Source organism: Malaclemys terrapin, chromosome 13, assembly GCF_027887155.1.
Source record: "Malaclemys terrapin pileata isolate rMalTer1 chromosome 13, rMalTer1.hap1, whole genome shotgun sequence".
Lineage (NCBI taxonomy): Eukaryota > Metazoa > Chordata > Testudines > Emydidae > Malaclemys > Malaclemys terrapin.
Genome location: NC_071517.1, coordinates 592277 through 705860, shown reverse-complemented (window position 1 = coordinate 705860; position 113584 = coordinate 592277). Strand labels below are relative to the sequence as shown.

The 113584-nt window shown below is 51.3% G+C and overlaps 8 protein-coding genes and 1 long non-coding RNA gene across 15 annotated transcripts; 2 read left to right on the top strand and 7 right to left on the bottom strand.

Moving 5' to 3' along the window:
* Positions 1-2090: 2090 nt before the first annotated feature.
* ALYREF (Aly/REF export factor) lies at positions 2091-11007 on the bottom strand. Its single transcript, XM_054047720.1, has 6 exons — positions 10738-11007; positions 10266-10397; positions 6172-6319; positions 6002-6065; positions 5676-5856; positions 2091-2905 (listed from the first exon to the last, which is right to left on the bottom strand). Exons 1-6 carry the CDS (start codon positions 10972-10974, stop codon positions 2891-2893), a joined length of 777 nt encoding a protein of 258 aa, XP_053903695.1. The 5' UTR covers positions 10975-11007; the 3' UTR covers positions 2091-2890.
* Positions 11008-11111: 104 nt separating this feature from the next.
* ANAPC11 (anaphase promoting complex subunit 11) lies at positions 11112-13982 on the top strand. 4 transcript variants are annotated; one of them, XM_054047162.1, is made up of 3 exons: positions 11112-11177; positions 12460-12604; positions 12688-13982. In XM_054047162.1, exons 2-3 carry the CDS (start codon positions 12496-12498, stop codon positions 12831-12833), a joined length of 255 nt encoding a protein of 84 aa, XP_053903137.1. In that variant the 5' UTR covers positions 11112-11177; positions 12460-12495; the 3' UTR covers positions 12834-13982. The 4 variants fall into 4 exon arrangements, with proteins under 4 accessions (XP_053903137.1, XP_053903136.1, XP_053903138.1 ...); XM_054047161.1 differs by having other exon boundaries at positions 11131-11208; XM_054047163.1 differs by lacking the exon at positions 11112-11177 and adding an exon at positions 11672-11739.
* Positions 13983-17322: 3340 nt separating this feature from the next.
* On the top strand, positions 17323-18303 carry NPB (neuropeptide B). The gene is made up of 2 exons (XM_054047135.1): positions 17323-17633; positions 18110-18303. Exons 1-2 carry the CDS (start codon positions 17343-17345, stop codon positions 18236-18238), a joined length of 420 nt encoding a protein of 139 aa, XP_053903110.1. The 5' UTR covers positions 17323-17342; the 3' UTR covers positions 18239-18303.
* A 510-nt stretch (positions 18304-18813) lies between these two features.
* LOC128847596 (guanine nucleotide-binding protein G(o) subunit alpha-like) lies at positions 18814-38072 on the bottom strand. Of its 3 annotated transcripts, none has more exons than XM_054047131.1 (9): positions 37762-38072; positions 35777-35868; positions 33852-33944; positions 32275-32435; positions 28247-28375; positions 25827-25956; positions 25172-25243; positions 22411-22498; positions 18814-19685 (listed from the first exon to the last, which is right to left on the bottom strand). In XM_054047131.1, exons 1-9 carry the CDS (start codon positions 37889-37891, stop codon positions 19495-19497), a joined length of 1086 nt encoding a protein of 361 aa, XP_053903106.1. In that variant the 5' UTR covers positions 37892-38072; the 3' UTR covers positions 18814-19494. The 3 variants fall into 3 exon arrangements, with proteins under 3 accessions (XP_053903106.1, XP_053903107.1, XP_053903108.1); XM_054047132.1 differs by lacking the exon at positions 37762-38072 and adding an exon at positions 35970-36547; XM_054047133.1 differs by lacking the exon at positions 37762-38072 and having other exon boundaries at positions 33852-33978; positions 35777-35852.
* On the bottom strand, positions 30601-31638 carry LOC128847598 (uncharacterized). Its single transcript, XR_008446922.1, has 2 exons — positions 31578-31638; positions 30601-31050 (listed from the first exon to the last, which is right to left on the bottom strand). It is a non-coding gene; the product is annotated as an uncharacterized LOC128847598 (long non-coding RNA).
* A 1218-nt stretch (positions 38073-39290) lies between the features above and the next one.
* On the bottom strand, positions 39291-56974 carry PCYT2 (phosphate cytidylyltransferase 2, ethanolamine). Its single transcript, XM_054047130.1, has 13 exons — positions 56769-56974; positions 52032-52120; positions 50026-50187; positions 48396-48462; positions 47775-47859; positions 47064-47108; positions 44430-44568; positions 43654-43736; positions 43303-43380; positions 41983-42048; positions 41561-41626; positions 40963-41051; positions 39291-39690 (listed from the first exon to the last, which is right to left on the bottom strand). Exons 1-13 carry the CDS (start codon positions 56858-56860, stop codon positions 39582-39584), a joined length of 1170 nt encoding a protein of 389 aa, XP_053903105.1. The 5' UTR covers positions 56861-56974; the 3' UTR covers positions 39291-39581.
* A 150-nt stretch (positions 56975-57124) lies between these two features.
* SIRT7 (sirtuin 7) lies at positions 57125-64889 on the bottom strand. Of its 2 annotated transcripts, XM_054047128.1 has the most exons (10): positions 64614-64889; positions 64365-64502; positions 62324-62428; positions 61154-61224; positions 60921-60993; positions 59757-59855; positions 59019-59255; positions 58685-58765; positions 58318-58424; positions 57125-57708 (listed from the first exon to the last, which is right to left on the bottom strand). In XM_054047128.1, exons 1-10 carry the CDS (start codon positions 64707-64709, stop codon positions 57495-57497), a joined length of 1221 nt encoding a protein of 406 aa, XP_053903103.1. In that variant the 5' UTR covers positions 64710-64889; the 3' UTR covers positions 57125-57494. The 2 variants fall into 2 exon arrangements, with proteins under 2 accessions (XP_053903103.1, XP_053903104.1); XM_054047129.1 differs by lacking the exon at positions 64614-64889 and having other exon boundaries at positions 64094-64458.
* A 5314-nt stretch (positions 64890-70203) lies between these two features.
* On the bottom strand, positions 70204-85710 carry MAFG (MAF bZIP transcription factor G). The gene is made up of 3 exons (XM_054047901.1): positions 85622-85710; positions 76657-76718; positions 70204-76565 (listed from the first exon to the last, which is right to left on the bottom strand). The coding sequence occupies exons 2-3, from the start codon at positions 76690-76692 to the stop codon at positions 76113-76115; spliced, it is 489 nt and encodes a 162-aa protein (XP_053903876.1). The 5' UTR covers positions 76693-76718; positions 85622-85710; the 3' UTR covers positions 70204-76112.
* Positions 85711-93684: 7974 nt separating this feature from the next.
* PYCR1 (pyrroline-5-carboxylate reductase 1) lies at positions 93685-101493 on the bottom strand. Its single transcript, XM_054047155.1, has 8 exons — positions 101401-101493; positions 101189-101269; positions 100463-100533; positions 99213-99392; positions 97645-97866; positions 96919-97011; positions 96396-96559; positions 93685-96253 (listed from the first exon to the last, which is right to left on the bottom strand). Exons 2-8 carry the CDS (start codon positions 101253-101255, stop codon positions 96091-96093), a joined length of 960 nt encoding a protein of 319 aa, XP_053903130.1. The 5' UTR covers positions 101256-101269; positions 101401-101493; the 3' UTR covers positions 93685-96090.
* Positions 101494-113584: the final 12091 nt, after the last annotated feature.

Here is a 113584-nt window from a genome sequence, read left to right as displayed (position 1 = left end):
GTCCTCGTTCGGGCTCGTTTGCAGCTGCCGCCTTTCGCCTTCTAAAATTCCCCTTTCATGTCTTTGTGTTGACTTTCCCGTGCTGGTTTAGAAAGGGTCAGCGAGGGGGCATGGCTGAGAGGCAGCTCACCCTGCTCCCAACCTCCCCATTGCCCCGGGAGAGTTGAAGGGAAGTGGGTAGCTAAGGGCCTGTGAGGAGCACATCTACCTTCCATCTTGGGGGAGGGAGTAGTCCCTGCTCACAGGGGGGATCAGTGCGGGGTGAATTGCCATAGTCTCCTTGAGAGGGTGAAAGGGGATCCCAAAGCCCCTCTTCTGAGGGGAAGCAGGGGTCAGTATTCCCCTGTGCTCTTCAGGCATAGGGAAGCTCCAGAATACCTTTGTCCCCTGCTGGAAACCTCAGGAGGTTCAGCTTGGTGGGATGTTTGCCCTTTGCCAGCATTATATGCCTGTGAGGATGCACTGAGCCTACCCCTTTTCAGCTCACTTTGTCTGACGGAGTGTCTGTCCCATGCAGTGAGCTGGCCAGTTCCTACTTCCCCATCCTTGTTTCATGGGTCTGACCAAGTGGGCATTCACCCACGAAAGCTTATGCTCCAATACACCTGTTAGTCTATGAAGTGCCAAAGGAGACTCTGTTGCTTTTTACAGATCCAGACTAACATGGCTACCCCTCTGATCCTTGTCTCAGGGTGTCTTAAACACAGGCTCAGCCAAGCTCTTACCCAGGTTTTAGCCCTACTGTCCTTACACAACCCTTATAGCTGGTCTTATATGTGTTTTGAACCTGGGCTTACCTGGCTGGGGATATAGGTACCCAGCTCCATGAAGATCTTCCTCATGTAGAAGTTAATCTACAGTCACTGTTGCTCATCCCAGGTCTCCATGATGATGATATCCTACCTCTCTGTGCTAGTTGGCCTGCAGCATGTTGGGGAATCTACAATGATTTAGCAAGCATCAGCTGTCTCCACTCTGTCATCCAATATGCATGACCCCTCCAAGATGCACCACTACTTTCCACAGCCCAGCAACCCCTGATAAAATGTCCTCCTTTGTGTCCCATAGCCTCTACCTGCATCCTGGTGCACTAACAGCACAGCCACAAGCAGGAATAGCTCATCTGTCTGTGCTGCATACATCCCTTAGCACCAGCTGAAACAGACAACAGAAGAGCATGCAGAGCTGGAAGTGCCTCCATTAAGTATGCTGGTAGGCTCTGCACAGAGGCCCAAGAGACAGGCCCAAGTTATTCCACAATATATTGCAAAACAATTCCTAGAGTGGGTCATCAGACACTAAGTACCCTGGAATACATTTGCAGAAATCCTAGTGCCAAATCCAAACTGAAGCACCAGTATGGATGCAGCTGCACAGGTCTGAGTCATGCAATTTTGCAGCGTGGATGCTTAGAGGCAGGCTTGGTAAACCTGGGTACCTATGCCTGAGTACAATCTAGTGATATCATACCTTCACTACTATCTATAACATAGATGAGCTGACTTTTTAAAATGATGTAATTTGGGGTGGGGATCTCGATCTCACACCTAGGGCACACTCAACTTTTCCATGCTGAAAACTTAACTCTCATTGCTTATTTTAAGCTGTGGAGTACATGAACAATAGTGATACCACTTCCCATACCTGACACACACACACCCCCGCCCCCCAATAATGCAGAAATTCTCATCTCTAACCTTGCAAGTCTAGAAAAGTCCTCATAGTTTGTCACTTAATGATCACATGTTGGGCCTATAGGCATGAACACTTAAGTCCAAACAAAGTGCTCATGATTTGCTTTCTCCTGATTTCTAGGTTTAGCATTCTTCTCCAATATGAACTCTACTGGGAAGGTAGAAGAGGTGTCCTGTACCTTATCAGCCAGGTTTGTTTTTAGACATATACAAGCTGAGGTTTCCTTTGCTGCTATCTCCCAAAAAGAACTTGAAGGTAGCTCTTTCCCAGGCCCAGCTGCCAGTAGATTAGTAATGAGTACAAACTGAAGATTATGACCTCTAGATTCTTTTTGCTAGAAGTTTTTTTAATCAGACACCAAAGCCATTTATAGAAATAATTCAATAGGGAATTGATAGTTGAAAGACTAAATCTTTACTTGGCATTTTAGAGTCACTGAATTTGCACAGCAACTGTTTACAGTAAAAATACTGAAGAGGTGGGACCAGCACTGAACTTTGGAACCAAGTGTTAAATACAAAACAACTTCAACAAGAATTTCACCTCCTCCCAGAGACCAGCAAGGAGGTTTGTGCACCTTTTATTAACTCGTTACACTGGAGTGAGTCTTCATTTCATTTCAGGCAGATGTTTAAATAGAGCAGTATTTGATTGTGCAGCTACCCACAGGCTCTACTCAGCACAGGGAAGTTGGGTGTGCACAGTTAACAGGCCACCACTGACACTGTGGGGACAGGGAAGATCTGAGGCAGAACAGCAACCCCCCCTTCCTCAGAGGAGAGTGACTTGACACCAACATTTAGAAATGGACCTGCATACCAATTTCCCTGATCCCTACCCACCATATTCACATTCCTGCAGCCCCAGGCCAGGCTCCATCCCTGGACTCCAGCTGCAACACGAAGCAGACGTTTACAGCTCTAGACACATTTCTATTTTATTACGGCAAAGGTGAAAAAACCACCTCAGCCCAACAGGCAACCAGTAAAATTTATCCCAAAAATAACTCGGTACAAAACAGATCTGTTTCAGAATTAAAAAAAAACCTTTACATGAGTTTAAAACCTATTCCAAACATAAAAGTAAAACAAATTCCATCCTTGATATTAGTGGCCACAGTCATACACCCCTCCCTCCGGAGAGCATGGAATGAGATGTCTGGAGTCCTTTCCATGCAGGGGATGTGCTCACTGCTTTAACTGGTGTCCATCTAGAAGAAGAGAGAAGCTCTGTTATTCACAGTGCTGCAAGACAGAACAGGAAGAAAAAGCTTTCCATGGGTCTCACAGAAACTTTACTGTTAAAATATAGGTCTATCAGATGGAATTAAGCCTTTCTATATTAGAAAAAGTGCACCATTTTAACTAGATCAATTTAATATTCTCTTGTGAAGCCAGTGGAACATAGCAAACTGGTTTAAATGCATGAGATTTGTACCAAATTAACTTGGTACATTTTAAAATTAATTACATTAAATCCATGTCCATTTCTATTACAGACAAGACCTTTGTTTCCCTCTCTCCTGTATATTTTCTAGTGGTTTGTCCAGCCTAATTCTAAAAGACCCCCTTTAAATGCCACTACTTCACCCAGGGAGCGGATTCTACAGTTTAATATGTCTCACTGTCAATGTTTTTTTTCTGTTATTCTGCCTAAGGCGCTCCTTCTCCCCAGTCACCTCTAATTTCATCCTATTTCTTCTAGTTTAATTGGTAAGCTGTGGGGTATACTCTCAAATGTAGGATCTTCCTAAATTATGAAAAATGAATAGTGAATATGGTAGGTCCTGTGCTGTATGTATGTTAATACTACCAGTTTTCAATGTGCTGCAGTTTTTTGTGGTGACCTTACATAACAGCCTACAGAAATTGAAGGAGAATCTTGTTTTGGCAGCTGGGTAAGGTGCAGGTGGAACTCTTAACACCCCAAGGATGCCTGGGAGGAACTGAGATCAGCATATGATAGGTACATGTTTTTGCTGCAGTGATCAGCAGTACAAAGTTGACATTTAAACGGTGGTTAGGGTTCAGAGATAGTTTGAGATGACTAGGACAGCTCATGCCTTTCAATGTTATTTTTTCAGACCATCTGCAGACTCAAGTAGACATCACTGCATCAATGAGCATCCAGTTCACAATTTAGTATCTTCTTTGCAACCAGGATAAGAAATAATTATTTCTGTAAAATAACTCAGATTCTAAAGCCAATGCTGAAACAAATTCATTCCATTCAGGATATTCTATGGAACACACTGGATCCCACCTATCACCTCCCCACTTTGGCCAGGTCTGTTCTGTACTGGCTAAACACTCCTACTGGGTTGCAGCCTATATTGGCAAAATGGCACTTTTGACAATTTAGCTGATTCCTGCCCCTGAGCAAAATAAGCTATGTTGGCAAAAGTGCTGCTGGTATAACTCAGTCAGCGATCACACTTCATCACACCTGCCTGACAACTTTGAAGCAGTAGTTCTCAACATGTGGGCTGCTTGTGGCCCAATCAGCACACAGTTGCGGCTCATGTGACATCCTCAGGGCTATACCGATAGTATATATATTGTGTGAATGCGGCCCACAATGGTATATAGGTTGAGAACCACTGCTTTGGAGCATAAACCTGGCCTTTAATTTGACAGTTTTGCATAGGCAAGCCCAAAATAGTATTGGTCATGTTGCCAGACTCCTGCCCATTCACCCTTCAGTCATGGTTCTAATCATTTTCCCTCATTGTCTTATTTCAGTATCATTGGGAAAGTTTCAGCAACACTGGGTCCCAACCTGGATCAATCACCAGAAATGCCCCCTCATAACTGCCTACTCTGTTTGTGATCCCTTGTTTTTGATTTGAGCCAGTTTCCAAGCCAAGTTTTCCAACTGAGATTTATGAGGCTTTTCAATTCTTTATTAAAATCCCATGAGACCATGCCTACTGCATTTCCCTCTATTTTTGTAGTTCTATCAGAGAAAGCAGTCAAGTTTGCCTATCAAGATTTTCCCTTTATAAGCCCACAATATTCCTTATTGCTGCTTCATCTTCTAGATATTGAGTGATTTTCTAATTACATTTCTTCCATTATTTTACCAGTGGTGAGTGAGTCTTACGGGACAGTAGCAGAGAGGAACACTTTCCGATTCTGCTAAACAGCCAAATCTGCTCCCTTCAATCTTCAGGCACACTCCAGTTATCCATGACTGGATTTTTAAATGGTCAATGGTACTGTAACTTTGTCACCCAACTACCTTAGGCCAGGAGGTATTTCATATGGCTCAGCCAATGGGTATTTCTCCCCCCAGACACTTCACCACCTGCTCTTTAGCAAATTTAAGCTATGCAGCCTTTGGATTTATTAATTATATCAGCTGGTTTATACATGGGTCCTGCTTCCTCCCTTGACAACAGCCCCATCCTGCTCCCACTTTCCCTAACAACCTCAACAGACTAGTCTGGTTGGTTTGCCTCTGTTTCTATTACAGATTCTTTATTACTGGTGCACAGGGCAATGGGCACTGGAGGTACCACCTATAAATACAACTATTCCCCATCACCCCTCATCACAAGAGCAACACCAACGCAGGCTTGTTAATTTCCCCACCCTTCACTCACCCATAAGATGCTGAATACATATTTTCAAATAAGTTAGATGTGCAGTTTTGTGTTCATTCCCATGTTCCCAGGATGTGCAACGTGCAGTGTGCAATTACATGTGAGAGGCTGGCCCAAGTGGACACCTAGCCTGTTTGAAAAACTGTGGTCCTGGATATTGCAGAATGTTCCCACCCCAGAGATGGCGGTTTCTCAGTCATGAGTAAGAGCAGTTGGTGGAACATTTGGGGGAATTAAGTTAACTACAGGAACTGCTTAGCCTCAAGGAGGATTTTTTGGTTCCGTGTTATGATAAATACTCCATCCTTTTCTGTGCAGCCATTGAGAGCTAACCCTTCCATTTCCAGATAAGGACTGATTGAGCATCCACACTTACCCTGGCATTATAAGCATCCAACTGTGCATCTAGTTCTTCTGCAGAGAGCTGCTGTTTGGAACTTCTTCCAGCCCCTCTGCCTCTCCCTCGGTTCCCACCACGGTTACCTCGCCTGTTGCCACCTCCACCACCAAATCCTCCTGAACCACCACGGTTTCTGGTCATGCCTCCTCTGATTACACTGTGAAGCATAGGAAGAGCTGTATTACAGGCACAGTACACTCTAGTCAACCCCAACAGCCACAAAGAAATGCAAATTCAGTGGCCAAGCTAATCAGGTGCAACAGGCCAGTTGCACAGGCCCATATCAAACAAAAGCGTCTCACCTCTGTGCTGGTCTCCGCTGTGTGTCTATCTGTGATGTAACCAGCTGAATGTTCATAGGGCGCCCTAAAAGATAGAAAGTAATAATTAATCTGTATACACATGACACTTGTATCTAGAGTCCTCCACCCAGCAAGCGAAATGTCCTGTGAAAACAGCCAAACAGACTCACCATCCAGGGGGACTCCATTGTACTGCTTCATAGCTTTCAGAGCATCTGCCTTTCTTTCAAAATGCACATCTGCTGTCCCTAAACTGCGTCCAGACCGATCATAATGCACCGCTGCCTTCTTCAAAGTCCCAAACTCTGCAAAGAGCTCCTGTGCAACAGAGAGAGGGGAGCTGTTACCACTAACCAAACTGCTGCCAAAACATCTATCTCACAGCAGCACCAGGCAGGAAAGAACAAGGGCTGGCAGCTTCTCCAACTCTGAGGTTTATAGCTGTTAAAATTGTAAACATTGGTAGCCCAGAAAAAAAAACATCTATGAAAGGAGGAAACTCAAAGTCATACAAGAAGTTGCTCCAGAAGAAAACTTAATGGCCCTGGACTAAAGGTAAATTCTTTGAGGGGGCCAACATACATGTGGACAAGGGTGATCCAGTGGAAAGAGTGTACTTAGACTTTCAGAAAGTCTTTGTCAAAGTCCTTCAGCAAAGGCTCTTAAGGAAAGTAAGCAGTTGTGGGATAAGAGGGAAAGTCCTCTCATGGATCAGTAACTGGTTAAAAAATAGAAACAAAAGGTAGAAATAAATGGTCAGTTTTCAGAATGGAGAGCGAGAAATAGCAGTGTCACTGTACTGGGACCAGTGCTGTTCAACGTATTCAGAAATTATCTGGAAAAAGGGGTAAACAGTGAGGTGGCAAAATTTGAAGACAATACAAAATTACTCAAGATAGTTAAGTCCAAAGCTGACTGCGAAGAGTTACAAAGGGATCTCACAAAACTGGGTGACTGCACAACAAAATGGCAGATGAAATTCAATGTTGATAAATGCAAAGTAATGCACATTGGAAAACAATCCCAACTACACATTCAAAATGATGGGGTCTAAATTAGCTGTTACCACTTAAGAAAGATCTTGGAGTCATTGTGGATAATTCTCTGAAAACATCCACTGAATGTGCAGTGGCAGTCAAAAAAAAAGCTATGAGAATGTTAGGAAGCTTTAGGAAAGGGATAGATAATAAGACAGAAAATATCATAATGCCTCTATATAAAGTCATGGTACGCCCACACCTTGAATACTGCAAGCAGCTCTGGTCACCCCATCTCAAAATAGAGCTATTGGAATTTGAAAGGGTACAGAGAAGGGCAACAAAAACGTTTAGGAGTATGGATCAGCTTCCATATGAGGAGAGATTAATAAGACTGGGACTTTTCAGCTTGGAAAAGAGAAGACGGAGGAGGGATACGATTGAGTTCTATACAATCATGACTGGTGTGGAGAAAGCGAATAAGGAAGTGTTATTTACTCCTTCACATAACATAAGAGCCAGGAGCCACCCACTGAAATTAATGGACAACAGGTTTAAAACAAACAAAGTTTTTATTCATGCAAAGCGCAGTCAACCTGTGGAACTCATTGTTGGGGATGCTGCGAAGGCCAAAACTATAACAAGCTTCAAAAAAAAAAAAAACTGGTGAGTTCATGGAGCAGAGGTCCATCAATGGCTATTAGCCAAGATGCTCAGGGATGCTAGCCCATACTCCGGGTGTCCCTAGCCTCTGACTGCCAGAAGCTTGGAGCAAGTGACAGGGGTTGGATCACTTGAAAATTGCTTGCTCCTTTGCTTGTTCCAGTGCTTAACTTCCCTTACAGTTATGAAATTTTTCCCAATGTCTAACCTAAATCTCCTTTGCTACATTTTAAGCCCATTATTTCTTGTCCTGTCCTCTGGGGATAAGCAGAACAATTCATCCTCCTCCTCTTTATAACAACCTTTTAACATACTTGAACACTGTTATCATGCCCTGCTCCTGTGTCTTCTCTTATCCAAATTAAACAAATCCAGTTTTTTCAATCTTTCCTCCTAGGTCATGTTTTCTAGACCTTTAATCATTTTGTTGTTCTCTGGGCTTTCTCCAAAGTGTGGTGCCCAGAAGTGGACACAGTACTCCAGTTGAGGCCTTATCAGTGCTGAGTGGAAGAATTAGCTCATGTCTTGCTTACAACACTCCTACCACATACTCAAGTGATGTTTGCTTTTTTTTGCAACAGTATTACACTGTTGATGCATATTTAGTTTGTGATCCATTATAACCCCCAGACCTTTTTCTGTAGTACTCCCTCCTAGGCAGCCATTTCCCATTTTGTATGTATGCAACTGATTATTCATTCCTAAGTGGAGTACTTTGCATTTGTCCTTGTTGAATTTCATCCTATTTATTTCAGAGCATTTCTCCAGTTGGTCAAGATCATTTTGTATTCTAATCCTGTTCTCCAAAGCAATTGCAACCTTTCCCAACCTGGTATCATCCACAAATTTCAAAGGGGTAGCCGTGTTAGTCTGGATCTGTAAAAGCAGCAAAGAGTCCTGTGGCACCTTATAGACTAACAGACATATTGGAGCATGAGCTTTCGATCATGCATCCGAAGAAGCGGGTATTCACCCACGAAAGCTCATGCTCCAATACGTCTTTTCAAACTTTGTAAGAGTATTCTCTATGCCATTATCCAAATAATTTATGAAGATATTGAATAGAACCAGACCCAGGATGGTCCTTGCAGGACTCCACTCAATGCTTTTCCAGCTTGACTGTGAACCACTGCTAACTACTCTCTGAGTATGGTTTACCAACCATTTGTGCACCCACCTTATAGTAGGTTCATCTAGGCCTTATTTCCCTTGTTTGCTTTTGACAAGGTCATGTGAGACGGTATCAAAAGTCTTATTAAAGTTGAGATATATCACACCTACTGCTTCAGCCCTATCCACAAGGCTTGTTACTCTGTCAAAGGAAATTAAGTTGGTTTGACATGATTTGTTGACAAACCCATGTTGCCGGTTACTCCGTTGTTGCTCCATTGTCTTTCTGGGTTCCCAAATTAAGCTGACTGATCCATAATTCTCTGGACTGTCCTTATACCCCTTTTTATAGCTAGGTACTATAATTTGCCTTTTTCCAGTCCTCTGGGATGTCTCTCATCCTCCCAGAGTTCTCAAAGATAATCGCTAATGGCTCCGAGATCGCTTCAGCCAGTTCCTCAAGTATTGGAGGATATATTTCATCAGGGCCTGCCAATCTGAAGGCAGGTAACTTGTTTATCATGTTTGAAAAAACCTCTAACGCTCCTAAGATGTGGGTTAGCATATCTGATGTCATTTTAACAAACAACTAGGGCCCAGATCCTCAAAGCTATTTCTGCTCCTAAATTCCACTGAAGTCAATGAAATTTAGTGGCCTAACTACGTTCGAGAATCTGGGCGTAGATAACTAGGGGGGAGCTAGCCTTCAAACCCGTGAGCCTGCATTTTAGTTGTATTAGGCTAACAAAATACTTAGGATGTATTTTTCAATGGTCAGTGAAGACTAGCCTTAAGAGTCTTTCCATATGCCTCGAGGAAGTTGGGTAGAGCAAATGACAAACACAAGGGCTCACATATTTCAGCTGTGAGATCTTGGCTCCTTTACAATATCATGGGAGTTACACAGAGTAGAGCAGTGCATAACTCATATGCTTTTTGCTATATTCCTTCTCCCCAAAAGCATGTTCCCACCGCAATTGATTAGGGACCCCCACAAGCCAGTACGTTTTGTCTAGCAGCATATGAGTTCAGAACTGGGAGAAAAGCAGGAGTGGGGAGACAGAAAGCTCTCTCTCTCTCGCAGTTAGGAGAGAATAAAAAAAAAAAAGCAACCTTGTAAAGCATTCTACTAATGCATTTACTGGGATCTGCATGTCTCAGATTTTGGGCAAGTTACATTAAATTTTCAGACCCAAACATCATAGCCTTCCCACACAGACACCTTTGCTCAGTCATTTATTATATATTAAACGAACTACAGAGGAACAAAATACTTTTTTTTGCATTCCAGTCACATCAGACAGTACTAAAACTGTCAGTCTGAAGTGGTGACTGCAACAATAAAAAGAGTCCAAAGTTAACTGCCTTAGAGATCCCTGTGTCATTCCATGAGGAAGGGTCCACAGACCTCAGAAAATGTAACATTAATCCAAAATGCCCAAGCCAATTACCTCAAAGTGTCTCCTTTGCGGCTTTTCCAACACTTGGAGGGGGTGGGGGGGGGGCTTTCTTACCTGGATATCTGCATCCGACACACCAAAGTCTAGATTAGAAACCAGGAGCTTCCCCCCGGTTTCCACGCCTGCCCCAGCCCCAAAGCCGCTGTCAAACAGGTCATGCTGCCACTTTTCGGGGAGTTGCTTTGGCTGAAACAGAACAAATATTCTCACTGAGCATCTGTGTCCAAGCCCCCTGCCCGGGATCCCGCCACCCCACAGGGGTCTGACTAGTCCTCCCGAGACCCTGAGCCCGCTCGCCCCACCTCACTGCTCAGCCACGAGACGCTGCCCGCTGCGGGGAGAGACAAAGGGCCTCCGGCCGGGCCCGCCTCCTTGCTGGCGCAGCCGGCTCGAGAGCCAGTTGCCCCGCTCGGTCCCCAGGATCAAGCCCCAGCCCCCTCGCGCCTGTTGCTCCCACACGTCAGTCTGCGGCGCCCCCCCGGCTACGGGGCCTCGGCCGGCCGCCCCCGCCCGCCTCGCTCCGTACCCGGCTGTAGGGCGCGGGCCGGTTCCTGCCGCCGCCTCGGGCCATGATCGGCCTGTTCCGCAGGGGGCCGCCGCCTCCTGCTCGCCCGACGCCAACACTGCCCCGGCCGGGCCCCCCTCCGCGGGCGGCGCCTCCTCGGCCCCGGCCTCCGCGGCCGCCCCCGGCGCGACCGGCCCCCCGCTGGCTGCGGTTCAGCTTGATGATATCGTCCAGGGACATGTCCATCTTGTCGGCCATGATGGCGGCTCCGCTCCGGGGCCTGCACTTCCGGCCGCGCTGCGCCGACGCCGGAAGCGGAAGGGGCGGGCCAGGCCTTCAAATGAGAGCGCAGGTGCTGTACGCCCTGCTCTATAGGGCCGAGGCGGGGGGGAGGGGTGCACGTCTTGCCGGGGGCGGGACTTCCGGTACGCGGCCATTGAGATTCCCGCCGGCCCGAGCGTGTGAGCTGGGGACCGTCGTGTCGTCTCTGGGGTGGGGCTGCCGGGATCCTGGGGCAAGGGGTCCCGCGGGGGCGGGGCCGGAGAGATCCCGAGGGGGAGGGGCTCCAGGGGGCGGGGCCGGAGAGATCCTGAGGGGGAGGGGCTCGCGGGGGCGGAGAGATTCCCGAGGGGGCGGGGCCAGAGAGCTCCCGAGGGGGCGGGGCCGGAGAGATCCCGAGGGGGAGGGGCTCCCAGGGGCGGGGCCGGAGAGATCCCGAGGGGGAGGGACTCCCGGGGGCGGGGCCAGAGAGATCCCGAGGGGGTGGGGCCAGAGAGATCCCAAGGGGGAGAGGCTCCCAGGGGGCGGGGCCGGAGAGATCCCGAGGGGGCGGGGCCAGAGAGATCCCAAGGGGGAGGGGCTCCCAGGGGCGGGGCCGGAGAGATCCCGAGGGGGAGGGGCTCCCGGGGGCGGGGCCGGAGAGATCCCGAGGGGGAGGGTGCTCCCTCTGCTTGCCGGGGTTCCGGGTCGTGCTGAGCTCTGGGTAGGGTGACTTCATGACTAGATCACACAGGTGAAATATCGGTACGCAGGGGGGCAACAAAAAAAAAAGCTGGCGGTAGGTCGGGACGCAGGACAAATAAGCAAATATCGGGACAGTCCCAATAAAATCAGGACGTCTGGTCACCCTAGCTCTGGGGGACCCCGTTAGGTGCGTGTTAGCCGCTTTCCCTGGGGGTGCGGGGAGGCCTCTCAGCCCTGATCCTGGCAGGAAGCAATCACGTGACATGCTAATAGGAGTTGCTGGGATCCATTTTCATTCTGTCCCATGGAAAGACTAAGGTGCCCAGGTCCTTCCAGCAGTGCTGCGAGGAAGCCTGGAGTATAAGGGCAGGGGGCTCAGGCCTAGGCTCCTACTTCTCCTGCCATGGAACTGGCAGTCAGACCAGTTGCGTGACCTTGACCAAATTCCTTCCTCTCACTGTTACTCAGTTTCCTGATCTGAAAAGTGGGGGGTGCTGATCCTGGTATGCCCCGTGATGGGGCAAGGTCACTAAATGGGTGTTTGTGAACTAGGAGAGAGGATCTGGGATGAGAGGCTCCTGAGGATAGAGGTTCACTAGTAACCACTGAGCTGTGGGGGAGGGAACAGCCCATCCACATCCCATTCTGAACTGCCATGGGGAGGAAGCAATGCTGGTAGCCAAAGGAGGCTGCATTGCCCCTGGGGACATGAGCTGTTTCAGCTGGGAAACCAAAGGATTAGAAATTAAACTCAATCTGAGCAACTGCTTCTCCTGCCAGGTGCTGACTTGACTCTGACACACACAGCTGGCCAGGATGAAGGTGAAGATAAAGAGCTGGAATGGGGTAGCCTCTTGGCTCTGGGTGGCCAATGATGAGAACTGTGGCATCTGCCGGATGGCCTTTAATGGCTGTTGCCCAGACTGTGAGTAACCCAGGCCCCTTGCCCTGTGCAGTATTTCAGCCCAGGTGCTCCCTTCTCTCCTCATAAATTTTGTCTCTTTGTAGGTAAGGTGCCTGGAGATGACTGCCCCCTGGTGTGGGGGCAGTGCTCCCACTGCTTCCACATGCACTGCATTCTCAAGTGGCTGAATTCACAGCAAGTCCAGCAGCACTGTCCTATGTGCCGGCAAGAGTGGAAATTCAAGGAGTGACAGAGCCCCCCGCAACCAGCAGATCTACTTGGATTTAATGGGCTGTTGTTATAGTGTTTTGTTGGGATTCAGCCCCTCTCTCCACACCCTGGAACAGCGAATTATTTATACAGCATCATATGTATCCCCAGCCCTTATAGAGAACTTTAGCAGATAATTCTTGCCCCCAAATAATTGACTCATTATAGGCAAAAAGGAAGCCTGGGGCAGATGGAGCAGTGGAGACATGACTGGAAGCATCTGCATGTTAACCTTTCCCACCATGATGCTGGTTCCACATGCTGTCAAAGTTTTCAGCATTATTAATTGCTTCATCCTGGGCACAGTCAGTATTTCAACTTTCTCTGTGCCCTTAAGGTCTACACAGCACATGTGGGCCTCAGTAAAAGGCCAGGGGTTGGCCTGGGTACATCTCATGTTGGCCCTTTTATGATAATGGCTCCTTTTGCCATGCAGACATGGGTCTTCTTTAAAACACCCTGGACCTGATTTTTTTTAAGAGGTGCTTATCCTTCGCAACTCCACCCAGAGTCAGCAGGAGCTCAGAACCTTTGAAAAGCTGGCTTCTTGTGACAGCTCTTTCTTAACTAAAAGGGACCTTCCTGTTTAAATAAAACCTCTCCCAGCTCTTGCATCATGGGAACCTTCCCATCCTTCTTCTCTGAAGAGACCTCTCAGGCCTGTCCTGACCCTGCCTCCCTCCATTCTCTGAGAAATCACCACTATCCAGTTATGTGGGTATTCTGTACCTTACTGGTGAGAGATGGTCACGTCATCTCAAATCTTTCTTTAGTTGAAATGGGATTCTTAGGGCCATATGCAGCTCTCCATCCAGGCTCACCGCTCCTAATGCCTTTGGTAATCATTTCCCCCATGCACCACAGGCAGGCTGGGCCCTGAACTGATACCTTCAAATACAGCAGTAGAGAAATGAAGGCTGTTGTGTGGCCAATAGGATAAGGGGCCTGCCTCCCTCCACAACCAGAGGTATACCCACAGGTCAGGTGTGCTGTTCAGCACCAGAATCATGTACATTCTTTGAACCCAAGTTGCTTTGGGACTAGACCCCTTGCCAACCATATGAGTCAGTTTCCAGCTGTAATGTGGCAATCCCTGGACTGGTTTCAATAAACTCATGCCTGTGATTAATTTCTCTTCGTGCTTTTTGCTTTTGAGCTAAGCGGGGAGTCTCCAGCGCTGGTCAGATACCCACAAGCACACCACAAACAGCAGAGAAAGGTTGTTGCCATGCCATCAACAAAGACTTTCCCTAGATGTGCAGCAAGGTGGCAGAATGTGACCTGTGGCTTTAACTTAGCCATTCTAGCTGTCCCTGCTCTATGGAGGGGGCCCTGCACTAGCCGGGCACGTTGCTCACGTCCTACAGACCAACTGTGCTTGATGCTTCATCCTTGGCAAAATCCCACTCTGGTTTGTCAGTCTTCTCTGCCATGTAGGCCACCCCCAGGTGGAATGTATAATGGGAGCCTCTTAGTGTGGAACCTGGCATGTGATGGATGCTTATCAGTCTAGAACAAGGACTTCTGGAAATGTGACATGAGGAGATCATTTATTAAATGGGCAGTGGGTGGGGGCAGAGAGTACAATGGGTCCCCTTAAGGATGGTTGAACCAAAGACACAAGGATCCCTTTGTGGGATTCTGGAGGGGAGAATGATACACAATGGGAATCAATTAGTGGGACCAAGAGTCTATAGGGTGGCTTCTCATTTTGGCCTGGTACCTGAGCCAGCCGGAGTACAGCTTGTAAAACCCCTCACCTATTCGGTCCCAAGCCTCTAGTTCAGAGGTGGGCAAACTGCAGCCCACAGGATTGCCACCCCCGTGGCGCCGCAGACCCCGTGCCGCTCCCAGAAGCGGCCAGCACCATGTCCCTGTGGCCCCGGGAACGGGGAATTGCAGCCAATGGGAGCTTCGGGGGAGGTACCCTCAGGGATGTGATGCCGATCGCTTCCACTGTGCGCCATTGCCACCCCGGAGCCGCTCCAGATAAGCGGTACCTGGCTGGAGCCTGCACCCCAACTCCCGCCTGCACCCCCAACCTCCTGCCCTGAGCCCCCTGCTGCACTCCACACCCTCTCCTGCACCCCTACCCTGAGCCCCCTATACACCCCGCACCCTCCTGTGCCCCAACCCCTTGCCCTGAGCCCCTTCCAGCACACTGCACCCCTCCCTACATTTATGGCCCTGCATGCAATTTCCCCACCCAGATGTGGCCTTCGGCCCAAAACGTTTGCCCACCCCTGTCCTAGTTCAATGCTGTGCCCTCTCTCAGGTGGCCATTTGTATGCGCGCACACAGGTTCTGTCTGATCCACTAGAGGGCACCAGACACCAGCCAAAGTGGCGTTGGTGACTAACTGTTCGCCTCGCCCTGCCATTCACTTAGTGCAAACGGGGGCACAAGGGGGGCACAGCAGCACACGGGTGCTCAGTACGCTCCAGAAACCATGTGCGCCATCACCACAAGCAGCACCAGTGCAGTGACCCGTCTGCAAGGGGGCTACTTCCTTGTGTAGGGGGCAGCTGGGGAAAGATCGGGGAGGTTGGAGGCATGGGTAGGGTTACCATTCGTCCGGATTCTCCCGGACATGTCCAGCTTTTTAGGTTAAAAATAGCGTCCGGGGGGTGGAATTTGTAAATATCTTAAAAAGTCCAGCATTCTCCCCCCCGCCTGCAGAGCACGGTGCGGGTGATAGGGCGGCTGGCTGGATTGAGCCACTGGCATGGTGCTCCAGCAGCCGGAGCCTCTCCTCCCCTTCCCCCTGCAGCTTCAAATCACTGGCCAGGCGGCCTCAGGCAGCTCCAGAGCTCTTCCCTCCTCCTCCCCATCCCCTGCTGCCCAGCGTGCCACTCCCTGGGGAGAGCCGGGGCACGGCTGTTCTAACCTGCTTTTGCAGGGGGGAGAGAACCGCCCCGCAGCAGGGAAAACAGAGAGTTTAGCTCCTGTCTGAGCCCAGGTGTCCGTTTCCTCGCGGGGCGCTGGTCATGCCCTCGCTGGAACGGAGCGGGGGCAAGGGGACGATGACTGCGGGGTACCTGACCGATGGAAAGGATGCCTGGCAGCAGTAGCCGTGCCCAGCCTGGTGCTGGGGGATAGATTTTGGGGAAGATTTAAAAAGAACAAAGCCCCAGACAGATGATGGTTAGAGGCCTTGGGGGGTCCCCCCATTAATGTCTTCTGAAGTCTCCCCCACCCCCCAGGCCCTCTGAGCCAGTTGTGGCTGTGTCCAGATGCCCCCTGGAGTGAGCCGCACGGTAAGGGAGCCAGGGGGTTGGAGAAGGGGCAGGAGGGTTCTGGAGGGGGCAGTCAAGGGACAGGAGTAGGGGGGTTGGAGGTTCTGGTGGGGCCTGTCAGGGGGCAGGGGTGTGGAGAGTGGTCAGAGCAGTCAGGGGACAGGGAGCCAGGGGGTTGATGGGTTGGCGGTTCGGGGGGGGGGCAGTCAGGGGACAGGGAGTGGTTGGATGGGGCGTGGGAGTCCCAGGGGTCTGTCTGGGGGTGGGGGTGTGGATAAGGGTCGGGGCAGTCAGGGGACAGGTAGGGGGTAGGGTCCTAGGGGGGCAGTTAGGGTGGGAGGGGTCTCAGGAGGGGGCAGTCAGGGGACAAGGAGCAGGGAGGCTTAGGTAGGGGGTGAGGTCCTGGGGGGCAGTTAGGGGCAGGGGTCCCAGGAGGGGGCAGTCTGGGGACAAGGAGCGGGGGGTGGGTTGGAATTCTGAGGGGGGCAGTCAGGGGGCAGGGAGTGGATGGGGCTAGGGTGGGGCTCCCCCCCTTTCCATTAGATGCAGGGTTCACAGTTTGGTTCAATGGCTCTCAGCGCCCCACTACACATTGCTCCAGCCCCCCGTTGGAGGCAGCGCAGATACATGAAAGAAAGGGGGGAGCTCCCAAGAGGGCAGGTCATCGCCCCAGGAGCCGCGGGGGGTAACCTGACTTTACCGACCCCCAACCCGCCGCCCTCCAGCCCGGGGGGCACGTTACTGGCGAGGGGCCCGGCCAGCCCCGTACCGGGCTCAGAGGCTGGGCCGGCGCCCTGCGGGGATGGGGGGAGCGAGCCCCGGGCACCCGGCCAGGGCCGGGCATTGCAGCAAAGGGGTCTGGGGCTCTGAGCTGCAGCTTGTGGGGCAGGGACTGTCCGTGTTTCCCGCCGCAGCAGGACCCAGCCCGGCGAGTTCGCAGCTTTTCTCACAACCGCGTTCACGCCCCGCAGCCCTGGGAGCAACGAGAGCGGAGCGGGGTCCCGGCGCGTCCGGCTCGACGGAGCTTCGGTTCCCTCCGCCCGGAGGTGCCATGTCCGGGGGTGCAGGCGAGCTCCGCCAACCCCTGCGCCCCACACACCCCCGGGCCCCGGTGACCCTGCCCCGCGCCCACCCACGGACTGGCTGGCGGCCCCGCGGAGCCCCCCACGTGCGCCCGGCCCCGCCTCCGCGGAGCCCCGCGCAGCGCCAGGCGCCTCCCCCGCCCGCCCGCCCGCCGCTATAAGGGGCGGCCGATGGCAGCGCCTCAGTCGGAGCCGCCGCCGGACCCCGCCGGCACGATGCAGCGACCCCGAGCCCGAGCCCTGCTCTGCCTCGCCCTGGCCGCGCTGCTCGGACCGCCCGCCCAGGCGTGGTACAAGCAGGCGGCCGGACCCAGCTCCTACTCGGTGGGCAGAGCCTCGGGACTCCTGTCCGGGATCCGCCGGGCGCCCCACGTCCGCCGCGCCGAGAGCGGGACAGACAGCGCCGAGCGCCGCGCCGAGCTGCTGCCCCCCGAGCCGCCGGGCCCCGCGCTCCGGAGCACGGTGAGTGGGGGCTGCCCCGGGGCCCCGTCTCTGCCGCCTCCGGCAGTTCTGCGCCCCCCGCTCCTCTGGGGCCGGGCCAGCCGCCCCTCCAGGACCCCCCCCCCGCGGGGCCAGGCGCCCCTCCAGCCTACACCCACAGGAATCCACCCCCCCCCCAGGGCCAGCCACGCCACCCCTCCAGCCTGCACCCCCAGGACCCACCCCTCTGGGGGGCCAGTCACACCACCCCTCCAGCCTGCACCCCCAGGACCCACCCCTCCGGGGGGCCAGTCACACCACCCCTCCAGCCTGCACCCGCAGGATCCCCCCTCCCCCCGCGGGGCCAGCAGCAGCCCCTGGCCCCAGCAGGCAGGAGTAGGGAGAACCGGGTCCCTTTCACCGCTGAAGATGCAGCAGGTGCTGGGGCGGTGGGGGGAAGAGATCCGTGTCCCCGACAGTTCTTTGCGGGCTGTAACCACCCACTTCTCCACCCCCAGGCTCTGTGCGTGAAGGACCTTGCCCTGGAGCTGCCGAACTGCCAGCTGCTGTCCGGAGCCCACAGCACGATCCTGTGCAAGGCTGATGTCACCATCTCCCTCGACCCCTCAGACTGTACCAGCACCTAATCCCCCCGCTATGGGGGAGCAGCACCTTATCGTCTGCAGCTGACAATAAAGGCACCTTTAAACCATCTCATCTCTCTCTCCTGCCTGTCATGGGGGGGGGGGATGCCAGCCCCAGTAGCGCTCTGCCCCCACAGTTCTGCTCACACCTGCTTCCCCCTGGAGGGAGCTGCCTTCCACCCTGCTCACCCCTTGGGGATCCCTGAGGGGCTGGGCTAGGAGGGAGGGGCCACAGCTGGAAATTTGCCCCCCACCCCACCAGCCAGGGCAGGCTGAGCAGCGCTCCAGCCCCCACGACCACCCCTCAGCATGAGACCACTCACTGGCCAGCCCGAGAGATGCAGGACCCAGACCCCAGCAGCCTCCTAGTCACAGCATCAGGCAGTGATCTTACCTCCCTGCCCTGTCCCAAATGCCATCCATTCAGCCAGCTCTGCCCTCCTTCCCGCCTTTAGTGTGCAGATGGGGGGTGGAAACAGCATTTATTTACATCTCACAGCAGTGGCAGGGAGCTCAAGAGTCACTCACAAGGGGTCTGGATCCAGGTCTCCTCCCCCCTGCAGGCTGGGAGAAGGCAGCAGGCTCCTGTGGGCAGGGGGGGGCTTCTACCCCAGCCCAATTAACTGAGAAGGGGTGAAGCGGGTGGGACAGAGCCTCTGCTGGGCCCCCTGACCATCCCTAGCTAGGGCTGCCCCAGGGGCTCAGGGAGAGGCTAGCCCTTGGTTTGAAGTTGGAGGCTCCAACTGCTCCTGCGGAGAGCCTGCCCCCAGCACTGCTTAGCCCCAACCGGTTCCGTGTGGGGCTAGTGAAACGCGCCAGGCCAGGCCAGGCCACTCAGAGGTAGCACCCACCTCCCCTCTGTCTTTAACCTGAGCACTGTCAGGACACAGCACAGGCTGGGGGCAGGAGCTGCTGTCATGGGGCAGTGCCCAGTGCAGAGGAAAATGGGAGATTCAAAGCACATGTACAACCCCACATACCCCACCTCAGCCCTGCCCCTTAGGGATTAGAGTCACCATGCATGGGCGTAGTGCCACCTCAACCTGTGGGGGAAGGGGGGAGAGGTCCTTATCCCACATGGAGCCAAGTGGAAGGAGTTAGTCCCAGAAGGCTTAGGGATGATGGTGCCAGGAGCCAGGCAGGTCCTTTGATCCCATCATATGTCCCTCTTCTGCCCACTCAGCAGCTCCATCTGTAGCATACGGCATCTCACTTGAACTCTAGCAGCAAGCCGCCCCCCAGCTGCACCTGCCTGCACTTCACAGCAGAGCTGCTGCCTCCAGGTTTTCCTGGATGATGGTGTCCATCACCATGTGGAATACGCCCCGCACACTGTGTGTGTCTGTGGCGGTGGTGAAGTGGTGGTAGATCAGTTTCTGGGGGGTCTCATTGCACGACAGGAAGAGGCTGGCGATAAATCGGGCTGCAGCACCCACATCACAGTCTGCACCTGCAGGAGAGCAGATGAGGGCAAGTGAGATGGAAAATCTCCACCGCTGGCTCATGTGCAGCACACCCACCATGCAACCTCCCATCCCCAGAGCAGGCAGGAGAGAGCGCTCTCCCAGGGCAGGGTACCAGGAGAGAGCCATCCCCAAGCAGGCGTGGGGTGGACAGCGCATGTGCTGCTGCTTTTAACCAAATGGCAGCCCTCCTGCCCTATCTGGTACAGAGGGAATCCACTGACGGTCCTGGCCTAACCCTAACGGACGAGCCCATGTGGCTCACCCAGCCCCAATGGGCCAGCACAGGACACAGGCCCAGGAGCTCACCATCCACACGGGCACGAGGAGGCTGCGGCGGGGGAGCTATCAGCACTGGGGAAAGTGCAGTTTAAGGGGAGGCTGGAAAGGGGAAAGTGAGGCTGTTCCAGGTCTTGGGGCACAGCAGGCATGAGACAGGGGAGAGGCTCAGGCAGGGTAGTCCCTGAGCGGGTGCAGGACGGCTGGGATGCAGGCAGGACTTTAGTCAGAGTTGGAGGAAGGGGCAGGTCTGCCTTTATAAACCAGCCACCCAGTACTCAGGTTTGACAATTTACTGCCATGGACACTCCTGGTATCATGTCAGTCTGTGACATCACTGATTAGAATGGAGATGTCTAATCACAGGCAATGCTGGGAAAGGAACTTCAGATAGCAGGAAACTGGCAAAAGGTCAGGTGTCAGCGCAAGGCTTAATCCTGGCTGACCTCGGGGCCAGGTCGCCCACTGCCTGCTCCGCAGCTCCAGGAGGGACACAAGGTTCTTTCTTCAGGGGAGAATTGGCTCCAATCAGTGGGAGCTGCACTTGCCACCCACCCAGCTCTCCCAAGGAGGAGAACGGAGTCTGGCAGTGTTTTGAGACCACCCCTCGACTCCCCAGCAAACCCTGCTCTCCGCTCCTAGCTATTTATTTCAGCTGGGCTCAGCCAGCACCTTACACACCCTCTCCTTGTCTCCTGCTCATTCAGCCTCTCCACCAAGGGCTGTAACGACCCCAGCTTCCCTAGTGTGGGCTGACTGCCATTTTGTATTCCGTGTTGAAGAACCAGCTGGCCTTGACAAGGTCCAGTCTATTACGCTGCAGTCCAGCCAGGAGCCTGGCTCAAGCAAGGTGCTGGACTCGTAGCTGAATGACTGACTGAGGAGCCATCCAAGCAATCTAGGACCATCAGCATGGATTGCCTCTCACTGCTGGTCCTAGCCGTCTCGCAAGTAACTCTCTACAGATGCCTGACTGGAGGGGCAGGACTGGAGTTTCTCAGTCTGGGCACAGGGTTAAAGGGAGTAAGACTGTATTTTAGAGAGGGTGCTCTCAGAGAAGTGGGGTCATCACACGCCAGAAGTCTGGGCTGGAGGGAGAGACAGAAGGCAAGAGGGATTCTGCCTGGCCTGACATGCAGACTTCGGCCTCCCAGAAGGGATGAGTAGGGGAGGGGGCATCTGAGGACTGTTTGTCAGTTTGCAAAGATTCATAACTCTCGAGCACTTATAAGAGTAAAGTGACTGTGGATAAGAAATCCCCTTGCTAAGCTGTGTCCCTTGCCTTCCCACCATGCTGCCCCTGAAGGGATTAAACTTCAGCATCCACAACTAGGTGGAACTCTGGGCAGAACGTGAGAGTGACTAGGGGCTCCAGAGGGATAAGGCTGTAGTTTTGGGAACTGGGGCACTGGGGTTGCAGAGCCCCATGACTTAAAGAAAAGCTCACCAGGAGTGTGCTCTAGAGACCCAGAGCTTCGGGCTTAAAGCCAGGTGGATTGGGTCCAAGTACAACAGATTAGTGACTGTCCAGAAGACAGGACTAAACTGGGTTGCAACACCTGGATTTCGGTCCCAGCAAGAAGCACCCCTAGTAATGGTTCTGTCCCTTGGGACCACATGGCACCAACTACAGACCTTGAGAAAAGCCAAAGGGGCCCTCAGTGCAGATGTTCTCAAGGCCCAGGTGTGGGCTGTGATGCTCCACAGGACACAAAACCCTCAGCTCCTCGCCATCTTGTGGTTTCCCCTCCCTGAGCTGAGCAAGGCCACGCCCTGCAAGGTGAGGTTCCCAGGGGCTACGGCTGCGCAGTGCACTGTAGGACTTGGCCCTAAGGAAACCATTCCCCACGGGTTTGCTCCAGCAGAGGGGATGAGGGTGTTATAGTAAAGCTAAGGATTCATAGGCCCCAGAGCTCAGCAGCGCCAGGTAAACTGTCCCCTGCCCTGTAACTGCTTTGCTACATGAACACATGGGACCCCAGCCCCCCAATTAGTGTGTCAAGAGTGTGCATGCTGCCCTGTCAGACCCCAGAACAGGGAGGCTGCAACAAACCAAACTACCGAACACTGACCGCTCCTGCCATGCCAAGATCTGCAAAATTCAGCCCTGGAGAGGATCTTCCCTACGCTGAGGCTCTGGCTTGCTAATCTCGGCTCAAGCAGAGGAGCAGGAACTTAGAGGCAAAATCCACTTGCAGACATTTCTTTGATAAAGACAAATCGAGAGAGGCAGGGAAGTCGTCTCAACCATTTCCCATCCTGCACCTGGCTCTCTACTGCTCACAACACCCACCGGGTCACAGAAGGGACCCCTGCTCATCTGGCAGTCTGTGCTGCAAGCCCAGGAGAAGGAGCAGCACCACGCCCTGCCACCTCAGCTGCAAAGCATCCTTGGTGAGCGCCCAGGGACAGAGCGGGGTGGAGGGAGCCTACCTGTGTACTGAGGAAAGAAGAGACGCAGGTGCCTGCCCAGGCGCAGGATTTTCTCTTGGAGAAGGTCGATTTTATTCAGAAACAAGATCTGTGAAAAAAGCAGGATGATCAGAACCTGCCCTGGCCCTACACTGCTGTTCCCAAGTCACCTCCTCCCCTCCCGACCACGTCACTGCAGCATAGACCCCACCCACCCCCAATGCCTAATCTGCAAGACGATGCTGGGACGGTTACAGGGGCAGCTTTGCCTAGTCTCCGCTGAGAATCCTCACGTTGTGGGGATCAGAGTAGCAGCCGTGTTAGTCTGTATCCGTAAAAAGAACAGGAGTACTTGTGGCACCTTAGAGACTAACAAATTTATTAGAGCATAAGCTTTCGTGGGCTACAGCCCACTTCTTCGGATGCATACCAAAGAAGTGGGCTGTAGTCCACGAAAGCTTATGCTCTAATAAATTTGTTAGTCTCTAAGGTGCCACAAGTACTCCTGTTCTTTTTACGTTGTGGGGAGGAGATTTAACATCTCTCCCTCCCACACCATCTTCCCGCCCAGCACTGCAGGCCAGTGGCAAACAGCACAGATTTAGGGCTTGGTTCATGGTAGTTGCATGGTTCCTTTACTCTGCCAGAGCCAGACTCTGGAAGTTTGCCCAGTGCAGGGGGATTCCTTGGCTGGCTAAGTGCTGCTCCCTCATATTTCAGAGTAGCAGCCGTGTTAGTCTGTATCCGCAAAAAGAAGAACAGGAGTACTTGTGGCACCTTAGAGACTAACAAATTTATTAGAGCATAAGCTTTCGTGGACTACAGCCCACATATGCATCCGAAGAAGTGGGCTGTAGTCCACGAAAGCTTATGCTCTAATAAATTTGTTAGTCTCTAAGGTGCCACAAGTACTCCTGTTCTTCTTTTTGCTCCCTCATATGTTGCTGTTGTGACGAAGTGGGACTGTTCTTAATGTTTCCTCTGAATACTGTGTGGGTGCCTCAGTTTCCCCTATGCATTTCTTAAGTCTCTAGGTGGTGAGGAAAGGCCAGTGTGCATAAATCACTGACATTCTGTCTCCCTGGCAACAAATGGCCAGGGCCCCTTCCCCCCCCTCCCCCACAAGGAAATAGCTAAAGGTGAACAAAGAGATCAGGTGACCTCCTGGTCCAGGAAAGAGACAAAGCCGAGAGAAGGAGGGACTGGTGGGGGTTTCAGAGTTGGAGCTACCTGGGGACTAGGTGTGAGGGCAGACGTGGGTGTCTGGCTCTCTGAACCCCATAATGGACCCGGCTGAGGGGTCCCGTTCGCCGCTGTACCTACAAGCTCTGTTTTAGACCATGTTCCTGTCATCTAATAAACCTCTGTTTTACTGGCTGGCTGAGAGTCACGTCTGACTGCGAAGTAGGGGGTGCAGAATCCTTTGCTTCCCCAGGACCCCGCCTGGGCGGACTCGCTGTGGGAAGCGCACGGAGGGGCATATGCTGAATGCTTCCAGGAGAGACCCAGGAGGTGAAGCCGTGTGAGCTTCTTGCCCTGAAGACAGTCTGCTCCGAGGGAGAGGAGGCTCCCCAAAGTCCTGACTGGCTTTGTGGGGAGCAGTTCCAGAGCATCGCCCGGGGACTCCATGACAGCTGTGCTCCAGCTATTGCCAGAAGGCAGCTGGGCGCAAGGTAGGGCAAATGCTGAGGCTGGTGCCAATACAGTACAGCCCCACGGGCACCATGAAACCACCTCTCCCATCGCCTGGGGTCCAGCACCAAACTTGGGCTGGGCGCAAGGTGTCTTAGTAAAGTTGGTCTGACAGTAGCACCTAGAAGACAAGATCAGATCCCCTCATGCTGAGAGTGCTGGACAGACCGTGAGAGAGGGTCCCTGCCCCAAAGGGCTCCCAGTCTGAAGAGACAAGACGGGCACTGGGTCCCCTCCCATCTCTGTGCACAGGGTCACCCAGCAAGCTAGTGGCAGAACCAGGAGCAGAACCCAGGACTCCTGAGGGCCCTGACAATGGGCCCTTAATCCTCACAGTCCACTGGGAGGTAGGGGAGAGTTCACCCCATTGTATAAATGGGGCACAGGGAGAGGGAAGCGACTCACCAAGGTCATATGGTCAGTGGCAGAGATTCCCAGTCTCCTGCTTTAATCACTAGTCTAGGCTCCTGCCTAGGCCAAATCCACCTGAGGCAGGCAGAGGGCTCTTATGGGGAATAGAGGTGTCCGGAGGTCCCAGTTCTGACCCAGTTATCCTGTCAGGAACTGGATTGATTGACCACCTCTGGCTTGAGCTGCAGGAACTCAGTGCTCATAAGGCAGATGCCACTGTTTAATCATTTCATTAGCAGAAATAAATGAATCAATTAGCGAGTGAGATAAGTTACAGGGCCCGACACTAACCAACACTGTCAAGCAGAACCAGCCCCCCCTCCACAGAGACAGCAGCAGCTGCTTCTTAATTACAAGTGGCAGCCCCACTCAGAGAAGGAGCTGGAGTCCAGGCTGCCAGAAATGGCCCCAGTGTCTCATCACAGTGCCAGGATCCCCAGAACAAGAGTCTGCTGTGCTCAGGTGAGGGGAGCAATGGGCTAGTGGGACCATCCCACCCCTCCTGCATACTGCAGCTTGCCCATTCGCCACCTGATGCCAGGACAGTGCAGGGTGGGGAGAGCTCTGAGCCCACTGCCCCGTTCCTTACAGCTCCTCCTGCTGGGAGAGGCTGGGACCGGAATCTATGCAGCCAGTGCTTCTGCGCTGCTCCCTTATGGTGCCTCTTGCTGGGACTCACCAGGGAAGTGCTTTGGAAGAACACGTTGTTGCAGACAGAGGAGAAAAGCTTCATGCTTTCCAGAAGCCGATTCTGAGGAAGAAGGAAAACAATCTTGAACACCATGGAACTGCAGTGGATCAGCAGAAGTGGCTGTGGCCAGCCAGCTCCCTGGGGCGGGGAGCACCCCTCCGCTTTCTTCCCCCAACCCAGATCCTGACCTCAGCGCCCCCTGTTTGTGCTCTGCTCAGCACTCAGAAGCAAGGGGGCATGCTGGCTGCATTCTCTCATTAGGAAGGGCCCAGAACTATGCCCTAGGAAGATGGAAGGGGGCAAACTGCGCAGGCCAGGGGAGTGAGAAGAGATCTACAGATGGGTAACAAAGGGCTGTGGGCCAGGGCACAAGAAGCCAGCAGCCCGGGGCTGCAGCTGGATCACTGGCTTTATGAGAGGGTGCAGGGGAGAAAGGGGGGTTCTGGGCATGGGCAGACCCAGGGGAGGCCGCGGGGAGAACACAGGTGGGATTGGCAGGCTGCTGTCATGCAGCAGGAATGAGTGTTCATGCCCTGGGAGAGGATCAGCTCAGGCACAGAGTGAGCCCCCAATTGCACAGCAGGCAGAACACTGGCGCCTTGAACACGAGAGAGCCCTCCCCCCCCTCCGAGCCTGGCCTTACCAGCGCTGGCTCCTCTGGGAGAGCCTCATCGTATGCACTGAGAGACGCCACAAACAGCACGGCTCGCATGTCCTCAAAGCAGCCGAGCCACTTCCGGCGCTCAGAGCGCTGCCCACCCACATCGTAGAGCCTGCAAGACAGGGCAGAGTACCGTAGAGGGTCTGCCCAGCAAGGGACAAACGGCTTCCCCAGGAAGGGGACTGAGCAGTAGGTCAGACAGTGAACGGTTAACCCTCCCAGCGCCACCAGGCTGCTCAGCATCACTATCCCTACAGAAAGGAGGCATGTGGGAAGGGGCTGCTGCCAGGTCACACTGCCAGGAGTGGAACCCAGGAGTCCTGGCTCCTGGGCCCCTCTGCTCACCACAAATGCTTCCTCAATGATCTTTAGTGCAATGGTCCTCAACCAGGAGTCCGGGGTCCCCTAGGGGGCCGCGAGCAGGTTTCAGGGGGTCCACCAAGCAGGGCCAGCATCAGACTCACTGGGGCCCAGGGCAGAAAGCCAAAGCCCCACCACATAGGGCTGAAGCCCGGGACCCTGAACCCCACTACCCAGGGCTGAACCCAAAGCCTGAGCAATGTAGCTTTGCAGGGCCCCCTGGCAAATGCCCTGCTTGCTATCCCCAAATGCCAGCCCTGGCTTTTATATGCAGAAAACCAGTGATTGTGGCACAAGTGGGCTGTGGAGATTTTATAGCATGTTGGGTGGGCCTCAAAGAAAGAGGTTGAGAACCCTGCTTTACTGGATCCACTGCAAGCACCTAGTGAGCGATGTGCCATTGGGGACGTTCTCAAACCCATCAGACCTACTGCCTACGCCCAGTAACAGCCCCAAACGAACCATCATTCCCCACTGGAGCCCCAGCCCGGGCCCTCAACAGCAGCCCTCAGCCCCCAGTCCCACCCCACCTGCTCGCTGCTCAGGAGACTTTATGTGGAAAGCAGAGGCTGCCAGATGGCAGGCTCCCTGCACCTCCCCGCCCCCCCCCCCATTTACATAGAACCGGCTCTGCAGCCCTGGTGCCCCAGTGGATGAGTGACAAACACGAGTGATCAGTTCCCTCCAGGTGGCAGTTGATGCTCAAATGAGCCAGTGGAAAATTACTGCCAGAATGCAACTGGCAAATTACAGCCCGGTCTGCAGCTCATAAACCTGGCGCCATTCCCCGGCGAGCAATTGTGCTCAGAGTCACTGGCGGCACAGGGACAGGCTCTGCCCAGCTCTCCTCTGTTCCAGAGACCAGCACCAACAGGGATGCCAGCACCTTGGCCTGGCACCTGCCAGCTGGGGACAGCCGGGATGAGAGAGCAGGGAGAGCTTAAAACTGGCATCTGCCGCATTTCCCAAGGGCCTGGCAGCAGCCATGCCCAGGGCTGTGGGAAAGGGGTGGGGAGCGGAGAGTCGGGCTCACACCAAAAGTTATAGCAGCTACTGAAAACAAGAAGAAACTCCCAGCCCGATAGGGGAGGCACCGTGGCTCAGACCCTCCCATGTGTGGCCCAGGCCATGTCAGATGCAGCAGCATCTTCCCCCTCCAGTTGTTGGGTTGGCGCCTGAGCCACCGCGGCTCACCCCAGGCAGCAGCGCAGAAATAGGGACTGTGCCCTCAGGCAGGGTCTCTCGATGGTCAGACTCAAACCAGCGAATCCAAACAGCTTATTACAACAACCACAACCACCCCTGTGCCTCCCAGAGCCTGTCCGTCTGCAGGAGCCCCAACAGTCAGAGGAGTCGAACGCATCTGGCACTCAGCTATGCCACCTGAGAATAGAGGGAATGGCCCCCAGCCTGAGGGGTCCCCCACAGCAACCCACCAGCCCCAGCGTTCTGCAGCCTGCCCCTGGAGAGCAGATGCCTCGGGCTGCATTTGAGAACATTGGCCTGCCCCCCCGCCCCCGCCCCTCTTGCTGCTTCTGCTGAGGCAGCCAGTGAGGGGGCAGTTAGTGCTGTGTGGGGTGGAGAGACAGGCAGAAACCTGACCATATGGAATTGGGCCTGGATACCATTGCCAGCCCCCAGATCCCAGTGCCAAACACCTCGACTTCGTCAGGTATTCCCCTCCCGCCGCCAACTCAGCTACTAGAGACATTTTAGGTCTTTATCAAATCAAGCAGAACTCAGAAGCCTTCTGTGTGGGAGGACAGCGCTGCTCAGGGAGGGCAAGGGAGAGCCACATGCCAGATAAGCCCACACGGGGGGATTAATGGGAAATCGATGGGGCTTTGCTGGTCAGGGCCAGGCTCCCAATCAGCGCAGTCAAGTCACTATGGGGAAAGTGTCTGCTTAGCAGGCTGATTTCCTCCGGCCCCACCTCCCCAAGGCTCTGGGTGCTGTCAGGCCAGGCCTGGCCCCTAGTCTCCTCACAACTCATCCGGCCACTCCCTACCCAGCGCGTCTCATCCGCTGGCCACACATCTCACCGGAACACCAGGTCCTTGATCCTGAAGTGGGTCTCAACGATGCCACTTGTGCGCAGTCGGACACGCAGCACGTCGTTTGGCGTGGGCTGGAACTCGGGGTGGACGAGCCGCTCCATGTTCTCAAAGAAACTGGGGAGAGCAGGGGAGAAATCCTTATAGCCTCTCTCATCTACACCACATCCTGCCAGAGTCTGTCCACTCCTCCCTAGTCAGCTCCCCCGCCACAGAGCCTGACCAGTGCCTCTCCTTCACCCAACCAGACTGCCCAGCCCTCCTTTCAGCCCCACATTCTCCCCCTCCCCAGGCATCTCTCAAGGCCTTGAAATGACATCACAAGCTCAGGAGAGCTCCAGTGCCCAAGCTGTGCCCTACCCCAGTACAGGTGTTTGAGGCAGTTTCACTGACCCAGGGCTGGGCCCCTGAACCCCCCAGGAAAGAAACCAAGTCAAATCCTTTTCTAACCCCCAGCCAATGGTCCAGGTCTCTCGGCGGTAACAGGTAGCTCCTTCCAAAGCAAAACAGCACGCACACACACCCCAAAGAGCACGCTTGCCCCGTGCCCTGGACCACCCTAGGCCCTGCACCAACTCCAGGCCTCCGCAGCTTTAACCAAAAGCAAACACCCAGCGGATGCTGGGGTCCCTCAGCAGAGCCCCTTCTGCTGCCCATCCCTGCATACACCCCCAAACTGGAAGATGCCGGTTGCCCTTAGAGATCCTGAAGCAGGGAGGCATTGCAGGACTGTCCAGCTGAGAACTTAGGGGCCCCCACAAGCCTGGAGCTGACTGGCCAGAAGAGGGGCCTGGGACCAGGGAAATGGAAAATCTCAGGGCCAAGCTGTGGCAGCTTCAGAAGCCAACACATCCACCCACCCCAGCCCAGCAGGGGTCACCCCCGGATGGGGCTCACGCAACGCCTGAGGCCGTGGATGAGCAAAGCTCCAGGATGAGGCTGGAAGAGCAGCTCAAAGCCTGGCAGTGTTAGTGGCAGCTCCTCCACGGGAGAGTCACTGAAGCTGCTGGTGCAGTCCAGGGCTCCACCACCCCCTCCTCCCCCAGCCCGTCTCGGAAGCAGCACTAAACACGGTGCTGCGGGCGCATTTCCATAATTTCACACGCGCCACAAACGACTCAGCAGCTCCCGTAGGGCAGTGGTGACACTTTATTGACTCTCCCAATCTCTGCTCTCCTGGGGCTGACAAGTGCACAAAGCGCTTCCCTCCAGCAGCAATAATGTGCTCGCAATTTCCATACTAATCTCCCCAGCCAGGAGGAGCCATCCCACACCACAGACAGGCTTTCCAAACACTGCTCTGAACAAGAGCCCCATCCCGATCCTCTGCCCTGGGGGGGCTGACAAGTGGCTGTCCATCCCCCACCCCGCCACGTTCCTCCGACATCTTGGGGGAGACACGGTAGTAGTGCTGCTGCCCTCCGTGTGTCCCAGGCTTCAGCACAGATGTGGCAGCTTCCCAACCCTGTGTCCTTGGCACTGGCTGTAGACAGCATCCCCAGAGCACTGACTGGTGAACAGTTCATGCTTCCTTCTCCCAGCTTTACTCAGCTCAGGACGCTCTCCCCCAATGGCCTGGCTAGCCAGTAAAAATTATCCTTTAGGTCAGGAGCTGTAATTGCTTCCGCGATGCCAAGGCAGAGACCCAGGAGCTGCCGTCTCAGGCTCAGACTCTCCTCTTCCCCAGCAGCACCAGCAGAAGGATGCAGCAAAATCTGCCCTTTAATTGTCTGGCAGCTTTGGCTGGAGGGCAAAACCAGTCCCAAGCCCCAGGGGAGAAGAGCCTGTCGACAAACACTCGGATCTCTCCATAGCTGCTACACAGCCCCAGCTTTCCCCACCCAAAGCTACCCCAGTCCCAGGCTCTCTCAAGCAGTGGCACTGTAGGAATGGCACAGAACCCTGACTGCAGAATTGGGGGCAGTTTATATCATGGCCTGTCCCTGCCCCACAGCAGGCGCTGGAGCATTAGTGGGAGTTGGGGAGAACACAGCTATTCTGGTCACAGCCAGGGGCCCCCTTCCAGGGGCGCCCGGTTATTCTGAGAGCAGGTGCACTGACCTGTGTGTGTTCTGGAAGCCAGGGCCCCACGGGAGCCATACAGTAACTACAACTTCCAAGAACATCTCTGAAACAGAAAACAATCAAAGCCCAAACTTGAAATTCATGAGCCTTTCCCCCAATCTAACTCCAAGTTTTCTTCCTCCCCCCAGGACTTGCAGGCCACAAGCAAACACAAGCACAGAAAAAGAGGGGCCCGGAGGCACTAGGAGACTGAAGAATATAAAATGCAAAAAGATTTCTGCTCAGGAATTACAATAAGAGGCCGCAAGGAACTGCAGCTCTGCCAGGCACTGTTTATTCCATCTCATCAAGAGAAGCTGAAGTTTCTGAGCGAACGAGTGATACAAGCAGTCAGGCACCAAAGCACTGGGGAGAGCAAAAATTAAATAACATTGACATTTAATAACCATTGCAACTGTTTGGGCCCAGAAGCAGCATCTTTCTATGGAAATGTTCAGCCGGGGGTAGAATTGCCACTTTTGTTGGGTTGTTTGTATTTAATGACAAACTCTTCTTGAGTCTGACTTTGCAGAGGGAGCCGAGAACTGACAGGTCTCACCGCGCCAGGGAACGAATATGGAAATGGGAACACTCCCACCCCAAGACGAACGCTGAGCTCTAGGACGGCCCAAAGTGGCACAGGAGACACAACTTGCCCTTTTGGCAGCTTGAGGCAAGAGCAGGCACAAGGCAGCAGCTGATGGATCTGCAGAGGCACCAAGACGTGGCTAGGAGACGAGCGGCAGGTGTGGTGGTGTCAGACACCAAAAACGAGAAAATAAAAGTCCCGAATAAAGCATCAGCCACGTCCAGCCAACCCCCCAGTAACTGCCCCCCGACCAGAGCCATCTGCAGCTGCCGTTCTGCTTGAGGCTCTCCAGTCTGCTTCTCTCTCCCAGTGCCACCCCCCCCCCACCACAGGTGGGCAAAGGAGCAGCCCCAGAACCACTGCTCTGTGCCCTTAACCCCTCTCCAGCAGGCACATACGCCCCCAGCACAAACAAGCCCAAAGTCCTCCTCGATGGATGGAACCAGCAGAATGCTTCTGCCTAGCCCCCAACACCCGATCACAGCCCCAAGGGCCTCATTAGCTCAATTACCAGCGGGGTGCGGCCCCTCCACGACCTCACCCCCCCAGGGGAGGCTGGGCAGTGGGCCAAGCACAGTGCAATGAGGGGCCCCTTTCTCCCAGGCCCAGGGCTCTGCTCTGCCCAGCGTTGACTAACTGGGTGAGGGAAGCACAAGCTGAACTCACGGAGAGATAGAGGCAGCAGAAATCAGGAGAGAAAGCCCCACTCCAGGCTGGGAGGCTGCCGAGAACATCATGGACCAGGAGGGATCCCACCCACCCCACTTCTGCCTGGCAGGCTTGGCAGAGACCACAGAGTCTGCAGCAGGCTCTCGTCTTTGTTCTCTCCGGCCGTTGATCCAGCTCTTGTCACTTTACAGCTGTTACAGCGGGTCCCAAACCACTCCCAACCCTCCATCGACAGGAACACTCTCCCTGCCAAAATGCAGCTGCCCGGGGTAATCTGCGTAGCACAGGAAGGGAAAGAGGATGTTTTGCTGCGAACACACACAGAGCTGAGGTGGCAGGGGAATGGAGCCAGGCCACCAGGGTAACACTCCTACTGCAGAGGATGATTAATGGGCAGGAGGGGCCAGCAGCTCTGAAAGCATTCAGAGCCAGCCACATGGGTCGTCCACCACAGCGGGGCCTGAGCGCCAGGTGCAGCACCCACACAGTGCCCATGCACACACAGCTGGCTGCACATGGGGCACACACAGGCTCCCGGGGCTGAGGCCACTGCACATGGGACTGTCACTGCCAACTCCCAGCAGCAAAGGAATTCAACAGGCCTGAGTGTTATGGGCTCAAACCCTCCCCCACAAGATCAGCCACACAGCAGGAGAGCCACAGTGCAGTGCACTGATGGGGCTGCAGTACTCACTAGAGCGCAGAGTCATTGAGGCCATATTCATAGCCTCTCCTGGTTGCTGCTTGCACTCCATCATCAGCCCAGAGGCAGCACAGAGCATCTGACACCCAGGGAAGCACCATCTGGGTCTCATCCAAACAGTGGCTGCAGGACAGCACGGAGCGGGCATGCACCTAGGACAGGGAGAGAAGGGCCCAGATCAGTTGGGAATTGCTGGAGCATCTTGGCTTGGGGCAAGCATGGGAGGGGAGGGCTTCAGAATGGGCCCAAAACCTCCAGGTCACCCTCTGCTCAGCTCTAGAGAGGGCTGGAGCCTCCTATAGTTCCATCCCCCAAGCCACTCCTGGGACAGACATGTACCTCAGAAGGCTCCGAGCCTGCGCTCACGTGTATGGTGGGGAGGGGGTTCCTTCCCCATCACAATCCCCTTCTAAAGCTAAAATCTTTTCCACAGTGACAGGTCTCCTGGCTCCAAGAGCAACTGTGTCATGGATGACAGAGTCATTACTGAAATGCCAATACAGTGCCTTGGAGATTAATAGTCCACAGACATGTACCGCCCCCCCCACTGCAACAGGGAACAGATATACACACCGCTCCCCCACAACGTGGGATGGGGCAGGGGATCTGCACACACAACGGCAATACTGGGTGGCCCTACCCCACTCAGGTAGAGCCTACAAGATCGCTTGCACTTTCCTGCTTTATAACAATGATGCGGAGTCTCAGCAGTGAGCTGTTCTAGCGAGCCCCACTTGCCCCCCATCTACTCAAATCTTCACCTTCCCCACTCCCAAACTGCTGCAGTGACACACTGCACTTTCAATGCAGAGCCCTGCTGCAATCTGACAATACAGGCAGCATAAAACAAATGCAATTTAATATCATGCTGAACACCACGAACTATTTTACTCGCTGCATCATTTCGTTTTCTGGTGAATTCAGTAAGGCTTTCCTCCCTCCACTCATCTGAACATGTGCATATCTTCCTGGTTGCCCTGCAGGCCTGGCTGCGGGAACTGGAGGTGGAGATCACAGACACCGGGGACAATGGGCATGGGAAGCACCCAGGAGCTGGGCTGGGGACCTGTTGTAAAATTTGCAGTAAGAGACCAACAGATCCCTGATCGGGACTAACACTGAAGAGCCACCTCCACCCCATAACCCCAAATCCACCCCCCCGCCCCCCGGGTGCTGATCAGTACTAGTTCCCTGACACAGACAACCTCTTATAGGTGCTGGAGCTAGGGGTGCTGCCACACCCCCAGCTTGAAGTGGTTCCATCCTATACAGGGTTTACAGTTCGGTTCAATGGCTCTCAGTCCCCCACTGTACACATTGTTCCCCTGCAACCTTCCTGGGAGATGTGGCTCAGAAAGGAGATGATTGCACAGGTTATAACTGGGTTAGCCCCACAAAGTAGGGCACACAGAAACCACATGGAAGGGGGTCAAATGTGAGTGCACAGAGGGGTTGGACACGAGGAACCCCTGGAATCAGTCCCCTGAGTGGAGTTGTGTCCCCTCCCCTGACTCCAGTTCAGCCCTCTAACACTGGGTCCGTGTCCCCTCCCGCAGCAGCCCAGCTACCTGGTTCTTGCTGTTTGCCAGGTCGATGTGCAGAGTCCCCATGCCGTGGAGAACAAACTTCATGGAGCTGAGCAGATTGTCCAACACGGCAGGCTGCAGAGAGAGGGAGACGCAGAAGGGACTCATTCTGAGGGCAGAAGAGGAAAGGGAAAACTCGCGAGTGCCAAACGGGAGCCAATGCAGTGGGAGCAGCAAGTGCCCTCCAGTTCCCAAAGTCCAGATCATCAGCACAATCATACGAGATCTGATTCCAGTTAACGCCATTCAGTAACACGGAGTCAGTCCGAGAGGCTCTCTGGTGAATTAGAGGAATCTGAGCATGAGTCCAGGGGACAGATAAAGTCAAACTTTTTCATTCCACTAGGAACCAAAAGCTGTTTCCAGAGGTGCTGGGAGAGGTGCTGCCTGGATTTGCAGCAGTGCCTCTGCCCGGCAGATACACATGAGGTTCCTTATCAGGATAAACGCACGGCCCATAGCACCACTCCCCTCACACAGCAGCTGTGTTCCAGGGCACTCAGCTCTATCCCTGCCCCAGAACCCCGCTCCCCATCCCAACAGCTGCAGTCTGTTCTCCCCTCTCAGTGGTCACTTGACCATATACAGACTCAGCTCTTATCTTCCTCAGACCCAGCGTCTTCATGTTGCTTTCTCTGAATTCCTTCAAGTTTGTCAATGTCTTTCTAGTTCAGTGGTTCTCAAACTTTTGTACTGGTGACCCCCTTCCTCCGAGTGTGACCCCCCCCTTATAAATTTAAAACACGTTTTTATATATTTAACACCATTATAAATGCTGGAGGCAAAGTGGGGTTTGGGGTGGAGGCTGACAGCTCACTACCCCCCATGGAATAACCTCGTGACCCCCAAGGGGTCCCATTTGAGAACCCCTGTTCTAGTACTTTAGTTCTTGGAATTGAACCCAGCATTCCTGGGGTGTGGCTGTCTCGCCAGAGTAAGGAACTGTTCCCTCCAGGCTTTGGGACGTGAGGCCTCTGGCATCCAGAGACCCAGAGCTGAGTGCAAGATCCAGGTCTCCCCCCAGAGCTGCACATATGCCTGCATTTTCCAGAGTGACTCATCCTTTGGATGCAAGAGGGAGGCCCTTGGAGGGGCCTGGCTTTCCGAGAGGGGTGCTCAGAGCTTCCTGAACATCTTTAAGGGGACTCAAGCTGGCCCACAAATCACTAGGAAATTTGAAGACACAGGCCATAGATGTTGAAGGCAGAAAGGACCATTGTGACCATCGTCTGACCTCCCACACAGCACAGGGCAGAGAACCAGTCAGTGACCCCTGCATGGAGGGAACTATTCTTCCCCACTATGGACATAACACTAGCGCGCCCACTGACTTGGGGTTGAACTGGAATGTGTCCCCTGCTCTAGGGCATGATGCTTATACTGCCCACAATTGGTTGCTGCCATCTGACATCCAGAGAGGCTCAGGTGGTCCCTGAATGCCAAGAGGCCGAGATGCTAACACCAGAAGAGGGCTGTTCTGGAGGGAGGAGAGCGCAAAGCCAGCGAGGAAAGTCCCACTTCCCTGCGCAAAGGGGGAAATTCCTGCCCCCATCCAGCACTGAGGTGAAAGCGCCCTCCAGGCCATCAGCCCCCAGTGAGATTTCCAGATGGCTGCACTAGCATCCACAAGAAGCCTGGGCCTTTGAGAGGGGTCCCCCAGGGCCTGCCCAATTCAAGCCCCAACCCTGACAGCAGCCAGGCTGATGTCTGAGCACATCCCAGGCAGAGACAAGCCCAGGCCAGCACCATTCCCACTCACCCACCAGAAGCGTCTCTGGCCGCCTGTTCCACTCTGCCGAGGGCAAGAAAAGACCCAGATGCTGGCCAGGATCCCACTCCCCAGGAGAGAGGCTGGGAAAGCCAGACCTGGACACAGGGGGCAGAGGGGACTCGCAGTCTAGAATCACCTTAAAGTCGGCTAGCTCCTCCGGGCTGAACCCCTGGCTGTGGATGATTTTCATCTGCTTCACCAGTGTACTCTTGCCACTTTCTGCACTGCCTGCAGGGCAGGAACCCAGTGTCACTGAATCAGCCTGGGGAGGGGACCGAGTCAGTGGGAAGTCAGAGATGTACAGGGGACAGGAGAGACCGGGAACATACCTGAGCAGGCGCTGGGTGGAGAGAAGAAAGGGGAAGAGAGCAGCCACAATGAGCCAGGAGGGTCGGGAGAGAGACTGGAATGTAGTCAGGCCCTGGGGAGACTGGCCCTGAGAGTTGGGGAGCGGCCCCCGGAGCTTGGGTGTGGGGCCTCAGGGAGGGGGAAAAGGAGCAAGGTCCCAGGTGGGGACTGGCCCCCGGAGCTGGGGAGCGGGGCCCCAGGAAGGGGGAACAGGAGCGGGGTCCCGGGGGGGGGGAAGCAGCAGCCCCTGGAGCTGGGGAGTGGGGCCGGGAAGAGGGGGGCAGCAGCGGGGCCCCAGGGGGGGAACGGCCCCCAGAGCTGGGGAACTGGGCCGGGAAGAGGAGAGCAGGAATGGCCCCGGAGCTGGGGAGCGGGCCCCGGGAAGGGAGCGGGGCAGGAGCGGCCCCCGGAGCTGGGGAGCGGGGCCGGGAACGGGGGGGGCAGGAGCGGCCCCCGGAGCTGGGGAGCGGGGCTGGGAACGGGGAGGCGCAGGAGCTAGGCCCCGAGGGGAGGCGGGAGCGGCCCCCGGAACTGGGGAGCGGGACCCGGAGCTGGGGAGTGGGGTCCCGGTAAGGGGGGGGGGGCAGGAGCGGCCCCCGGAGCTGGGGAGCGGGGCCGGGAACGGGGGGGGCAGGAGCGGGGCCCCGAGGAGGGGATGGGAGCGGCCCCCGGAGCTGGGCAGCGGGGGCAGGAGCGGCCCCGGGAAGTGGGGGCAGGAGCTGGGCCCCAAGAGGAGGCAGGAGCAGCCCCCGGAGCTGGGGAGCGGGGCCCCGAGGAGGGGACAGGAGCGGCCCCCGGAGCTGGGGAGCGGGGCCAGGAAGGGGGGGCGGGAGCGGGGCCCCGGGAAGCTGGGGAGCGGGAGCGGGACCCAGAGCTGGGGAGCGGGGCCCCGAGGAGGGGACGGGAGCGCGACCCGGAGCTGGGGAGCGGGAGTGGGATCCCGGGAAGGGGGGGCAGAAGCGGCCCCCGGAGCTGGGGAGCGGGACCCGGAGCTGGGGAGCGGGGTCCCGGGAAGGGGGGACAGGAGCGGCCCCCGGAGCTGGGGAGCGGGGTCCCGGGAAGGGGGGGCAGGAGCCGCCCCCGGAGCTGAGGAGCGGGGCCCCGGGAAGGGGGGGCGGGAGCCGGGTCCCGGGAAGGCGGGGCGGGAGCGGGACCCGGGAGCGGGATCCCGGGAAGGGGGGGGGCGGGAGCGGGGCCCCGGGAAGGGGGGGGCAGGAGCGGGAGCGGGGTCCCAGGAAGGGGGGGGCAGGAGCGGCCCCCGGAGCTGGGGAGCGGGGCCCCGGGAAGGGGGGGCGGGAGCGGGGTCTCGGGAAGGCGGGGCGGGAGCGGGGTCCCGGGAAGGCGGGGCGGGATCCCGGGAAGGGGGGGCGGGAGCGGCCCCCGGAGCTGGGGAGCGGGGCCGGGAAGGGGGGGGCGGGAGCGGGATCCCGGGAAGGGGGGGACGGGAGCGGCCCCCGGAGCTGGGGAGCGGGACCCGGGAGCGGGGTCCCGGGAAGGGGGGGCGGGAGCGGCCCCCGGAGCTGGGGAGCGGGACCCGGGAGCGGGGTCCCGGGAAGGGGGGGCGGGAGCGGGGTCCCGGGAAGGCGGGGCGGGAGCGGCCCCCAGAGCTGGGGAGCGGGGCCGGGAAGGGGGGGCGGGAGCAGGATCCCGGGAAGGGGGGAGCGGGGCCGGGAAGGCGGGGCGGGAGCGGCCCCCGGAGCTGGGGAGCGGGACCCGGGAGCGGGGTCCCGGGAAGGGGGGGCGGGAGCGGCCCGGGCCCCCCCACGCCCTCACCCAGCAGCAGGATCCGCACCGCGCCCAGCTCCCGCTTCGCCTGCTCGTACAGCTCCCGCTCGATGCGGCGGCTGCGGCCGCGGGCTGCGCTCCGCTGCGCGGCGCCCCGGGAGCCGAGGCAGAGCCCCATGGGCCCGGGGACTTTTCAAACGTCGCCGCCGCGGACCGGAGGCTGCAGGCCCCGCCCAGCCGGCTGCGGAGCGAGGAAGGCGGCAGCTGCCGCGTAGCCCGAGCCCGGCACCGGGCTCTCCGGACCCCCGCGGCCGGGGCAGCGCCGGTCGGACACTGGTCGCTGCTCCAGCCGCCCCCGCCCCGCCCGGGACACGTGCAGCGCCGCCCGCGGGCCCGGGGCCCCGCCACAGCCCGCCCCGCACGGGGCCACTCACCACACCCAAACGGCCCAACAAGTTTATTATTTTCCACCACAGGTACAAGAGCGACAGACAGAAAACGGCCAGGCTGGAAGGGGGTGCAGCCCGCCCAACATCCCCCCAGGTGGGACCCAGCGCCCGCTACTCCCCAGCCACGGTGCTGCCCTCCCACGGACGGGACGGGTAGGCGGACTGCCCACTCCCTGGTTAGAGGACAGCGAGACAGCAGCCCACGCGCGGTAACCAGCAGACGGACTGCCCACACCCTGGTTAGAGGACAGGCCGGATAGCAGCCCACGAGCGGGAACAGGCAGACTGCCCATGCCCTGGTTAGAGTACAGGTGGGATAGCAGCCCACGAGCAGGAACAGGCAGGCGGACTGCCCACGCCCTGGTTAGAATACAGGCGAGGCAGTAGCCCACGAGCGGGAACAGGCAGCAAAGGCAAGGAGAAAGCCCGCTGTGGTGTGTACTGAGGGCCAAAGTCCACACCCTTGCTGCTGTAGGAAGAGGGGCCAAGGGAAAGCCCATGCTTAGTGCAGCTAGTGGCCTCCCTGCTTCCCCTTGGGGAACTATTGGCACTGAGACCTCCCCCCCCAGCTCCTGCTAGCTGCACTGCCCACCCCACCGATCCCATTTCTCCATATGGAAGCTGGCAATACATTAGCACCAGGCACAGCCACCACAGAGCCTTTGCCCCAGCTGTTTGAACCAGTACCAACAGAGCAGAAGCAGCTCTGAGCACTCCAGAAGAGAGTGGCCTGTTCCCAGCACCTGCCCATGCACAGAGCAAGAAGCTCAGCACAGATGGTAGCTGGAGTTTGTCTCCCAAAGACAGCAGCTGGTGCTCTGTATCAACTGTGAGGGACACGGCTACAGGTTAAGAGCCTGAATGATTCTCACAGGTGCTAAGTACCCACAAGCTCTCACTACAAATTCTAGGTGCTCAGAAGTCAAAATCAAGGGCTTGGGCAGGAGCAGACTCTTCCGTTTGTAAAATTCTTGATGATAGCAAAAAAGCCAGGAAGGATGGTCTGAAGCAGACAGACTCCTAACAGCATAACCAACCAAAATCCCACACCAAGGGGAGCTGAGTCCTGCAGAGGGGACAGCACTTCCCACGTGTCAGAAGCCAAAACTAGCAGAAAGTAAAACCACAACATGTTAAAACATTCATTAGAATTAAAACTTCCTTTAAAGGGGTAAAACAAATCTCCCCCAGGAAAGGAGGTGGCTGGGGGCTGATTAAGAGAAAACAAGGAAGCAGCATCCCAGCTTATCATCTCTGCACAATCTGCAGTAAGATATGAAGAGGGAAGAATGTGTGAGAAGATGCCTTGTTGGGGCCAGCAGCACTGTCCTTGCCTAGGGTATGCCCTAGGCAGGTTTGCTTCTGCAGAAGAGAGAACACAGCTGTGCTCTCCCCTCCACACACTTGTTCTCAATCATCCTAGCTCTGCAGGCCTGTCTCATGCTCCTTTTCCTCCATTTTCTTCATGGCCTCCAGCACAGCCAGCTCTTTTGCTTCTTTCTTCTGGTTCCTGGCTTCAAACTCCAACCTGCAACAAGCAGGAGATTCCATGAAATCCCCCCTCTCCCCTTCATCAATATTCCCAGCAGCCTTTGCCTAGCCTGGAAAAAGGGGGCCCATAGCCCTTCTCTTGACCAGCTGGCACTTCAGAAGCTTTACTGCAAGCCCTCTGTAGAGCCACAGCCCTAACTCAGCCTCACAAGTAGTTAGCATTATGCAGTGCAGACAAAGGCCCCACAACTTAGATTGTTTGCCCTTCCCCCCAGCCTCTGTCACCTGCCAAGTCGTGCAAGCTGAGAGATTCTAGGATGTGCAGCATACACCAAATGCAAGAAACTGCTCATGTACAGTAGAAAGGAAAGGGGCAGATCCAGGACACACACCTAATGAAATGGTAAAATAACCTATGCTACTGCTCACAAAGATGATCCTGAAATCCATACACAGCTCTGCCAATGCCTGAGTCCTGCCCAGCCCTATTCCAGTTTTAGCCCCTCCTGAAACAGGTGGCTCACTCTGCCAAAACTACCAAACTAGGATTAATAACGGCCCTAGCCAAGGTCCTTGAAAATGAAAGGCTTAGGCTTGAAAGGGCAAAATGCCAACAGCTGGCCAGAGGTGACAGCATAATGGGTTCTCCGCAGCAGGGGAATTCCTAGCCCTCCACATTTAATAAGAATAGTAAATAAATAAAACACAAGCTTCTGTGAGAAACTCAAATAGAGGTCACTAACGTGCTTTAAGACTGAATGAGTGAAAGCCTCACTGGGAGGTAGGAACTACACCTCTATCCCGATATAATGCGACCCGATATAACACGAATTCGGATACAATGTGGTAAAGCAGCGCTCTGGGGGGGCGGAGCTGTGCACTCCAGCAGATCAAAACACGTTCGATATAACGTGGTTTCTCCTGTAACACAGTAAGATTTTTTGGCTCTCGAGGACAGCATTATATCGGGGTAGAGGTGTACATTAATTTTAGAGATGAGGTAAGGTATGTACATGTGTGTGCTCAGCTGCAGAGTTACATAAGTGGGCATGCATATAAATGGACAGTCTAGCTACTCATTTTCATGTACAGTTTTAGAAACTGGGCCCTAAGTGACTTTCCCCAAGTTCCAAAATAAATCTGTGGCAGAGTTGGGAATAGAAGCCAGGTCTCCTAACTCCAAATTCTGTGCTTTAACCACAAAACCTTCCTCCTCCTGTCTGTTCAGTATGGTTTGTCCTGATGCTGGTTATGGGATCAATCCGGGGCTAAATGTGAGTAGAAGAACCTGGAGGTCAGGAAAGCCAACCTGTTCTTAATGATTCTTTGCACAATCAGGTCTGTAGTAAGGTTGCTGCCACTGTCCACCAGCCGGAAAATGCCACGTCTCTTGGGCTCCTGAAAACAAACAAAGCAGGCTAAGACGGGAAGAACATCAAGGTCTTTGGATTTAAAGCCCAGAGAGTGAACAATGAACAGAATCCAAGGCAGGTCCTGAGGGCCCCCAGCCTGGCACAAGATGTAGAATCCTCTCTTAGGAAGCAAAGAAAATCTCTGCTGAAAGCCCACAAGCTGCATGGGTGCAAAGGCAGAAAGTGAGCTGGGTGCTCCACAGATTGGCTGCCCAAAGCTGGCGTAGCAGAGCTGAGATTAGAGGATTTTCCACTCTAGCATAAAGGCAACAAAATAAGTCAGAACAAAACAATGACTAATGGAAAGGAACCATTCTGGGTGTTCTGTCGGTTCTGATGCTGCAGCTACGTCACGGGAGGATGGAAGCCAGAGCCGCCTGCCAGGAACTTGTTTGAGTGATGCACAACTTGACATGCACACTCAGCTGTGGAGTATCACCGGAGCCAGGCCACATTCAGCATAAAGGGGGTCAGTGGCAGCTGCTGGAGACTCACCTGGTATGGATCGGAGCCATCCTTATCTGGCACCACCTCAGTCAGCCCATGACACACAAGTTCCACCTGGAGAGATGAGCACATGGTCACTATTATAAATTCCTTTCGGAAAGTGCCACTTCATGTCAGTACTACTGGAACCAGATGGGGACTTGCCCCAAACTCTATGCCCACTGCAGGGGCAGCCTGGTGAAACACCAAAGCCAACAGCACCACAGAGTCATGAGATGAGACATTTACAAATTGGCTGGTGTTGTGCCAACTCCCCCACACTTAAGTGCTTCCCAATGCCACAGTGTACCTTAGCCAACAGAGTCCTTAACTCTGCCCACTCTCAGCATGCACAGACATACAGTCCAGCAAGTAGCACCTCACATGCACACACACATGCAGCCAAGAATAAAAGAGGAGCTGGCACTCACCTTGAAATGATCCAGCAGATCGGCAGTAACTGCGTACGGGGCACCAATCACCACCTCGGACACATACTGAAGAAGGAGAAGCCAAGCATGATTCCAGACCCATGAAAGCAGAGTCTGGCCCATCCCCCAATAGCGGTCCAGCTGCTCAGTTGTGTGTGTTTGGGGATTTGAATAGGGGAACTGCAGTATTTGGAAAGGGGGCTCTACAGCCAGTGAACAGAATACAATATCTTTCTCTTCTCTAAAGAGCCTGGGCCTCATTATGGTTCTCCAGGTAGCAACAGGCTAGTGGTGGAGCCAATATGCAATGAGTTTGCACCACAGGGGCAGACACCAGAAACCTGAGAGGGGGATAGTACTTCAGCTTCTCGCTGCTGAAGAACTGCAGCCATGCTTGTGCTATGTGAACTAAGTGTAAAAGGATCTAAAGTAAGAGCAAACAAACATGTTTCTGACATTAATTCTGGTTGAATGCACACTGCAGACCCACAGGGAAAGTATTTCTGGAGCTCCTTTAACCAGAGATTCCTAAAGTGCTTCAGGAATCCTTTCAACCAGTGCAAAGTGCAGGCACTTCTTTGGAAGAATACAGCAATCCTCCTACAGTGCACAACGACGCTTGTCCAGGACACTGTGGTTAACATCGCAACTCTTCATAAGAACACCTTGGGATCTTTAATGACAAGTGATCATAGCCTTGGTTTTACCTTTACAGCATCAAACTGAGGCATGGATTTAATAGTGCCTTGACAGAAGTTGTGCCAACTACCTGAATGCCAACACCAGCTTCCACAACACTTGGATGTTCAAGTGGTCTGGCACTGACCAAGCCTGCCCTTACTTAGCTCAGGCATCTTATGAGAACATAGCCCATCGTAGCTTGGCAAGCCGGTCAGTTAAAGTCACCTGACTGGTCAATTACTGCCTATTATTTGACCATATTTCAATAGTCAAATATTCCAGCAGGAATACCCTGATGGGGGCAGAGCCCTACTGTTTTGATTGCATCACGGTGCCATGCTTTCATTTTTTACAGCTTCATATCATTGTGTTTCATGTTTCTCTGAGTTAAAATAACTTAGGTAACTTGATTTTTGTAATTAGGCATATGCATCTGTCTAAAGCTAAGCCTATTGGAGGCCATAAAGTCTTACTCTTTTGTTACTGTTCTAATAAATCAGTGCTTTAAAACATCTGACCATGTTTGACATTGACCAATATTTGACTAGTCAATTTACCAACCCTAGCCCAAGGCACTTTGGCTGCAGAACAGGACAGCTGCGTTTAATTCAAGAAGCAGCATTCTAGCCAGACACTCACCCTGCATGCCAGGACGCTAAGAGTTCTCTCATGGATGTTCATGATGGGATAGTTCTTCCCTTTGTAGCGATTCACTTCCTATGGGCAAAACACAACAGTTACCATTAGGGCAAGAGATAAGCCCTCCGCCCTCCACCCTCCCCTCTATCCCTCCCTACATGAAACTCATTCTGCCACTGTGCAGGACTGTGACTCTCTCCTGAGGGATTCCAGAGAACAATTTGTCCGGCTCAGAGAACATGGCCCCACAAAGAGGATGAAACAGGCATCCCTACTGCTCTGAGCCCACACAGAGAACCTGGCCGCCAGGACAGCTCTCTGCCAGGACTTTAAGAGGCACTCCATACTGACCTGATCAAAGTGCAGTCCAACAATGATGTAGGGTCTCTCGGCCAGCAGGTGCACCTTCTCCAGGAAATCTACGTGCCCAATGTCTACGGCTTCTGTTAAGGATGTGGGACCAGCATCACAGCTGGGGGCGGGAGGAGGAGAGCGATACTAAGAAGCTGCCGTATGAGATGGGAAACCTGAGGAATTTTTGTTACTTGCTGCCCTTGTGCCCTGGGCATCTGCCCTCTTCCCATGAACTCTGGGCACCTACCCACACACCTTCCCAGGAATTGTGTTAATCTGATTTTATTCAGCCTCTTCCAAAAATTTCTAACCGTTTTAGAAACTCTGTGGAAACTGGCCCAGCCCTGTAGACTGGGACAAACAGGGAAAGAAAAATATTCTCACAGGCTGATCCACAGCATTGGCTGACCCTGCCACATGCTGCGTTCAGCACTCCCTGAACAGCTGTCACTTGGTCACTGTGACAGGTGGCTTTTAAGAAGGGAATAAAGGAGATCTTGGAGGGGCCAACCATCTTCACTCCCCAAACCCTGTTAGCTGTAAATCCATCACTAAAATGGAGCTGCAGCTGTTTTCTCAAGTCCATTTCCCTGTGACAGGCCAAAAAGCCACCAGTTGAAGAGCCCTGTTCCTTCCCCTCCTCCTCTCCAGAGAGAAAAGGAAGAGGCAGTGCACAGTCCTAATCCTCTGCTCCAGTGGACAAGTGTAAGAGAGACAAAGACCACAGCCTTCCCTACCCATCCCTGTCTAGGCAGCACAGAGTCTAAGGATACGGAACAGGTCAAAGGCTCCAGCCACATAGATGATGGTGTCTCCTGGCTGCGGCTCCTTCCCAGATGCAAATTGGATGATCTTTTGGGATGTCTGCAGGAACTGAGAGACTCCAGTCCAGGGGCTGTGACCTTTAGGGCCCTAAGCAAAGGAGAACAATGTTTCAGTCCCAATAGCACAAAGCAGGTTCGAATGGGATATAGATATCACATAATTAGCCCAAGAGATAGCTGAAGGGGAGGGCTGTAGGAGGAGGATGCCAGCAAAAAGGCAAGCAGGAAACCTGGCTCGCAGCAGCTTGCATTCCTTAGTTCCTGGGATTCAGTATTCAGGCATGACCATCTCCCCTTACTCACACAATAGCTCCTTCTGACCCATCTCTGCTAGCTAGTCTCTGAGCTCCACCTCAGAGAAAGGAGATGCTGGAAAGAAAACAGGGGGAAGTGGGGGAGTAACAGGGCAGCCTAGGCCTGGTATATTAATTTAGCAGGCAAAGATAAACCAAGATGGGATTAGATTTACCAAACTGGGAGGGGTTGCAAGTGCTTTGGAGGACAGAATTAAAATTCAAAATGATCTGGACAAACTGGAGAAAGAATCTGAAGAAACAGGATTAAATTCAATAAGAAAAAATGCAAAGTACTCCACTTAGGAAGGAATAATCAGTTACACACATACAAAATGGGAAATGACTGCCTAGGAAGGAGTACCACAGAAAGGGATCTGGGGGTCATAGTGGATCACAAGTTAAATATGAGTCAGCAGTGTAACACTGTTGCAAAATAAATAAATAAATAAATAAAATCAATCATTCTGGGATGTATTAGCAGGAGTGTTGTAAGCAAGATACGAGAAGTAATTCTTCCGTTCTGCTCCTCACTGATTTTGCCTCAGCTGGAGTATTGTGTCCAGTTCTGGGCACCACATTTCAGGAAGGACATGGACAAATAGGAGAAAGTCCAGAGAAGAGCGACAAAAATGATTAAAGGTCTAGAAAACATGACCTTTCAGGGAAGATTGAAAAAACTGGATTTGTTAAGTCTGGAAAAGAGAAGACTGAGGGGGGACATGATAATAGTTTTCAAATACATAAAGGTTGTTAGAAGGAGGAGGAAGAAAAAATGTTTTTCTTAACCTATGAGGCTAGGACAAGAAGCAATGGGCTTAAACTGCAGCAAGGGAGGTTTAGGTTGGACATTAGGGAAAACTTCCTGTTGGAATGGTTAAGCACTGGAATAAACTGCCCAGGGAGGTTGTGGAATCTCCATCATTGGAGATGTTCAAGAGCAGGTTAGACAAACACCTGTCAGGGATGGTCTAGATAATACTTAGTCCTGCCATGAGGCAGGGGACTGGACTAGATGACCTCTCAAGGTCCCTTCCAAGGTCCTATAATTCTATGAAACGAAACGGGGCTTGTCCTAGCCCTATCACAAAGCCCCCCACTCACCCACCCTTTCATCAGGCAAGACAGGATTTTAAATCAATTATTAAAATGAGAGCATCCAAAACCAATAAACCAAACAGCAAAATGTCCAAGTCCAATGTGACCACAATTCAGGAGGACAGAGTTTTAGCTCCACTGTGTGGCAGGATTGTGAAACAGCAGTAGATTTAATCACCAGCTCATTTTCATTTACTTTGGAAACCCGATGCCAACAGTTCTAAAGGCTTAAAAAAGTATGACAAGAACTCAGCTAAGAACAGGGACGTTCCCCAGGGACAACCTTCCCCCCAGAAGGGACGCTATGTAATGAATCAATAGGATGCCTGCATGTCTCAAGATGCTTTCAGGGAGTGTGGAGTCCCCCAAATCCATCACAGCTGGTCACTGGCTGTAGAAGGGGATACCTTAGAGACCATCTGGAAGAGCAAAGTTGAAAACAACAAACAAACAATGACCCAGTCTATCCAGAAGATGGACAAGGTAAAATCCAGAGCATGAGAGCAAGTTCTTCTGGGCAACATTCCAGCTGCAGAGCTAGGAGTGTGGGGGTCTGATAACATACCCCACATTTTCACAAACCCAGGGGGCCGGACCAGTTTGTTCATCAGAAATAAACACAGAAATGTCAGTGTGACAGGCTGAATGTAGCTGTAGCATCAGGAGCATTTTGCTGGTTAAAGGTTGGACCTGCGGCGGGTCCCAATTTTTCTGAACTGAGCACAAAGTCACTATGATTGTACATGTAATCTGGGGGCACCAATAAGGGATGAATTTGAACTTGTGAAGTATAGCATGCCTCATGCCCAATCTCTTTTGAGCACACTTAGTTTAAAAGGAGCATCATTGAGCAAAGTGTCCCCTTGGTGGGAACACGGCTCAAGAGAAAGGTCCTGGGAACCATGGAAAGGTGGCGAAAACTGGAACTTATGAGCAAGGAAGACACAGCAAGGTGCTCAATGAGTACTGCAGACCTCTGCTGTGTTTACAACACAACTCAGACTGCCCAGCTTCCCAGGCCCACTCCAGACTCACCTGTTCATTTTATAGGCCTGGCAGGGGGTTTGCTTTGGTTGTCTCTGGGCAGGAAGACCACCTTATACTGCAGACTGTAAAGCACATGTGGAATCCTTCTCAACTAGTCCACGTGTGCCACCACTGGCTCCCCACTGCTTGGAACCCACACACTCACCTTCCCAAAGTTATCCTTGTGCTTCCGGTAATCCAGGTCTTCATCCTGCACAGAGGAAGTGGAGAATCAGAATGCTGATTCTGAGGTGGATCTCTCAGCCCAAAACAAGCTCCTGCTAGCAAAAGCATAGGGGAGCCTAAGCACCAGATACCAATCCTGCATCAACTGATTTATCAGCATTTAATACCCAAACCTTGTGACCTGGCCCAAAAGCCAGAGAGAGCATGGCTCAGCATCTGACCCTGATCTTGCCCATACGTGGCAAGATAACCATAGGCCCCAAAGGGGAAGCTTCCTCCCTGGAATCTCCAGGGCATGCTGTTTTACAGCCAAAAATAGGATGGCGTCTCTGTAGAGATTGTCATTCACTCAGAGAGGTCACTGGAAAGAGGCATGTGTTCCCCTCCATGCTGCCTCTTGGTGCCAGGGGGACCAAGCCTTGAGTCCCCTGCAGAGCAACGCAGAGTGTCAGCCACTATCCTCTCAGGGGGCCCTACTTCATGGGGGTCTGAGCAAAGATAAGCAGAGGATTCAGCCAGCCCTGCCCACATGGTAGCTTGCAAAAGCCATCAACATTCTGTGCAATAGACCCAGGAGCTCCAGTGCGGAGCTCAGCTCTGCCATTCAGGATGAAGGTGACTCATGAGGAAATGGCTAAGCAAAGGCGCTGGGAAATGCCCCAGCGTTACCACCCACAGCTGTCTGACTCACTATGTTGCTGTGGTGAGCCTTGGTCATGAGCAACATGCGACCAACCAGATCAGTAGTGGACACTCCCTGGGTGCGATTACATTCCCTGCAAGAAAACAAGCCAAGGATAAGTAGAGGATGTAGAAGCAGTGGTCTCCTCAATCTGCAGGAACATTCAGGAAACTCGCCAAACCAGGGGCTCAGGCTGGGAGAGGCCCTTTCCCCCACGTACCATGTCACATGGAAAAGAACATTTGCCTATCTGAGTCTCTGCACCTTTCCTGCTCCCTTTGGTCACCACTCAGTGCGTGCAGCTCCTGTGAAGACTCACCTTGTGCAACTCCCCAGCACTGCTGTTTGCAGTACATGACTTCAGTGCCACATGCCTTACAGCTCACTGGGGACAGGAACAGCCACATGCTATCTATAGGATGGGAGGCTGGCCAGCCAGCTGTTGCCTGCAGTGCCTCCTGGAGGCCACATGAGTAAGGGCAACTATAGTAGCAGGGACACACCACAGCTAATAAAGACAAGGTGAAGAGGCAACTCGAAGACACCAGCATTTCAGCTGAGCTCCACACCCTCGGACTTAAACAGGAATTCCCAGCAGGTCTGATTAGAACAGGAGTGGCAATGGGTTACCTGTATCTCCCAGCTGCCTTCACCTCTTCATAGGTGTCCTTGCCATCTACAGTTAGTGTGATGTCATCTACAGAGAGACAGAAACATTAGAGCACCAGCCCCTTCTATGCCCTGTGCAAATCGAATGAGCTGGTGGGGAAGTGGGGAGCGCAATGGCTGAGTGTGACCAGCACACAAGTCAGAACAGGAGCAAAAACTTCATAATTCTGCTCTAAATCATGGTGTACACACAGCCAACCTCTTCCATGCCATGGAACAGTTGGGAATTTGCCACTCTTTCCTGACCTGGGAGGAAAGCAAATTAATAGATTCTAAAAATCATTTAGTCTGACCTTCTGTATAACACAGTCCATAGAATTTCATCCAGTTACCCCATACTGAGCCCAATAACTTATGTCCAACTAAAGCCCTTCCAGAAAGGCATCCAGTCTTGATCTGAAGTCATCAACAGATCGCAAATCCACATCCCTGGGTAGTTTGTTCCAATGGTTGAATCACCCTCACTGTCAAAAATGTGTTCCTTCTTGCTAATTTTAACTTGTCTGGGTTCAGCTGCCAGCCACTGGTTCTTGTTCTGCCTGTCTCTGTTAGATTAAAAAGCTCTTTGGTACCTGTATTTTCTTCCCATTAAGTTACTGATACACTGAGATCAAGTCACCTCTTGATCTTCTTTTTGATAAACTGAACAGATTGAGCTCCATAAGTCTCTGCCTGTAAGGAGTCTTCACTGCAGAGTTAACTCAGGCATTGCTCCCTAAACTCTCCCACACGCCTAGAAGCACAGACAAGTCACACATAGGCTAGCCTAACCCAGGTGCCAGTCACCTAAGTTACCCTCTGCAGCAAAAATATTCCCTAAGGCATTGTTACAGTCTTCAAATCCTCTCTGTGGCTTTTGGCTGCACCCTCTCCATTTTTTCAATATCTTTTTTAAAATGTGCACAGCAAACCTCTATGCTGTATTCCAGTAGCAGTCTCCCCAATACCATATATAGAGGTAAAATTCCTGGGGAAGTTCCTCTCAATCATCTCAGGATTCCCATCCTGCTTCTTTCTGAGCCCTCCAGCAAAAAAGGCCACCCCACCCAGAAAGTGCAGGTCCCACCGCACAGGGAAACGAATGGGTTCCAACCCTGGGGTTCTGTAGTTTCTGATCATGGCTCTGGGAGCAGTGAAATACAACCCCCTTCTGCAATAGTGCTCCTGCCTATGTCCCAGACAGACCTGTGACCTGGGAGAGCTTGTGTAGCTGAATGTCTCAAAATCTCCCCCTGCCCTAGTATGAAGCAGTCCCATACCCTCCCCGTATTACATGGTGGAATACAAGGCTGTACTGCAAGTAACAAAGACCCCTGGTGCCAGGGAAAAGCCTGGAATCTCTGGCAAAGATACTGGAGTTGCTGCTGTTCCGTCACCATTTCCAGTTAAACTCATTTATTTCATACTCCCTTTTGACATCACCGTGCCTTGGAGAAGCTATAGCATCGAGGATGGGGAAGGAACTTGTCTGTTCACACAGAGGCAGTGAATGATCTGACAGAGGGGACGAGTGCAGCAGAACGAGAGCTGAACCCACCTGGCCTTCCCTGCACTTGGCCCCTTAGCTATACAGAGCAACCAGAACACTTACTGCCATGCACACAAAAGTCACAGTTATACTTGTCGAGGGTTTCCAGTGTGGTGACGTAGGGAGCTTGTGCGGCAATCTCATCTACCCACTTGATAGCTTGCACCATTTTGTACCTCTCCTCCTGGGTAAAGACAGGTGGTCCTTTGTGCTTGGCAATCTCCTCTGGATAACAAAGAAAACAAAGCCAGTTACAGACACACACACACACAGTGCCACTATAGAGGCAAGTCCACCAATTCCCCAAGAGTCTCCTCAGGAGCCCCAGTTCCCAGGGGGCCCCCCAATTATGGGGATAGCCCACAAAACCACAGCTTGGTGTATGAGAGCTCAGCCCAGAAGGGAATAGAGGGCAGGAGTGAGGTCTAACTGACTCCATAACAGGCCTGAACATATTTTACCTTAGACCCATTTTGTAGGTATGTAACAAGAGCCCATCCCAAAATCCAATCTGAGGGAAGGGTGGTCCATGCCTCAAAATGTTACCTGCTCTTACCCTGCAGTTCTCAGCAGCTAGAAAGTGAGTGGGTCTGGCTCCCTGGCAGCCCATGGAAGGGAATTCCCTTTTTACCCATTAGATTCACTCAGAGATGTGGCCTGGGCACCAAGTCAGTGCACATGGATTTCTCTAGAGTCTAGGGACGGCAGACACCCTGCAGACAGTTACCAAGGTGTTGAGGGAATCCAAATGCCAGTAACAGAGGTTAGGAATGATCCTCACTCCCAGACAAGGCCTGGTCTATGGTGGAAAACGTGTGCCACTGTAATGAAATCAATTTAAAAATCTATCTGAACACATGGGTGCAAATCCCAAACAGACACATGTACACCAGTTAGATAAGTTATTTTAAGCACAGTCTGAATACAGTAAATTGGTTTAAGGGTATCTCTGCTGGGGGTTTGCACCTGTGTGACTAGTAGACTTTTCATTGTTTAAGGGGGAAGTATGACCAATGGTTAGACCCAGCACTGGGACTCAGGAGACTTAGGCTCTATTCCTGCTCGGTCACTGGCCTGATGGTGACCTTGGGCAAGTCCTTTCCCCTTCCTGTGTCTGAGTTTTCCTATCTGTAAAGTGGGGGTAAGGATACTGCCCTCCTTTGTAAAGTGCTTCGAGATCTAAAGAAAAGCACTACATAAGATATAGGTATTATTATAAGCTACACCTGTGCAAGTTTTCTAATATAGGCCAGACCCTAGAAACAGTCCCATGTGCTCTGGACTCTGAAGTCTTTCACAGAATCATCAAAATATAAGGCTGGAAGGGACTTCAAGAAGTCAACGAGTGCAGACCCCCGCACATAGTAGGACCAAGTAAACCTAGGCCATCCCTGACAGATGTTTGTCCAACCTGTTCTTAAAAACCTACAATGATTGCGATTCCACAATCTCCCTTGGGAGCCTATTCCAGAGCTTAACTATCTTTATAGTTAGAAAGTTTCTCCTAATATTAGCCTAAATCTCCCTTGCTGAAGATTAAGTCCATTACTTCTTGTTCTACCTTCACTGGACACGGAAAACACAGTTGATTACAGTCCTCTTTATAACAGGCGTTAACATATTTGAAGACTTATCAGGCCCCCCTTCAATAATCTTTTCTCAAGACTAAACATACTGATTTTTTTTTTTTTTAAACTTTCCTCATAGGTTAGGAGAGCACTGCTGTTGCCCTCCTCTGGGCTCTCTCCAATTTGTTCACATCTGTCCTAGAGCGTGGCATTCAGAACTGGACACAGTACTCCAGCTGAGGCCTCACCTGCGCTGAGTAGAGCGTGACAATTATCTCCCATGTTTTATATACATTATCTACCAGTAAGCAAAAGGGTAACTAAGAAGAGAGCAATCCCACTCGGATACTAGCCAGAGATACCCCTCCTTTGATGGCTCTGTTGCTGCTAGAGGAGCTGTAACTGGGAATTTGTTGTGCATCAGGCTCACCATCCTCAGTGCTGATTTTGTTGGCTGACGCTAGCAGCAGCAGGAGATGAAGGACTGAGAAAGCCTCTTACCATCCGTGTGGACTCCCACAATGAGATAGTCTCCCATGGCCCGAGCCTGGCGCAGCTGATTTGAGTGGCCATAATGCACCATATCATAGCTAGAAAGACAAAGGGTCAGCGTTAGGCCTAGTGTACAATTAAGAAGGCTCAGCTGCATAACGATGTGATTTGATCATCTTCCTGCAGTTAAAGACCCTCTTCCACTCACTCCTTCCCCACAAAAAAAAAGATTCAAAAGGTTAAAGTCTCCAAGCAGATGAATCTCTGGTAGTCACTTTATGCAGCTAACCTAGACCAGAAAGCTGTATTATCACTCTGCAATAACTTGGTTGGAGGAACAGGGCTATTAAGGGAGCCCAGAGTGTGTCATCCACACAAAGGGCAAATCAGTGCCAATGTTACCAGAAGCTACGTTCCATCAGCCAGCTCTGCTCCTCACATGACTGAAGAATCCTGTTACCCTGGTGACACCTCGGAGGAGATCCAGAAGTAATTTCCTCTCTCCCACTCACTGGGGTAAAAGAAGGTATTTCTATAAAGAGCTTGGGTGCCCAAAGATCCAAGCAAGACAGGGAGGACTTAGACCCTTCCCTGATTTTATCATGTCCCACAACTGAAAGGAATTTCATAGGAGCTGGTGGTACACTGAAGCCTCAAGGAAGCCCCATTCAGTTCCCAGTACTGGACAAAGACAAAGACCAACGCCTTATAAACACCTAAGAGACAGAAATAGCAGGGACAGTCCTGGAGCATCTTCTCCAAGAACTCACTGTTCTTCAGTGGAATTCACCCTGCAGGGCTGGCTCCACAGCTCAGGTGTTCATGTGTGCGTGCACCAGGGTGGATAAAAATGACTTTAAAAATTAAATACATGTTTATTTTATTATTTTACTTAAGCAAAGTAAGATGTCATGGGATAAGAGCGAGGGGCCCTCTCATGAATCAGCAACTGGTTAAAAGATAGGAAACAAAGGGTAGGAATAAATGGTTATTTTTCAGAATGGAGAGGTAAATAGTGGTGTCCCCAGGGATCTGTACGGGGACCAGTACTAATCAATATATTCATAAACAATCTGGGAAAAGGGGTAAACAGTGAGGTGGCAAAATTTGCAGATGATGCAAAAACTCAAGATAGTTAAGTCCAAAGCAGACTGCAAAAAGTTACAAAGGGATCTCACTTACACTTAGGGCTTGTTTACACTGGCAATTTATAGCTCTGCAACTTTCTTGCTCAGGGGTGTGAAAAAACACACCCCTGAGCGCAGCAAGTTTCAGCGCTGTAAAGCGCCAGTGTAGACAGTGCACCAGAGCTGGGAGCTGCACCCCTCATGGAGGTGGTGGTGTTGTTTGTTTGTTTTTTTTAAACAGGGCTGGGCGAGCGCTCTCCCAGCGCTGGTGCTGCGACAACACAAGCCACATTAAAGCACTGCCGCAGCACTTTAGCGTTGTCAATGTAGACTAGCCCTAAATGGGTTAAAGATTGTTGTAATAAGTCATCAATCCAGAGGGGTGTTAATAGGCCTCTTCACCATGAATGGTCCCTTGAAATACATGTTAACTGTTTATGCTAAACAATCTGTCCCACTTGTATTTAACTGTGACACTGAGCCCTGGTCTACACTGGGGAGTTGGGGGGGGGGAGAATCTATCTAAATTACGCAACTTCAGCTACGTGAATATTTAGATGTATTTAGATCGACTTACGGTGGTGAGTCAACTACTGCCGCTCCCCCATCAACTCTGCCTGCGCCTCTCGCAGAGCTGGAGTACAGGAGTCGACGGGAGAGCGCTTGGGGGTCGATTTATTGTGTCTAGACTAGACACGATAAATCAATGTCCAATGGATTGATCACTGCCCGCCAATCCGGCCGGTAGTGAAGACATACCCTCAGTAAGTTTCCCACACCTGAAGAAAAACTCTGTGTCACCTCAAAAGTTTGTCTCTCTCACCAACAGAAGTTGGTCCCATAAAAGATATTACCTAACCCACCTTGTATCTCTAAACTTATAATAATATATTAAAATAATTTCAATTAAATACAAAAAATATTAGGCAGTACATGTTTGCGACCAAATTTTAAAGAATGTCAAAAAAATTAACTGCTGAAGTCACTGGCTAAATATCTGGAACCTCACTTTACTGAAGTGCTAAACCAAACTTTTGACAGCAGTAATTCCCTCTGCACCAGCAGAAGAGGCATCTGTGTCATTAAAATTTCTAACTATATTAATTCAATTACTAGTTCAAAGTTAAAAAACTAACTGGAGTTGAAAAAGCAGGAAAGCTATGAATAAAAATTAGGTGAAAGAGGACAAGGTCTAGTAGTTTTAAAATCTTGAAGGACAAAGCCGATTGGAAACATTCAGTTCAATTCACGAACAATAAATACTACTTTTTTTAAATTACTGAACTAGCTAGTTTTACATGTAAAAGTTGTTTAGATAAGAAGAAAGTTTATGCATCCAGCACATTTAAGGTGGTTGTTGGTTTTTTTTAAACTGATGTTTTTGTGCATTTTTAATTGAGTTTGAGTTTCTATCCAAATACAGCTTCACACAAATTGCAAGCAAAGAAGTTAAGCTATATAATTGATCTAAGTCAATGGTTTTCAACCTGGGGTCCGCAGACTATGTTAAGATTTCCAGAAGAGGTCCACTCCTCCATTTGAAATTTTTGGAGGCTCCACAAATGAAAAAAGGTTGAAAACTGCTGATATAAATAATGTATATAGACACAATTATCTTCAGGGTTAGCACAAATCAACATGTTTTAATGGTTATCAACCAATGATAATTAACCTTGTTTAGGAAAATAACTAAGTAGTACAAAAGCAAACAATTACAATTGTTGATTTAAATCAAGGTTTCCTGCTTGTTTAAATCATGATTTAAATTGCTTTAATTTAAATCAATCCAGGCCTTTCATGACTCTCTTCTCACTTCACACCACGTCACCCCCACACTCATCCTTCAACCTGCCAGTGTCTGCTTCTCCCACACTTGAAGTCCATGCTGCCCCCTTCACCCAGGAGACACCCTTCCCAAATTCATCTGCAAGACCCCTACTCTCTTCTCTTTCAAATCCCTCCTCCAGGTCCACTGCTTCTACGGTCTCTAAAAGTAATTAGCCAAATCAAAGACAAGTTGAAAGGAAGGCACGTTTAGTTAATGAGAATTTATTTATTAATTCGTTATTATAATCATATTTAAAAGATGTATCCCTCTCCCCCCTCCTGTGAAGGTGAATTGCCATTTTAGATAATGACCTCTTTAAAATAGAGACCATGTCTTACATTCCTGAGTAGGGCCGTTGGTTGCTACCGCTTATCAAAACAACTAGTAAAATCAGCTACTAAAAGTCTGGCCAAAAAGCTAAACAAAGTTCTCCAGACCAGCACAAAGCTTCATCAACAGCTCCCTGCAGAAGAGAAAGAATTTTGGGACAGTATTCCATTTCTATGGTCAAACCCAACTGTTCGGATGCATGGGAAGACACATGTGCTAATGAGCACATCTTGGTAGATGACTCCTGAAACTCTCCAGCACAGGAGAAATGGGGATACAGAGAGGCAATTCTCAAAGTGAAGGCTCCAGAACACAGTAACCCACAAACCCAGGAATGCTGCACAGAGACTGATCAAACTCCACAACTAAGGAAGGTCAGAGAAAAGATAAGAATGGCATGCAGAAACCAGGTCATTCTAGCCAGCTCACACATTCATGTCACTGCTTACAGGAATGCGTTTGTGCTGCATCCAACAACTGCCTATGCTCCACCTGCCCATTTGAAAACAAGGGCCATTAAACACACACCCCCCTGAAATTCAAAGAGTAACTCAGGTGAGCACGCAAAACCTTTGCACGATGGCCTTGAAAAGAAGATGGATGTTTATAGAAGAGTTTAAGTTCCAAAGTCCTTCTGAATGACGCAGGACAGGGAGTGCAACAGACTAACAAAAACACCCAGTAACTCAGGATAACTTGTTTTATGTTCTCTTTCTTTCTTTATTTATATATAGAAAGGACAAACTCTCCTGCTTTGGGGTATAAATCATTGGATGTGGAAGTTTCTTCCTAACTTATGGGCAGATTATTCCATAATTGTCTGCTAGATGGATTCCTGCAGCTCCCTCTGGAGCACCTGGTAAGGCTACTGTCAGAGACAAGTTTCTGAAAAAGACTGGTCCAGGTCTCACCTGATATCACCCCAAAAGGGCACCTCTGCTTGACAAGCCAGCAAAAACAGTCCAACCAGGAGTTCAGATGACTGCAAGACTGCACCTACGCACCTGATGCCATCTCCTCCTCTGAGACCATGTATTACAGAGACAATAGCCACCCCCCAACCAGTTGCATCTTCTGTCCAGGACATTCAAGTCACAGCACATCCCTGGGTCCCCGGTCACACCAGAAATTGGATTCCCACAGACACCACTGGCCAGCTTGCGCACAAGGAAGTGTCATCTCCCTGAGGCAAGCCCCGGCCAACCTGCCGCCTTGAGACAGGGCTGGCTCGCTTCTCCCCAGGGCAGGGTGCCAACCCTTGCCACAGTGCGGGGCGCTTCCCCCCAGCCTGTCTCACACACCCCCGCCCGCGGGGAGTGCCCCGAGCGCCAGCTTCTGACGGGGGCTGAGAAGCCGGGCCCGGCCCCGGGCCTCAGGAGCGCCAGGCCGCTGGGCAGCCCCGGGGAGGCAGAGGGAGCCCGGGCCGCGGCGCCGTCTCCCAGGTAACGGGGCCTCGCTCACCATCCATCGCACCACACGCGGACGGGCCGGGGGGCGGCGGCGCTGCCCCCCGCGGGGCTCGGGGAAGCCTCGGCCGCTCCGTTCCGCAGCATCTCGGACGAGTCCTGGACCCCCGCCCCGGAGCCGTCACCGGCCGGAGCCGCCTCAGTCACCTGACCGGGGGCGGGGATAGGCCGGCCCAGGGCGCCGCCATCATGGAGAGATCACGTGACAACCACCCCAGCCGGTCTCGCCCCTCCCTCCCCGGGGCGGAGGGGGCTGTAATGCCAAGGCCGGAATCCCTCCCCCCGGCAGGGCACAATCGGGCTCCTGCACCCAGCCCAGGGTCACCCCACCAGCCAATCACAGACCCGCAGGAGAGTCCAGGCTTTCTTTACTTAGCGAAAAGAACCCCGCCAGGCGGGGACCCGGCAGGTGCACCAGCCTGCCAGTGCTGCTAGAGAGCAGAGTGCAAGTGCTGAGGTTAAGGGGAAGGGTTCAGACCGCAAGCCCCATTGCCCAATACCCAGCTGTCCTCTCAGCTTTGTCTTCGCATCGTAAATAGTTGCATGAAAATACGGTACGACTCCTGCAGTTTTTTCCAGTTGCCCCCACCTCAGACCAGCAGAGTCTGTGTGGAGTCCATGGCAAACCCAGCGGAGTCCAGGGCAGTAGGGAAAAGCCATCCTGAAGGGCACCAGCTGATGTATTTCCATAAAAAGAGTGTTCAAATGGCAATTTACAAAGTCAATTTACTTTTTTCCTCTTGGAGCCTTTTGCACAACCCCTGCCAAACCAGCCACCCGAGAGAGAGAGGCTGAGCGGAGAAGCTGGCTGTTGCTGCTGCTCTTGCATCTGCGCCTCCTCCAGGCTCCATGGTGGTGCCACGGGTCTCCGACTGTGACTGCCTTCTTCATCGGGGCTAAGGGGAATAGCCAGAGAGAAGATAGGATCCTTTGTTCTACCAAAACAAGACAGATGTGTAAGAAAGACTCCTCGGCCTGCTGCTGGGGAATTCAGCACTACCACAGAGAGGAACTGAACCCACTGCTGAAAATTACACTCCTCCATCCTGGATGTAGCCAGTGAGCAGCTACTATTCACTCAGTCCAGAGAAGCGGCTATGTGACTAAAATCACCTCATGTGCTCTCCCCTGGAAGGCACGCTTTTGGACTGCTCTGCCATTGCAAACATCTCACTGCCCCACTTCTGCCAGGAGTTGTTGACAGTGCCTTCTGGGTCCATATCTACCCAGATGAAAATCACTATTAAACTACAAATATTAAAATATATTGCCGAACAGGCAGAGGAATGTTCTGTAGTAAACAGGCACAGGAGGGTGCAGTCTCAGCAAAGACCTGGGAATTTGGAACTTCCGTATTATAATTCCCGTGACAGCAAATCACTTCCCTTCCCTGTGCCTTAGTTTCCCCATTTATAAAACGAGGATGGCAGAAGTGACTTGCTTTGTAGGAGGGAAGTGAAGGGGGGGGGGGTGAGTTCTCTATAAAATAGATGAATATTATTGTCAGTAAACATGAGGCAGCCACCAGGCCTGATGATCTATACCTGTCATAGCATGGGATCTCCAGACCAAGTTCTTCCATCAGTAATCTCATAACATCATCACATTTCCCATGTAGTTTCAAGGCAGCAAGATCATCCTTTGGAGTCCACTGTGGGGGGCCAAGGAAGTGAAGATAAAAATCCAGACAGGTTGAATGAGCAACCTTTATATGATCCCTGCACAGCACCCTATCCAGACCTAACAGCCTGGTATTGTGGCAGGGGACCCATGTCCCAGTCTGTCCCCTGCTCAAATTCACTGTCTAGCTCCCAGACTCTTTGTGGGTATGAATTTCAGCTTCCCCTGTACAGCAGGATGTAGGCGCAGAATCATTTCATATGAGGCTTTTCCCATTTTTTAACATCTCACCTGCAGGTTCACAATGTAGAGTTTTGGACGGCGACTGGGGGGTTTGCTCATGCACCAAAGATGTGGATACTTTTTCAAAACCTGGCATAAAATAGATACTGTCAGTATAGCCAAAGGCAGATGTGAATGCTAGAATATATCTGTGAGAGCAGGTGGAATTTATTACCAGGAAGGGGATGAGGGAGGAGTCAGAAGAGAGACTACCCGGCACCTGGATTTATCACATGTGGTGGGCGAGGCCTGACACCAGGGTCTTTGGGAGGAGACTGCTCCGCGCCAGGGTGCATCACCAAAGGAGAATGCTGCTAACAATCTTCACTGAGCGTCTAGTTACCTTTAAGCTGGAACCCAGACACAGAATCACATCTGCTTTGCTCGCAGCCTCTGTTGCTGCTTCCCAGTTCAGTGGTTCCCTCAAGGTCCCTTTCTCCCCAAAATGGACGATTGTGTCTCTCAGCTGTGTCCCACACTTATGGCACATCCTGCCTGTATGATGTCTGTGCAGGGCTGTGCGCTCCGTCACATCAAACACTCGCACATATTCTCTATTGGGTGTGCAGGAAGTACAGACCTTGTGCAGGAAGGAAGCAAGGAAATGCAGTTATGTAACAGGGAGGTTTGCCAGGGGCCTTGCATCAGTTAGCCTTGGTTTGAGGCAGTGCCCCTTTAACAATAGGTGTTTCGCCCTGGTAGGGAATTCAGACCCAGCTGGTAAGGGGGGGTGTGTGTCAGGTGACTGCCTGATGAGCACTTGATTCCTACAAGGCTGAAAGAGCTCGCTTTCTAGGCGGGAGCTACAGGAAGTAGGGTAGTTCCTGTGGCAGGGGTATGCCTAGGCATACTGTCTATAGGAGGACTCAGGAAGAGCTGCTGGATTTATGCTAAACTGTTTCATTTGGGGTTTTTCTAAAGACTGTCAGTGCAACCAATACATTGTGCCCTGAAGAAAGGGCCTGAACAGACTCCAGGTGTAGAGTTTAATCCTTCATGGACTGGGGAGACAGGCCAGCAGCCTACAACCTACAACCCACCTGAGCCCACAGAATAGCAAGCCTGTGCCCTGGCTACTCACCTCTATGTACATGTTTCCATGAAGCTCAGATATTGCTGCTTGGGGTAACCCACTCCGTAGGTGGAGCCCATCACAGTTCTGAGATACCACATGCTGTACCTTGGAAGGAAGGAAGCAGAGCTGACATGGCAGGGAACTCTGAAAGCGCTCACCAATGAGGCAAACAGACTGATCTCAGTACAACCCCAGAATCTGAGCACAGTTGGCAGAGTCCAAGCAGGGTGGGAAAGAAATGACTGAGAAGACACAGAAACCAGCACACACTTATGACAGAAGTTAAAGGGCTCCCACTGCTAAATAAAGCTCTGCTAGAAGTTATCACTATCGCTCTGCTAGGAGTTTTATAACAGGGACCCTCACCCATCCTCAGTAACAGAGGTAGGTGGGTGTGTGAGAGAGAGAGCGTGCGCGCGTGCACTATGAAAAAGGTGCTGCTGCAAAGGGTGGGAATTACATTCAGGGGTGAAAGTGGGCTGGTTCAGTGTACCAGTAAGAAGCTGGTACCAGTCCGTATGCAGTGACACTAAAGCACTGCCGGAGGGTCCTTTACCACGTCAGCACTTTAATGTTGCTGGCCGCCCCCCAGTCAGCAGCGGTGATGTGGAGGGAGATGGGGGGAGAGAGGGGCAATGACATTAAAGCGCATAATTGTCCCACCCCGGGCCGACGGAGTGGGGGGCAAAAGGGCCAACTGCCCCAGGGCCAGCAATTTAAAAAGCCCAGGGCTCCAGGCCGCCACCATTGTCGGGGCTCCAGGCCACTGCCGCTACCAGGGCAGCGGCCGAAGTCCTGGGCCCTTTTAAATCACCACCAGAGCCCCAGGCAGCGTGGGCCATGCAGTGCTAATGGGCTGGCTGGGGGAGGCTGACCCTCTCCAGCCCCGCACCTTCCACCCGAGGCCCCACCCCTTCTGGGGTCCCACGCCGGACCCTCGTACCAGTAAGAATTTTATATTACTTTCACCCTGGTTACACTAATAAGACACTAGGTTTTTACAGGAGCACAAACCCTGCTGTTTTCATGTGGACATCTGGCCACCTTCCGTAAGTAACAGTAACTATGTTCAGTAACCCAAGGAACACTCCCAGCAACTGGTCTCTGTTGATTTTCCAGTCTCTCCCTTCAGATCCAGGCACCAGAGCACTAGTGAGCTTAGGACCTTACCAGGTTGTGCTTGTGTAAGCAGGCAATGCTCATATGGGTGAGTGTGGGCTCCGCTTCACTCAGATCTGTAGCCCTGGCAAATGGAAAGGAAAAGGAACAGAAGAGGAGCTGTTAATCCCACATTCAGTCTTCGCCTTCTGCTGTGCAGCCCAGAAAGATACTCTTGTGAGATTTGCAAAGACTGTCACCCCATTAGAGCAGAAGGAAAAAACTTAGGAATGTCATCTGCTTACCTGATACTCCTCCCTTTCTGCAGTAACGTCCAAACTCCATTAGGACCCCTGTAGTCAGGGATTGAAGCTGCCTGCATTACAGGAGAAACAAAAGGAAAATTAGACCTGCTGAGAATGCTCCCCACACCACCAGTCCAGCCTTGTTAGTTTATCTGACTCTCACTTTCTACATTCCCCACGAATTCATCATCCATCTCTCATACAGAAGCACATACAGGTCTGTCTCACTTGTTTGAACTCCATGCTTAACTCACTCCGACAATTCATCCAGAATCATCATCCTTCACAGGGCAACATTCTGTCCATCTGCCCCATTCGTTCAGTTTCTGCATTTTTATATTAGATCCCTAGTATTCTCCTCCCTCACATAATTGATATAATTTCTGCCACTTTTTCCCACTCAGTATTTCCTATTTCCCCACAAAGAACTCAATTCCTGAATCTTTCCATAGTTCCTCCAGATATGGTGGCATCTTTGTTGGCCTATGCTGGCCATTCTCCAGCACAAATGTCTATAGCACAGTAGCACCCAGACAACTCAGTCAGAATCATGCCCCCATAGGGGCTGTAGAAAAAAAGAAAATATGGTTCCTGCTTCAAAAAATTCACAATCAAAAGTGATAAGTGACATACATGGGAGTGATGTGCCTGACTTCAACACCCCCTTCTCCCAGAAGGGACCACAAAGGCAGACCATTTTTATAGATCTTTATAACTTAAAAATTATGAAGTGCCTGCTAGACCTATCTGCCCTTCAACCTAGCCATCATTAATTGGCCAATTTCGTATTGGCTATAGGACAGAAGTGAGTCTTTAAGAGAAATCTGAAGGAGTGGCCTTACTGATCAGATCAAAAAGGACATTCTTTGTACAGTGATCTTGGCTCTGACAAATATCTTTGTACGCAGTCAGAGCCTCAGCCTCTCTGACTAACAAGTGTCTTCCTGAGACACAAAACATGAAGGTGTCCTGCCCATCGTCCAGTCCCTAACCATGGGCCAATCTCAGTCTGAATCCAGGATCCTAGGACTCCTAATACTTTGCTTACACACCTTCCTGTCCTCATGCAATTCACTCGCTAGCCAAGAAAGATCTCTGTAGAATTTATGGCATAGAAACACTGCTGAAGGAGCTCTAGCAGCCTTAAACACTCATCCCATTCAACCCTACCGTGCTGATCCCAGCTCCTGTATAGATGACCAGGTGTTTCGCACTTCGGACAGCTGCAGCCAGTTCAATGACCTTTCTCTTTAATTCCTCTGGTTCATCACAAACCTAAAGAGAAGACAAGGAAGTTAGAGCAATCTCTCTTAGATGCAGTGTGTCACTCTACACAAATTGCTGGTTAACTCCCTTCTAGTCTCTTCTCTTTTTACTGAATCCTTAATGGCTTCAATTAAAAAATTAGAAAAAAAATTGTTTGAAAAGGATCTCTTTTTCTCATGTGCATACCTTGATCCTAGATATCAATTCCTACTGACACAAGACGACAAAGTCAAGGTAAAATTTAATTTAAGCAAAACGTGGATGAAAACGAAAATGTTTCAGTCAGAAGTAGAAAATAATTATGTAATAGTATCAATGTCAGACACATCTGAAATGGAAAGACTGGATGATGAACTGCAACTTCTTCTTAAAGCTCATGAAATCTCCAAAAATAAAGAGATATCTGGATGAAGAAAAGCTCAAAAAAGGATTGGGACAATTCTTGATTCATTTGCAAATGAGCCACATCTCATTAAGAAAGAAATCATATTAAACTACTGGAAACATCATAAAAATGTCATGCCCAAGATGAATCAATTTACAGTTCCAGCAATACAAGTGAGTGGTGAAAGAACATTCTCAGGCCTCAGAAGTATCCTTTCACCGCACAGGTCCAATACAACACAGAAAATCTTACAAGATGTTATTTTAGTTTGTTCAAACATGTTGTTCATAAAAAAAATAAATTCTGTTTGACAGCACAAGAACACTAGGAAAATTCATGTAAAAGTTAAACAGTTTCAGGTCTTTTTTTAAATTTAAATCAGATTGAAATTTGATTTGACCTAGTTTGAATCAGTAAATAAAGTTTCTTGGGATTTTTTGATGGCTTGAACCAGAAAAGAACCCAAACACATAGAATACAACTGAATCCAAACCTGAACCAAAGCAAAATAAATACCAGTTTGACTCCCTGGTTCTCACTCTGCATCCCTGGAAGCTGCAGTGTCTCATCCTAGGGAGGGGCGGGGCGGGGGGGGGGGGGGGGGGAGAAAGAGCTGACATACAATGCCAGTCAGGAACAATTTCTTCTCTGAATAGAAAATAAATGACATGGACTATTAAACCTTGATGGTGGGTTAGAAATCTCCTAGACGGTAAAAAGAACAGGAGTACTTGTAGCACCTTAGAGACTAACAAATTTATTAGACCATAAGCTTTCGTGGGCTACAGCCCACTTCTTCAGAAGTGGGCTGTAGTCCACGAAAGCTTATGCTCTAATAAATTTGTTAGTCTCTAAGGTGCCACAAGTACTCCTGTTCTTTTTGCAGATACAGACTAACACGGCTGCTACTCTGAAACCTCCTAGACAGTGACACCCTTACATGTCCTTTCCCAAAAGGACAATTCTCCACTGAATTTGATCCATTTTCTGACAGTTTCCCTGTCAGGCTAATTCTGTAGATTACAGAAACTATCCTCCATTTTTTTTTACTGCCACTCATCATTATGCTATTGGGGCTCATGCAACAAGAGTTAGGTAAGCAACATGGAAGTCCTTACCAGAGTCTGTCTCTTCTCCCTTTTCTAGTTAGAGGAAGCTCTGTTTGCAGTTGACTTTATTCTTTTAGTGGAAAAAATATTTGTTGCAAGTGTCATTCTAGTTATGGTGGAAACCTTTACCAAAGGTTAGACCTGAGACTCACTAGTCTAGTCTGGAATTTCATTCCATACCTGACTCCTCTCAACTGAGAATTTTCCAGCTCTCACATGCTTTGCTCTAGGTCGTGTGATCCTCATGGTCCCAGAGACGTGCAGGGTCCTGATCCTTAGCAGCTCTGAAGATTAGGACTATGCCTTTGAAGTGGCAGGGCAAGTGGACAGGGATCCAAGGGAGGGCGGAGGTCTGATGTGCTCACGTGGCTTAGCGGTTCATTGGATAACAATGATTATAGCGGGGTCCGCACGAGGGGCATTCAACGTCCCAGCACGGGTGAGCACCCACCTCCTCCTGCCTCCTGCGCAGCCCTTCGCGCTTCTTGCGCCGCCGCTCCAGCTCCCGCACGATATCCTCACACTCGCCCAGGAGCAGGCTCTCCTCAGGGTTCCGCTCCCCCACCGGCTTCTTCAGGATCCGGGACACCTGGCAGCCGGAGAGCAAAGACACGGTCACCCGCCGCGCCCGCCCGAGGGGGACCGCACTGCGGCGGCGGAGTCCCACGAGGGACCCGGGGCAAAAGGGAGGGGGCGGTACCTGTCTGCGCCGGTCCCGCTGCTCCTCCTGCTGCAGAATCTCGGCTCGTGCTGCCGCTTTCCGCTCCGTCCGGCTCAGGCTCCCGCCAGCCGCCATGACAGCCACAGGATGCCGGCCGCTTCCGGGTACCGAGCCAAGCGTAGACAGACCTTGTACTTCCGCTTCCGGCAACAGAGTCGCGGGGGGGGAAAGGATGATATTCACTTCCGGGACAGAGCGCCTATTTCCGGGTAAAGAGTAGTTTGGGTTACAGGCCAGAGCCCCCGCCTCTCACGTGCCTTTGCCCCGCCAGCAGCAAAGCCCAGGGGGCGGAGCGATGCGCCAATGGCGCCTGCGCAGTGACGCGCTTGGGCTCAGCGCCGGCCATGGAGCGGGCGGGGCCCTTCACCGGGTCGGGCCTCCAAACAACACGGGACAGCCGGCGCGCGCCCCCGCCCCCCGCTCAGCCCAGCGCGCGCCCCCGCCCCCCCCCCCACGCCAGATCCTCCCTGAGCCCAGCGCCCGCCCCCGCCCCCCCCACGCCCGCCCCCCCCGCCTCAGCCCAGCGCGCGCCCCCGCCCCCCCCCCGCCTCAGCCCAGCGCGCGCCCCCTCTCCCCTCAGAACTGTGGCGCTGGGTGGTCCCGCGCTGGAGGCGGGAGCCCGGCCAGGCCCTAGACCCTCACTCAGCCGCGCTGGGCCCGTCCCGCCTGTGGCCAGGAGCCCGTGCCTAGCCTAGAGCCCTGCCCGACTCGAGGAGAGGCCTGGATACAGCTGTGGGGGTCGGGGGTCCGTTCAGCTAGGGCTCAGCTGTAAAAAGGAGAGGAGAGAAGTTGATAAAGTACAGGTGAGAACTGAAGAGAAACCAACAAAAGAGTCCCCTTCACTTGCATCACATGAAGGCAGACAACTAAATAGTGACAAGTTTTAGAAGCGCTTGTATAGAAATGCAAGAAGGGGAGGAGGGATAGCTCAGTAGTTTGAGCAGTGGCCTGCTAAACCCAGGGTTGAGAGTTCAATCCTTGAGGGGGCCACTTAGGGATCTGAGGCAAAATCAGGACTTGGTCCTGCTAGTGAAGGCAGGGGGCTGGACTCACTGACCTTTCAAGGTCCCTTCCAGTTCTAGGAGATAAATAAATTAATGGAGATATCTTAGTATTTAGGCTTCTTAAAAATAAGATGGATGAACTCAAGTGCCTAGTATTAAATGAGGATATGGATATAATAGGCACCATAGAAACTTAGTGGAATGATAATCAATGGAACACTGAAGAGTCAAATATGGTAAAAATCTTAAATTAATGAAATAGTACTGTAAAATCTCTACCAATGGAAGTTGTGCTTGAAAAAGAAAGGCATAGCAGTAGGCATATATTACCACCTGACCAAGAGGGTGATGGGGGTTGTGAAATGCTCAGAGAGATTAGAGAGGCTACAAAAACAGAAAACCCAACAATAGTGGGAGATTGCAACTATCCCCATATGAATTGGTACCCGTCCCCCTCAGGATGGGATGCAAAGACAATAAAAATTTCTAGACACCATTGACTGCTTCTTGGAGCAGTTTGTCCTGGAACGCACAAGGGGAAGAGGTAATTCTTGATTTAGTCCTAAGGATCTACTCCAAGATGTGAATGTAGCTGAACCACTTGGTAACAGCAACCATAACATAATTAAATATAACATCTTTGTAGGAAGGAAAATACCAAAGAAACCCATCACAGTACCATTTAAGTTCAAAAAGAGGAACTATACAAAAACAAGGCAGCTAGTTACGAATGGTCATGAGAGTGAAATGCCTGCAAATTGCATGGAATTTTTAAAAACACCATAATAGAGGCTCAAACAAAATGTATACCCAAAATTAACAAAAACAACCAAAAAAAAAAAGTCACCATGGCTAAACAGCGTAAAACAGGCAGAGTTCAAAAAGACATTTTAAGCATTGGAAGTCAAATCCTGCTGAAGAAAATAGAAAGGAGCATAACTTCTGGCAAGTCAAGTATAAAAATATAATAAGGCAGGCCAAAAAAGAATTTGAAGAGCAACTAGCAAAAGACACAAAAACTAACCAGCAACATTTTTTTAAGTATATGGGAAGCAGGAAGCTTGCCAAACAGTCGCTGGGGCCACCAGATGACTGAGGTGCTAAAGGAGCACCCAAGGAAGACAAGGCCATTGCAGAGAAACAAAATGAATTCTTTGCATCAGTCTCCACTGCAGAGGATGTGAGGGAGATTCCCACACCGTAGCCATTCTTTATAGGTGACAAATCTGAGGAACTGTCCCAGATTGAGGCGTCAATAACAGAAGTTTGGAACACACTGAACAGTAATAAGTCACCAGGACCAGATGGTATCACCCAAATACGAAATTGCAGAACTACTGTGGTATATAACCTATCGCTTAAATCAGCTTCTGTACCAGATGTCTGGAGAATAACTAAAGTAATGCCAATTCTTTAAAAAGCCTCCAGAGGCAATCCTGGCAATTACAGGACGGAAAACCTAATCTCAAAGAGCAGAATGATCGGACAGAGGAACACGATACAATTGGGAAGAGTCAATATAGCTTTTGTAAAGGGAAATCATGCCTCACTAATCTATCAGAATTCTTTGAGGGGGTCAACCAACCTATGAACAAGGGTGATCCAGTGGATATAGTGTATTTGGACTTTCAGAAACCCTTGACAAGGCCCCTCACCAAAGGCTCTTAAGCAAACTAGGCAGTCGTGGGATAAGAGGGAAGGTCCTCTCAGGGATCACTACCTGGTTAAAAGATAAGAAACAGGGTAGAATAAATAGTCAATTTTCATAGGGGAGAGAGGTAAACGATGTCCCCCCCAAAATCTGTACTGGAACCAGTTCTGTTCACCGTAATCATAAATATGGAAAGGTGTAAACACTGAGGTGGCAAAGTTTGCAGATACAAAATTCCACAAGATAGACAAGTCCAAAGCTATCTGTGAAGAGTTATAAAGGGGTCTCACGACACCGGGTAATTGGGCAACAAAATGCAGATTAAATTAATTGTTGATAAATGCAAAGTAATCCATATTGAAAAACTATCCCAATTATACATTCAAAATGGAGTCTAAATTAGAAAGATCTTGGCATCATAGTCTGAAAACATCTGTTCAATATGCAGTGGTAGTCAAAAAAAGCCAACAGAATGTTAGGGACCATAAGGAAGAGGATAGATAAGACAGAAAATACCATAATGCCACTATATAAATACATGGTACACCCACACCTTGAATACTGCATATAGTTCTGGTCACCGCATCTCAAAAAAAAAAAAGATACATTAGAATTGGAAAAAGTATAGAGAAAGGCAAAAACGGTGATTAGGGGTCTGGAACGGTTTCCATGAGAGGAGAGATTAAAAAACTGGTACTGTTCAGCTTGGAAAAGAGATGACTATGGTGGGAATATGATAGAGGTCTCTCTCTCTCTCTGTACGTATATAAGGTTCATGAATAGTGTGGAGAAAGTAAGTGCTATTTATCCCTTCATATAAAACAAGAACCAGGGTCACCCAATGACATTAAATAGGCAGTAGATTTAAAACAAACAAAAGGAAGTATTTCTTCATACAACATACCGTCAACCTGTGGAACTCATTACCATGGGATGTTGTGAAGGCCAAAAGGATAACAGGGTTCAAAAAATAATTAGATAAGTTAAATAAAAGATAAAATGTTTATATATATATACATATACATACATATACACACACACACACATATATACATATACATACATATACACACACACACACATATATACATATATATATACACACACACACACACCTATCTCATAGAACTGGAAGGGACCCTGAAAGGTCATTGAGTCCAGCCCCCTGCCTTCGCTAGCAGGACCAAGTGCTGATTTTGCCCCAGCTTCCCTAACTGGCCCCCTCAAGGATTGAATTCACAACCCTGGGTTTAGCAGGCCACTGCTCAAACCACTGAGCTATCCCTCCCCCTGTTCATGGCAGGGATCCAGCCCCATGTTCTGACTGTCAGAAGCTAGGACTGTACTATAGTAGATGGATCACTTGATAAATTGCCCTCTTCTGTTTATTCCCTTTGAAGCATTTGGTACAAACCACTGTCATAAGACAAGATACTTGGCTAGGGATCATTGGTTTGATCCAGTGTGGCCATTCTTATGCCCTCCTTATGTTCTTATCCTGCCAAAGGCAACACAACGAGTTGCAGGCACATCATGGTGTAGTTGCAGCTTGGAAGAGACCTTAGAGCCAAAGCCTGCCTTCTCTGTGAAGAGGCTCATGACTGTATGGGCTCTTTCTAAGTTGGGTAGAGTTTGCCCTGGTGTCTTTGGCCAGCTTGCCCTCGCCACACTGATGTGTGTCCACTACCCCCCCCAGCCCCCAGAGGTATCACATCCCTGGGGCTCTCCAGTGTTCAAAATGAGAAGTGTGCAAGGGGATACTGTGAACCTCTGGGCTCTGATTCTTTGCACCTTGGAGCCTGTGCTGTAGGGTTTTCTCTCCCTTTACTGCCCCACTGCCAACCTCTAACTTTATTCTCTCCTCTTCCTCCTGCTGAGGGAGGGGATTTCAGCCAAGGCTGGTTTATGTGTTTTTCCATGGAGCCACGTCTCAGCATCAGGTCAATGGATCCCTCTCTACTCAGTGCTTGTGAAACACTTTAAAGAACGTCTCCACCTGGGGAAAGATATGGCTAGGTTCTCCCTCCTACCTCAAACTTCATTTCTAGTCTGGGGCAGCATCTCCTCCATAAAGAAGCCATTCCATCACCCAACAGTGTCCATGAAGTGAGATGTAAGTGCCCCTTGCACTCTAGTCCAAAGTATTGCACCTTTCTTGTGTCTTCTGTTCAACACATTGGAGTCTTGTCTACATGCAGTTTTTGTATTGCTTTAACTATATTGGTTTGAAACTCAGTTAAAGCTGTACAACCCTCTAATGTGGACACAGTTATACCAGCATAGCTTATTCCCATAAGTGGACAGAAAAACAATATCACTATAAAGGAGAGATGAGGTATGTAAGGGAATATCTTATTGGTTGATGATTGTGCGTGACCTTGGTGGAAAGGACAAGCTGTTAAGTTCACAGAGCTCTTCTTCAGGTCTGGAGAAGGTAAACAGATCATCCAAGCTAAATACAACATGGGAGAAATTGTTAAGCATAAGTACTTCACACATGCTGTAGTAGACCACTTAATTTTAAGTGGACAACTAAGGGTTATCAGGCAGTAGGGTGTATTACAAATTGTTGTAGTGAGTCATCAAACCAGTGTCTCTGTTAAGGCCATGTTAGTGTCCAGCAGAGCTATGAATTTAAGTTCCCAGGCACTGATAAGGGACTTTTATATCAAGAACGGCATCCCCAGGAGGGTATTGTACAATTTAATTTCCTGTAAAGAAGTCACCACTTAACCAAACAGTGAAACTGGTAAAAAAGCTGCATAAACCAGGCCTGGGATGAAAATCAGTGTCTGCAAAATGGAAGAGTCTCTCAGTTCAGAAGAGCCCCCCCAATGGAGCAACAGAAGAGCCTGAAACAAACCTTACCACAAAGCTGCCCGCCAAATCCCCAGGGAAGATGCTCTGGAATGGGTCTCTTTAAAAGAAGTTTATTGGTCATATACAAAATAAAGAAAGCCTCATATCAACAAACATACACTATATACAGAAATAAATTAACACCACCTCCAACGGGGCCGCAACAGCAAATCCCCGACAGTTATCAACAGATACCTATCTACAGATTGAAAAAGGACAATAATTTAGTAATAAATACTGATTATTAGCTGGACTTGGCTTTGTTATAGAAAAGCCTTGGACTGAACATTTTATTACACCCCTGTCAGAGATCTTGCCCCCATTTCTAGTCATTTTTTATATTTACAAATTAGATTCTGTTTAATAAAATATTTTTTTTTTCCATTTTAGAGTCCGTTTAAAACGGAAAAGAAGCAAATACATGATTCAGAACTGAGCCTTGCAGGCCCGGTCCTCATGTTTGACACAAGCCAATATTGACACTGCAGGGCAGCATAGCCTGGGCTGCAGCCAAGGCGCCCTCGTCCTGTCACTTCGTGCCCAGGATGTTATTTCTCCAATAACATTCCAGTTTGGCCAAGGGTGTAATAAACTCCGGGCAGACTGCAGTGAGGTCACACTTCAGGCAGGGCTCAGCAGTTTGGTAGCTCCTTCTCCCCTTGGAATAGGGCAGGGACTCCACTCCCACTGCTCCACCATTGCACTCTGGGAATTCATGGCAGCATAGTACTGCCCTCCACTAGGGAGCGGTTCATATGGCTGCCCCAGAGAGGAACCGGGGCTGCAGAATCATTCACACAGGCTGTACCCAGAGGTATCATACACAAGCATCCAAAGCTCACTCATGCACCCAACCTGACTGCTCCTACTCCCAAAGGGAGCAAAGCCAGCTACTGAGCAGAGAGAGTATTGCCCCATCCAGGCTGCCCCTTAGCACCTCCCAGCCCCACAGCTGAAAGGGGCCCAGCACTACCTCCTCGTATCTGAGTGGGGAGGGAAGTCAGTGTACTCACAGGTCCCCACCCTTCCCTTTACTATGGTGGGAGGCAGCAGCATACCCTGGCAGGAAGGGAACCTTCCTCTGAGGTGAGAGCGTTCGTGTTTGTTCCTGCCAGAAAAACCACAGCTTGAAGCACGGAGCTTCATTCAGGAAGGCGCCTGCAAGCAAAAGGAACAGTCCCCTCCCAGCGATGTCGTCCCTGTGGGCTGGTGAAAGGACAGGACAGAGCCCCCATCTAGCCATTACCCTCTGGCCACTAGGGGTGTGGCGGGGGGAGGGCAAGGGGGGGGGGAGGACTCTGCTCATAAAAGGTTGGAAGAGATATGCCACCCCAGCTCTTCACAAATCCTCCTTCCCCCCCCCCCCCCCCCCACGCCCAATGCATTTCATAGCAGAGACCCAGGGTGGTGGTGACCATCCAGGATCTCACACACACACCAGCCGACCCAAGGGGAGAGCGCTCTGCGTGCCCTTCCCCACCTGCATGAACCCGCACAGAGCAGTCCTAGCTCCTGCCTACACACTGCAGTCTGCCTCTTCCTCTCCCTAAAGGGAAATATCCATCGTGTTGCCTAAGCCAAGAGATCACTTTACACAATTCACCACAACATACACAAGTCCCTGTGCACGCCCTGGGTGGGACAGCCACGCCTACACCCAGCCATGCGAGGGTGGATACACTTCACGGGTTCGCTTTGCAGCCAGGCCAGGAGCAAAAACCCCACCCGCTGCGTCAAAAAGGTACCAGAGAAAGAAAACACAACACCCTTCACAGCAGGAAACCAAATGAACAAGCACCTCGAAAACAAGAACTGTCACACTCTGAAACGCTATATATGAGAGAGAGAGAGAGAAATCAAGTGAGGGGTTGGGAGGCCTGACTCACACTAGGACAATCCATAAACACAAGAAGCTGACTGGTGCTGGGGTGAGTGGGGGAGTGCCCCCTTTAGCATAAATGGGGGATTCCCTGAACACAGGGGCAAGAAGGTATTCAGATTTTATACTTCACTAAAATCAAAGAACCAAAACCACTGACGTGGGGCACAGACCACAGGGAGCTGCCCGGAACCCCTTCAACACACCGGACACTGACATGGGGCAGAGCACAGACCATAGGGAGCTGCCCAGAGCCCCTCCAACACACCGGTCACTGACATGGGGCAGAGGCTCCAAGCACAGAGAAGGGAAGCAATTTGCCCAAGGTCACACCCGGAGCCAGTGGCGGAGCCAAGAGTGGAACCCAGGAGTCCTGGCCCCCAGCGCTGAGTTCATGACTCCACATCACACAACCACAGCTTTGCTGACTTTGCACCTAAAGCCTCTATGTTGAGATGTGATGTTACTGAATATGCTCAGCCAATCAGAGAGCTGTTTGGGATAACAGACTAAAAAGCACAATAAACGAAAATGTCAAGAAGTGGAAAAGACGGGGGAGGGATAGCTCAGTGGTTTGAGCATTGGCCTGCTAAATCCAGGGTTGTGAGTTCAATCCTTGAAGGAGCCACTTGGGGATCTGGGGCAAAATCAGTACTTGGTCCTGCTAGTGAAGGCAGGGGACTGGACTCGATGACCTTTCAAGGTCCCTTCCAGTTCTAGGAGATAGGATATCTCCATTAGTTATAAAAAATTATATTCTGTCTGAGTCAGTGTCTGCTCTCTCCGTCCTCCAGCACTCATGGAACCCAGCCCTAAAGCATCCTCTCCTGGTAAAGGCATGGACCAGGACTCCTCTGAAGATGGATGATGGGTGAGAGGTCAGTCAGGGAGGGAAGTTCCAGGCTGTTAGTAGGACGGTAAGGGATTGGCAGCCACTAACAGGGGTCTCTCTGGCCACGTGCATCTTCTCAGGAAGATGGTCACCACCTGCTCCTTCTGTTGCACAAAAGTTGATGGGGCCTCCTCAAACCAAACCCTCTTGGAGCAAGAGCACAGCACCCAGCTTGCTATATAAACACACCCCTGGCAACAGCGTCCCCTGCATCCCAGGCAGGGCAGACATGCTAGGCTGGCTCAGAACTGCCTTCTGCACTCAACTTCATGTGGGGTACCCAATTTCAAGCTGGTTCTAAGGGGAGTCTGGACTTGGTATTCTGGGCTCATTTCAGGGGTCTGCAGTTGAACAACACCCAGTGGTTGGCACCTTCTGAGCAATGGGAAGACAAAAGACCCAGAAGACTGGGGAGTTAAATCCCAAGGAGCCGCACTGCGCAGTCACTAGCCCTTCCGGAGAGTTACAGTCTCAGCAGGTTCCTGGAGGCTGAGACCAGAGATTGAAGACACCTACTTTTCATAATGGAGACTAGAGAAAGACCCATGGTTTGGCAGGGGGAACATGGGGAAGGTGGGAAGACCTCCCCAATCCTCTCCTCTGTCCAATGCAACTCACTGGGAAGTTCGACCCCAACAGCTTCCTCCTGGATCCCAGTTCAAAACAAAGCAGAAAAAACCCTCAATCTCCGGAGTAAGGGTGGGACCGAATGGAAAATCCTCCACAATGGACTATTGCTCTGCTCTGAGCCCGCACATTCCAACCTGTCCTTGGCCCTCCCTCTTCTCACTGAACACTGGGCTTTGGCAGGCATACCTGCTTCTCTGTAGAAAGCAAAAATCTCTGCCTATGAGCGGGGTGGGCATGAAATCTGTGCCCCACCAGATAAGGTCAGCAATACAAACAGGCTGCTAAGCTTGGTGCTGGGCTAGGCTGCAGCACCATGTACTCTGTCCCCTACACTCAGCCTGCATCCAGCAGCCCAGAGATCACCATATGGAGCTCAGTGTCCCCTGCCAGGCTGGTCTCTTCCCACTGTCCTGCCACCTGGGGGTAACAGCAATGAGCTTTAGCTTCCAGGGGAATAGTTTGTGGAAAGGGATCAAGACCTCAGATAGCATCTTAGCTCCGTCGCACAGCCTTGCAAACTACACGTCAGCCTAACATACACATCACGCCTAGAAGAAGCTGCACCAGGAAGTCGGGGAGGTTGGGTGGATAGGAAAGAAAGCAACTATGCCCTGGCTTCCCTTTCGGTACTATGCAGACACTCAACAGCAAGGGAGTCCATCACCAGGACTGATGCAACTTCCTGCCCTGCTCAAATGCACAATGAGGCTCATGGCCAGCATCTAATGAGCACTTAAAGTTCTTACCGCAGGATCTAAAAGGAAACCAAAGCCCAGAGCTATTTCCCATTAGTCTCCTCCTAAACATGACCTCTTGGAACAATCTCCATTGCTTCACTTCCCCTGCCCTCTTTCCTGCTTGAAGAGTAGGGGGAGCAGTCTTACAACAGTCTGCCATGTTCAGGTAACAGAGCTACCAAGAACAACCTGGTTAGCAACCGCCTCCAGCAGCAGCTGTACCTCTAAGACAGGTGGCTGCCAGCTAGGGAAACAGGCTGTTGGACAATACAAAAGGACAGTGCAGAAGGAGAGGCTCCTGGAGATGTGGCACCATCTGTTCACACCCATCAAGTTGTTCTGACTTCAGTTTAGAAAGGTCAGGGTGGATTTTGGCCCTCACTGGTTGGGAAGCAACCTCGCCTACGTGCCAAGGACCCACTGCAGGCCTAGGACAGTGCCCCTGTCAATCCCTGGGAAAGCAAAGGCAGCGTGAAGACAGGACATCCAGACAGCAAAGGCAGCTATTGGCACCATCACATCACAGCGCCACACAAGAGCTCAGAGAGCATGGACAGCGCAACACAGTGGGAACACGAAGGAAGCCAGCGAGTTCAAGAATAAGTCACTTTTGGTACAATTGCAAAAAAGATATCAAACAGGACTTGCCTCTTTTTTGTCTTTTTCTAAATTTTATAAATAAAGTCTGATAACTCTTTATAAAAACTAACCTCGGAGCCACAGAGAGTTTGCAGGAGGTTCATGAGAAACTTTATAATTATTTTTCTTTATTTACTTTTCAGCTAGCAGAGACTGAGAATATTTCTCCATTTATATGGTCAAATATTCCCGCCTGCTCGGGTAAAAAAAGCCGACTATAAATATGCGCTCTCTTCTGTCTGATTTTAAACTTAGATAATTTAATAACTCTTAACATGAATGTTTCTCTCTTTAAATAAAAGGACTATTTAACCACAAACTGGTTGTGTAAACCATCACACTAGAGACACTTGATACCCTCAATAGATGGGAAAAAACTAGTGATTTTGGTCTTGTTCAGTGCAACATGTTAGGCACAAAACTGGCCTTCAGTCACTATGGTACCTCCTCCTCCTCCCATTGCTGGCCCCCACAGTGTCCCCATCATCTCCCACCCCTACACACACACACACACACACCCCTCCAGAGCAGAGATACCAGGGAACTGCAGTTTCCTCCCTTCCATTACTGCATGTGTGTGGCTGGTGCAGTGAAAGTCACAAGGAAACCTGCCTTTGGGACACAGGCAGCGCGTCTAGAAGTTAACATAAACTCAGTTACACAAACTACCCCCACGGCAATCACTGATACCAAGCGAGACAGAAGCAGCAGATTTGGGCACCTGGCAAACAGGCACCGAGATATGCCACTTGGAAGTATAATGGAATAAATCCTTCGGAAGTGACTGAAACCAGGGATCCCGACTCCCTGCCACAGAGCCTCCTCTGCTCTCCCATCCCCAACCCACTGAGAAGTGTCATGGGCCTCAAGCACACACCTTCCTCCATGCTGTGCAGAATTTCTTTGGCTAGAACACCAAGGTCTTTCACAGTCTCTATCCCAAGGATGCCCCAGAGGGCTGTAGACCCATAGGTGGGAGGCTCTGTTTGCACAGGATGGGGGGGTGTCACCACTGATCATATCAATCTGAACAAGACAAAACACAAAACTGGAGTGATCAGCAGGCCAGTCCCGAGCAGAGAGGAGGGAGTCCTGACCCACTAGGAAAAGGGTTTGTGCTTTGGGGATTCCAGGTTAGCTTTGCGCCTAACTGCCCTGCACAGACAAGCCCAGGCAGCGTTGCTTTACTAAGACCGGGCGTCCGTTTTGGATTTCACTATCGTGATGACGCTGGTGGTGGCGACTTTGCCAGGGACGAGGGGCCCCATGCTAGAGGTGATAGGGCCCCGAGCTGGGGCCACAGGACTCCGGGCCACGGTTCTGGCGAAGTTCTGGAGCGCCTCATACTTGGAGCGGAGAGCATCAAGTTCCATTTTCATGCTGGCATTCTCAGAGGCCAGCTTCTCCACCTCTTGCTGCAGCTCTGCCTTCTGCTTCTCCAGTTCCTCCTTCTGGGTGACACGCTTGACACGACAGCTAGCCGCGTAGCCTCGGTTCTTCAGCGTGCGCCGACGCTGCTTCAGCTGGATGATCTCCTCCTTGGACAGGCCCCGCAGATGCTGGTTCAGCTCACGCACAGACATGGTCACGAGCTCCTCATCTGTCAAGCTGGTCCCATTCTCGCCCGGCTCCCGCTTCACCTGTGGGAAGAGGAACACACGCATTATTGCAATCGCCCGCATAGTGCCAGCTGCTTGTCACCCATGCTCCCAGACCCCCCCTCCCCTTTACCTTTAAGGCTTTGTTTCCTTTGTTGGGGGTCGTCATAACACGAGAGCCTTGTCAGTCAGGATCTGAAAGAAAGGAGGGGAAGGTCAGAGGTTGGCCTGTGGGATCAACTCCCCAGGGGCAACCTAACCCTGCACAGCACCCAAGGGCTCCAAGAGGGGAGGCTGGGGCAAAGCCTGCTGCCAGTGCCAGTCTCTCCCACATGCTATGCTTAGCAAACACCTGTCTCCCAGTCTGAACCAGACAGACTCACAAGCAACTGATCCTGCCCCTCAGCAGAAGCTGCGGCTGCTCATCTCTCTCCTTCCTCACCCGAGCGCCTGTGAAGACTTAAGCCAAGTGCTGGCAGTGGCTGGGGAGGGAATGGGGGGGCGGGGGCAGAAGGAAGATTAGAAACACTGGGAGGAGTCAGAGTACAAGGAAGCCACATATTTAAAAATAGCCTGGCAGGCTGGGTCCAGAGCATGGCTGCTCCAAGCCGGTCATGCTGACTCAGCACATTGGCAACCTCTGAGCCTCTCTCAGCCACCCCCCTCCTCAGAACCCCCAAGCACAACCAACCAGGTGGAGTCATTTAAGTGTCCTCCCTCCATAGGGGGCCTGAAAACAGACACCGTTACCTGTGACCCTTTCAGGCTGGGGTTAAAATTCACACTGGGGGCCAGAGAGTCCAGAGGACCCAAACTGGTGAAGACCAAGGAATGGTGAGTCCAGAAGTAGCTGTGCAGGGGGGAAGCCACTGGCTCTGCTAGAATCCCCTGCTTGGCAGCCCCAGGAAGCAGATAGTCACACTCTCCGCTCCCGCCATCTGACCTGCACCGTCCCTCTCACCCCACAGTCCAGGGGTGCATGTCTACTTAGCAAAGCTCCGCGGCCCACTCAGAAGTGTGAGAGGGTAGAGGGACTCTGCAGCACTGGAAAAGTATTCGCCCTGCCAGCCACCATAAAAGAATCCCATTGTGTTTGGACTGGTACCACACAAGCCCCACTTCATGCCTAAGTATTTCCTCAACCCCTAGCCTAGCTGGCTTCTGGCAACCCAGCCACTCTGCAGGGGCTGGGCACTTTCCACCTGACAAGCTCCTCCTCCTCTTAAAATGCCAGGCCAAAGGCCCACCGCCAGGGGTAGTCAATAGGTAGACTGTGGGCCAAAGCCGGACTGCTAGATGCTTTTGAATAGACTCTGAAATCTTATCATCATTATTGTTGGGGCTGTTTTTTTTTTTATTATTATTATCATCATCATCATCATCATCATCTCTGGAGTCTGGACCTTGATCAAGAAATTTGGACCTTGACAAAATAGAATTGATTATCCCTGCCACCGCTTTCCCCTCCTCATTCAGGGTAGCGAGTTCAGAGACCAGGGGTGATAAATTAAAGATGAAGAGGCCACAGAAAGAAGAGAGTGAATCCCTTTGCTATCACCAGTGGGAAGGTTTGAGCTCTTCTCGTCACACAGCAGCCACCTGGGATTCAGACACAGGTACACTGACAGCTGTAATGGAGACCCGTGCTCCTAGGTCCTTAGTCCTCTAGGTCTGCCCTTCTAGAAAGACAGTAATAAACCACCGCCCTGTCTAGGGTTTGCTACTGTGAAGCCTCCTGAAATCCCACGTGACATAACCACAGCTGTGCCCCAAACAAGAAGGGACCATGAGCCCCCCTAGAGATCTGCCACTGCCAAGACTGGGATGAGCACTCCCATCCAAATCCAGACTGAGAACACCTTTATATTTGTATGCATCCGAAGAAGTGGGCTGTAGTCCACGAAAGCTTATGCTCTAATAAATTTGTTAGTCTCTAAGGTGCCACAAGTACTCCTGTTCTTCTTTTTGCGCATACAGACTAACACGGCTGTTACTCTGAAACCTTTATATTTGTGTCCTATCCAGTCGCAAGCACAGTTAACGCTTTCATAATAAAAAAAACTAATCACATGCAAGAAACATTGACACAATGCTGAGAATCCAACACAAAAGTCAGTAAATGCCAAGTTACGGTGCTCCAGCAACTGCGGCTCAGGCATCATGCAATGCATCTACCACCCACCAGAGAAGAAAGGCTTCAGCACATTCCAAGATTCCCAACAAACCGGCAGGATTCAAATGCTTCTAAGGCGTCAGAGGCTACTGGGAGGTAAGTAATTTATGCCCAGAGGGGACAGCCTTAGCCACTCACAAGATGCTCACTATGCTGCTGTAAAAGGTCATCTCTGCCAGCCAGCCTGCACAGGAAGCTGCTGCACAAAGAGCAGGCTAGCACAGGCCACGAGCAGGACGGTTTGACGGGACACCAGCAACTGCTTCGTAAAACGTGTTCTTCCCTCTTCACTGGGTCATTTCGTTCCCTCTCACTTTCGGGAGAAACACTGAATCTTCCCCACACCCCACTACAATGGAGTTGAAATAGTCAGTTTACTTCCTCATTCATGGAAAAAGGGCTCTTACTGGCAGGAGCTGCAGAACCGGGGGGAGGGGGGCAACTCTCACATTTGTAGACCCTACAAATTTAGCCTTGACACGGATATTTTAGACTATATAAACATTTACTATCCAGAATATAGTCCCAAGCAAAGTATTAATATGGGGGAGGGGGACAGAGGCAGATTCACTCAAATGTAGGGCCTAAGCTGCTCAGCAAAGTTCCTCAGCATGAAAATTCCAGATCTCCATTAAGCACGCACAGGAGCTGCCCAGAGAACACGGCCTCACCCTACCCTTCACCCCTGCACGCTGCAGTCCTTACATACGCCCCTTTACTGCTAAAACACTGAACTCCTGCAAACTGGGTGTTTGAATGCACGGGGCTGTCAGGAATAGGTGCTATCATCCCCCCCACTCCTCAAGCTCCCAAAATCATACAGCCCATGCAAACTGCTTCCAGATCGGAGAGTCACTCTGGGAACAAGGAGAGATCTGAGAAGAGTCAGGGACAGGTGGGAGCTGAAAGGAACCAGTGGTGGAGATGCAATGGCTGGGTGCTTCCAAGCCACTGCAGGTGGTCAGACAGCTGGGATGGGATGGGGGTAGGAGAAAGATCAACAGCTTGGAAAGGAGCCAAGGAGTGGGAGAAGCTGACAACAACTAAACTCTTCCTTGTGTCTTAAGGGTTAAAAGGGTTGAACAGAAGGAATCCAATTTGTCAGGCCTTGTTCTCTATCCAAGCCTAGCCTCCCAGCACCTCTGCAGCTGTAATAAGATTCCAGTTGAAAGCATCTGATGGTTCAGCACCCCCTCAAAAAGAGATCAAAGGTGGAGAAGCATCACTCAGAAGGTATCAGTGCCTGAGTCTCCATCACTGAGGGGAGGACAAGGGAAAGGCTTGCTGGTCATTTTCCAGCCCTGACAGGAAGGCCAAACGCAGGGCTATTCAGAAGCCTACACAGAGGACACTCAGAACTGTCATCAAGGCAGACACACACTTGGTCTAACTCCCCAGACTGCTGATTTCTCAGCTTTTCACTGGCTTCATGAAGAAAGATCACACTGAAAAGTGCCAAGTACAATGGCTCCAAGGGGAAAAATGCAGCCTCAACACATTTCCCCAGAACTCAAAAGGCCTGAACTCAGCACAAGCACAGCCAATTCTCTCCTCAGCTAAAAAAAGGCACAACAGAGCTGACAGCAAAACGCATGATTCAACACAGGCCCCATTCTCAACATTCCCGATTCACAGAACTGTGCCATCGAACTAGTGTAAACACACTGACGTCACTCCTTCCAGCAGCACAGCCAGCCTGGAGACAGCTCCACTAAGGGAGGCCCATCCTCAAGGAATGTAAAAGCCGGAGGAAGGAACTGCACAGTAAGGGGTTTTGCAGGGGGGGCTGGCAGGCCAAACAGTGGTGCTTACACAGGCAGTAAGGACACTGCTTGAATATACTCCCTGACTATGTGTGGAAGTGGAGACAGTACTTCCTCTGAAACTCATCTCTTCAGATCACCCAGATTCACGCTGCAGCAGATGGGCCCCAAGTCAAACTAGTGCCCAGAGCATCTTTGCAGTGCAGCTAAAATACCTGTCTCCAAGTGCACAGTTTAGCTGAATTCAGACAGAGAATGGGACTAGCTGATTCTCAGATACTCCTTCCCTCAGCACGTTAACCCCTTTCTAAATGCACAGCTCTGCTGGGCAAGGTGTATAACTTACATAGGAGATGGGAAGTGACCTAAGATGGTGTAAAGCAGAGGCCTTCCCAGCTCTGAGCAGCAAACCTTCATGCAATAAGCTGTCATCTGAGACTCCTGTCTCCCAGGAGCAGGAAATGCCAGGACACAAGAAAGGAGAATAATTCTACTGTTGAGCAGGACCTGCAACCCACCCTGAAACCTGGGAGGGAAAGGTTCCAGTGGCGCCTGCTGCTCCCCACTGCATGCAGCTTAAACTTTCTGAACCCTTCCAAACCTTGTCAGCTCTGGGCAGGGGGCAGGAGACTACAATTAAGCATCAAGCAGCAGCAGGTCTTTCAATGAGCAGCAACTCACCTCACACTTCTCCCTCAAACCTGGATACTGGTTGGGCTCAGGAGAGCCCATAGAGTGCAATTCTCAGTCCTTTCTAGAGCATGCAATGAGCCTCTGCATATCTAAACCCCTTTCCCCTAAGAAAATATTTTAACAGTAACAGAACAAAAACTCCCTCCCCCCAATGGTACAATGTCCAACAGCTGCCCCAACTCAGAAGCTTTCATTCCAAGTGACACTGTATAGAAAAAAAACAGAACAGAGGAGCCCTGCGCACCCCTGAATCAGGTCTCTGGGGTACAGAGACAAGCAAACGCTCAGGTCTAAAGGTAGGAGGAATGGCAGCTTCTTGGCTTGTCCTTTTCTCCAGCTTTTTCCTTCATGGGGAGACCAAAGATGAAAGAAATAATAGCCCAGCCTCTGGGGTGACTGACAACACAGATGGCTGAAGAAAGTCTTCTGTCAGCCCTCACCTGACACCTCATACAGAAGAGCAACCACCACCCCTCAGCTCAGAGAGCCCTGGATCACGGCCAGTGAGGTTACTGAATAGCAGACTGTGGAACACAGCAGGTGCATTGGCTCTAGCAGAGTCTTCTCCTGCAGTGTACATCTTCACATCCAAAGGGACTTGCACCTGCTGCTCTTCATATACCTCTACTCCATCCAGAGGAGCTGGCAGAGCAAATAGAAACCTGTACCTCTGCTGATCACCCAGGTAAGAGGGAGCACACGTGCTGCAATGACTGACATTACAGTAACCCCCAATATGTAGGACAACTTGATGCAGAGGCCATCCATGTAATAAAGCAAACCAACCAAAATAAACATAGAACATACTTGTCTGGACCCTTCCTTCCCCCTACGCCCATCTGTAGATCTCTCTCAGAATGGGCGCACTTAAATATATGGAGATATACCTATCTCAGAACTGGAAGTGACCCTGAAAAGGTCATTGAGTCCAGCCCCCTGCCTTCACTAGTAGGACCAAGTACCAATTTTGCCCCAGATCCCTAAGTGGCCCCCTCAAGCACTGAACTCACAACCCTGGGTTTAGCAGGCCAATGCTCAAACCACTGAGCTATCCCTCCTTCAGGTCAGGAAACAGCTCTTCTGTTGTGCTTGGAAAGTGCCTGGTACATTTTAGGGGCTACTGCACTCAAAACCGAACAAACAGGAGGATTCACATGGAGACTGGAGAGCATGACCTGGTGTTTTTAACACAGGACTGGGATGCAGGACACCCAAATCCTACTCTTGGCTCTGCACTTACTGTGTGGCTTTGGGGAAGTCACTCTCTCCCTGCCTAAGTTTCCACTTCTGCAGTGTGGGGATAATATTGACCTGCTTGCCTCGCAGCTGGGAGCTTAATTCATTAACATTTTGTACTAAATGACGTTATGAATAAATGCCTTGCCACTACTAAATATTTTGATTTGATAGGTAGGCTCTTTAGAAAAAGTTGTGCGTGGGCTGGGGAAACTTAACACAATGGCTGACATCGCCATAGAAACGCAGTTGACACAATGTGTTTTTAAAGATCAACCAACTAGAGTTAGGGCTTGTCTACACTTTACAGCTGCACCTCTGCAGCTGTAGTGTTGGAGTGAAGACACTATCTAAACGGACAGGAGATATTCACCAGTCAGCGAAGTTAATCCACCTCCCCAAGAGGCAACAGCTAGGTTGATGGGAGAATTCTCTTGTCGACCTAGCACTGCCTACACCGGGGGTTAGGTCAGTTTAACTGGATCATTTGGGTGGTGGATTTGTCACATCCCTGAGCGATGTAGTTATACCAACCTAATTTCCTAGTGTAGAGCAGACCTTACACTAGCCAGGCTAGAAATGTATAAGGCATATAAACCCTCCTGCTTCAGGGCCTAAGCCAAACAATAACTGGCAGTCAGGGACAGGAGAAACTACCCCCATGGGCTGGTTATTCCATAATTGTTCATTACAGAGTTTCTTGCACCTTCCTCTAAAGCAGTTGGTTCTGGATGCTGTCAAAGATTGGACTAGATAGACCACTAGTCTGAGCCAGTCTGGCAATCCCTGTGTTCCTATAGGCACAGCATATAAACCTAGAAGTAGGCAAGTATCTGCAAAGAGCTTTAAATCCTTTGGCGAGACATCCTTGAGAAACACAAAACATTCTTAACATTACCCATTCAGCAGCAATTAATTCATAAATACTGCTGTTATTGTTAAACGCATATGCCCCCTTGACACAGCTGGGATGCCCTCAGAAGCAGAGGCCTTCAGCATATCTACCAGTGGGGTTAGGCCTGACCCCACTTATTTTGGTTCACTCTGCCTTGTGACAATGCATTTGGGTTTAGCAGAAATCTTGCTATGGGAGGGAAGATGGTGCACTGTTGCAAGGTTGCACACAGGTGTTCACTATTACCCAGGGTTCCTTGGTGTCTCACAACAGTTGGGTTTAGTTGATCTTTGGGCACTTTGAATAGATCTGTAGCGCTGCTCTTCTCTTTCTGCTTATGTTTAGGGTATGCCAGCCTCCTCAGCTGAGCCCTTGAAATGGTTGTGTTTATTGTTACAAAGACCATGTGTCTGGGGACCTGCTAGGGGCTGTACTGTAAGACTATCACCCTAGCAGATCAATCATCTGTAACACTAGCTGAGGCAGGAGAGGTGCACAGGGTGTGACAAGTACAATACAAGCATGCAAACAGGCAGATCGCACAGAGCCCGAACACAGGTGTGAGAAGTACACAGAGCAGACAGTCTGATGGTCTCACACTGAGCCCAGGCAGCTAGTTCCAAACAGGAAGTGTTTTCAGAATCCTTGTTCCCACCCCACCACATACATCCACCTCCCACAACAAGCCTTTTCTGTTTCCTCCCTACATCATGTCCCTCAGCTGCCAGAGTGGTCAACGCAGAGACCCAGCATATGGATGCCACCCAACGCTGTGTGCTCACACATTCTGGTCAGGATTTTAACTCCACCTTTCATCCCACTGCCTGCACCTGCAGCTCCATCCTACAGCAGCCAGGCACACGAGGGGGAAACCTGCTGCCCCTCATGACAGTGCTGTCTCCATGACAGCGCTACCATGTCACTTTCTCAGCAGGTGAGTCAGCATGTCAAGCTCTGACCCCTAAAAATCGGTTTGCAGACACAGACTGACCAGCACGTTGTCCCCCTGTTCATGAGCCCCCACCTCAGGCCCATCTCAGTGCCCCGTTCCCCCTTGGCACTGTCTACCCAGTGAGCGCATGCTGATGAGTCAGCAGTGTCTGTTCAACATTCACAAGGTGCATGTAGAATGGGGGTGGGGGTGCAGGCACCAGCTCCTCGGAAACACTGTCTCTAGTGTGACCCACAGCAGCTCTGAGACACTTCCCACCACAGCCCCAGACACCTGATGAATCAGCAGCTCTCGCGTTTAACACCCTCAAGCAGGTCTGCACATTCCAAGGGGCAAATAGCAGGGTGAGAGCAACACACATCCTCCCCCAGGGAAGGCAAGTGGGGCCCCCCTGCTCTCTCCCCCCCCCCACCCGGTACCCCGGGGGAAGGCGAGTGGGGCCTCCGACTCTCTCTCCCCCCAGTACCCAGGGGAAGGCGGAGGGGGCTCCCCGCTCTCTCTCCCCCCAGTACCCCGGGAAAGGCGGGGGGGTTCCCCACTCTCTCTCCCCCCCCCAGTACCCGGTGGGGGGGGCTCCCCGCTCTCTCTCCCCCCAGTACCCCGGGGAAGGCAGAGGGGGCTCCCCGCTCTCTCTCCCCCTGTACCCCGGGGAAGGCGGAGGGGGCTCCCCGCTCTCTCTCCCCCCAGTACCCGGGGGGGCCTCCCCGCTCTCTCCCCCCCCCCAGTACCCCGGGGAAGGCGGGGGGGTTCCTCACTCTCTCTCCCCCCTGTACCTGGTGGGGGGGCTCCCCGCTCTCTCTCCCCCTGTACCCCAGGGAAGGCGGAGGGGGCTCCCCGCTCTCTCTCCCCCCAGTACCCGGGGGGGCCTCCCCGCTCTCTCCCCCCCCCCAGTACCCCGGGGAAGGCGGGGGGGTTCCTCACTCTCTCTCCCCCCTGTACCCGGTGGGGGGGGCTCCCCGCTCTCTCTCTCCCCCCTGTACCCCAGGGAAGGCGGAGGGGGCTCCCCACTCTCTCTCCCCCCTGTACCCGGTGGGGGGGTCTCCCCGCTCTCTCTCCCCCCAGTACCCCGGGGAAGGCGGAGGGGGTTCCCCACTCTCTCTCCCCCCTGTACCCGGTGGGGGGGTCTCCCCGCTCTCTCTCCCCCCAGTACCCCGGGGAAGGCGGAGGGGGTTCCCCACTCTCTCTCCCCCCTGTACCCGGTGGGGGGGTCTCCCCGCTCTCTCTCCCCCCAGTACCCCGGGGAAGGCGGAGGGGATTCCCCACTCTCTCTCCCCCCTGTACCCGGTGGGGGGGGCTCCCCGCTCTCTCTCCCCCCAGTACCCCGGGGAAGGCGGGGGGGGCTCCCCCCCAGGAAAGGGGGGACCCCGCCCTCGCTCGGTCCCTCACCCTCCTCACGGTGCCGCCGGGGGGGCCGGGGCCGGGGTGGCGCTGGGAGGGACCGAGATTCCGTGATCCGCCGCCGCTGCTCACGGACGCGTCACGTGATGTTTGGGTCACGTGGATCCATTCATGAAGCGGGGGCCCGGCGCAACCGCCCCGAGCCTTAAAGGGGAGGTGGCTGCGGTCATTAGTGTCGGGGCAAAAAAAGACGTCGCGCAGGTGGGCCTGGCCCTTAAAGGGAAGGCGGGCGAGCGCGCCCCCGGGCGGGGTGGGGAGCGCCCCGGGGTGCAGGCTGGCCGCGCTACAGCCCTTGCCCAGGGACAGGGCCCAGAGCTGGGGCCTCTGCCCCACGGGCCGGCCTGGCCTGGGCCCCCAGGGCTCCTGCGCCCCATGGCGCCCGGGCAGGGGGGAACAGCTGGGCTAGGAGCTGGGTGCTGCACAATTCGCCCCATTCCACAGGCCGGGCCAGCCGAGGCCGGAGCCGGGGCTGCTGCGTTACCCGCCCTGCGTGGCACCTGCATTCAGATTCAGTGCAGTGCTGCCAGTGAATACCCGTGTGGTGTGGTGTGGTGCGGGCCGGCCGGGCCAATGACCCCCCTGCTCCCGGGCAGTCCCCCCTAAGCCACCCAGCAAAGGCCTCCTGAGAGCTGGGGAGACACGGGTGAGATCGAGAGGTTTCCCATGGCTTCTGGAAGGGAAGCAATCCTCTGAATGCAATAAGAAGAACAGGAGTACTTGTGGCACCTTAGAGACTAACAAATTTATTAGAGCATAACCTTTCGTGGACTACAGCCCACTTCTTCGGATGCATCTGAATGCAATAGTTCCAATGAGACACAAGCCTGAATTAATGCTAAATGGAGGGTGTAATTGCTGTGTAGCATTTCTGGCTCTTGAGACAGGGTGTGACTTGGTTCCATGGAGCTGATGTCTGGAATATTGAGATGGGGGGACATCAAGAAATGGAGATGAGAGAGATGCTGTATCGAAGATCAAGAGCTCCAGTGGTAACAATACATGGAATGTGAGCAGTGGTGCAAGTAAAAATAATTTCTTGCCGGTACTGCACTCCTGGGAGGGACACAAGGGGGGCATGTGATCTCCCCATGTGACTCCTCCCAGACCAGGGGCCCCACGCTCTTCCCATCCCCTCTGACAGCCCCCTTTGTATATACAAACATCATCAATATGCTTAACTACTCACTTCCCCCCCCCCACGTATATAGTATTCAGTCTGTTTATATGGGAGTTGGGTGAGGAGCCATTTCAGCATATGTAGGACTTATTAAAAGATGATTTTAAGTAGAACTGTATCCTAAACTGCTTTATGGTGTTGTGCCCAAACATTGAATTTAAATGGGGGATTCAACAGAACAGACTCCTGAAACTCTTACCACAAAAGTGGTCCATAGTCATGCAAATAGTCCCATTGTCTTCAATGGGATTGATAAAACGATTAAAGGGTTTACAGGATTAGGTTTCAAGTTTGTAAATTGTTCTAGATGAAACTGACAATGCCTGAGCTGTCAGATCAGAAGGAGCTTCATTCAAATAAAGGTAGGCAGATGTGTGATAAGTCTTGGCTCCCTTGCTAAGATGAGGAACATATTTTCAGCAAAGTTCTTGGCAGATTCCTGAGGCAGCTGGTTAAAGACCATCAGTGTCCTGCATTATAATTTTCACTCATAGTTCTCTCACCCACAAAGCTGGAATATTAGGCATTTGTTTTCTTTGTTTTGCTGCTCCTGTTCCAGTTAATAAAATGCATGTTATACTAGTTTAGCTGCAAAGAAGAATTCTAGGTACACTGGGGACAACACCTGATTCCTGTCAGGCTGCAGAACTGGGTTGACATCAGAATCCAAACATCCTCTGGTCAGTGCATTCCTCTAATGATTTGGACTTGATGTGATACAGTATGGATGTCATGGATAATTCAGACCAACGGGGAGAAACGGAATAAAAAACAGTGTCTAAACACCTTCCGTACCCTGCACCCATCCCCTCTTGAGGACTCCTGACCAATGTAACAGCACAAAACATGATAAATTCAAACAAAGCCTTTGTTTGTTAGCATATGTATTCCTCTGTTAAAGCCATTTAAAGAATTAATGTCCTCCCTAGCTGTGTTCTGATCCTTTAAGGAGGGAGGGGAGGGGGCACTAGCCCCAAGTCTTTCCAGTACCCCGGACCCGCTAAAAATCTCTTGCCGGTCATACCAGCAAGTACCAGCCTACTTGCACTCCTGAATGTGAGTATCAGAGGGGTAGCCGTGTTAGTCTGAATCTGTAAAAAGCAACAGAGGGTCCTGTGGCACCTTTGAGACTAACAAGTCTTGCATCTGAAGAAGTGAGGTTCTTACCCACGAAAGCTTATGCTCCCAATACTTCTGTTAGTCTCAAAGGTGCCACAGGACCCTCTGTTGCTTTTTCCTGAATGTGAGTGTTTTGAGGTACCTTGGTCTGAGGTAATAAGCCACACATATTTTTAAATATTTGCGCAGTAAAAAGCTTCTGCTGAAATGTTGCTGCAGTTCCTCCTTTGGCCCAACAGAAGGCGCTGTGGCCCAAGAACAGCAGCGGCTCCCAGCAGAAAATAACTTTGCAGTTCCACCTTTTGCCCACCAGAGGGCGTGTGGCGATAGAATACAGCAGCCGCTCCCAGTCAGCTAGGGAGGAGAAAGAGTCTGCCTTCTTCACAGCTCCTGTCAGGCCAGGTCAGGAGACAGGGGCTACAGGGAGACAGACAGTGTGGGGTGCTGGGGGGGAGGTCATACAGGGGCTCATAAGGGATAGTGGTGGAGGACAGACTGGCGTAGGGGCTGAATGGGAGTGGAGGCACAGGGCCACGGGGGAGTGAAGTGCAGGGACATATGGTGATGGGGGAGGGGGTGCAGAGCTACATAGGGACAGGGGAGTGACTGGGTGGGGGCACAGAAATACATGGGGACGGGGAGGGGAGTGGCTGGGTGGGGGTACAGAGAGATGGGGAGGGGGTATAGAGCCACATGAGAACAGGGGGAGGGGTGCAGGGCCACATGGGGATGGGGGGAGTGGGTATCTGAATGGGGGTGGAGGGACACATGTGGACAAGGAGTGCAAGGACACCTGGGGCTGCAGGAACACATGGGGACAGGAGCAGATGTGCCTGACTGAATGGGAGAGGCTAAGGGTCAACCAGGGTCTGCATGGGGGAGCTTCCTAATAATTCCTCTTCACCCTCGAAAAAAAAAAAACTGTTCCATATTTTTCCCACCCATACCTAACAACCCTCCAAGTTCACACCCAGGCTCCTTCCCGGCCATTTACTTTCCTCTCCTTCAGCTCCTCTGTTACCCCGACTCCCCCAAACCTTTGCACTGCTTCTGAGGGGTGCAGGAAATACAGTTCTGTATTGTAGTTTAAATTAATTATTAATGAGAGTTCTGTATTAATATGCCTAGTAAGGAATCTATTTGCCAAAAAAACATTTCCTGAATCTTTTTTGTTGTCTGTATTGTTACAGACATACTTGCTGACAGGTATTTTTAAATAAATTACCAAAAATAATTGAAACTGGTGTAATTATACTGTGTTATTTTGACAAATATTTTTTAAAATTTTAAAATATTCTGCGCAGAATTTTTAATTTTTTTTGTTGCAGAATTCCCCCAGGAGTAATTTATCTAAAGGCATCAGAGAATCTGCTCAGATCCTCATGCTGCAAACTTTGATTAAGTGATGGCTGAATCCAGGTCTTAAAGAGCTAAAAAAGTGGACGGAGTCTAACCTCTCACCTGTCTGTCCCTCCAGCCCCATTGGTTCTGCCCTCTCCCCCTGCTTCAGGTCCTCTGGGCCTTGACCCCCGCCCTTTCCCAGGCCATGGAGGGACAGGGTGGGGCAGAGGAGCCCTCCCATTGGTAAGGAGGGGAGGTTGCAAAGCTGCCCCGAACTGCTGGTCTCTTTAGTTCCCCCCAGGCCCCATCCCTTTGAGAACAGCTTTAACTGCCTGAGGGAGGGGATGAGAGTTTCACTTGCTTAAAGTTGCCCACCCCTTAAGTACAGTATCAAAGGCAACTAATAGAGCTTAGATTTGCCCCTAGGAACCCCACTTTTTGCTTTTCTCCCATGCAGCCACAGCATAAGAATTCAATAAATGTCTGAGACAAGACTTCTGCTACAAGCACTGTAACAGTTGTCCCACCTCCACCTGTCTTGCGTCATCGGTAAGCCGGAATCTCCCCTGAAGATGGGTCTGGGGATGGGGCTCCATCAATGGTCTGCGACAAAAGATAGTTATAAAGTGCACTGAGCGTGATCTGCTGGTAATACCCTAGTCTCCACCGGAGGGTACACCATCAGGACAGGTCCCTTGCTCCAACACTAGATCCAGAGTGTGGCTAGTTGTACAAATTGAGCCTTCAGCCTCCTAGGGGCAGAGAGAACCCCAGTCTCCATCCCAAGGCAGCTGAGTGTCAGAAAGCTTCTGCTGGGGAGATGTGCAAAGGTCCCCTTGTGCCCCTGAGGTAAAAAGTGGGTGATCTGAGTTTGTTTCTGATGCTGCATTGTCTAGTGATATTAACCTATCAAGGAGTGGGGGGTGTTACTGTCATGTTAGTGCGAGGGGAGAGGCAAGACACTGTTGCAGGTTAGTGAGTTTTCTGCATGGCATGTTGACAGTGCAGCAGCTAAGCACATTGTAAAAGCTGCACCTTTAGCCCACTCGCTCACAAAGACTTTTAAAGAAGAACAGGAGTACTTGTGGCACCTTAGAGACTAACAAATTTATTAGAGCATAAGCTTTCATGGACTACAGCCCACTTCTTCGGATGCAGTGGGCTGTAGTCCATGAAAGCTTATGCTCTAATAAATTTGTTAGTCTCTAAGGTGCCACAAGTACTCCTGTTCTTCTTTTTGCGCATACAGACTAACACGGCTGCTACTCTGAAAGACTTTTAAATTAATGCAGATTTTATGGGTAATTACAGAATGGTGGAATTCTCCCTTCCCCAGGATAATCCAACCAACACAGCTGGGGGCAACCATCCTGCTGTGGAAAGTCCTATCTTCAAACTGCTTCTCCTCTAAGTAGGTACACCACAGAATGACCACAGCAGGAAAGCTGCAAAGTCACTATGTGGATCGCAGCCAGCAGTGGGGAACAATTATTCAGGGAGATTTCACTTGGAAATTAAGGTCCCAATAGGACTTGTCTGTATATGTGCAAATAAAACAGAGGCCGCGTTTTTCACTGCCTCTATTCAGCTCTGCGGCTTACAGCTGTCACCTGGGCACCTTCTCAGGTGATTAGCAGGTCCTCATCCTGTTGCTAGATGCCTTGGACTAATCACTGCACTGCACCCAGTCACACTGCCCAACCCCCCTCTAGTCAGCAGCTCACATCCCCCCTCCAAGAATCTGCCTGGCCCAGCACTTTTCTGTGTAATGTATCTTAGGGACACAAGATCTCACATCCCCCCCCAGAGTCTGCCCGTCATAATATTCCACCAAGAACGTCCCTGCCATCAGATCACTCACCCAATTTACCCCACTTAGCACATCTTTTTCCTGGAACACATTACCTTTGAGCTGCTAGACAGCACTCTGCCGAGGAACAGATACAGTGTGCAAACACTACATTCAACTTTGCAACAGTTTAACCTCCTGCTCACTCACCCCTGGGATGATGATCAAATCCTGCCCTCCCAACTGGAGTCCCAGTAGCTACCAGACCTGGGTTGGAATCTCAGAGTTCATAGAATTGCATCAGCCAGGGCAACCCTGAGGGGAAGCACTAGCTCAGGGGTCGGCAACCTTTCAGAAGTGGTGTGCTGAATCTTCATTTATTCACTCTCATTTAAGGTTTCGCGTGCCAGTAATACATTGTAACGTTTTTGGAAGGTCTCTTTCTATAAGTCTACAATATATAGCTAAACTATTGTTGTATGTAAAGTAAATAAGGTTTTAAAAATGTTTAAGAAGCTTCATTTAAAATTAAATTAAAATGCAGAGCCCCCCTGGACCAGTGGCCAGGACCCGGGCAGTGTGAGTGCCACTGAAAATCAGCTCGTGTGCCGCCTTCGGCACACGTGCCATAGGTTGCCTACCCCTGCACTAGCTCTTCCTATCGAACCTCATCCCCCTTCTCCAGTGTTAGTCTTTCTGCAGGGCCCCTGACTTCCCAGCCTTAGGAATGTCCCCAGAAACTTCTAGTCACCCCTGCTGGGCCCTTTGTTCCAATATTCAGGACTCTCCTCAGAGGAAATGAACTCTATAGTAAACAACGGAAGCTCAGAGCTTGTCGCTTCTAGCTCCTTTCCCAGCGTCTGCTGTGCTGTGGGTCCTGCTAATAGACAGTACAGGGGTTGTGGTAACAGACAGATCTTCGATTAGAGGGGGTAGTGCCTTGCCCCTGGGTAGCGTGGGTGAATTGTATCAGTCTAACAAGTAAAGGTGCTTATTTGGAGACAAAAGCCCAGCTCTGTGGAGTTGCTCACTTGAACGGATGGGTCAGTGATGGAGAACTACCCGAGTAGAAAACGTCTTGTCTGGTGCAGGTGTAAGTCAGCTCCTACCCGCCCCCTGGGGTGTGTGCAGTATTAATTAGATCCGTTTGGATGGAACTTGGGAGATGGACAGGGATAGACAGGGGCTGACAAACTGACCAAATGTCACACTCTTTGCATCAGAACTCTTTGTTGCCAATTGGGCCCTGCAGATATAAATACCTGATACCAGAGATCAGACCATCAGCATGCTGTGCTACCCACCTCTCCCCTAGAAATTCCCTCACCCCAGCTTCTCTTCAGCAGCTCCTCTTTGCTGTATCTACATTTTCTCAGTGCTGCTGAAACGGCAGGGAGCAGGGTCGCTACTGGAAATGCTGACACAGGAAAGAGGGTTTTGCAGCTGCTTCTTGTTTAGGTGCCTGTGATGGTGCTAAAGCAAGTCACAGCCTGGGGGGGAGGCTTACTTCTGCATATGAAGTGTTACTCTCCCCAGGCCAGGCCCAGCAGCCACCTGTGAGTGGCTGTAATTGTTAGTTGTAGCATTGGGGGAGTGGGTGCTGCATAAACATGAGGACATGGTTTCTGGCCCAAAGAGCTTCAAGTCTAAAAAAATGTCAGCAGAAGGGTAAGAGAGGGATTATGTGCACATTCATGGTACTCAGAGGCACAGCAACACACAGGAATGAGGGTGACATGCTGGCTACAGGTACTATGTCCTTGGAGGGAGATGCTCTCTAGGCTATTCAGCAGTAGCTGTACACTCCCATGTAACACATGGAGGGGGACAAATGAAGCCAAACCCTGCATATGTTTTGAATGGGGGTTGGTGGGCCCTTCTCTGGGGAACCTGAAGCCCAGCTTGTAAAATGAGTGGTAGAGCAGGATTTCCTTCCAGGGCTCCCCCACTTAGTGACGGCAAGGGCACTGGCCCATCCTGCTGTGCCTTATTTGGAGGACAGAAACCTTTTAGCTCTGCTGGTTGTTCTTTAGTGCACGCTGCCAGAGCCACTGTTTAGAACATCCCTTTCTCCAACGAAGGCCAGTGATTGCAGAGCACGTGGTGGGGAAGCAGGCTGTGCTGTCCCCTTTCCACGATGTAGGCTGCAGTAATTTATGGCTTTGCACCTTGGCCCTGTGTGTGCTCTGCTTCTGCCTCATGGTGGTGCTGTGTTCACCACCGCAGGCACAGCCCACAGTGCAGCTGTGATGCTAGCTAGAGGCACGGTGGCTTTTTGTTAGCGGGGCAGAAGCCCAGGCCAGGCTCTCAGGGAATTACAATTTCAAGACCCTTAACGGGCACAATTCAGCCAGAAAGGTTTTTCCCTCCATGTTTTAGACCACTAAAAGCCAGAGCTAATGAACCTGTGAGTGCAGCCTCTGTGCTCTTGCCCCCAGGAGCCAGGGTGAAGAGCAGGGTTGGACCTTCATCTCCCACCTTTAGGAATTAGCCTCCAATGAAAACAAACTCTCCCACGTGGCTCAAAATGAGTGCAGTGCAGAACAGGAGACGCTGACGACAGCTGGGCACCCTGCCAGTGAAGGGACACACTCCACGTCCTCACAGATCACAGTAGCCACAGGCTGAGAAGCAATGTTTATTCTGGAAAGAGGGAGGGGGATGAAGTGTGTCTAATTCAGCAATAATGTCCCACGCTGCCTCTGCCAAGCAGGAGCTGGGACAGCAAGAAAGCTTTTACCTTTGTGCCACCGACAGTGTGTCTCCACTGCAGCGGGGAGTGAGCCTCCCAGCCCAGGCCAGATGTGCTAGTCGGGCTTGAGGGAGTGCACTACAAACACGTGTACAGCAGCTGACTAGCCCCCTTCCCTCAGCTGCAGGAGGGTGGGTCGGTCTGAGCTGAGCCATGTCTGCCTGTCTGGGGTGGGAGGCTCTCTCCCGGCTGCCACGGGGACACACCCTACATGCTACCTGCACGAGGGCTCAGCCCCAAGGCTCTGTGCACAGAGGCCTGGCCCACGAGGCTCCAACACCACCTGACTATAAACCTGAGCTCTGAGACAGAAGCCAGGGGTGGGGGGCGGGAGGGGAACTACCCAGCAAATGAAGGGCTGCTGCCAGCTCCCTTCTGGGGCCAGCAGCGGCCAGAATGCTGACAGATCAAGAACAATGCTAGCACCTGCAGACAGACTTTCCTTCCAGCTCCTGCCTCTCTTCCCCCACACCCTGTTGGAGTAGAGGTAGGAAATGGTCTAGAACAATATATCATTGCCATGCCTGCTGGCTTCCACTGCACCCAAGCAAAGGGAGGGTAGGGAGCGGTTGTCTACCCCATGCAATTCTTTGGTGTATGACAGGGTTTCCACGGGGAGCAGCAGCGGGGGCAGGGAAGCTATGTAAACATAGATCAGCTTAGCCCCTTGCTGTAAACAAGTCCCACAAAGCAGTGAGTGAAATATTGATAGGCATCTGCCTGTGCTGCTGGTCCTGGAGTAGCTCCTAATGTAACTGGACAGAGGTTCAACACCCACCTCCATGGCTAGTGTCTGCCAGCCCAGGCATTTCTCCTCTCTCCCTTTAGTGCACCACCTTCCAGGGAGCTGGAGATGGGAGGGCATGTGACAGATAAGTGGAGAGGGCAGGAAAAGAGAGAAGGAGTGCAGCAGGGCCAGAAGAGGAATTGACAAGGGCTGCAGTACAGAGTGGAGAAAGTTTGCAGTTTGAGCTGGAGCACAAAGGGTGGTGAAGCTGGAAACCATCAAGGACTGATGTAAACATTGGGGAATGAGATGAAGTTAGAAAGGAACCACAGGCATATGGAGGAATCCTGTGAAATCAGCTCCAAGGGAAGGGCTGACAGCCTCGCATACACAACTGGACAAGACACTGGGAAATGGGCAAATCCTGCTGGGGCCTGAAACCAGGTGTGACCTAAATGCGGGTTCCCCTTCCCCTCTGCCCCCAGGGCAGCAGGTAGAGAACACGCTAAGGAGCGGAGAAAGCGTTTCGGACATGGGATGAAAACTGAAGCATTCAGTGGTGGTAAGGCTGGGACTGGACCCTGGGGTTCACAGGCAGCAGGGAACACTTGCTTGAGTGGAGGCTTTTTAAGCTGTTCATCCAGGAAGGTGCTGATGGAGGAGAAGTGGCCGGGGCCCCAACAGCGTGTTCAGAAGGGGGATGTTCGGATGGCCTGGTCTGCAAATCACACCAGGCACAGGAAGAGAGACACATGCTCTGAGATCTGCATCATGCAGCTACTAAAATGTGAATTCTGGTTAAGGGGAAAGCAAAGCTGCTGCTCTCAGTGGAAGACAACTTTGAGCCGAACCCTAGTATGATGCACAGAGGGGACGACTTCTACTCTGGATGGTGAAGAAAAAGAGATGGGGATAGGAGCCATGGGGGGCCTCAAGACCCCGCTCTAACCTTCAGAGCCAAGTAGCAGCAGGATACTCCTTAAAATAAGCCCATCAAAATAATCTACTGCCCAGGACAGTGATCCCCAACCTTTTACGTCTGGCAGGTGCCAGACGATGAGCCACGGAGGACCTTGGCGGTGGACGAGCATCCGCCAAAATGCCACCAACAAGCAGCGTCATCCAGAGGCGTCGCCGCCGAAATGCTCGTCCGCCAGCCAGTACGTGGGTGCATTTAGGCGCCACGACGCCCGCAGGCACCGGGTTGGGGACCCCTGGCCCAGGAGATTATTAATGGGGGGGGAGGGGAAGGAGTTAGCTTTACGGAGAAGCCAGCCCTCTGGCCAGAGGAGACGCTTTGTGTCCCTGACAACCAGCTGTGCCAGTGATGGAGCAACCGCCCTCCCCCAAAGGGAAGGAAGTGCTAGTGACAGTGTTCCCACCCTCAGCTGGAAGTTAAGGTCCCTTCTCTACAGCTTTGCACCGCCCCCAAAGGTGCTGCAGGCCAAGAGCCAGGCAAGGGGCTGGGAATGCCTACGACTAGAGCTTTTCCTTTACAGAGTGAGAAGAAAGTGCATGCAAGGGGGCTGGTCCCTGGACGAGCCTCATCCCTTCAGTTCTTCTTGCTGTTGGGTGCCCAGCTGCTGCTGAACAGACTGACTTTGCTGGCAGAGGCCATGGAAACAGAGGGAGACTCCAGCTTCACCTTATCCAGAAGGGTCTTCTTAATGGCAGCTGGGGAGACCTTCTCCTGATCCGCTAGGTGCTGCAGCTCCCTGCAAGAAGAGTCTGTCAGTCAGTGGGAAGAGCAGAACCACAAAGGAGGAGGCACCTAGACAGAAAGGAGCAGCAGAACTGTGCAGCCTTCCCTTTGGGGCAACAGTTGCCAAGTGTCAGGGCGGCCTTACACCTTCTCACCTTGTGCGAATGCAGGAAGCCTCCACGGCATTGATGAGCAGTGAGCGAAAGCCTCCACTCTCCAGGAAGTGCAGGGCATGGATGGTGGCTCCCCCAGGTGAGCAGACATTGTCCTTCAGCTGCCCAGGATGCTGCTCAGATTCCAACAGCATTTTGGCAGCGCCCTGCAGCAGGACAGGGAGGGAAAACATTGGTCAGAAATAGGACCCGGAGGATTCCCAACAGTTGCATTCCAGTTCCCTGCTGCTAGATGGCTGCAGTAGGCAATCGGCCCCTTTCTCACATTTGCAGGGCTACAGGAAACCCAGCTCAGAGTTGCAAGTCTGTAGAGGAGTAACGGCCTTGCTCTTTCCATCCCAGCCTCCCGCAGAGCATCAGCAACTCCAGTAATCTCCGGGAAATCCACCCAGCGCGACCTTTATGTGAACAAACGGTCAGTGTGGGCCTGATTCGATCCCGTTTGCAGACTGATCTGGGTGGACCAGATGTGAACTGAATGAAGTCTGGAAGAGAAGATACTGACCAGTAAGGCCTGGGCTCCAAGTCGGACAGCTAGCCTGCGGGGAAGCCCCATCTTCACACCTCCATCTGCCAGAGCATCCAGGGCTGTGAATGCCTGAGAGACCAGAAACAGCATGACAGTGATTCTGAGGTCTGGAGATTACCGTGTGCCCTCAAGGCTGTGACATTCCCAGGCAGAAGGACAGTGCCCAAGGCTCTGGGGTCACTGTGGACCCCCACCACTTAAAGGGACCTGATAAAAATCACTTTGTTGAGGACAATCTCTTAAGCAAATGAAGATGACAGACTGGGCAGCCAGGAACTCAGTCCTCAAGCTCCACAGCACATGCTGCAAACCAAGCTTCACATCCACCCAGAGGGCCTCGGTCTTGAGCAGGGCGATTCAGACTCTGAGGCCATTCCATCCTTGGCCTCAGATGAAATTGCTGACAAGTGGCCCAGTTAGCACCGTTTTTGTAATGTGGACACTGAACAGAAGCCCACACTCATTACTCAGAGGCCAAGCATTGTCTAGCTGTTAACAGACTCATTGTTGAGCTGGCCTGGCTTTGAATGAGATACCTACAGGTTATAGGTTACACACTCCAGGTGATTAGAAATTCAAATATATCCCCTTGGTCAAATCTGCAGCCTAATCTGATACCATTTTTAGATGCAGGCGTCTTCTCAGCATTTAAACCCCAATGTTCTCCACTTGACTTGCATAAGCCAAGGAAGTGGCACCTACATAAGCAGGGCCGCTGCCGCTGAGTCCTGTAACAGCATCTATTAGGTCCTCTTCTACTTCAGTGCAGAAGCCCACACTGGCCATCAGCTGTTCCAGGAGCTTCCCATCTTCCACCTCTGCGTGAGTCCCCGTGGCATAGACGGTAGCACCTTCCCGCACGATCACAGGTGTGTTAGTCATGCACCTGATCACTTTTGGGGTGGGAGAGAAGGCAGAGAGTTTCTTGGGATGGGAAAGAGTTGGAGACAGAACAGGAAGGAAAGAGAGACGGAGAACCAGATTTAATACACCTTCTGCATCTGGAGTAACCCCCCTCTAGGGAACTCCCAAAGGTCAGAGGGAATCCAGCAGGGTAAAGGACCTCTTCCTCACCCCAACCCCAGGCACCTCTGCAGGATGGTCCTCAAGATTCCCTCTGTTAAGCCTTGCCAAAGGGGACGAGCCCTTAATGCAGTGTCCCTGGGACTGTAGGTGAAACTCAGTTACAGAGTGCTGAGCAGACCCTGCCCATCCCTTGGTAGCAGAAGCATTATCATTCTAGCATGGCCCCTGTAGTTTCCATGGGGGCAGCTCCTGCAGACATCTAACATAATGAGTTTCCATGAATGCAGAGGGGCTGGCAGCCCTCAGCAGGGAAAGACAAGATCTATTCAAGTTTCATATGATTATGGGGAACGGACGGGGATGATGCCGAGGCCCTATTAACACAGGCCCCGATTCTGGGATGCTTCCCAGACATTGTATGACAATCTTGCAGCAGAGGGGCTGGAAAACATATGGACCTCCCTACTGGCATAAGAAGGATTCCCTGGTGGTCTTGGGCCAGAGTAGACCCTCACCCCTTTGTAGGACAGGGACATTCCATCTGTGTTGCTGGAATGCATAGCACTCTGACTATTCCAGGCTTCCAGACTGTCCCTTACGGACCATGGCAGCCAGGGAGTAAGTTAGTGACTGTTTTAGCTTATCCTGGGTATGATTAGGAAGTGCAAACAGGGCCTAGTGCAACCTTTGCTCCTCCAAAAATTGGCTGCAGTCCAGAAATGGGCCAGAGTCTCATGGGCAAATGGTGCTTAACTCATGAGCTGTAGTGCTCCCAGTGCCATGAATATTGAACTCAACTTCTGGCAACTGGGAGAACAAGTCAGTCTCAAAGTCAAATACCCAGAGCTCCAGCCCTCTGAGAAAAGCTTTCTAAAGTTTTAGGATATGTCTACACTGGAAACTTCAAAGCGCTGCTGCAGGAATGCTCCCACGGCAGCGCTTTGACGCGTGAGTGTAGTCGCGTGCGAGCGCTGTGAGAGAGCTCTCTCGGTTCTCCTGGTAATCCACCTCCACGAGGTTATTGGCTCCCAGCGCTCGGAGCCTGTCTACACCAGCGCTTTAAAGCACTCAGACTTGCTGCGCTCAGGGGGGTGATTTTTCACACTCTTGAGCCAGCAAGGTAGAGCTCTATAAAATGTAAGTGCAGACAAGCCCTCAGTGCCCTGACTTCAAGAAGCTTCAGGTGCAGTCTTATCTCCAGACCCTCTGACCCCCTCAGAGCTGCGCAGCACACTGTCCCTCACCTTCTCAATGGAGCTGATAGTGACACCAGCAGCACATGAGACCACGATGTGGCGATTCTCTATGTCTGAGCCAATCTCGTCCAGAATGAAGGGAATGATGGGAGGTTTCACAGCCAGGAACAGGACATCGCTGTTTTTAACTGTTTCCTTGTTACTTATCGTGAAGTTTACACCTATTTTCTGGAATAATTTGAAAGTTAAATAGCAATAGCACCTCATTCCTAGTACTTCCCTTGCATTCTCAGCTCTTAGAAATGGCATTTGGGATCAGGAGTCAGCCAAGCTGGGTCAGCCACCAGCAGAGAATAATTTTGTTCACTAGGAGTCATGCAGAGACAGACCTGATCAGGAGAGAGTACAGCAGTAACCCACTGAGAACAGGACAGTTTGTTTTTTTAGTTACCATAGAGGGAAGAAGCAAAGTTACATCCCCAACCTTTATATCTCATGATCAGTTCCACATTGCACTTTCACTGTAGTGCAGTCATGCCCTTTGAACATGCAACTATCATAGGCGCCAACTCCGTGGGTGCGCCGGGGCTGGAGCACCCACAGAAAAAAATTGGTGGGTGCTCAGCACCCACTGGCAGCTCCCTGTGGCCTGGCCTGGCCCGCCCCCCTGCTCCAGCTCACCTCCGCCTCCTCCGTGAGCACACTGCTGCGTCCTGCTTCTTCCCCCTCCCTCTCAGCACTTGTGCCGCAAAACAGCTGATTTGCGGGGCAGGGAGGGAGGGGGAACACTCGCTGAGGGAAGAGGCGGGGATTTGGGGAAGGGATCCAATTGGGGCAGGGAGAGGGCAGAGTTAGGGTGGTGACTTTGGGGATGGGGTCGGAATGGGGGCAGGGGCAGGGATGGGGTGGAGTCAGGGCAGGACCTGGGGCGGCGGGGCACCCCACCAACGCTGGAGAAAGTTGGTGCCTATGATAACTATTGACTCTATTTGTACCTTCAGATTCCCAGAGTGGTTCTCAATTGGCTTCTCTGGGCAAGAAACTCTTTGCTCCAAAGATGGGAACCACTCACCTTTCCTGGCTCTGTGTGCACTGCTGGCAATAAGTGAACCCAATTGCCAATGGCAGGAAGTTCAGATGCGAGACGATTCAGACCCAAGAATCTTATTGAGCCAAGCAGAGAAAACAACATGCAATATTAAACATAGGAGTCCTACTTGTGGCCACTGCAAACATATTGAGATCTTTATAGGATTTCTGTGGGTAGGAATTTTGATCTTACAAACACTAGAACTTACCCTCAGTCCAGATACAGTTGGGAGGTCAGTGTCTGGGGAACTTGCTGTGATCTTATGAGCAGCCAAAATCCCTAGGAAAGGGACAGGTAACTTCAGTTTGGATTCCTTGTGTCCTGCTTACCCCAGAGCTTCTTCACTGTTATTTATCCAGGTCATTCTGAACTTGGTCATTCCCCCACCCTTATGTTGTCCCTCACAACACCTCTCTTCTTCCCTACATCCTGTAAATACTGATCCTAATGTCTCTCTACTAAAGAACTCTCCCCTTCTCAGATTCTCAAGAACCCTGTGCCTTAGAGATGAAATACAGAAATTTGCTTCAAACCAATAGGGCAGTTTTAATTCACATCTTTTGTTATTTCAGTGCAAGTCTATGTGTGGACATGTATTTTGATATCCAAGTGTCACATTTAAGTTTTGCTGACAGCTTTTTAAAATTTCCTTTACACTCCCCAGAGGCCTCACCTCCATTATTTCCATCTCCCAGCTGTGTCTCCCCCAGATCCCTGGGAAAGAACCATTTCCCTTCTACACATCGGCAGACTCCATGTAACCAGCCATGAACTTTCCTGGATGCTAAACGCGCTGCCCGAGCTCCTGTCACACCCCGTGGGACCACAGGAACGGGTCGCCCCCCCCGAGCCGAGTTACCCCCACGCCAGGCACGAGGCTGGACCCCCCCGGGGCCCCGAGGCGAGGGGCCTGTCCCGGGCGCGCGGCACCCACCTGCGGCGGTGAAGCCCCGGGCCAGGGCGAAGGCGAGCTGCCCGGCTCCTATGAAGCCCACGCTCATGGTGCGTCCGGGACCTGCGGGACAGACAAGGGGAGCCGCGGTTACGCGCACGGGGCCGGCCGGCCGGCATCCCCCGCGGCGGCGAGCCCGCGCTGCCCGGAGCCAGCCCCGCGCCCGCGCCCGGACCCGCGCCCGGAGCCCCAACCTGCTGCCCACGTGGCCGCTCCGGCGAAGGGAGAGTGACAGCCCCTCGTCCAGCACTCGTGGCACAGGGACAGCGCGATAGAGCCCCGCCAATCCACGGGCGAGGGGGTGGAGCCTCGCCGGAGCTTCAACCAATCAGAAAGACGAGGCGGGGTCGCCTCTCAGCGCTCGCCAGCCATTGGGGCAACCTGCGTTTGCAATTGCATCATTCGCTGCCTACGAGGAGTCACCGCTCCAGACGGCTATTGTGTCCCGGCATGCAATGCTCTAGCTAGCCTGACGTAGGGCCCGAGCTGCCTATGGGGCGCTGCAGTCTGGGCGCACGTTGCCTTCTGGGAATTGTAGTCTCGGGGGAGCAGCGGGGACCTGCCAAGTGTTAATAGTGGCAACAGGTTCTGGAACGTTCTAGGTTCGCCTCCCGCCCTCGCTAGAGTATCGCAGAGCGCGCGGGGCGGGTCAGTGCCGGCTTCCCGCCTCCGCAGACTAATGGATAGTCGTGGGGGATCCACCTCCAGACATACACTCCAGGGGACCCAGGCAAGGGCGCCTCAGGTCTAGACGGACGGACGGACATAGGGAGGGCCTGGCTCAGAGGCTAGTGCCTTGGGTCTGGACGGAGGTAGGGAGTGCCTGGCACAGAGCCCCTCGGGTCTAGACGGACAGACGTAGGGAGTGCCTGGCTCAGAGCCCCTCAGGTCTAGACGGACAGACGTAGGGAGTGCCTGGCTCAGAGCGCCTCGAGTCTGGACGGACAGACGTAGGGAGGGCCTGGCTCAGAGCGCCTCGAGTCTGGACGGACAGACGTAGGGAGGGCCTGGCACAGAGCCCCTCGGGTCTAGACGGACAGACGTAGGGAGTGCCTGGCACAGAGCCCCTCAGGTCTAGACGGACAGACGTAGGGAGTGCCTGGCTCAGAGCGCCTCGAGTCTGGACGGACAGACGTAGGGAGTGCCTGGCACAGAGCCCCTCGAGTCTGGACGGACAGACGTAGGGAGGGCCTGGCTCAGAGCGCCTCGAGTCTGGACGGACAGACGTAGGGAGTGCCTGGCACAGAGCCCCTCGAGTCTGGACGGACAGACGTAGGGAGGGCCTGGCTCAGAGCGCCTCGAGTCTGGACGGACAGACGTAGGGAGTGCCTGGCACAGAGCCCCTCGGGTCTAGACGGACAGACGTAGGGAGGGCCTGGCTCAGAGCCCCTCGGGTCTGGACGGACATAGGGAGTGCCTGGCTCAGAGCCCCTCGGGTCTAGACGGACAGACGTAGGGAGTGCCTGGCACAGAGCCCCTCAGGTCTGGACGGACGTAGGGAGTGCCTGGCTCAGAGCCCCTCAGGTCTAGACGGACAGACGTAGGGAGGGCCTGGCTCAGAGCCCCTCAGGTCTAGACGGACAGACGTAGGGAGGGCCTGGCACAGAGCCCCTCAGGTCTAGACGGACAGACGTAGGGAGGGCCTGGCTCAGAGTGCCTCGGGTCTGGACGGACGTAGGGAGTACCTGGCTCAGAGCGCCTTGGATCTAGACGGACAGACGTAGGGAGGGCCTGGCTCAGAGCGCCTTGGATCTAGACGGACAGACGTAGGGAGGGCCTGGCTCAGAGCGCCTTGGATCTAGACGTACGTACGTAGGGAGGGCCTGGCTCAGAGCGCCCTGGGTCTGGACGGACGTAGGGAGTGCCTGGCTCAGAGCGCCTCGGGTCTAGACGGACGTAGGGAGGGCCTGGCTCAGAGCCCCTCGGGTCTAGATGGACAGTTGAATGCAGATATGGGGATGATGCTGTAATACATGCCAGGGACAAGGTCAGCCATTAGGCAGACCCAGGATCAGGTGAGTGTAAATATAGGGTGGCTACAAACTGTCAGAGCAGCAGATCAGCCTCTTACTATGAAAAGGGGAAGGGCCTGTAGCAGGACTCATGCCATCTCATATATGGGCACTGGGGAATTAATTATGATTAGCCAGTTTTGAAAGGATGTTGTTGCCACGCTATTTGGACATTACTTTTCTTGGGAGCACTTTGGCAACTTTGGTTGTCAGGGAGCTGGTGCCAGAAGCATCCTCAGTGCATCCACCAGTATCGTCACCAAGGATACCCCCATCACCTGCTGAAATCTAGGGATTTACTATACCAGGAGGGCGGCTTTTACCTGATCCTGAAAGTCGTTCTGGCCACACCTGATGAGGAGAAAGAACCTGCTACTCATCCACCCAGATCCTGTCACTTATATGCAGTGCCCTCTATATGCTTGAGAGACCCTCTCTGTGTTTATGTAAAATAGAAGTTGCAGTGCTGACATTAACATGATTTATATTTAACAGGAATAGAGGAGCATGGGGCAAATCTGATGAGGCGCCAGATCAGAGAATGCAGCCCACAGCATTGATGAGGCAAAGAGCTGGGTAAGTTTACAAAATATGATTAGACATGTATATGGCTAAGTATAACACCTGTAGTGAGCTTAGTTAGGAGGGCATAATATTATTATTTGTTACATGTATTGCAGCATCCTCTACTAGCATACAGGAAGAGGTATATTGATCTCACATCATAGGTGGGTCTTGAGGGATTTGAAGAAGGTAGGGGTTGTGTCCTTATGTATCAGTTCAGGGAGGCCATTACACATATAAGTGTCTCACAATTGAGGATGACAATACAGTGGCTTTCAAACCCCATGCAGCAGGGAATGAGCTGATCACCAGCTTGGTTAGGGTCAAGAGAAGAAGAACCTCCCCATACCCCCCAAAAAAGGATAGTATTGTATATTTGGGTCATCATAAAGGGTTTGTGCCTTTTTTGAAGCATCCAGCATTGGCCTCTGTTAGAGGCAGGATATCAGATTGAACTATGTGGATTATTTAAAATACAATGATTTTTGCATTCTTAACTAATTACCCCTTGTAAAGCTCAGCTGACTACAGCTTCCATTTGCCTTCCCACCTACCCACACACAAAGTTCTTGAGCCTCCTGCTGGCTGTCCATCCCTCAGAGGAAAGAGTTGGGAGGGGAAGGGATTCTATATTGGCCTGGAGGTGAGTAGGATGATGCTTCAAGTTGATAAGTGAAAATGGAATAAACAATATCTGAAATGGAAGAGTGTTTGGTCCATAACATCACCTTGAGCTCACTTGGATGAAGAGTACTATCGAGATTAAGCTGTTTTTGTATTTGCTCCTGTAGCCTGGCAAATCTAGACAGTTGCCAGATTGTGGAAATCAAGTCCTGTTAATTATAGCATTTTATAAAACTGCATGAATACTGTACCTCTTGGTCCAGGACTCTGTCACTTCCTGGCCTGTGACTAGATTATGCATATGTTGAAATAAGAGGGGAGTGTAGGGGTGGGTGTGACGTTCCCCTCTGGTGTTATCTGGACCGGTGATCTACTAGGTCACTCCAGTCCTTGACTCTGGGAGTCAGCCTTTGCTGACAGCTTTGCTGTGAGAACGCCCACTCCTGGGCTGTTCACGCACAGCCTCTAGCATGTAAGCTGCTCCTTGGATTGTGCAACCGAATGACACTAGCCAATATCTCTGGTCCCAGACACAACCCTAGGAACCTCTGTCTTGCAGTGTCCAATTAACAAAGAAATTGATATGTACCAGGTTTCTTATCCCAAGGGGAGTCTGTGACACGCTTCAAACCAAACGTGCTGCTTCAAGTAGAACAAACAAACAGATTTATTAACTATAAAGATAGATTTTAAGTGATTATAAATCAAAACATAACAAGCCAGATTTGGTCAAATGAAATAAAAGCAAAACGCATTCTAAGCTGATCTTAACACTTTCAATGCCCTTACAAACTTAGATGCTTCTCACCACAGGCTGGCTGGCTGGTTGCTCTTCAGCCAGACTCTCCCATTTGATCAGCACTTCAGTTGCTTGGAGTGGTGTCTGTAGATGTGGTGGAAGAGAAGGGAAGAGTATGGCAAAGTCTTTCCCTTTTATCATGTCCTTTCTTCCCTCTTGGCTTTGGCCAACCCCTTCAGAGTCAGGTTACCTCATCGCAGTCCCAAGCTGACCAAAGGAAGGGGGGTAACTCACTCCGAAGTCCAACAGATCCTTTTGTTGTTGCCTAGGCCAGCATCCTTTGTTCCTGTGAGGCTGGGCTGGGTTTGTCCCATTCATGCCCTGATGAGGTGTGAACTGCCCCTCTGCTTCTGGAGAGTTTTTGTCTGGGCTTGTTTTCATAGATTAATAGATTCTAGGACTGGAAGGGACTTCGAGAGGTCATTGAGTCCAGTCCCCTGCCCTCATAAGCCATGAGGATTCATTTTCAGCCTCATAACTATAACATGAAATTATAACCTATAACATTACTATAACATCACTGCTCAGTACATCATGAGCCTTTTGAAGACCCCCGACATGACAAACTTTGCATTAGATACCACACAATCATATTATAAGGATGAACATGGAGGTGCTGCATGTTACCTCAAGGTACAGAGCGTCACAGTGGGATCAGGCTTTTATTTCACAGAAACAAAGGATCAGATTTTCAAAAGAACTCAGCACCTGTATAGGCACTCAGATAACATGAGCTCTTGTGAAAGTCTCCCCCTAAATTTGCCTCATCTCTGGGAGTTTCTTCAGGATGAATAGAAAACAGCTGTGGAGATTTGCAGTTACTCAGCACAGGGCTGAAAACAGCTAGGAATGTCTCAGCACATTGTGTTGGTTTTCTAAATTGGGCGGGGGCAATTTAGGAGTCAGCCTGCCATGTGTTCATGCTCCACATTCTGGGAATATTTTAATCTAGTGGTATCTTTTTACTCAACTGTCAGTTTTTTAGAATGTGGCTGCATGTAGAAAGGTGAGACCTTTATAAAGGAAACAGAGATGAAGAAATTGCATGTGTTGGAAAACCTGTTAACTCTTTGTACAAACCATCCTGTCTGCCAGTCCCATGTTTCCTCCAACACAAATTTCAGGAAAGAATTTGGAGAGAAAAATCATGTTTTTAACCTTAGTTTGAGTTTATCTATTTACAAAAGCTCTCCCCAGGACAGGTCAAATATGACACAGATCTAACCTGAAAGACATGTATAGATCTGTCATATCTATTCTAGGGAGAGCTTGCAGTGTATATAGTACTAAAAGGAATAACTGTACCTTGGGGTTGGATCTGCTGGAACTGAATATCCACAAAACAGTTTTGGGACTTCCTGGAAATTAACAACAAATTAATAGTTTTAGGACTCCTGTAAGTCTGGCACAAATCTGCCATGGAATGCTTTGGCGGGGGATGGGGAGAGCTTGAGTCAGCCAAGACAACTGAGATTTGGACTCTGTGTCAATGCTGCCCATCTTCATGCATCCTCCTAGTAAGCTCAGTTGGGCAACTTCACCATTGAAACAGAGGGCTGTGGCAAGTGACAGCTTCTCAGCACAATTGAGGCCATCCCTGGAAGTCAGTGGCACTGATATCAGATAACTTGAGGCAGAGTGTAGGAATATAGGCCTACATTGGGCCTCAGTGAACTGTTTTTTTGTTTTGTTTTTTTTAATTGTTTGTATATTAGCATGAGGAATAGATCCAAAGCATGTGACCAAAAAGAATGAAATCATGAGATAGAAGAGTTGTTCGTGTTAAACTTGTAGTGATTCTTGAAATACTAGTGTTATCTTATTTACGGTTTGGGTTCAGGTAATCAGAATAAAGAAAACATGGTTAACTGGGAACGAGATGCAGTAAATAATTTTTTATATATGGCTTGTTTAAAAAGAAATGCTTAGTCCAGTGGTTGGGGAAAAATATGGCAAAATTAGATCAGAAGAAGGCCTCGAAAAGGGGACCTGCCATTAATATTGTCTGGACTGGGGAAAAGGACAGCGTGCGCAGTAGGGGTGTAAATATAATTTTTAAAAGTACCCGTTTAAACTATTAAAATTATGTTGGTCAAATGTTTAATTGTTAACACGACAGGGATCGGAACTGCCGCAGGGTGGGGGTAGGGGTCTGGGTCTGCTGCATGGTAGAGGTCTGGGGTCAGGGCTGCCACCCAGCTCAACACAACAGTGGTCCAGGGTCAAGGCTACAAATCTGTTTTAAACGTTAACTGCAATATATTAATGGTAAGATTAATACTGATCAGTTAACCATTTAATATTTTACATCCCTAGTGCACAGCCCTAAAACTGCATCCTCTGGTTTTGGCTAAGGTCTGATATATATATATATATAAAAATAAAATAAAAAAAAACCACCATCACTTGTTTATTATAGTGTATAAAGAGGCAAATTGTTTAGGGATATTCTTTGTCAGAACTTTTCCTTACTCCTCTGAAGTCTCGCCATGAAGGGAAGGTATTTCTTGAGCTCAATTCTGTTGTGAGTATTTGACCAATGCTTGTAATTGTATTGTTGGTAGGATATTGAATATATGTGTGTTTGTTTGTATTGATATTTTGGACATAACCAACATCAAATGGCCTTTGGACTAATAAAGAAATTCTTGTGTGGAAACTGAGTAATGGTAAACCTTAATAAACGTACTAGGGAAACTGTTTGCACCACTGAGCCTCTGCACAAAAGACCAAAGCAGGAGAAAAAGAGAGAGGTTTTGGGCATGTCTACACTTGCCCTTTAAAGCACAAAAAGTCCCTTTTTGTGCAAAAAACATGGGAGCATCTGGTCAATGACTCTGTGGTAAAACTCAGAAGTTTCACTGTAAACAGAAAACCACCTTCACAAGAGGCATACAGTTCTTACCAGTGATACTTTTGTGGTGATGTGCAAGTGAAGACACATTCTTCCTGTTTACACAGCTTTTAGCCTCCAGCGAATATCCCATAGTGCCTAGGTGACCACTCTGGCCAGCAGCTCTGATGCTAGGTAAACCGATGTCTACCCCTCCCCCTGTAAAGCCCTGGGAACTTTGAAACTCCCCCTTCCTGTTTTCTTGGCAAGTGCTCACTTATCATCTGGCCAGGTGTCAATGGCTGCTCCAGGGAGGTACTGGAACTGATCAGTGTTTGGGGAGAGGAGGCTGTGCAGGGACCCAGAATGTCCCGCGATCACCCCCCTGCCCTTCCCACAAGACCTATCCTCAAAATGCAGAGAGCAGCACTGTGGGATAACTGCCCTCAGTGCACTGCTCTCATCGGATGGAAGTGCTGGAAATGTGAAAACAATCTGACGCCTGTGGAAATAAGTAAGAACACAAACCAGCGCTTTTCTTTTACCGGTTCCCTATCACTGGTGAAACTGACAGCGCAAAAACTCTGCAAGTGTAAACATAGCCGATGTCTCCTCAGTGGAGTTCTGCTGCAGGCCCTAGATTTGAGGCATTCCTCTTCCTCTGCATCAGCAGGAGAGTGAGTGTTTGCAGTTGGAGTGCTTTTTGAGACCACTAACCCCTTAATTGGATGAATTGACACTTTTGGTGCAGAAAGAAGAACAGGAGTACTTGTGGCACCTTAGAGACTAACAAATTTATTAGAGCATAAGCTTTCGTGGACTACAGCCCACTTCTTCGGATGCATACGAAAGCTTATGCTCTAATAAATTTGTTAGTCTCTAAGGTGCCACAAGTACTCCTGTTCTTCTTTTTGCGGATACAGACTAACACGGCTGTTACTCTGAAACTTTTGGTGCAGGAATCTCAATCTCTTGCCTCAGGGGCTGCAGCACAGACAAACAGCCAGTGTTGGGGCTTCATAATAACACATTAGGCCCTTCCATAGAATTCCAGCTGTGTGAATCAAAGTGATTAGGGCTGCTATTTGTACTCAGACACTCTGAGGGACACATCTCATTATCAAAAAGAAGAACAGGAGTACTTGTGGCACCTTAGAGACTAACAAATTTATTAGAGCATAAGCTTTCGTGGACTACAGCCCACTTCTTCGGATGCTGTAGTCCACGAAAGCTTATGCTCTAATAAATTTGTTAGTCTCTAAGGTGCCACAAGTACTCCTGTTCTTCTTTTTGCGGATACAGACTAACACGGCTGCTACTCTGAAACATCTCATCATCAGTACATGTGTGCTACAGAGGAACATTGTGATGATGTCTTCACATAGAAGGGTCCAACTTTTCATTGTGTTCTGCAAGAACTATACTCAAGACAATTGATTTGGAGTTGAAACCACTCCAGGAATCTACAAGGGCTCCAGTTGCTACTAGATGCATTGATGCCTAAATTTAACAACATAGACAATACAAAGTGCACCAAATTCTAAATGAAAGGTATAGAATTCAGATTGTTGAATAAATGTATCTGAATTTCCTGTTTTTGGTTTCTTTTGATTTTGAGCCATAAAGTTGCATTAAAATAGATTTTTTAAATATGTATGTCCATCCCTCTCAGTCCCAGCTCAAGGGGTTGGCCTGGTGCCTCAGTGGTGGGGAGAAACTAAGAACTGAACGAACATTGTCTTTGCTCCTTGAGACAGCATGGTGCTTAGGGTACAGGGCTGGAGTTCATTAAGAACTGAGACCTAATAAACAAGAGTATGGATTCTGTTCTTGTCTCTCCACATCAGAGCTGTGACCTTAATTGAGATAGAACTGATTTTGAAGTGGCCTTTTCCAGCTGTTGATTCCAAACATTCCATTTTATCTTCTTTTGTCTGATTCTGCCTTGGTATCCTGCTGCAGCAACAGTGTCTCCTTTGAAAGGAATGTGGCATATCTCAGGGATCAATGAGCCTTTCTTTCAATGGAGGAAGAGGATTTAAGGGGCACAGCGGGTGTGAGAAAGGAATTAACACAATCCTATTTGTATTTCCTTACTACTCTTCCTCCTTTCTGGAGTTACTTTCCTTTAGAGCAGTGGTTCCCAAACTTGTTCTGACGCTTGTGCAGGGAAAGCCCCTGGCGGGCCGGACCGGTTTGTTTACCTGCTGCGTCCCCAGGTTTGGCTGATCGCGGCTCCCAGTGGCCACGGTTCGCCGCTCCAGGCCAATGGGAGCTGTGGGAAGCAGTGGCCAGCACATCCCTCATTCCCTTTGGGGCATCTGCCATTGGCAACTGTCAGAGGACAGGACACTGGCTTGATGGACCTTTGGTCTGACCCATATGGTCATTCTTATGTTCTTTCTCTATGTTTCCTTGGTAGAAAACTGTAGAGGGGAGCCAGCTGGAGACGCCAGCTGGTAGGAGCAGAAGCAGCCAAAGCTGGGACTTTTGGACATTGAGAGAACTTTCTACAGTTTTGACTAAACACGTGCTAAAAGTTTTCAGCCCAGCATTCCAGCACACCACCTCAGAAACCCTATACAGAAAAATATGTTTAGCATCCAGATCCATATTCACCATCAATCACACTCCTTCTTAACATCTTATTTGCTCTTTTGATGGGGACAGCTGAGCAGACATTGTCACTGATCACTGCACAATACCTAGATTGTTCCTAGGACTTGACCTTATTTAGGCCCCAGCACTGTGTCTGAGTTGAAGTTGTATCTTTCTGTGCCTATACAAGATATTGAATTTCACCTGCCTTCCTGCTGCTCAGATACCATATTCTGCTGGACCCATCTGCAGTTCCTTACTCTCCTTAGGCCATATCTACACTGCAAATTTTTATCAGCATATCTATATCAATCAGGGGTGTGAAAACACACACTCCATAGCGGACATAGTGATCCCAGCAATGTAGACACAGCTATGCTGACAGAAGAAAGCTTCTGTTAGCATAACTAATGTTGTTCAGGAAGGTGGTGTTACTGTGCTGACAGAAAAACTCCTTCTGTCACTATGTCTACACTAGGGGGCTCTACCAATATACAGTAGCTATACTGGCAAAACATTTGTAGTGTAGACAAGACCTTAGTCTCCTATAATACACATTATTTTGTATCATTGGCAGATTTTTCCAAGTCCCAGGTAATTAGTTCAGAGTGGAGGGAAACTCCAGTCAGGCACAGGCGCTGACGCTGTGGGCGCTCCAGGGCTGGAGCACCCACAGAAAAAAAAAAAAAAGTGGGTGCTCAGCATCCACTGGCAACCCCACAGATCAGCTCCTCCTCTCCCCCCCCAGCACCTCCCACCCGCCGCTGATCAGCAGCATTCAGGAGGCTTGGGAGGAGGAGCAGGAGCAAGAAGAGATGAGGTGGGGATGGGAACGTGAGGGGGGGAGAACTGGAGTGAGGGCAGGTCCTGGGGTGGAGCAGGGGTTGAGTACCGCCCAGGAACTGGGGAAGTCGGTGCCTCTGCACTCAGCCCTCACTGCACACAGCACTTAGCGATGTCATCTCCAGCAATAAACAGTGCCTGCTTGCTGGACACCTGTCACTGGTGACCAACTCCCTGGGCTCCTGCCAGGCCTTTTATATCCACTGCAGATTCCTCAAAGACATGGTTCTTAAAGAGACAGTCCCTTTTTCCACTTGCACTTTTTACAAAGCAAGCCAATAATTCCTCTGTGGAGAGTTTCACACCTTTCCCAGCATCTGGGCCAAATCCATCCAATAAATAACAACAACAAAAAAATATTTACAATAATAAATAATAAAATAAAAATAAATACTTTCAGTAAAACCTAGACTAGATGGGGTGTGGACAACTTTTTTTTTATTTGGTGGGTGATAGAGTTAAAAAAATATAATACCAATTGAATATTTCTTTGAATAGTTATGTACCATGACTACTTTTGTCGACTTTTAATTAAGTGAGATAAATGCACTTCCACATGCAATGTGCATACTCAAGACATTTGATTTGGAATTGAAACCACTCCAGGAATCTACAAGGGCTCCAGTTGCTACTAGATGCATTTATGCCTAAATTTAACAACATAGACAATACAAAGTGCACCAAATTCTAAATGAAAGGGATAGAATTCAGATTGTTGAATAAATGTATCTGAATTTCCTGGTTTTGGTTTCTTTTGATTTTGAGCCATAAAGTTGCATTCCATAAAACATCCCTAGTTATCTAGTACCACGCTACACAGTTTTGGTCCCTTTTTATTACTACTGTCCCATTGAGCTGGCTGGCTCCATGTAACTGGATGCCTTCCAATAGAGCCACTCACTCCCTTTTAGAGCTCCTGTCCAAGCTGTGAATCTGTGCAGGAGGAAAATCCCCTGGAAGGCTTTTGTCTACTTCTCCCTAGTGTGGTGAAAACCCTCTTGGGAAACATCTTTCATGCATTTTCTTGTTTGATTGTGGGAGCAGCTCTGTCTTGGGCTTGATAAAGCTTGTCCCTGGGGTTCTAGCCAAAATGGTTGCTTCTAACCTGGAGAGAGAGAGAGCAGCAGAATCACCCAACATCTCCCACATAGTTTTTCTTTAGCTGCCCAAACTCCATGATCTATATTGAGATACTGTGAAATGGTTCCTTCCTTCCAGATTGCACCTTCTGCTGAGAGAGAACAGCTGGGACCTTTAGAGACCCTGGTGCAGAACATGGTGCTCAGTGGACTTGACTATTAGATTTTGTACTCCCATCCTGAGTCATGTTAGACAGCGCACGCTTTATACATTAAAAAATAAACTATAGGCAGTGCTTTTCCCGGGGCGTAGGGGAAGGAATGTGTGGAAATCTGTGTTGGGGGGGGGGGTGTCTGTCTGGGGAAGATAAGGTGGGATTTTTTTGGGGGGGAGAAATAGAAGAGGAGCGTCTGGTGGTGTATTTTTGATGGGAAAGGTGAAGTTGGAGAGGCTGTATCTGGGTGGGGGACGGTGGGAGTGTATGGAGCTGTGTTGGTGTGTGCATTGTAAGGTTACCATGTGGCTTTATTTCAAATTAAACACAGTTACTTTTGACAATGTGTCATTTTTATTTGTGGTTTCTAATCTGACCTCCTATTAGATTCACACACATTCTGTACAAGTATCTGAATAAAAACAAACTGCTTTGGTTTCTTGCTGGATTGGGAATTCCCTTGGATGAAGGAAGGCAGTTTCCATGGGAAGTAATCCTGAGCCATGCTATAGGAGACCAGAGAGGGTGTTTGCTGAAGAAGGATTAGGGAGGTGGCTGTGCAGCTGGCAGGTAACGCAAAGGGCAGAGAGTTAGGGGTCCTGGAATTTAATCTGGTCTGAGAAAATTGGCTGGATCCATTAACGATTTAAGCATTTCCCCCTCTCCCCCATGAGGCTGATCATCTTATCTGTAACCTGCAGGGGCCTGGAGCAGTAGGGTGGGACCAGTCCCTTTCTGTCCCAATTCTTTTTCCCCACAGAACACACCTTTAATTTCCATCAGTTCACAGAAGCGTAGCGAGCGCCCTCCG

Bases quoted from the DNA above. Each gene is read 5' to 3' on its own strand.
- ALYREF (XM_054047720.1), bottom strand. From the start codon at position 10,974: ATGGCCGACAAGATGGACATGTCCCTGGACGATATCATCAAGCTGAAC. The intron at 6,066-6,171 runs GTGAGTCTGTTT...TCTATCTTTTAG, and splicing joins CAATGGAGTCCCCCTGGATG to GGCGCCCTATGAACATTCAG. The intron at 5,857-6,001 runs GTGAGACGCTTT...TATGCTTCACAG, and splicing joins CAGCGGAGACCAGCACAGAG to TGTAATCAGAGGAGGCATGA.
- ANAPC11 (XM_054047162.1), top strand. From the start codon at position 12,496: ATGAAGGTGAAGATAAAGAGCTGGAATGGGGTAGCCTCTTGGCTCTGG. The intron at 12,605-12,687 runs GTGAGTAACCCA...GTCTCTTTGTAG, and splicing joins TAATGGCTGTTGCCCAGACT to GTAAGGTGCCTGGAGATGAC.
- NPB (XM_054047135.1), top strand. From the start codon at position 17,343: ATGGCAGCGCCTCAGTCGGAGCCGCCGCCGGACCCCGCCGGCACGATG. The intron at 17,634-18,109 runs GTGAGTGGGGGC...CTCCACCCCCAG, and splicing joins GCCCCGCGCTCCGGAGCACG to GCTCTGTGCGTGAAGGACCT.
- LOC128847596 (XM_054047131.1), bottom strand. From the start codon at position 37,891: ATGGGGCTCTGCCTCGGCTCCCGGGGCGCCGCGCAGCGGAGCGCAGCC. The intron at 28,376-32,274 runs GTGAGTACTGCA...TGCTCTCCCCAG, and splicing joins CTCAATGACTCTGCGCTCTA to TTTCTTTGAGAACATGGAGC. The intron at 25,957-28,246 runs GTGAGATGTGTG...CCTGTCTTGCAG, and splicing joins ATCAAGGACCTGGTGTTCCG to GCTCTACGATGTGGGTGGGC.
- PCYT2 (XM_054047130.1), bottom strand. From the start codon at position 56,860: ATGCTGCGGAACGGAGCGGCCGAGGCTTCCCCGAGCCCCGCGGGGGGC. The intron at 43,381-43,653 runs GTCAGTATGGAG...TTTTGCCCATAG, and splicing joins TTGGACTGCACTTTGATCAG to GAAGTGAATCGCTACAAAGG. The intron at 39,691-40,962 runs GTTGGCTTTCCT...TGCTTGTTGCAG, and splicing joins CAAAGAATCATTAAGAACAG to GTTGGAGTTTGAAGCCAGGA.
- SIRT7 (XM_054047128.1), bottom strand. From the start codon at position 64,709: ATGGCGGCTGGCGGGAGCCTGAGCCGGACGGAGCGGAAAGCGGCAGCA. The intron at 61,225-62,323 runs GTAGGGTTGAAT...CCTGTAATGCAG, and splicing joins CAGGAGCTGGGATCAGCACG to GCAGCTTCAATCCCTGACTA. The intron at 58,766-59,018 runs GTAACTAGACGC...ATTTTATGCCAG, and splicing joins GTCTGGGTTCCAGCTTAAAG to GTTTTGAAAAAGTATCCACA.
- MAFG (XM_054047901.1), bottom strand. From the start codon at position 76,692: ATGACGACCCCCAACAAAGGAAACAAAGCCTTAAAG. The intron at 76,566-76,656 runs GTAAAGGGGAGG...CTCTTCCCACAG, and splicing joins AAGGAAACAAAGCCTTAAAG to GTGAAGCGGGAGCCGGGCGA.
- PYCR1 (XM_054047155.1), bottom strand. From the start codon at position 101,255: ATGAGCGTGGGCTTCATAGGAGCCGGGCAGCTCGCCTTCGCCCTGGCC. The intron at 100,534-101,188 runs GTGGGTGCCGCG...TCCCTTTCCTAG, and splicing joins CCGGGGCTTCACCGCCGCAG to GGATTTTGGCTGCTCATAAG. The intron at 96,254-96,395 runs GTGAGAAGGTGT...CTCTTCTTGCAG, and splicing joins GCTTCCTGCATTCGCACAAG to GGAGCTGCAGCACCTAGCGG.